Source organism: Chiloscyllium plagiosum, unplaced genomic scaffold (genome assembly GCF_037043375.1).
Source record: "Chiloscyllium plagiosum isolate Xiang-an unplaced genomic scaffold, Cpla_swu_hap1 HiC_scaffold_18, whole genome shotgun sequence".
Lineage (NCBI taxonomy): Eukaryota > Metazoa > Chordata > Chondrichthyes > Orectolobiformes > Hemiscylliidae > Chiloscyllium > Chiloscyllium plagiosum.
In genome coordinates this window covers 64,263,918-64,408,096 of record NW_028270156.1, presented here as the reverse complement: position 1 = coordinate 64,408,096, position 144,179 = coordinate 64,263,918, and the positions used below count along the sequence as shown (strand labels likewise).

General features: G+C 47.5%; 2 protein-coding genes across 4 annotated transcripts; both read left to right on the top strand.

Moving 5' to 3' along the window:
• Positions 1-49,860: 49,860 nt before the first annotated feature.
• On the top strand, positions 49,861-102,167 carry LOC122558119 (CD151 antigen). 3 transcript variants are annotated; one of them, XM_087996741.1, is made up of 8 exons: positions 49,861-50,014; positions 62,262-62,363; positions 63,635-63,826; positions 84,389-84,463; positions 88,162-88,266; positions 93,770-93,928; positions 99,740-99,826; positions 100,675-102,167. In XM_087996741.1, exons 2-8 carry the CDS (start codon positions 62,280-62,282, stop codon positions 100,735-100,737), a joined length of 765 nt encoding a protein of 254 aa, XP_087852867.1. In that variant the 5' UTR covers positions 49,861-50,014; positions 62,262-62,279; the 3' UTR covers positions 100,738-102,167. The 3 variants fall into 3 exon arrangements, with proteins under 3 accessions (XP_087852867.1, XP_087852865.1, XP_087852868.1); XM_087996739.1 differs by lacking the exon at positions 49,861-50,014 and adding an exon at positions 52,298-52,317; XM_087996742.1 differs by lacking the exon at positions 49,861-50,014 and adding an exon at positions 52,403-52,434.
• On the top strand, positions 56,396-62,277 carry LOC148146993 (uncharacterized). Its single transcript, XM_087996197.1, has 4 exons — positions 56,396-56,532; positions 60,700-60,955; positions 61,003-62,078; positions 62,262-62,277. Exons 1-4 carry the CDS (start codon positions 56,396-56,398, stop codon positions 62,275-62,277), a joined length of 1,485 nt encoding a protein of 494 aa, XP_087852323.1.
• Positions 102,168-144,179: the final 42,012 nt, after the last annotated feature.

Below are 144,179 nucleotides of genomic sequence, written 5' to 3'. Positions count from 1 at the left end.
TTATAATCCTCACCCTGATGTAATATAAAACACACACTGCGGTGATTGTAATCCTCAGCCTGGTGTAATGTAAACACACATTGTGGTGATTATAATTCTCACCCTGGTGTATTATAAAACACACACTGTGGTGATTATAATTCTCACCCTGGTGTAATATATAACACACACTGCGGTGAGTATAATTCTTACCCTCTTGTATTATAAAACACACACTGCGGTGATTATAATCCTCACCCTGGTGTAATAAAAAACACACTCTGCGGTGATTATAATCCTCACCCTGGTGTAATATAAAACACCCACTGCGGTGAATATAGACCTCACCCTGGTGTAATATAAAACACACACTGCGGTGATTATAATCCTCATCCTGGTGTAATGTAAAACACACACTGCGGTGATTGTAATCCTCACCCTGGTGTAATATAAAACACACACTGCGGTGATTATAATCCTCACCCTGGTGTAATATAAAACACCCACTGCGGTGAATATAGACCTCACCCTGGTGTAATATAAAACACACACTGCGGTGATTATAATCCTCATCCTGGTGTAATATAAAACACACACTGCGGTGATTGTAATCCTCACCCTGGTGTAATATAAAACACACACTGCAGTGATTATAATCCTCACCCTGGTGTAATGTAAATCACACACTTGGGTGATTATAGTCCTCACCCTAGTGAAATATAAAACACACACTGCGGTGATTATAATCCTCACCCTTGTGTAATTTAAAACACACTGCAGTGATTATAATCCTCACCCTGCTGTAATATAAAACACACTCTGCGGTGAATGTCGTCCTCACCCTGGTGAAATATAAAACACACACTACGGTGATTATAATCCTCACCCTGGTTTAATTTGAAACACACACTGTGGTGATTATAATCCTCACTCTGGTGTAATATAAAACACATTCTGCTGTGCTTATAATCCTCACGCTGTTGTAATATAAAACACACACTGCGGTGATAATAATCTTCATTCTGGTGTAATATAAAACACACTGCGGTGATTATAATCTTCACTCTCGTGTAATATAAAACACACTCTGCGGTGAATGTCATCCTCACCCTGGTGTAATGTAAAACACACACTGCGGTGATTATAATCCTCACTCTGGTGTAATATAAAACACACTCTGCGGTGCTTATAATCCTCACGCTGTTGTAATATAAAACACAGACTGCGGTGATTATAATCCTCACTCTGGTGTAATATAAAACACTCTGCGGTGAATATAATCCTCACCCTGGTGTAATGTAAAGCACACACTGTGGTGATTATAATCCTCACCTTGCTGTAATGTAAAACACACACTGCGTTGATTATAGTCCTCACCCTGGTGTAATAATTCTCACCCTCTTGTATTACAAAACACACACTGCAGTGGTTATAATCCTCCTCCTGGTGTAATATAAAATACACACTGCGGTAATTATAATACTCACCCTGTTACAATATAAAACACACACTGCGGTGATTATAATTCTCACCCTGGTGTAATGTAAAACACACACTGCGGTGATTATAATCCCCACCCTGGTGTAATGTAAAACACACACCGCGGTAATTATAATCCTCACCCTGGTGTAATGTAAAACACACACTGCGGTAATTATAATGCTCACCCTGGTGTAATGTAAACACACACTGCGGTGATTATAATCCTCACCCTGGTGTAATCTAAAACACACACTGCGGTGATTAAAATCCTCACCCTGGTGTAATATTAAACACACACTGTGGTGATTATAATCCTCACCCTGGTGTAATGTAAAACACACACTGCGGTAATTATAATCCTCACCCTGGTGTAATGTAAAACACACTCTGCGGTAATTATAATCCTCACCCTGGTGTAATGTAAACACACACTGCGGTGATTATAATCCCCACCCTGGTGTAATGTAAATCACACACTGTGGTAATTATAATCCTCACCCTGGTGTATTGTAAAACACACACTGCGGTGATTATAATCCTCATCCTGGTGTAATATAAAACACACACTGCAGTGATTATAATCCTCACCCTGGTGAAATGTAAAACACACATTGCGGTGACTATAATCCTCAGCCAGGTGTAATGTAAAACACACACTGCGGTGAATATAATCCTCACCCTGATGTAATATAAAACACACACTGCGGTGATTGTAATCCTCACCCTGGTGTAATGTAAACAAACACTGTGGTGATTATAATTCTCACCCTGGTGTATTATAAAACACACACTGCGGTAATTATAATCCTCACCCTGGTGAAATGTAAAACACGCACTGCGGTAATTATAATCCTCACCCTGGTGTAATGTAAACACACACTGCGGTGATTATAATACTCATCCTGGTGAAATGTAAAACACACATTGCGGTGATTATAATCCTCACACTGGTGTAATGTAAAACACACACTACGGTGATTATAATCCTCACCCTGGTGCAATAAAAACACACACTGCGGTGATTATAATCCTCACCCTGGTGTAATCTAAAACACACACTACGGTGATTATAATCCTCACCCTGGTGTAATCTAAAACACACATTGCAGTGATTATAATCCTCACCCTGGTGTAATGTAAAACACACACTGCGGTGATTATAATACTCACCCTGGTGTCATGTAAAACACACACTGCGGTGACTATAATCCTCACACTGGTGTAATATAAAACACACACTGCGGTGATTATAATCCTCACCCAGGTGTAATGTAAAACACACACTGCGGTGATTATAATCCCCACCCTGGTGTAATGTAAAACACACACTGCGGCAATTATAATCCTCACCCTGGTGTAATGTAAAACACACACTGCGGTAATTATAATCCTCACCCTGTTGCAATGTAAACACACACTGCGGTGATTATAATCCTCACCCTGGTGTAATATAAAACACACACTGCGGTGATTATAATCCTCACCCTGGTGTCATATAAAACACACACTGCGGTGATTATAATCCTCACCCTGGTGTAATATATTACACACGCTGCGGTGATTATAATTCTCCCCTCTTGTAATATAAAACACACACTGCGAAGGTTATAATCCTCCCCCTGCTGTAATATAAAACACACACTACGGTGATTATAATCCTCACCCGCGTGAAATGTAAAACACACACTTCGTTGATTCTCGTCCTCACCCTGGTGTAATATAAAGCACACACTGCGGTGATTATAATCCTCACCCTGGTGTAATCTAAAACACACACTGCAGTGATTATAATCCTCACCCTGGTGTAATCTAAAACACACACTGCAGTGATTATAATCCTCACCCTGGTGTAATCTAAAACACACACTGCGTTGGATTATAATCCTCACCCTGGTGTAACATAAAACACACACTGCGGTGATTATAATCCTCACACTAGTGTAATATTAAACATACACTGTGGTGATTATAATCCTCACCCAGGTGTAATATAAAACACACACTGCTGTGATTATAATACTCACCCTGGTGTAATGTAAAACACACTCTGCGGTAATTATAATCCTCACCCTGGTGTAATGTAAACACACACTGCGGTGATTATAATCCCCACCCTGGTGTAATGTAAAACACACACTGCGGTAATTATAATCCTCACACTAGTGTAATATTAAACACACACTGCGGTGATTATAATCCTCACCCTGGTGTAATATAAAACACACACTGCGGTGATTATAATACTCACCCTGGTGTAATGTAAAACACACACTGCGGTGATTATAATCCTCACCCTGGTGTAATATAAAACACACACTGCGGTGATTATAATACTCACCCTGGTGTAATGTAAAACACACTCTGCGGTAATTATAATCCTCACCCTGGTGTAATGTAAACACACACTGCGGTGATTATAATCCCCACCCTGGTGTATTGTAAAACACACACTGCGGTAATTATAATCCTCACCCTGGTGTAATGTAAAACACACACTGCGGTGATTATAATCCTCATCCTGGTGTAATATAAAACACACACTGCGGTGATTATAATCCTCACCCTGGTGAAATGTAAAACACACATTGCGGTGACTATAATCCTCAGCCAGGTGTAATGTAAAACACACACTGCGGTGATTATAATCCCCACCCTGGTGTAATGTAAAACACACACTGCGGTGATTATAATCCCCACCCTGGTGTAATGAAAAACACACAGTGCGGTAATTATAATCCTCACCCTGGTGTAATGTAAAACACACACTGCGGTAATTATAATCCTCACCCTGTTGTAATGTAAACACACACTGCGGTGATTATAATCCTCACCCTGGTGAAATGTAAAACACACATTGCAGTGATTATAATCCTCACCCAGGTGTAATATAAAACAATCACTGCGGTGAATATAATCCTCACCCTAATGTAATATAAAACACACACTGCGGTGATTGTAATCCTCACCCTGGTGTAATGTAAACAAACACTGTGGTGATTATAATTCTCACCCTGGTGTATTATAAAACACACACTGTGGTGATTATAATTCTCACCCTGGTGTAATATATAACACACACTGCGGTGAGTATAATTCTTACCCTCTTGTATTATAAAACACACACTGCGGTGATTATAATCCTCACCCTGATGTAATATAAAACACACACTGCGGTGATTGTAATCCTCACCCTGGTCTAATGTAAACACACACTGCGGTGATTATAATCCCCACCCTGGTGTAATGTAAAACACACACTGCGGTAATTATAATCCTCACCCTGGTGTAATGTAAAACACACACTGCGGTGATTATAATCCTCATCCTGGTATAATATAAAACACACACTGCGGTGATTATAATCCTCACCCTGGTGAAATGTAAAACACACATTGCGGTGACTTTTATCCTCAGCCAGGTGTAATGTAAAACACACACTGCGGTGATTATAATCCCCACCCGGGTGTAATGTAAAACACACACTGCGGTGATTATAATCCTCACCTTGGTGTAATATACAACACACACTGCGGTGATTATAATTCTCACCCTCTTGTATTATAAAACACACACTGCAGTGGTTATAATCCTCCTCCTGGTGTAATATAAAACACACACTGCGGTAATTATAATACTCACCCTGGTATAATATAAAACACACTCTGCGGTGATTATAATCCTCACCCTGGTGTAATATGTAACACACACTGTGGTGATTATAATTCTCACCCTCTTGAATTATAAAATACACATTGCGGTGATTATAATCCTCACCCTGGTATAATGTAAAACACACACTGCGGTGATTATAATCCTCACCCTGAGGTAATATAAAACACACACTGCGGTGATTATAATCCTCACCCTGGTGTAATATAAAACACACACTGCGGTGATTATAATCCTCACTCTGGTGTAATATAAAACACACACTGCGGTAATTATAATCCTCACCCTGGTGTAATGTAAAACACACATGGGTTGATTATAATCCTCACCCAGGTGTAATATAAAACACACACTGCGGTGATTATAATACCCACCCTGGTGTAATATAAAACACACACTGCGGTAATTATAATCCTCACCCTGGTGAAATGTAAAACACGCACTGCGGTAATTATAATCCTCACCCTGGTGTAATGTAAACACACACTGCGGTGATTATAATACTCATCCTGGTGAAATGTAAAACACACATTGCGGTGATTATAATCCTCACACTGGTGTAATGTAAAACACACACTACGGTGATTATAATCCTCACCCTGGTGCAATAAAAACACACACTGCGGTGATTATAATCCTCACCCTGGTGTAATCTAAAACACACACTACGGTGATTATAATCCTCACCCTGGTGTAATCTAAAACACACACTGCAGTGATTATAATCCTCACCCTGGTGTAATGTAAAACACACACTGCGGTGATTATAATACTCACCCTGGTGTCATGTAAAACACACACTGCGGTGACTATAATCCTCACACTGGTGTAATATAAAACACACACTGCGGTGATTATAATCCTCACCCAGGTGTAATGTAAAACACACACTGCGGTGATTATAATCCCCACCCTGGTGTAATGTAAAACACACACTGCGGCAATTATAATCCTCACCCTGGTGTAATGTAAAACACACACTGCGGTAATTATAATCCTCACCCTGTTGCAATGTAAACACACACTGCGGTGATTATAATCCTCACCCTGGTGTAATATAAAACACACACTGCGGTGATTATAATCCTCACCCTGGTGTCATATAAAACACACACTGCGGTGATTATAATCCTCACCCTGGTGTAATATATTACACACGCTGCGGTGATTATAATTCTCCCCTCTTGTAATATAAAACACACACTGCGAAGGTTATAATCCTCCCCCTGCTGTAATATAAAACACACACTACGGTGATTATAATCCTCACCCGCGTGAAATGTAAAACACACACTTCGTTGATTCTCGTCCTCACCCTGGTGTAATATAAAGCACACACTGCGGTGATTATAATCCTCACCCTGGTGTAATCTAAAACACACACTGCAGTGATTATAATCCTCACCCTGGTGTAATCTAAAACACACACTGCAGTGATTATAATCCTCACCCTGGTGTAATCTAAAACACACACTGCGTTGGATTATAATCCTCACCCTGGTGTAACATAAAACACACACTGCGGTGATTATAATCCTCACACTAGTGTAATATTAAACATACACTGTGGTGATTATAATCCTCACCCAGGTGTAATATAAAACACACACTGCTGTGATTATAATACTCACCCTGGTGTAATGTAAAACACACACTGCGGTGATTATAATACTCACCCTGGTGTCATGTAAAACACACACTGCGGTGATTATAATACTCACCCAGGTGTAATGTAAAACACACACTGCGGTGATTATAATCCTCACACTAGTGTAATATTAAACACACACTGCGGTGATTATAATCCTCACCCTGGTGTAATATAAAACACACACTGCGGTGATTATAATACTCACCCTGGTGTAATGTAAAACACACACTGCGGTGATTATAATCCTCACCCTGGTGTAATATTAAACACACACTGTGGTAATTATAATCCTCACCCTGGTGTAATGTAAAACACACACTGCGGTAATTATAATCCTCACCCTGGTGTAATGTAAAACACACTCTGCGGTAATTATAATCCTCACCCTGGTGTAATGTAAACACACACTGCGGTGATTATAATCCCCACCCTGGTGTAATGTAAAACACACACTGCGGTAATTATAATCCTCACCCTGGTGTAATGTAAAACACACACTGCGGTGATTATAATCCTCATCCTGGTGTAATATAAAACACACACTGCGGTGATTATAATCCTCACCCTGGTGAAATGTAAAACACACATTGCGGTGACTATAATCCTCAGCCAGGTGTAATGTAAAGCACACACTGCGGTAATTATAATCCTCACCCTGTTGTAATGTAAACACACACTGCGGTGATTATAATCCTCACCCTGGTGAAATGTAAAACACACATTGCAGTGATTATAATCCTCACCCAGGTGTAATATAAAACAATCACTGCGGTGAATATAATCCTCACCCTGATGTAATATAAAACACACACTGCGGTGATTGTAATCCTCACCCTGGTGTAATGTAAACAAACACTGTGGTGATTATAATTCTCACCCTGGTGTATTATAAAACACACACTGTGGTGATTATAATTCTCACCCTGGTGTAATATATAACACACACTGCGGTGAGTATAATTCTTACCCTCTTGTATTATAAAACACACACTGCGGTGATTATAATCCTCACCCTGATGTAATATAAAACACACACTGCGGTGATTGTAATCCTCACCCTGGTCTAATGTAAACACACACTGCGGTGATTATAATCCCCACCCTGGTGTAATGTAAAACACACACTGCGGTAATTGTAATCCTCACCCTGGTGTAATGTAAAACACACACTGCGGTGATTATAATCCTCATCCTGGTGTAAAATAAAACACACACTGCGGTGATTATAATCCTCACCCTGGTGAAATGTAAAACACACATTGCGGTGACTTTTATCCTCAGCCAGGTGTAATGTAAAACACACACTGCGGTGATTATAATCCCCACCCTGGTGTAATATAAAACACACACTGCGGTGATTATAATCCCAACCCTGGTGTAATATAAAACACACACTGTGGTGATTATAATTCTCACCCTGGTGTAATATATAACACACACTGCGGTGAGTATAATTCTTACCCTCTTGTATTATAAAACACACACTGCGGTGATTATAATCCTCACCCTGATGTAATATAAAACACACACTGCGGTGATTGTAATCCTCACCCTGGTCTAATGTAAACACACACTGTGGTGATTATAATTCTCACCCTGGTGTATTATAAAACACACACTGTGGTGATTATAATTCTCACCCTGGTGTAATATATAACACACACTGCGGTGAGTATAATTCTTACCCTCTTGTATTATAAAACACACACTGCGGTGATTATAATCCTCACCCTGGTGTAATAAAAAACACACTCTGCGGTGATTATAATCCTCACCCAGGTGGAATATAAAACACACACTGCGGTGATTATAATCCTCACCCTGGTGTAATATAAAACACCCACTGTGGTGATTATAATTCTCACCCTGGTGTAATATATAACACACACTGCGGTGAGTATAATTCTTACCCTCTTGTATTATAAAACACACACTGCGGTGATTATAATCCTCACCCTGATGTAATATAAAACACACACTGCGGTGATTGTAATCCTCACCCTGGTCTAATGTAAACACACACTGTGGTGATTATAATTCTCACCCTGGTGTATTATAAAACACACACTGTGGTGATTATAATTCTCACCCTGGTGTAATATATAACACACACTGCGGTGAGTATAATTCTTACCCTCTTGTATTATAAAACACACACTGCGGTGATTATAATCCTCACCCTGGTGTAATAAAAAACACACTCTGCGGTGATTATAATCCTCACCCAGGTGGAATATAAAACACACACTGCGGTGATTATAATCCTCACCCTGGTGTAATATAAAACACCCACTGCGGTGATTATAATCCTCACCCTGGTGTAATATAAAACACCCACTGCGGTGATTATAGACCTCACCCTGGTGTAATATAAAACACACACTGCGGTGATTATAATCCTCATCCTGGTGTAATGTAAAACACACACTGCAGTGATTATAATCCTCACCCTGGTGTAATATAAAACACACACTGCGGTGATTATAATCCTCACCCTGGTGTAATATAAAACACCCACTGCGGTGATTATAGACCTCACCCTGGTGTAATATAAAACACACACTGCGGTGATTATAATCCTCACCCTGGTGTAATGTAAAACACACACTGCAGTGATTATAATCCTCACCCTGGTGTAATGTAAATCACACACTTGGGTGATTATAGTCCTCACCCTAGTGAAATATAAAACACACACTGCGGTGATTATAATCCTCACCCTTGTGTAATTTAAAACACACTGCAGTGATTATAATCCTCACCCTGCTGTAATATAAAACACACTCTGCGGTGAATGTCGTCCTCACCCTGGTGAAATATAAAACACACACTACGGTGATTATAATCCTCACCCTGGTTTAATTTGAAACACACACTGTGGTGATTATAATCCTCACTCTGGTGTAATATAAAACACACTCTGCTGTGCTTATAATCCTCACGCTGTTGTAATATAAAACACACACTGCGGTGATAATAATCTTCATTCTGGTGTAATATAAAACACACACTGCGGTGATTATAATCTTCACTCTCGTGTAATATAAAACACACTCTGCGGTGAATGTCATCCTCACCCTGGTGTAATGTAAAACACACACTGCGGTGATTATAATCCTCACTCTGGTGTAATATAAAACACACTCTGCGGTGCTTATAATCCTCACGCTGTTGTAATATAAAACACAGACTGCGGTGATTATAATCCTCACTCTGGTGTAATATAAAACACACTCTGCGGTGAATATAATCCTCACCCTGGTGTAATGTAAAACACACACTGCGGTGATTATAATCCTCACCTTGCTGTAATGTAAAACACACACTGCGTTGATAATAGTCCTCACCCTGGTGTAATAATTCTCACCCTCTTGTATTACAAAACACACACTGCAGTGGTTATAATCCTCCTCCTGGTGTAATATAAAACACACACTGCGGTAATTATAATACTCACCCTGGTACAATATAAAACACACACTGCGGTGATTATAATCCTCATCCTGGTGTAATGTAAAACACACACTGCAGTGATTATAATCCTCACCCTGGTGTAATATAAAACACACACTGCGGTGATTATAATCCTCACCCTGGTGTAATATAAAACACCCACTGCGGTGATTATAGACCTCACCCTGGTGTAATATAAAACACACACTGCGGTGATTATAATCCTCACCCTGGTGTAATGTAAAACACACACTGCAGTGATTATAATCCTCACCCTGGTGTAATGTAAATCACACACTTGGGTGATTATAGTCCTCACCCTAGTGAAATATAAAACACACACTGCGGTGATTATAATCCTCACCCTTGTGTAATTTAAAACACACTGCAGTGATTATAATCCTCACCCTGCTGTAATATAAAACACACTCTGCGGTGAATGTCGTCCTCACCCTGGTGAAATATAAAACACACACTACGGTGATTATAATCCTCACCCTGGTTTAATTTGAAACACACACTGTGGTGATTATAATCCTCACTCTGGTGTAATATAAAACACACTCTGCTGTGCTTATAATCCTCACGCTGTTGTAATATAAAACACACACTGCGGTGATAATAATCTTCATTCTGGTGTAATATAAAACACACACTGCGGTGATTATAATCTTCACTCTCGTGTAATATAAAACACACTCTGCGGTGAATGTCATCCTCACCCTGGTGTAATGTAAAACACACACTGCGGTGATTATAATCCTCACTCTGGTGTAATATAAAACACACTCTGCGGTGCTTATAATCCTCACGCTGTTGTAATATAAAACACAGACTGCGGTGATTATAATCCCCACCCTGGTGTAATGTAAAACACACACTGCGGTGATTATAATCCCCACCCTGGTGTAATGTAAAACACACACCGCGGTAATTATAATCCTCACCCTGGTGTAATGTAAAACACACACTGCGGTAATTATAATCCTCACCCTGGTGTAATGTAAACACACACTGCGGTGATGATAATCCCCACCCTGGTGTAATATAAAACACACACTGCGGTGATTATAATCCTCACCCAGGTGTAATATAAAACACCCACTTCGGATATTGTAATCCTCACCCTGGTGTTTTCTAAAACACACACTGCGGTGATTATAATTCTCACCCTCTTGTATTATAAAACACACACTGCGGTGGTTATAATCCTCCCCCTGGTGTAATATAAAACACACACTGCGGTGATTATAATACTTACTCTGGTGTAATATAAAACATCCACTTCGGATATTGTAATCCTCACCCTGGTGTTTTCTAAAACACACACTGCGGTGATTATAATTCTCACCCTCTTGTATTATAAAACACACACTGCGGTGGTTATAATCCTCCCCCTGGTGTAATATAAAACACACACTGCGGTGATTATAATCCTCACTCTGGTGTAATATAAAGCACACACTGCGGTGATTATAATTCTCACCCTCTTGTATTATAAAACACACACTGCAGTGGTTATAATCCTCCTCCTGGTGTAATATAAAACACACACTGCGGTAATTATAATACTCACCCTGGTATAATATAAAACACACTCTGCGGTGATTATAATCCTCACCCTGGTGTAATATGTAACACACACTGTGGTGATTATAATTCTCATCCTCTTGAATTATAAAATACACATTGCGGTGATTATAATCCTCACCCTGGTATAATGTAAAACACACACTGCGGTGATTATAATCCTCACCCTGATGTAATATAAAACACACACTGCGGTGATTATAATCCTCACCCTGGTGTAATATAAAACACACACTGCGGTGATTATAATCCTCACCCTGGTGTCATATAAAACACACACTGCGGTGAGTATAATTCTTACCCTCTTGTATTATAAAACACACACTGCGGTGATTATAATCCTCACCCTGGTGTAATAAAAAACACACTCTGCGGTGATCATAATCCTCACCCAGGTGTAATGTAAAACACACACTGCGTTGATTATAATCCTCACTCTGGTGTAATATAAAACACACACTGCGGTAATTATAATCCTCACCCTGGTGTAATGTAAAACACACACTGCGTTGATTATAATCCTCACCCAGGTGTAATATAAAACACACACTGCGGTGATTATAATCCCCACCCTGGTGTAATATAAAACACACACTGCGGTAATTATAATCCTCACCCTGGTGTAATGTAAAACATACACTGCGGTAATTATAATCCTCACCCTGGTGTAATGTAAACACACACTGCGTTGATTATAATACTCATCCTGGTGAAATGTAAAACACACATTGCGGTGATTATAATCCTCACACTGGTGTAATGTAAAACACACACTAAGGTGATTATAATCCTCACCCTGGTGCAATACAAAACACACACTGCGGTGATTATAATTCTCACCCTGGTGTAATCTAAAACACACACTCCGGTGATTATAATCCTCACCCTGGTATAATCTAAAACACACACTGCAGTGATTATAATCCTCACCCTGGTGTAATGTAAAACACACACTGCGGTGATTATAATACTCACCCTGGTGTCATGTAAAACACACACTGCGTTGATTATAATCCTCACACTGGTGTAATGTAAAACACACATTGCGGTGACTATAATCCTCACACTGGTGTAATATAAAACACACACTGCGGTGATTATAATCCTCACCCAGGTGTAATGTAAAACACACACTGCGGTGATTATAATCCCCACCCTGGGGTAATGTAAAACACACACTGCGGTAATTATAATCCTCACCCTGGTGTAATGTAAAACACACACTGCGGTGATTATAATCCTCACGCTGTTGCAATGTAAACACACACTGCGGTGATTATAATCCTCACCCTGGTGTAATATAAAACACACACTGCGGTGATTATAATCCGCACCCTGGTGTCATATAAAACACACACTGCGGTGATTATAATCCTCACCCTGGTGTAATATATTACACACACTGCGGTGATTATAATTCTCCCCTCTTGTAATATAAAACACACACTGCGAAGGTTATAATCCTCCCCCTGGTGTAATATAAAACACACACTGCGGTAATTATAATCCTCACCCTGGTGTAATATAAAACACACACTACGGTGATTATAATCCTCACCCGCGTGAAAAGTAAAACACTCACTTCGTTGATTATAGTCCTCACCCTGGTGTAATATAAAGCACACACTGCAGTGATTATAATCCTCACCCTGGTGTAATCTAAAACACACACTGCAGTGATTATAATCCTCACCCTGGTGTAATCTAAAACACACACTGCAGTGATTATAATCCTCACCCTGGTGTAATCTAAAACTCACACTACGTTGAATTATAATCCTCACCCTGGTGTAATATAAAACACACACTGCGGTGATTATAATCCTCACACTAGTGTAATATTAAACATACACTGTGGTGATTATAATCCTCACCCAGGTGTAATGTAAAACACACACTGCGGTGATTATAATCCTCACACTAGTGTAATATTAAACATACACTGTGGTGATTATAATCCTCACCCAGGTGTAATATAAAACACACACTGCGGTGATTATAATACTCACCCTGGTGTAATGTAAAACACACACTGCGTTGATTATATTCCTCACACTGGTGTAATATTAAACACACACTGTGGTGATTATAATCCTCACCCTGGTGTAATGTAAAACACACACTGCGGTGATTATAATCCCCACCATGGTGTAATGTAAAACACACACTGCGGTGATTATAATCCCCACCCTGGTGTAATGTAAAACACACACTGCGGTAATTATAATCCTCACCCTGTTGTAATGTAAACACACACTGCGGTGATTATAATCCCCACCCTGGTGTAATGTAAAACACACACTGCGGTGATTATAATCCTCACCCTGGTGTAATGTAAAACACACACTGCGGTGATTATAATCCTCACCCTGGTGTAATGTAAAACACACACTGCGGTAATTATAATCCTCACCCTGTTGTAATGTAAACACACACTGCGGTGATTATAATCCTCACCCTGGTGAAATGTAAAACATACTTTGCAGTGATTATAATCCTCACCCAGGTGTAATATAAAACAAACACTGCGGTGAATATAATCCTCACCCTGATGTAATATAAAACACACACTGCGGTGATTGTAATCCTCACCCTGGTGTAATGTAAACACACACTGTGGTGATTATAATTCTCACCCTGGTGTATTATAAAACACACACTGTGGTGATTATAATTCTCACCCTGGTGTAATATATAACACACACTGCGGTGAGTATAATTCTTACCCTCTTGTATTATAAAACACACACTGCGATGATTATAATCCTCACCCTGATATAATATAAAACACACACTGCGGTGATTGTAATCCTCACCCTGGTGTAATGTAAACACACACTGAGGTGATTATAATTCTCACCCTGGTGTATTATAAAACACACACTGTGGTGATTATAATTCTCACCCTGGTGTAATATATAACACACACTGCGGTGAGTATAATTCTTACCCTCTTGTATTATAAAACACACACTGCGGTGATTATAATCCTCACCCTGATGTAATATAAAACACACACTGCGGTGATTGTAATCCTCACCCTGGTGTAATGTAAACACACATTGTGGTGATTATAATTCTCACCCTGGTGTATTATAAAACACACACTGTGGTGATTATAATTCTCACCCTGGTGTAATATATAACACACACTGCGGTGAGTATAATTCTCACCCTGGTGTATTATAAAACACACACTGTGGTGATTATAATTCTCACCCTGGTGTAATATATAACACACACTGCGGTGAGTATAATTCTTACCCTCTTGTATTATAAAACACACACTGCGGTGATTATAATCCTCACCCTGATATAATATAAAACACACACTGCGGTGATTGTAATCCTCACCCTGGTGTAATGTAAACACACACTGCGGTGATTATAATCCTCACCCTGGTGAAATGTAAAACATACTTTGCAGTGATTATAATCCTCACCCAGGTGTAATATAAAACAAACACTGCGGTGAATATAATCCTCACCCTGATGTAATATAAAACACACACTGCGGTGATTGTAATCCTCACCCTGGTGTAATGTAAACACACACTGTGGTGATTATAATTCTCACCCTGGTGTATTATAAAACACACACTGTGGTGATTATAATTCTCACCCTGGTGTAATATATAACACACACTGCGGTGAGTATAATTCTTACCCTCTTGTATTATAAAACACACACTGCGGTGATTATAATCCTCACCCTGATATAATATAAAACACACACTGCGGTGATTGTAATCCTCACCCTGGTGTAATGTAAACACACACTGAGGTGATTATAATTCTCACCCTGGTGTATTATAAAACACACACTGTGGTGATTATAATTCTCACCCTGGTGTAATATATAACACACACTGCGGTGAGTATAATTCTTACCCTCTTGTATTATAAAACACACACTGCGGTGATTATAATCCTCACCCTGATGTAATATAAAACACACACTGCGGTGATTGTAATCCTCACCCTGGTGTAATGTAAACACACATTGTGGTGATTATAATTCTCACCCTGGTGTATTATAAAACACACACTGTGGTGATTATAATTCTCACCCTGGTGTAATATATAACACACACTGCGGTGAGTATAATTCTTACCCTCTTGTATTATAAAACACACACTGCGGTGATTATAATCCTCACCCTGGTGTAATAAAAAACACACTCTGCGGTGATTATAATCCTCACCCTGGTGTAATATAAAACACCCACTGCGGTGAATATAGACCTCACCCTGGTGTAATATAAAACACACACTGCGGTGATTATAATCCTCATCCTGGTGTAATGTAAAACACACACTGCGGTGATTGTAATCCTCACCCTGGTGTAATATAAAACACACACTGCGGTGATTATAATCCTCACCCTGGTGTAATATAAAACACCCACTGCGGTGAATATAGACCTCACCCTGGTGTAATATAAAACACACACTGCGGTGATTATAATCCTCATCCTGGTGTAATATAAAACACACACTGCGGTGATTGTAATCCTCACCCTGGTGTAATATAAAACACACACTGCAGTGATTATAATCCTCACCCTGGTGTAATGTAAATCACACACTTGGGTGATTATAGTCCTCACCCTAGTGAAATATAAAACACACACTGCGGTGATTATAATCCTCACCCTTGTGTAATTTAAAACACACTGCAGTGATTATAATCCTCACCCTGCTGTAATATAAAACACACTCTGCGGTGAATGTCGTCCTCACCCTGGTGAAATATAAAACACACACTACGGTGATTATAATCCTCACCCTGGTTTAATTTGAAACACACACTGTGGTGATTATAATCCTCACTCTGGTGTAATATAAAACACACTCTGCTGTGCTTATAATCCTCACGCTGTTGTAATATAAAACACACACTGCGGTGATAATAATCTTCATTCTGGTGTAATATAAAACACACTGCGGTGATTATAATCTTCACTCTTGTGTAATATAAAACACACTCTGCGGTGAATGTCATCCTCACCCTGGTGTAATGTAAAACACACACTGCGGTGATTATAATCCTCACTCTGGTGTAATATAAAACACACTCTGCGGTGCTTATAATCCTCACGCTGTTGTAATATAAAACACAGACTGCGGTGATTATAATCCTCACTCTGGTGTAATATAAAACACTCTGCGGTGAATATAATCCTCACCCTGGTGTAATGTAAAGCACACACTGTGGTGATTATAATCCTCACCTTGCTGTAATGTAAAACACACACTGCGTTGATTATAGTCCTCACCCTGGTGTAATAATTCTCACCCTCTTGTATTACAAAACACACACTGCAGTGGTTATAATCCTCCTCCTGGTGTAATATAAAATACACACTGCGGTAATTATAATACTCACCCTGTTACAATATAAAACACACACTGCGGTGATTATAATTCTCACCCTGGTGTAATGTAAAACACACACTGCGGTGATTATAATCCCCACCCTGGTGTAATGTAAAACACACACCGCGGTAATTATAATCCTCACCCTGGTGTAATGTAAAACACACACTGCGGTAATTATAATGCTCACCCTGGTGTAATGTAAACACACACTGCGGTGATTATAATCCTCACCCTGGTGTAATCTAAAACACACACTGCGGTGATTAAAATCCTCACCCTGGTGTAATATTAAACACACACTGTGGTGATTATAATCCTCACCCTGGTGTAATGTAAAACACACACTGCGGTAATTATAATCCTCACCCTGGTGTAATGTAAAACACACTCTGCGGTAATTATAATCCTCACCCTGGTGTAATGTAAACACACACTGCGGTGATTATAATCCCCACCCTGGTGTAATGTAAATCACACACTGTGGTAATTATAATCCTCACCCTGGTGTATTGTAAAACACACACTGCGGTGATTATAATCCTCATCCTGGTGTAATATAAAACACACACTGCAGTGATTATAATCCTCACCCTGGTGAAATGTAAAACACACATTGCGGTGACTATAATCCTCAGCCAGGTGTAATGTAAAACACACACTGCGGTGATTATAATCCCCACCCTGGTGTAATGTAAAACACACACTGCGGTGATTATAATCCCCACCCTGGTGTAATGTAAAACACACACTGCGGTAATTATAATCCTCACCCTGGTGTAATGTAAAACACACACTGCGGTAATTATAATCCTCACCCTGTTGTAATGTAAACACACACTGCGGTGATTATAATCCTCACCCTGGTGAAATGTAAAACACACATTGCAGTGATTATAATCCTCACCCAGGTGTAATATAAAACAAACACTGCGGTGAATATAATCCTCACCCTGATGTAATATAAAACACACACTGCGGTGATTGTAATCCTCACCCTGGTGTAATGTAAACACACACTGTGGTGATTATAATTCTCACCCTGGTGTATTATAAAACACACACTGTGGTGATTATAATTCTCACCCTGGTGTAATATATAACACACACTGCGGTGAGTATAATTCTTACCCTCTTGTATTATAAAACACACACTCCGGTGATTATAATCCTCACCCTGATGTAATATAAAACACACACTGCGGTGATTGTAATCCTCACCCTGGTGTAATGTAAACACACACTGTGGTGATTATAATTCTCACCCTGGTGTATTATAAAACACACACTGTGGTGATTATAATTCTCACCCTGGTGTAATATATAACATACACTGCGGTAAGTATAATTCTTACCATCTAGTATTATAAAACACACACTGCGGTGATTATAATCCTCCCCCTGGTGTAATAAAAAACACACTCTGCGGTGATTATAATCCTCACCCAGGTGTAATGTAAAACACACACTGCGGTGATTATAATCCTCATTCTTGTGTAATATAAAACACTGAGTGCGGTGATTATAATCCTCACCCTGGTGTAATATAAAACACACACTGCGTTGATTATAATCCTCACCCAGGTGTAATATAAAACACACACTGTGGTGATTATAATCCCCACCCTGGTGTAATATAAAACACACACTGCGGTAATTATAATCCTCACCCTGGTGTAATGTAAAACACACACTGCGGTAATTATAATACTCATCCTGGTGAAATGTAAAACACACATTGCGGTGATTATAATCGTCACACTGGTGTAATGTAAAACACACGCTGCGTTGATTATAGTCCTCACCCTGGTGCAATATAAAGCACACACTGCAGTGATTATAATCCTCACCCTGGTGTAATGTAAAACACACACTGCGGTGATTATAATACTCACCCTGGTGTCATGTAAAACACACACTGCGTTGATTATAATCCTCACACTGGTGTAATGTAAAACACACATTGCGGTGACTATAATCCTCACACTGGTGTAATATAAAACACACACTGCGGTGATTATAATCCTCACCCAGGTGTAATGTAAAACACACACTGCGGCGATTATAATCCCCACCCTGGTGTAATGTAAAACACACACTGCGGTAATTATAATCCTCACTCTGGTGTAATGTAAAACACACACTGCGGTAATTATAATCCTCACCCTGTTGTAATGTAAACACACACTGCGGTGATTATAATCCTCACCCAGGTGTAATGTAAAACACACACTGCGGTGATTATAATCCTCACCCTGGTGTAATGTAAAACACATACTGCGGTGATTGTAATCCTCACCCTGGTGTAATATAAAACACACACTGCGGTGATTGGAATCCTCACACTGGTGTAATATAAAACACACACTGTGGTGATTATAATTCCCACCCTGGTGTATTATAAAACACACACTGCGGTGATTATAATCCTCACTCTGGTGTAATATAAAACACACACTGCGGTGAATATAAACCTCACCCTGGTGTAATATAAAACACACACTGCGGTGATTGTAATCCTCACCCTGGTGTAATATAAAACACACACTGTGGTGATTATAATTCTCACCCTAGTGTATTATAAAACACACACTGCGGTGATTATAATCCTCACTCTGGTGTTATATAAAACACACTTTGCGGTGAATATAATCCTGACCCTGGTGTAATATAAAACACACACTACGGTGATTACAATCCTCACCCTGGTGTAATATATAACACACACTGTGGTGATTATAATTCTCACCCTCTTGTATTATAAAACACACACTGCGGTGATTATAATCCTCACCCTGGTGTAATAAAAAACACACTCTGCGGTGATAATAATCCTCACCCTGGTGTAATATAAAACACACACTGTGGTGATTATAATTCTCACCCTGGTGTGTTATAAAACACACACTGCGGTGATTATAATCCTCACTCTGGTGTTATATAAAACACACACTGTGGTGATTATAATTCTCACCCTCTTGTATTATAAAACACACGCTGCGGTGATTATAATCCTCACCCTGGTGTAATATACAACACACACTGCGGTGAATATAATCCTGACCCTGGTGTAATATAAAACACACACTGCGGTAATTATAATCCTCACCCTGGTGTAATATACAACACACACTGCGGTGATTATAATCCTCACCCTGGTGTAATATACAACACACACTGCGGTGATTATAATCCTCACCCTGGTGTAATGTAAAACACACTGCGTTGATTATAATCCTCACTCTGGTGAAATGTAAAACACACTACGGTGATTATAATCCTCACCCTGGTGTAATGTAAAACACACTACGGTGATTATAATCCTCACCCTGGTGTAATCTAAAACACACACTGCAGTGATTATAATCCTCACCTTGGTGTAATCTAAAACACACACTGCAGTGATTATAATCCTCACCCTGGTGTAATGTAAAACACACACTGCGTTGATTATAGTCCTCACCCAGGTGTAATGTAAAACACACACTGCGGTGATTATAATCCTCATCCTGGTGTAATGTAAAACACACACTGCGTTGATTATAGTCCTCACCCTGGTGTAATATAAAACACACACTGTGGTGATTATAATTCTCACCCTGGTGTATTATAAAACACACACTGCGGTGATTATAATCCTCACCCTGGTGTAATATAAAACACACTCTGTGGTGATTATAATCCTCACTCTGGTGTAATAGAAAACACACACTGCGGTGATTTTAATCCTCACCCTGGTGTAATGTAAAACACACACTGCGGTGATTATAATCCTCACTCTGGTGTAATGTAAAACACACACTGCGGTGATTATAATCCTCATCCTGGTGTAATGTAAAACACACACTGCGTTGATTATAGTCCTCACCCTGGTGTAATATAAAACACACACTGTGGTGATTATAATTCTCACCCTGGTGTATTATAAAACACACACTGCGGTGATTATAATCCTCACTCTGGTGTAATATAAAACACACTCTGCGGTGAATATAATCCTGACCCTGGTGTAATATATAACACACACTGCGGTGATTATAATTCTCACCCTCTTGTATTATAAAACACACACTGCGGTGATTATAATCCTCACCCAGGTGTAATGTAAAACACACACTGCGGTGATTATAATCCTCACTCTGGTGTAATAGAAAACACACACTGCGGTGATTTTAATCCTCACCCTGGTGTAAAGGAAGCACAGACTACGGTTACAATCCTCACCCTGTTATAATTTAAAACGTACACTGCACCATGATTACAATACTCGCCCTGTTATAATATAAAACATACACTGTGCCTGATTACAATCCTCACCCACTTGTCATATAAACATATATTGTGCTGTGATTACAATCCTCACCCAGTCGTAATACAAAACATAAACTGCACCGTGATTACAATCCTCACCCTGTTGTAATATAAAACATACACTGCGCCGTGATTACAATAATCACTCTGTCATAATATAAAACATACACTGCGCCTTGATTACAATCCTCACCCACTCGTAATATAAAACGTACACTGCACCGTGATTACAATCCTCACCCTGTCATAATATAAAACATAAACTGCACTGTGATTACAATCCTCACCCACTCGTAATATAAAACATACACTGTCCTGTGATTATAATCCTCACCCTGCCATAATATAAAACGTACACTGCGCCGTGATTACAATCCTCACCCTGTCATAATATAAAACATAAACTGCACCATGATTACAATCCTCACCCTGTCATAATACACAACATAAACTCCACCGTGATTACAATCCTCACCCTGTTGTAATATAAAATGTACACTGCGCCGTGCTTACAATCCTCACGCGGTCATAATATAAAACGTACACTGTGCCGTGATTACAATCCTCACCCTGTTGTAATATAAAATGTACACTGTGCTGTGATTACAATCCTCACCCTGTCATAATATAAAACATAAACTGCACTGTTATTACAATCCTCATCCTATTGTAATATAAAATATATGCTGCTGGGATTAAAAACCTCGTCCTGTTGTAATATAAAACACACACTGCGGTGATTATAATCCTCACCCTGTCGTAATATGAAACACACTCTGTGGTGAGTCTGATTCTCACGAACAGATCCCAGTATCGCTGGAATCACACAGTCCCCTTCCTTTGAAGTACAAAGTGCTACGCGATTGAAGGCAGCTGAATCTTGCCAGAGGATGAGAGGGGGTTACATGGAGGTTTTTGTTGAACAGCCAACATTGAGCAGTGGATTTGCAATGCCTTTCACTTCTTCTGCTATCTCAGTACTCTGTCTGCCAATACTCTCTTCTGACTTATAAATGTCCAGCTGAGGAACACATATATTTCTGTCCCCCTTGCCCTCCATCCACGACCTGACCTTTGTGTATGTCTTCTTCCTAATAACAGAATCTGGCTGGCTGTCACTGGGAGGACACTGAGCTGGTTCCTGATTTTACTCAGAGCTAAGAACCTACGCACTAACCCTGCACATGTCTTGACACATTATGTACCATTTGAGTAAAAACTGAAAGAATAGTGGATGCTGTAAATCAGAAACAAAAACAGAAGTTGCTGGAAAATCTCAGCAGGTCTGGCAGCGTTTTTGGAGAGAAATCACAGTCACCGTTTCAGGTCTGGTGACCCTTCCTCGGAACTGTTCTAACCCCAAACGTTAACTTTGATTTCCCTTCACAGATACACCATGTGAGTCTCCCTCCAATTCCTCATGACACAGTGCTTTTGTAATCTCCCCTAACGAAAGAAACTAACCCCGGGTATTGTTATGTTTCGGGAGGAATAGGAGGCCAAAGAGTCTAATAAAACCAGGAGCTTTGTTAAGAAGGTGTTCAATCTGCAGGCAGCAAGGTTAGAACTGAGCTATCTCCCTCCAAAATGGCTGAGAGCTTCATTATGCTGTCATGTAATCAGACTGTTAAAGTGACAGTCCAATGTGTTTATCCATTCCTGATGAAGGCTTTTGCCCAACACGACGATTTTCCTGCTGCCTGAGCTGCTGTGCTTTTCCAGCACCACTCTTAATCTTGACTCTGATCTCCAGCATCTGCAGTACCCACTTCTGCTCTGTATTTATCACATATTCAACACAATGATTCCAGAAGAAACTAAACATGGATATTATGGTATCGAAGACGCTTCCAGCTGTCTATCACAGCTAACTATATGTACAAACATTACAGTTATGTAAGTATCTGGCTAATATGAAGCTATTTGGTTACAAGAGAGAAGCCCACTCCCAGTACAGTGGCTTGCTTCAACTGGTCAGAGGTTAAGGTGGAGTTGGAGACATTTTTACTCTTAGTTCATATGTTATGATACGGTGTGTGGGTTTTGGTCACCCTGTTAGAGGAAGAATATGATTAAATTGGAGACAGATCGGAAAAGATTTCTTAAGATTTGTCGGGACTGGGTGGTTTGAGTTGTAAGGATTGGCTGGGACATTTTTCACTGCAGTAGGAGGCTGAGGGGATGACCTTAGAGAGGATTATAAAATCATGAGGGAAATAGATAAGGTGAATAGCGAGGGTCCTTTCCCTCAGGTTTGGGAGTTCAAACCTAGGGGGTATATCTTTAAGGTGAGAGGAGAAAGATTTACAAAGGCCACAAGGGGCAACTTCTTTTACCCAGAGAGTGGCTCATGTGGGGAATGAACAGCCAGAGGGAGTACTGGAGGTAGGTATAGTTACAACATTTAGAAGGCATTTGGATATGTACATGAATTGGAAAAATATGGAGGGATATGGGCCAGGAGCAGGCAGGTGGGACGAGTTTGGTTTGGGATTATGTTCAGCGTGGACTATTGGACCAAAAGGTCTGATTCCGTGCTGTATGACTCTATAACAACTCTCTGCGATAGTGCAATGGAAATCAATTCCCCCTGTATTCCCAGAGTCATGACAGATGTGAGGATTGGATGAAACCACTGAGCTGCCCGATTTTATTTAACTGTCTAATTCAGGTTAGAAGAATATGCACATCAGGATTTTCATTAATAAGAAAACTACTGTTTATAATGAAACAATTTTTAACCAATGACAAGAAAGAAATATGCACCACCCATTTATAACACTCAAACTCTCACTTTTTCTACAATTCCTGTACACACACAAACAGACACACAACCATCCTGGGTTTTATTTCAGAGGGACACAGTTCTAGCCCAGTTCTGTGAGCAGACATCAATGAGTTATTTTCTTCCAGCTCCTTTCAATTCCTTTCGACTTTTCGATGAGAATACGAGACTGTGGTTGTACATGATTAAGGATTCCCTCTCTTGGTGTCGCTAAAGCTGTCTTTTCTCCGTGAATCCCTTTCAACAGGAGAGATTTTCAGACAGCAGTGGGCAGGAAAGTGGTGAGTAAGAACAGCCACTGGTGTGGGGGGGTGACAGGCGATTTTTCTGTGACTTCTGTACACAGGAGGAAGGGAGAGAGATTGTCAGGCTTTCCCTTAGCAGCCTGGATCTTTCTGTCACGAGAAAAGACAATTGCCACTTGCCCAGAAACCAATCACAAAGTTGTCACCAGGCCGAACACTCCTGACCTGCACCAACTGATGCCACTTGGAAGAAATCAATTGAAGGACTGTCTCGGGGCAAAACTGCCATGAACACACACTGGACTCTTTCATCCAAGGCTGGAAGTTGCAAATAGCACTAACAAAACAGCCCGTGCTGCTGGCTCACTCTATTGAAAACAGACACAAATTAACAATCAAACAGAAGCCTACACAATAAAACAGAAACTCATTAGATTGAAATAACAGTGCCCGGGACAATGATGCCCTCCAGCGCCCCATTGGTCACTGTGTGCTCCTGCTCCAGGGACACCTAAGCACAGACGAAACCGTGAAAGAGGGACAGACAGTCAGGAACAACAAGCCCCCCCCTGGCCCGCTGCTTCGATCTGTTAATGGCCACCTTGGCCAGGCCCAGGAGCTAAACCCGAGAAGACTCTGAGACATCCACCTCCAGCCCTCCTCCACTCCCCGCGGTGGGGCTGAAGTGTAACCAAAACTAAAGGAGTAGTCCCTTCCACAAAACTGAAAAGGGGCTGCAGATAGACATAGAACACAGAACAGTACAGGCCCTTCGGCCCTCGATGTTGTGCTGACCTTTTATCCTCCTCTAAGATCAAGCTAACCTACATACCTTTCATTTTACTATCGAAGAGTCTCTTAAATGTCCCTAATGTCGCTGACTCTACTACCATTGCCAGCAGTGCATTCCACACACCCACCACTCTCTGTGTAAAAAACCTACCTCGACATCGTCCCCAAACCTTCCTCCAATCATCTTAAAATAATGCCCCTTCATGATAGCCATTTCCAGCCTTGAGAAAAAGTCTCCACTCCAACACTCCAGGGAAAACAGCCTATTCAGCCTCTACGCGATCTTGACCAGATGGGCCAATTGGGTTGAGGAATGGCAGATGGAGTTAAATTTGGAAAACTTGAGGTGCTGCATTTTGGGAAAGCAAATCAAAGCAGGACTTATACACTTAATGGTAAGGTCCGAGGGAGTGTTGCTGAACAAAGAGACCTTGGAGTGCAGGTTCATAGCTCCTTGAAAGTGGAGTCGCAGGTAGATAGGACAGTGAAGAAGGCGTTTGGTATGCTTTCCTTTATTGGTCAGAGTATTGAGTACAGGAGTTGGGAGGTCATGTTGCAGCTGTACAGGACATTGGTTAGGCCACTGTTGGAATATTGTGTGCAATTCTGGCCTTCCTATAGGAAGGATGTTGTGAAACTTGAAAGGGTTCAGAAAATATTTACAAGGAAGTTGCCAGGCATGAAAAGCTTGAGGTACAGGGAGAGGCTGAACAGGCTGGGGCTGTTTTCCCTGGAGCGTCAGAGGCTGCGGGGGCACCTTATAGAGTTTATAAAATCATGAGGGGCATGGATATGGTGAATAGAAAATATATTTTTCCTTGAGTGGGGGAGTCCAGAGGTAGAGGGCATATGTTTAAGGTGAGAGGGGAAAAATATAAAAGGGACATAAGGGGACATTTCACGCGGACGGTGGTACGTGTATGGAATGAGTTGCCAGAGGAGGCTGGTACAATTGCAGCATTTAAAAGGCATCTGGATGGGTATATGAATAGGAAGGGTTTGGAGGGATATGGGCCGGGTGCTGGCAAGTGGGACTGGATTAATTTAAGATATCTGATCTGCATGGACTGGTGGACTGAAGGGTCTGATTCTGTGCTGTACATCTCTATGACTCTATGTGTTCCAGTAACTCATCATTAAAACCACAATATCTTCTTCCAAAGCTTCCTTGTTTTAGTACAGTATCTACTCTCATTTTTAGTGCATGGTCCAAAGACATAAAAGTGGCCTTTACAATGTCTCTTCAAGGCATGACAACCATGGGACATAAGACAACAATAGACGCAGGATTTGTTAATGGGTCCACTGTTTTCAAACCGGGGGAGACAATTGAGAGTGTCAATTCAACGGGGGGTGTGGGTCAAATCACAAACCAATTCTGCTGTAAAAGATCAAGGTATACAGCAGAAGACTGATCCCCTGGTTTAATGGTGATGGTTGAGTTGGGCAATATGTCAGGCTATGAGGTTACAGATTGTGCTGGAATACAATTCTGCTGCTGTTGATCACCCACGGCACCGAATGGATGCCCAGTCTTACGTTATCTGGGGAATTTGACTTGAAAGAAGTTCTGGAGCTAACATATCAATGAATCAAAACCTGCAACCCATTCTAAGTGATTAAAACTTAACAGCAATCGAGAGTTGTTCAATACATCGCATCAGTTGTATGACACTTTGATCTTTTACTTAAAATTCTGTGTATGATGATCCTGCCCCACTAGCTACCTGACAAAGGAGCAGCATTCTGAAGGCTTATACTTCCAAATAAATGGGGCACGATGGCTCAGTGCTGTCTCACAGCGCCAGAGACCCAGGTTTGATTCCACCCTCAGGCGGCTGCTTGTGTGGAGTTTGTACATTCCCCCCGTGTCTGCGTGGGTTTCCTCCCACGTCCAAAGACGTGCAGGTTATGTGAATTAGCCATGCTAAGTTGCCTGTAGTTTTCAAGGATATATAGGTTAGGTGCATTAGTCAGAGGGGAATGGGTCTTGGTGGGTTACTCTTCGGAGGGTCGGTGTGGACCTGTTGGCCAAATGGCCCATTTCCACACTGTAGGGATTCCATGAAACCTGTTGGACTATAACCTGGTGTTGTGTGATTTTTAACTCAGTTTTGAGTTGCTAGATCTGTTTGAATTCTGTCCCATTTAGCAGTGTGATAATGCCACACAACACGATGGAGGCTATTCTCAATGTGAAGGTGGGACTTTATCTCCAACAGGACTGTGCGGTGGTCACTCTGACTGATACTGTCATGGACAGATGTATCTGCAGCTGTCACATTGGTAAAGATGAGGTCAAGTATGTTTTTCCCTCTTGTTGGTTCTTGCCACAGACTCAGTCTATGTCCTTTCGGACCCGACCAGCTCGATCAGTAGTACTGCTGCTGAGTCACTCTTGATGGTGGACATTGAAATCTCCCAGCCAGAATATCTATACCCCTACCACCCTCAGTGTTTCTTGTAAGTGTTGTTCAACATGGAGGATTACTGATGCATCAGCTGAGGGAGTTTGGTACGTGGTAATCAGCAGGAGGTTTCTTTGCCCATGTTTAACCTGAAACCATGAGACTTCAGGGGATCTGGAGTCAATGTTGAGGACTCCCAGAGCAAATCTGTCCTGACTGTATCCCACTGTGCCTCTGCTGGGTCTGTCTGGCTGGTGGGACAGAAGAATTTATAGTTGTGGCTTGGGAAATGGCAGGGGATTGAATAAATAACTTGCCCCTGTCTTCACAGTTGAAGGTATAAAATGTACCCCAGGGTTAGAGCAAAGGGCTAGGGAAGAAGAGAAAGTGATTTCAAATTAATATTAGAAGAGAAAAAAGTATTGGAGAAACGTAGGGGAAGAACCTGAGAAATCCTGAGGGTTTCAGGGTCGAAAAGCGATAGCTGTAGATTGTTGAAGCTCTGGCTCCATCTTTCCAACAAACTTATCATTAACTGATGAAAGCATTTGAATGAACCTGTACCTGGATTTAGCCTTGCATGGTTAAGAAGGGTTAGGAATTGATACACAGAGTTTCAAAACTGGTGAGAGGTCAGAGGTCCATGCTCCTGATGTCACATCTTTAAAATCCAGCTGCCATTAATGCACACGTGTGGTAATGCCATCCCTAAGGAGAGACCCAGCAACAAGTGGCAGTAAAAAATCCACATACGTGCCATCCTTGAGTGACACTTGTAATAAGGAGTGGGCATGTGCCCAATTTTTCAGCTGGATTGTTGTCCTTGGAAAAGGGACGCTCAGGGGAGATTGTTCAATACTTGCTAGAGGTTTAATAAAGGAGTGATTGCTTCTTCCAGGTTATAGGCAGCCAGAGAAGCAGGGAAACGTGGGGGACAGGGAGAATATTCTCATCCAGTAAAAGTTATAACCTGGAATGAAAAAGCAAAAGAACTGTTGGAAATTTGGAACACAAACAGAAATTACTGGAAAAGCTCAGCAGGTCTTGCAGCATTTGTGGAGAGAAATCAGAATTAATGTTTCAGGTTTGATGAGTCTGCTTCAGAATTCTGCAAATCATAAGTACCAGATGGGAATTAGATAAACACTCAAAAGGACAATGTAGTTTCAGAATTAAATGAAAGAGCCAGGGAGTGGGATGACAGGAAATTCCTGCCATTTGTGGGATGTATTGCTGGAGAACTTTATAAAGCATGTTTTATTACATGAGTAAACAGGATAGTTCCCCACCAATCAAAATGGCAATATATTTGAAAACAATGTCTTTATTAACTTTTCCAGCGGACAAAAGAATGATCCTGTTCTTGAGTCAAATCCCTCCTGGGCCTGAATAGCATCCTTCAATACTGAACCATGATGTGAATCAGAATGGGTCTTCATCTCTCACTTGACTTCAGCTCTCTGTCCACTTGGTCAAAGATGTTTCAGCAGCACAGAGCCAAGCAGGCCAAAACCTCTCCTCCACTGCTTGGTGCGGTGGCCTTAGAGACAGCTGGAGGAGGAGAAGGCCGAAGGCTTGTGACTTTGCACCCCAGCAGGGAGGAACTGGGCAGGCTAGGCCGGGGCTATGTGTGAGGACAGCTGAGGCTGAATATCAGAGCCCTGCCTCCAAGTGATCAATAACAGCCACAGAATGAAAACACAAAGGCCTGTCTTTGTGTAAATACTCCACAAAACATGTCATTGTGCCACCCCTGCTCTGGCAGTGGATCAACAGTTTCTTTGACCGTGTGTAGGTTGAATGGCCTGCTCCTGTTCTTTCAATCTTGTTTTTTCAATCTCTGCCTTTTCAGCTTTCAAGTTGGCTATCTGTCTCTATGTTTGGCATTAACACTTAAGGAGTTCTACCAGGTGCCCTAGCTAATATTTCTCCAAGCATATTCATAATCAACCATTTAGCACATTGCTGTTTGTGGGAACCTTCATATAATGCTGACTTGGCTTCAAGGAACATTTCATCGACTGTAAAGCACTATAATTATCCTGGGATTGCAAACATGCTAGATCAATACAAGTTTGATGTTTTCTTAATCTCAGCCCATGTATTCACACCTCTGCCTCGTTGGCCAAGCCTTTAAAACAACTGCTCATATCTCTCTGCGTGGATCGGTATTAAAGTTTGCTTGTGTGTAGCACCTTGGGAAGTCTTTCTGTGTTAAAGGTGCTATTTAAAAGCTATTTGTTGTTGTTGTTTGTGTCTTTCTCAATATGGTTTCCTATTTTGCTTTTGTTTGAATTGTCTCTGTACCTCTCTCACTGCTTCTCTATGTTTCTGTTTCACTCTGCCTCTCTCTCTCTACTTTGTTCCACACACTGTTTTTTAGCCCCTCTCTGTATTTTTTCTATCCTGTGCTCCAATCTCTGATTCTCTATTTCCTGGTGTCTCCCTGCCTCCCCCCTTCTTCCTCTCTTTCCTTGGCTTTCTCTCTCCCTGTCTCTCTTTTACATAAAGATCCACAGCCCAGAAAAAGGCTCTTTGGTTTGACATAACTCCACAAAGGCTGGTATCCCAACACCAAGTCACCCTTTATTTACAGGAGGGGAGAGTCCTTGACACTGATCCAGCTCCCTCAGAGCCAGCTCTTAGAGTGAGCAGATCCTCTGACAGTCCTACTTTTTTTCTTTTCTTTTTTCTTTTTTTCTTTTTCTTTTAATCAAAATAGAGTTGGAGCCCACTCCTGTTTCTTTTTTTTAAAAAACCCCCACACTACCACCTAAGTGCGGTAGTGCTTATTTTTTCCCCAGCACCCATGGTGTGTGTGTGCAGGTGTGAGACACAGTGAAAGACACAAAGTGCACGAATCTTTATTCAATTTCCACCACCAGGAAGATAGGAAAACACCCGGGTGGCCAGTGACAAGCACTGCCCTTCACATCAAAGGGCAATGCTGTGTGATCAAAACAGTGAAGGGGAGGGTAGGGACTAAATCAAAATAGAGTTGGAGGGAGAAATGATGCACTCCACTCCCTGCGGCGCCCACCTCTCCCTGAACAACTCCAGGGTGTTGGTCGACACCAAGGACACCCGGGCCCTAACGTAACCGCGGAAGAGGGGCAGGCAGTCGGCCCTAACGAACCCCTCCACGGCCCGCTGCCTGGACCTGTTGATGGCCAGTTTGGCCAGGCCCAGGAGCAGACCCACGAGGAGGTCTTCAGACCTGCCCTCCATCCTCCGTACCGGGTGCCCAAAGATCAGGAGCGTGGGATTGAAGTGCAGCCAAAAACAGAGGAGGAGGTTTTTCAGGAAATCAAAAAGGGAGTGCAAACGCCCACATCCAATATAGATGTGGTCCACAGACTCCACAGCGCCACAGAACAAGCAGTTGGGCTGGGAGTCTGTGAACCACCGCAACCTGCGGTTGTAGGGGACTGCTGCGTGCAGCACCCTCCACCCCAGATCCCCGAGAGAAAGGGGGAGGACTCTCGCGTAGAGAGCCCTCCACTGGGGATCCCCACCGCCCGGGGGCAAATGGGCACGGACAGTCCTATTTAATTTTTTTTTGTAGTGCTTATTATTTTTTTCCCCAGCACCCATGGTGTGTGTGTGTGCAGGTGTGAGACACAGTGAAAGACACAAAGTGCACGAATCTTTATTAAAATTCCACCACCAGGAAGATAGGAAAACACCCGGGTGGCCAGTGACAAACACTGCCCTTCACATCAAAGGGCAGTGCTGTGTGATCAAAACAGTGAAGGGGAGGGTAGGGACTAAATCAAAATAGAGTTGGAGGGAGAAATGATGCACTCCACTCCCTGCGGCCCCCACCTCTCTCTGAACAACTCCAGGGTGTTGGTGGACACCGCGTGCTCCTTCTCCAAGGACACCCGGGCTCTAACGTAACCGCGGAAGAGGGGCCGGCAGTCGGCCCTACGTCCCCCTCCACGGCCCGGTGCCTCGACCTGTTGATGGCCAGTTTGGCCAGGCCCAGAAGCAGACCCACGAGGAGGTCTTCAGACCTGTCCTCCCTCCTCCGTACCGGGTGCCCAAAGATCAGGAGCGTGGGACTGAAGTGCAGCCAAAAACAGAGGAGAAGGTTTTTAAGAAAATCAAAAAGGGAGTGCAAACGCCCACACCCAATATATACATGGTCCACGGACTCCACAGCGCCACAGAACCAGCAGTTGGGCTGGGAGTCCGTGAGCCACCGCTACCTGCGGTTGTAGGGGACTGCTGCGTGCAACACCCTCCACCCCAGATCCCCGAGAGAAAGGGGGAGGACTCCCGCGTAGAGAGCCCTCCACTGGGGATCCCCACTGCCCGGGGGCAAATGGGCACGGACAGTCCTATTTATTTTTTTATTTTAACCCCCACACTACCACCTAAGTGCGGTAGTGCTTATTTTTTCCCCCAGCACCCATGGTGTGTGTGTGCAGGTGTGAGACACAGTGAAAGACACAAAGTGCACCAATCTTTATTCAATTTCCACCACCAGGAAGATAGGAAAACACCCAGGTGGCCAGTGACAAGCACTGCCCTTCACATCAAAGGGCAGTGCTGTGTGATCAAACAGTGAAGGGGAGGGTAGGGACTAAATCAAAATAGAATTGGAGGGAGAAATGATGCACTCCACTCCCTGCGGCGCCCACCTCTCCCTGAACAACTCCAGGGTGTTGGTCGACACCGCGTGCTCCTTCTCCAAGGACACCCGGGCCCTAACGTAACCGCGGAAGAGGGGCAGGCAGTCGGCCCTAACGACCCCCTCCACGGCCCGCTGCCTGGACCTGTTGATGGCCAGTTTGGCCAGGCCCTGGAGCAGACCCACGAGGAGGTCTTCAGACCTGCCCTCCTTCCTCCGTACCGGGTGCCCAAAGATCAGGAGCGTGGGACTGAAGTGCAGCCAAAAACAGAGGAGAAGGTTTTTAAGAAAATCAAAAAGGGAGTGCAAACGCCCACACCCAATATAGACGTGGTCCACAGACTCCACAGCACCACAGAACAAGCAGTTGGGCTGGGAGTCCGTGAACCACCGTAATCTGCGGTTGCAGGGGACTGCTGCGTGCAACACCCTCCACCCCAGATCCCCGAGAGAAAGGGGGAGGACTCCCGCGTAGAGAGCCCTCCACTGGGGATCCCCACCGCCCGGGGGCAAATGGGCACGGACAGTCCTATTTATATCTGTCAGCCAGGGCTTCCTGATTGGGTAAAAACAATGACTGCAGATGCTGGAAACCAGATTCTGAATTAGTGGTGCTGGAAGACCACAGCAGTTCAGGGACCATCCAAGGAGCTTCGAAATCGACGTTTTGGGCAAAAGTCCTTCATCAGGAATAAAGGCAGTGAGCCTGAAGCATGAAGAGATAAGCTAGGGGAGGGTGGGGGTGGGGAGAGAGTGGCATAGAGTACAATGGGTGAGTGGGGGGAAGGAGATGAAGGTGATAGGTCAGGGAGAAGAGGGTGGAGTGGATAGGTGGACTTCAACAATTTCCCCTTCCCCCACCTCATCCTAGTTTCAAACTTCCAGCTCAGCACTGTCCCCATGACTTGTCCGGACTTGTCCGACCTGCCTAGCTCCTTTTCCACCTATCCACTCCACCCTCTCCTCCTTGACCAATCCTTCCTGATTGGACCAGGTTAACAGCCCCATTCAGGGAACTCATAAACAAAGCTTTTCACATTACAGAACATCAAAACAAAACAATGAGGTCCACCCGGCTGACCTCGTTCCTATCACTACATCCCTCCCCTCTAATTTATGGGAAGTAGGCCCATTCTTTATCCTGCAGCCTCTCCTGGGGTGTTTTTGCACCAGGTTGTGTTCCTCTCACACTGCCTTGGATATTGGTGGCATTTACCAGACCGTAGGCCACATGATGCACCCACAGCATCTCTGCCGAAACTCATCTTCAGGCGGTAACAGTGTCAAGGCTGCGACATATGTTGTGTCCATCTTATCCTCTGAGATGTCTTTGACACTAGGTGGAGGAAGACAGCCCACTAATTCTGACAGCTTTGCCGATGTTTTGAAAGGCCGGTAACATTTTGCCCCTGCCCTGTTTGCAAGGTTGCAGCTTTCATGTGGTCCACATGCTTGTTCAGGGCCACCTCCCCAACCCATACTTTGTACCTCACGGGACCTGACCACCCACCCGCCAACCATGGTTCTTACACATGCAGGGCCATTCCTGTGGTTTCAACACCAAACTTCATTCCCTGAAGTAAACTGCCTCTCTCACTTAGAGGGGTCTTGTGTCCGGCATTGGTGTTTGTGCTGCTGTTTCCCCCTCCCCGCCAGGACTAGGAAGATCAGATTTAACCTGGTGCAGAGTCCTCTCCCCATTAGAAACTCCGCTGGGGGCTGTACCTGTAGTTGCATGAGGGTCCTGTAACCAAACAGGAACCAGGACAGTTTGGGATCGAGTGAAGCTGCAGGCTGCTTCCTTAAGCCTGCTTTCAAAGTTTGGACTGTTCTTTCCACAGGTCATTGGGTAATGGATGGTGTGGAGCTGTCATTATATCCCGATTTCCATTTGACCTTAGGAACGACTCAAACTCCCTGCTGGTAAATGATGACCCATTGACAGTGAGCAACACCTCTGGGAATCACTGTATTGGATACGATGCTCACAAACGTTCAATCACCACCCTTGTGTTTGATGAATAAACTCTATGTATGTCCAGCCACTCTGAGCTGGGTTCATAATGACCAAGAACATAGAACCCATGAAAGGACTGGCAGAGTTGACATATAACTGAGTCCGTAGTTTACCCGGCCATTCCTATAAATGTGGAGGAGCTTCCAGCAGGTAATCTTTGTCCTGTTGGCACTCTGGCACTGTCCCACCAACCCAGCTGTATTGGCATCCAAACCTGGTCACCAGCTGGTGGAGTTCAGCCAGTATCAGGCTGTGACCTTTACTCCGGACTATCACTCTTGCTCCCCATAATAAAATGCTGTCTTCCTCAGTGATCTGGACTCACCAGATTCAGAAAGGTTTCAATTCTGGTTGTGATAGCTCTTTTGTTTTTCCCATCAGTACTAGCTGGTTTAGTTTTGCCAGGACAGAATATTTTAACATCCTCAGTCTGATAGTGTCAGTGGTAACTGGAAAGGTATCTAGAAAGTTTAAATCCAGAATGAACCCTTCCAGAGGAGGATCTTCCGATGGTGTATCTGCCAGTGGGAGGTGGCTCAAGGCATTGCCACTTGGCCTTCTCGATCATGTTCCAACTTGAAATTGTACGCATTTAGAATAAGGGCCCACCACTGAATTTGACTTGAAGCTATGGTAGACATGGCCCTGTCCTCTTAAAGTAGACCTAGCAGGGATTTGTGATCCAGTACTACGACAAATTTACATCCATAAAGGTATTGGTCGTTCTGAGTCTTACAACCTTATGCTCCACAACCACCTGATGAAGGAGCAGCACTCCGAAAGCTACTGCTTCCAAATAAACTATAACCTGGTGTTGTGTGATATTTAACCTTGTCGAAATACTTCTTCAATGTGATGAGAGTTTCTGCCTGACCCACCCTTACAGACAGTGAGTCTCAGATTCCCACCACCCTCTGGGTGAGAAAGTTTTTGCTCACATCTCCTCCAAACCTTCTGCCCCTTACTTTAAATCCCTGTCCCTAGTCATTAATGTCTCAAGAGGAAGGTGTCTTCCTTTCAATACCTCTCCTAATTTTATACATCCCAATCATGTCCCCTCTCAATCTCCTCTGCTGTAAGGTTTTAGCCAACGAGAGCCTAACCATAATGCCACTGGCAACTTGACCACACTCAGCTCAGGAACTAAAAGTGAAATGAGACATCACCTAAGCAGGTTCCATGACTGAAGGAATACACTACCTGGATGATCTGCTAACTGGTTTTCCTATCTCACAAGAGTATCTCTGCTGCTGATACCCCGAGGGCATTCCCTATCTCCCCAGGTTCTCAATCCCCACAAAGCCCACATAGACTAGGTGGCACCAAGATACCTGACAAGAATGAACACTACCCTAGGCATCTATTGAAGCCAAGATGCTGGCCATTAGAATCCATTTCTGCAGATTGGCTAAACCTCCTGTTACAATTGTTAACGATGGATACAGCCGGACAAGCAATTGTTTCCTATTAACAATAATCAAAAATGCATTGTCTTGTAATTAATGTGACGGTGCTGTAACCCTGTGAAACTGACTGTACCTACTGCTCGGGGAGGAGAATTCTTAACTTAACTGTGCAAAGCGTCTGTTTTGTATCAGTCCGGTCAATTTCTCCTCTCCACAATATTGTGTTCATCAATTTCACAAGATCCATATGTAGTCTCGATTTGTAATTGGACAATTCTCTGACAGAGCCCCTGCTAATTGCACCCTTGCCTCAGTCAAAGATGCATTTCATCTGGCCCTGGAGATTGACCCGCTTTTAAGGCTGACAGACCACTCAGAACCTCCCTTCTGACTATGCTAATTTCTTTGATTTTATCACGGACCTTCTCCCCGATTTCTGTACACATATTATCTCTCTCATCTAGTGAACATTGACCCAAAGTTGTCATTTAGAAGCCAATCTATCTCTTCTGGCTCCAAAGACAACTTACCACTATGATCCTTAAATACATCTACTCTTTCCCACGTTATCATTAATTGTTAAATAACTGTTTTTTCACTTGCCAGTATCCTTTCATATCCTCTTTTAGCACCACCTAATTCCCCTTTTAAGTTCTGCAGTATAGAGTCACCTGTATCTGCCACCAGTCTCCCTTTTTCTCTTAACCTTGTCTGGATATCCTTTGATGTCCATGGTTCACAGGATTTGGTGGTTCTGCCCTTTCTCTTGATTGGAAAACGTTGGCCCCATACTCTCCATATTTCCTCCTTGAATGCACCCCATCGTTCCGAGGCAAATTTACCTGAAAGCATCTGCCTCCCTGCCCACTCTGGCGAGATCATTTCTGATTTTATTAAAACCAGCCTTCCCCAAGTTGAGAGCTTTGATTTCAGGCCCATCCTTGCCCCTTTCCACAACAATCTTGAATCTGACACAGTTATGATCGCTGGTTGCAAGATGCTCTCCCACTGACACGTCAACCACTTGCCCAGCTTCATTAAGCCCAGAACAGCCCATCCCTTACAGGCCTTCTACACACCAGCTTGAAAAATTGTCCTCAATTCATTTGAAGAATTCAGCTCCCTCCAAACCCTTCACACTGTGGCTACTTCGGATAGTGTTGGGGAATTCAAAATCCCCTGCAATCTTTACTCTGTAACTTATACACTTCTCTGAAATTTGCCTACAAACACACACCTGTTTTTCTCTTAAACAGAGAGCCTGCAGTCCACTGCCAGCAATGTGATAGTTCCTCTTTCGTTTTTAAGTTCTACCCATAAGGCTTCAGTTGAGGAGCTATCTAAGATGTCATCTCTCTGCACTGCTAAGACTGATTCCCTGATTAATTTTAGAACACCCCTTCTTCTTTTACCTCCTTCCCTGTCACACCTGAAGATGCTGTATCCTGAGCTCCCAGTCCTGCCCCTCTCTCCACCATGTTTCAATGCTGGCGATGCCATTATTCGCCTTTGCCTTAATTTGTGCCCCCAACCCACATTCCTGTTTAATGCAGCTGGCCCACTCTGTGGGACTGGCTGCCATTGCTTTGCCCTGCACAGTCATCTCCTCCAACGGTATCCCAAAGGATTTATCTGTTTGAAATTGGGGTGGCTGCAGGGGTCTCCTGCTCTATCTGTCTTCCTTTACTCTAGCTGGAGCTCACCCATGCACTTACCGCCTGTTCAGTCTTCACCCGCAGTGTGACCACCTCATTGAACGTGCTATCCACATCATAGTCAATGTCACGTATACTTCACAGTGAACTCGCCCACAGCTCCATCTCGGAAATGGAGCTGCATCTAGACACACTTCCTGCCCACATGGTTACCAAGACAACTAAAGCTTCCATGATTTGTCACCTAGTGCAGTAGGAGTGTACTACGGCTGCCATGACTTCCTTCAAGCCCCTGAGTAACTCTCTTCTCTCAGAGAATATAATAATGTTAGTGTAAAAATACCATTACATTACTTCCCTTACACTATTTGCACTTCCCTTACCCTACTTTACTTACAAATGTTCCTTTATTATATTCACCCTGACTTTCACTTATTCCTGTTGCTTCTCAGTTAATTCCTTCTTCTGAAGATAATGTCCTATTTAAAATTATAAATAATTCCCGCACCACTCTTTCCTTGTTTGTCTCTCTATGGTCTCCCTACCTCTCTTTGTGCCTCACGAGGTGTATCATACTTGCCCTCCATATCTCTTTCCTTCTCTCTGTTTCTTTGCCTCTCTGCGTCTTTCATTCTGTCCTTCAGTGTTTTGTTATCTCTGTCTCTCTCTCTCTCTCTCTCTCTGACTCTCTGTTTTTATCTGCACCTTCCTCTGTCTCTGTCTCTGTTTCTCTCTCTCTCTCACTCTATTTCTCTCTCAGTCACTCTAATCTCTCTCTCTCTCCATTACAATGTAATTTGCTCACTGGAAAGATGATGAGAACATCAATAAAACCCACCATTGTGATATCTGAAGAAGTGACTTTGTACTTGACAGACTGACACACACTGGAATGGTGGGTAGCGGAGATATCTCCAGTCAGGGGAGTGTTTGTTTAATCACTGAAACTTAGAGGAACAGACAGAGCAGAGCAAGGTGGTGCTGGAGCTAAGGGGGACGAGACCTGTCATCAGCTCATTTAATCAGCAAACAACTATCTCTTTGTAACATCGCCCCAGCTTTCAGTTTCAGGCATCCAATCAGTGAACAGAGAACACTGGGACAGATTAAATCACCAGCACTTTCCCAGTGTGCAGCGTGCAGGACAATCTCCTGATCAGCAGCAGTATTTTTGTCACAGGAGCTCGAGAACATGGGAACAGAATAACACCCCATCAAGCAAGCACCATGATCATCACCGCAACTTAACAGAGCCACTCACATCAAAATTCCCTCATAGCTTCAGGCCATGAGCAGGAACAGGCCATTCAGCCCATCAAATCTGCTCTGCCATTCAATGAGGTCATGACCAATCTGATAATCCTCAACTCCACTTTTTCCCCATAACTCTCCATTCCCTTTCCCAATTAAAAATCGTTCTCTCTCAGCTTTGATTATAGTTAACGGCCCAGCCTCGACAGCTCTCTAATGGTAAAGATTTCCACAGATTCTTTCTGTTCTGAGAGAAGAAATCCCTCCTTATCTCTGTCCTCAATGTGTGACCCTTTATTCTGGGATTATTCCCTCTGGTCGTAGACTCTCCGACAAAGGGAAACAACCTCTCCACATCTCCCCTGTCAAATCCCCCGAAGAATCTGGTCTGTTTCAATACATCATTTTTCTCAATTCCAATGGGTACTGGCCCAACCTACTCAACCTCTCCTGATAAGACAGTCCCTTATCAGCCAAGTGAACCTTCTCTGTACTGTCTCCATTCCCAGTCTATCTTTCCTTGGATAACGTGAACAAACCTGTTCACAGCATACTTCAGCTGTGGTCTGGCTTGTGCCTCATATCGTTTTAGCATCACCTTCCTGTATTTATTCTCCGTTCTCTTTGAGATACTGGCCAACATTCCAGTTACCTTCCCTATTCTCCTGCTGAACTTGGAGAGATTCCCAAATCCCAATGTGCTGTAGCTTTCTGCAGTCTTTCCCCATTTAAAAAATAGCACTCTCCTCTAAGCTTCCTGCCAAAGGGCATTTCTTCACATTTTCCCACACTCCATCGGCCAAGTCTTTGCCCATTCACTTACCCTCTCTCTATCCCTCTGCAGAGTCTATGTGCCATCCTCACCACTTGCCTTCCCACCTACTTATGCATCATCCACAAACTTGGCTACACTTTCCTCATCCAGGTTATTAAGATATATTGTAAATAATTGTGATCCCAACACTCATCCCTGTAACACTCCACTGGTTCCCATCCTTAAAAATGTCTTCCTTATCCCAACTCCATTATTAGTTAGCCAATCATCTATTCATGCTGATCTACCACCACCAACCCGATGAGATCTTAATGCATCATCTAAATATGGTATTTTAGCCAATGGCTTTATCTTATCCAAATATATTATTTCTACTGCTTCCCCTTTCTCTATCCTGTTTGTTACTTTCTGGGAGAACTGTAATAAATTTGACTGGAATGATGTTCCCTGTGTGAAGTCATGCTGACTCTGCTAAATCATATTATAGATTTCTAAATGCTCTGCTATTACTTCCTTTACAATAGACCCTAACATTTTCTCAACAACAGGTGTTAAGCAAACTAGCCTTTGTGGGACGTTTTCTGTCCCGCTCCCTTTTTGAATAAGGGTACTTGAATTAGCAGTTTTCCAATTCTCTGGGACTTTTCCAGAATTAATGGATTTCTGGAAGATTGCAACCAGTGCATCCACTATCCCCATAGCTACTTATTTTAATATCCTCAGATGTATCCCATCAGGTCCAGGGGACTTATCAGCCTTTAGTCCCAGTAGTTTCCCTAACACATTTTCTTGACTGATAAGTTACTGTAGTTATTTCATCTTATCCAAAGTCTCCACATTCTTCTGTAGTGACCAGAACTGTACACAATATTCTGAATGTGGCCCAACTAAAGCTCTATACAGCTGCAACATGATTTGCCATTTTTATACTCTAAGCCCTGACTGATGCCATCTGCCTCCTTGGCCACTTTATCCATTTGTTTTGCTATTTTCATGGAACTGTGGACCTGTATGCCTGGATGCTACTAAAGGTTCTGTCATTTACTGTAAAACAATATATATTTACGTTCCATTTGCTTTTTTTTCCCTTGCTCACTCCTATCTCTCCCTCTTTTTCCCCTCCTGCTCTCACCTTCTTCCCATCTCCCCTGGTTTTGCTCCCTCTGGCTTCCTCCCAATCTCCCTCCTCCTCCCTCACTTCCCAGACTTTTCCTGCTCTACTTTTTTATCTTGTCTCTCTCTCTCTCTCTATCGCTCTCTCTTCCCCTCTCCCTTCTGTCTCCATTCGCTTTCTCCCTTTTCCTTCCCTCTTCTCCCACTCCTTCTCTCTCTTTCTTACCTCTCCCTTGGCCTTTTCGCTGGGAGATGTATTCTGGCTTCAGCCTGCTCTGGCTGAAGGACAATAGTGGTCCTCTCACAGATTGCATTTCAATCTGTGCTAGGCTCATAATAACACTGCCTGCATCTCTCTCCCACGGCCTGTGCATTCCAGCCAGACCCAATCATACACAGGCATTCTCCAACCCCACACACTGCATGCTGAAACATGGCCCTGTTGTTTGCACAGACAGAGAAAGTCCTTTCTCTTGTTCTGCTCCTCCTCAAAACACAACCACCGATAGAGACAATTCCTCTGTCATTTCTATCACATTACAATCCACAGTCCTTGCCTCCTCCCTCCTGTGTCACCTCCCCTAACCTGTTAACTAATATCCGCACCCAGTTGGTTCTAGACACGGGAAAACAATAGTCAGAAATTCTTGGGTGGTGAGTAATAATCTGGAAAATTTCCCAAAAGTCTAACAGTTTAAATCTGTCAACATGCGGAACTGAGAATGGGACAGAGTCCGCCAAGCTGGGCTTGTTTTACCCTGGAGTGTCAGAGGCCGAGGGGTGACCTTGTAGAGGTCTGTGAAATCGTGAGGGGCTGGGATAGGGTGAAAAGCCACGGTTCTTTCCCCAGGGCAGGGAAGTCCAAATCTAGACGGCATAAGTTTAAGGTGAGACAGGAAAGATTTAAAAGGGCCCTAGAGGACAACGTTTTTGCACAGAGGGTGGGGCACGTATGGAATGAGTTGCCAGAGGAAATGGCGGAGGCTAGTACAATTATAATATTTAAAATGCATCTGGATGGGTATGTGAATAGGAAGGGTTTACAAGGATATGGGCCAAGTGCTGGCAAATGGGACTAGATTAGTTTAGGGTGTGTGGTCAGCATGGATGAGTTGGACCGAAGGGTCTGTTTCCATGCTGTAGGAGTCTATGACTCTGTCACATTTGCTGCAGAGCAAGGCAGTAGACTTGGACTGTGCAGGAATCCCTTGCCTCTGTTTTCTCAGGGTCCTCTTCATGTACTGCTGTGCTTTCTGTTCCTGCTTGCTTCTCCAGTGTCCCTGCAGATAGTCTGGATCAACAGACCATGCCCACTGACAAGTGTCTTCCATTTGTCTGGAGAAGAAAGAATCTCCTTAGACAGGGAATGTCAACGACGCTGGGACTTGCTGCCTTGATGGGGGGAGTGGGAGGGAGAACCGGGAATGATTACAAAAGTAAATGGGATGGGTCAGAGGAAAATCAATGCACTGAACTACAGGGAACTGACTGACTGGATTGCTCTACAAAGAGCTAGCATAGACTTGGTAGACCAAATGGCCTCCTTGCAGCACCCTGGTGGCTCTATGACTATGATAACATGATGGAGGGTATCTGTAAACTAGGAGTTTGTCACAAGGACTGTGTGGTGGTCACTCTTACCGATACTGTCATGGTAGTTTGGTAAGGATGAGGTCAAATATGTTTTTCCCTCTTGTTGGTTCCCGCAGACCCAGTCCAGTAGTTATGTCCTTTAGGACCTGACCAGCCCGGTCAGTAGTCCTGCTGCCGAGTCACTCTTGCTGGTGCACATTGAAATTCAGAATATATTTTGCGTCCTTGTGACCCTCGGTGCTTCATCCACTGGTGTTCAACACGGAGCTGAGGGGGAACGGGATGGGGCAGTGGGTGGTGGTAATCAGTACTGAGGGAGGGCTGCACTGTTGGAGATACTGTCCTTCAGATAAGATGGTAAACTAAGAATTTATTTGTCTGCTTGGGTGGATAGAAATGATCCCATGGCACTGTAGATCCGAGGAGCTCTCTCTAGTGTCCTGAATAACATTTACCTCCCCCTCCCCTCCCTTCCCCCAGTCAAGGTGACCAAGGTAGTGGACAGGGGAATGTCTATAGATGTTGTTTATATGGACTTCCAGAAGTCATTTGATGAAATCCCAATGGGACACTGTTATTTGAGGTAGACGTCCATGGGGTTGAGGGCAAATTATTTACAAGCTGGGAAATTCAGTGAGATGTGACAGAAAGTAGAGCTAATGGATAGGTAACTCCAACGGGAAGGATCTGACAGTGGTGTCCCACAAGGATCTGTGCTCCAGCTTCAATTAATCACATTATTTAACAACACCTTGGATAATGGTATCGAAATGTATATATCCAAATTCGCTGATGAGAGAAAGTTCGGTGACATTGTAGAGAGTGTAGATGGTCACATAACATTACAAAGGAATATTGATAGACCGGGTGAATGGGCAAAACTGCGGCAGATGGAGTTCAGTATAAGCAATTATGCATTGTGGACTGAGAAAGGATAGATGAGGGTACTTTCTAGAAGATATGAAGTTAAATACAACGGTTGTCCAAAGAGACTTGGGGGTTCAGGTGTGTAGGTCTGTACAATGTCATAAACAGGTACAGACAATAATAGAATAGAGAACATGGAACAGTACAGGACAGAACAGGCCCTTCAGCCCACGATGTTGTGCTGACCACTGATCCTCATGTATGCACCCTCAAATTTCTGTGACCATATGCATGTCCAGGAGTCTCTTAAATGTCCCCAATGACCTTGCTTCCACTACTGCTGCTGGCAACGCATTCCATGCTCTCACAACTCTCTGTGTAAAGAACCCGCCTCTGACATCCCCTCCATATTTTCCTCCAACCAGCTTAAAACTATGACCCCTCGTGTTAGTCATTTCTGCCCTGGGAAATAGTCTCTGGCTATCGACTCTATCTATGCCTCTCATTATCTTGTATACCTCAATTAGGTCCCCTCTTCTCCTCCTTTCCTCCAATGAAAAAAATCCGAGCTCAGTCAACCTCTCTTCATAAGATAAGCCCTCTAGTCCAGGCAGCATCCTGGTAAACCTCCTCTGAACCCTCTCCAAAGCATCCACATCTTTCCTATAATAGGGCGACCAGAACTGGACACAGTATTCCAAGTGCGGTCTAACCAAAGTTTTATAGAGCTGCAACAAGATCTCACGACTCTTAAACTCAATACCCCTGTTAATGAAAGCCAAAACATCATATGCTTTCTTAACAACCCTGTCCACTTGGGTGGCCATTTTAAGGGTTCTATGTACCTGCACCCCAAGATCCCTCTGTTCCTCCATACTGCCAAGAATATTATCCTTAATCCTGTACTCAGCTTTCAAATTCGACCTTCCAAAATGCATCACCTCGCAATTATCCAGGTTGAACTCCATCTGCCACCTCTCAGCCCATCTCTGCATCCTGTCAATGTCCTGCTGCAGCCTACAAAAGCCCTCTATACTGTCAACGAAACCTCCAACTTTTGTGTCGTCTGCAAACTTGCTGACCCATCCTTCAATCCCCTCATCCAAGTCATTAATAAAAATTACAAACAGTAGAGGCCCAAGGACAGAGCCCTGTGGAACACCACTCACCACTGACTTCCAGGCAGAATATTTTCCTTCGCTGTCTTCTGTTGGCCAGCCAATTCTGTATCCAGACAGCTATGTTCCCCTGAATCCCATTCATCCTGACCTTCTGAATGAGCCTATCATGGGAACCTTATCAAATGCCTTGCTGAAGTCCATATACACCACATCCACAGCTCGACCCTCATCAACTTTTCTAGTCACATCCTCAAAGAACTTGATAAGGTTTGTGAGGCATGACCTGACCCTCACAAAGCCGTGTTGACTGCATTTAATCAAGCCATGCTCTTCCTGATGATCATAAATCCTATCCCTCAGAATCCTTTCTAACACCTTGCAGATGACTGACGTGAGACTTACTGGTCTGTAATTGCCGGGGATTTCCCTATTTCCTTTCTTGAAGAGAGGAATTACATTTGCCCCCCTCCAGTCCTCAGGTACGACTCCAGTGGAGAGCAAGGATGCAAAGATCTTCACAAGTGGGGGAGCAATTGCATTTCTCGTTTCTCAAAGCAGCTGAGGACAAATCTGGTCGGGCCTGGCGACTTGTCAATCTTAATGTTTGACAAAATTTTCAGCACATCAGCTTCCTCTATCTCTATCCATTCCAGCATGCACACCTGCTCTTCAAAGGTTTCATTCACTACAAAGTTTGTTTCTTTCGTAAAGAGAGAAGCAAAAAACTCATTTAGGGCTTCCCCTCCCTCCTCAGACTCCATACACAAGTTCCCTATGCTATCCCTGATCAGCCCTACTCTTTCTTTGACCATTCTCTTATTCCTCACATACGTGTAAAACGCCTTTGTGTTCTCCCTAATCCGTTCTGCCAAGAAAGCTAAAGGCAATGCTGGCCTTTATGCCTCGAGGACTGGAGTACGAGGATGCTGATGTTATGCTGCAGTTATTAAAACCCTGGTTAGACCCCACTTGTGAGCAGACATGAGCAACATATCTTAGGGGGGGCATATTGGCCTTGGAAGGAGTACAACATAGGTGGATAAGAATGATGCCTGAGGTTATGTTATGAAGACAGATTATACAAATTAGGCCTGTTTTCTCTAAAGTTTAGAAGGATAAGGGGTGATCTGATTGAAATCTTCAAGGTACTAACAGAAAAAAGACAGAGTAAATAAAGATAAATTCTGTCCTTTGATTGGGGATTCTAGGACCAGGGGACATAGTCTGAGAATTAAGGTGAAACAGTGCAGGAGAGATGTTAGCAGTTACTTCTACGTATAAATGGAAATCTCTTCCAGACTGCAGTAGATGCTGGATCGGTTGTTAATTTTATTGTAAGATAAAACCTAACATTTTATTTTAAATCAGGGATTGACAATTTTTTTTAAGGAAAAGGACATGGGCCAAAGGCATATCTATGGTTCCAGGTTAGAGATCAGCCATGATCTCATTGAATGATGGAATGGGCTCAAGGGGCTGAATGGCCTCCTCCTGTTCCTTTGTTCCTATACTGTCACACAGCTTCTGGGAGGATGTTGTTGCATACAAACTGTCTGTTGTTCTTCTTACAACAGTGACAACATTTCCAAAACACATACATGGCTCTAAAGTGTTTCTCTATGTCCGCCACACTTGTAAAATATGCCAATGCCTTCCTGACTGCACACCACTGGGCTACACACTTCTACCAGATTCAGGCAGGGTCGTAAAGTTATATGGCACAGAAGTGCACATTGAGTCTGTGCCTACCTATCTACAAGCTGCCCACTTTCCCACAATAGGCCCGCAGCCTTGAACACTCTGACATTTCAAATGCTCATCCAAGTCCTTTTTAAAAGTGCTGAGGTTTGCTGTTTCAGTCTTGAAGAAGGGTTAAACGCAAAATGTCGATTTCTCCACTTCCTGATGAGGCCTGGACTGCTGTCTTCTTCCAGCCTCCTGCCTGTCTACTTTCAACTCCTCTCCGAGACAGGGAAGTCCAGGCCTACCCCATTCTCTGGGGGAATCAAGCTTTTATCTCAAATCCCATCTAAAACTCCTGCCTTTCACTTTAAAATTACACCCTCTTGTTATTGACCTATTGACTAAGGGCACCCAGCTGCTTTTTAATTCACCCTGTCTTTGCCCGTCATAATCTTATACACTTCAATTAGGTCTCCCTTTAACTTCCTGTGTTCCAAAGAAAACAGCCTAAGTTTATCCAGCCTCTCTTCATAGCTAAACTGATCCATCTAAGGCAACATCCTGGTGAATCACCTTTGCCCACCCTCCAGTGTAATCACATCCTTCCTATAGTGCAGAGACCAGAACTGCACATAGTACTCAAGCTGTGGCCTAACTAACGCTCTGTACAGCTCCAACGTTACCTCCCTGCTCTTAAAATCTAAGCTTCCACTGATAATGGCAAGTGTCCCATACACCTCTTAACTCCTGTATTAACCTGTCCTGCCACTTTTAGGGATTTGTGGACAAGCGGCCCATAATTCCTCTGTTTCTCTGAGCTTCCTAGTGTCCAGTCATTCATTGAGTACTCCCTTGTCTTGTTCTGTCTTTCAAAGTGCATCACCTCACACCTATCGGGATTCAATGCTATCTGCCTCTGATCTTCCCCATTGACCAACCCATTTATAGAAAAGATTTACAAAGATGTTTCCTGGGGTGGGGGAGTCCAGAACTAGAGGGCAGAGGTTTAGGGGGAGAGGGGAAAGATATAAAAGAGACCTAAGGGGCAACTTTTTCACGCAGAGAGTGGTACGTGTATGGAATGAGCTGCCAGAGGAAGTGGTGGAGGCTGGTACAATTGCAACATTTAAGAGACATTTGGATGGGTATATGAATAGGAAGGGGTTGGAGGGATATGGGCTGGGTGCTGGCAGGTGGGACTAGATTGGGTTGGGATATCTGGTCAGCATGGACGGGTTGGACCGAAGGGTGTGTTTCCGTGCTGTACATCTCTATGATTCTATGTTGCCAGGGTTGGAGGGTTTGAGCTATAAATTCATGTAAAACTCTGTTATCTCACTTTTTAGATTGGAATCAATCTAAACGTCATGGCATAGACAGAGAACACAGGGGGCCAACACCTTCAACATATTGTCTAGTTATCACCATTGTTAACAGCTAACCCGAGAATGCAACTTTAAAAAAAAGGGTTTTGTGATTTACACACGAAAGAAGTGAAACTATCACTGTATTCTAACAGATGAAAGGCTTAGCAGACAATCAATTTTTCAATGTATAATTTCAGTTACATCACACTGTAAATTTTTGCTATAAATTCTGTGTTAGGATTGAGCCCTCCACTATCAGCTGATGAAGGAGCGTCGCTCCGAAAGCTAGTGTGCTTCCAATTAAACCTGTTGGACTATAACCTGGTGTTGTGTGATTTTTAACTTTGTACACTCCAGTCCAACACCGGCATCTCCAAGCCACAACATTTAAAAGGCATCTGGATGGGTCTATGAATAGGAAGGGTTTAGAGGGATATGGGCCAAATGCTGGCAGATGGGAATAGATTAGTTTGGGATATCTGGTCAGCATGGATGAGTTGGACAGAAGGGTCTGTTTCTATGCTGTACATCTCTAAGACTCTATATCCTCCTGTAATCTAACACCATCCTCCTCACTGTTAACCATCCAGCCAGTCTTTGTGTTATCTACAAAATTATGTACCATTATATCCCCACCTTCTCATCAGTATCGTTATATATTAATCACAAACAATAAGGGTAACAGTGGGGTATGGAACAATAGAATCCCACGAGTATGGCTATGTCCAGCTGTTACTTGACTAGCCTGTGAGACAGCTTTGCTAATTCTGGCACAGGGTCCATCCCTCACAATGTCAGTTTGGAGGGCTCTGTGGGGTGTCCTCTGTCCAGAGGATTGTGGGTATTTCTGTGGCACCTGGCTGTATTGCTGGGTCCTTTCAGAGGGCAAACACAGGGAGGGGCTGACTTCCTACCATAAAATACACTAATAAACCAGATTATGTGCATGTTTTTCACTGTGATCTCTCTCTGTGTATTCACTAGGTGTCTTGGTGGGGGTGGAGTGGGGGGGGGGGGGGGGGGGGGTTCTGGCCTGCTTGGTTTCACTAGGTGCTAGATTAATACAGTTACATTAATTATGCCCTGTGCTCTCTCTGCGTGTATACAGTCTGTGTCCCTGTGTGAGCCTGACATTGCTATGTTTCTCTGGGTGCTAGATGAATGCAGTCACATTAGTATTGCCCTGTGGTCTCTTTGTGTGTGTCAACCAGGTGCTAGATGAATGCGATTACATTAGTATTGCCTTGTGGTCTTTCTGTGTATATTGATGACGTGTCCTGGTGCTGGCCTGACATTGCTGTGTTTCTCTGGGTGCTAGGTGAATGCAGTTACATCAGTATTGCCCTGTGCTCTCTCTCTCTTTCTCTCTCTCTGTGTACAGTGTGTGCCCCTGGGTCAGTCTGACATTGATGTGTTTCTCTGGGTGCTAGGTGAATGCAGTTCAATCAATATTACCCTGTGCTCTCTCTGTGTGTATACAGTGTGTGTCCCTGGGTCAGTCTGACATTGCTGTGTTTCTCTGGGTGTTAGGTGAATGCAGTTCCATCAGTATTGCCCTGTGCTCTCTCTCTCTGTGTCCAGTGTGTGTCCAGGGGCTTGGCCTGACATTGCTGTGTTTCTCTGGGTGCTAGGTGAATGCACTTCCATCAGTATTGCCCGATGCTCTCTCTCTCTCTGTGAACAGTGTGTGTCCCTGGGTCAGCTTGACATTGCTGGTGTTTCTCTGGGTGCTAGGTGAATGCAGTTACAGCAGTATTGCCCTGTGTCCTCTCTCTCTCTCTCTGTGTCCAGTGTGTGTCCCTGGGTCAGCCTGACATTGCTGGTGTTTCTCTGGGTGCTAGGTGAATGCAGTTCCATCAGTATTGCCCTGTGCCCTCTCTGTCTACAGTGTGTGTCCCTGGGTCAGCCTGACATTGCTGGTGTTTCTCTGGGTGCTAGGTGAATGCAGTTACATCAGTATTGCCCTGTGCCCTCTCTCTCTCTCTCTGTACAGTGTGTGTCCAGGGAGTTGGCCTGACATTGCTGTGTTTCTCTGGGTGCTAGGTGAATGCAATACCATCAGTATTGCCCTGTGCCCTCTCTCTCTCTCTGTCCAGTGTGTGTCCCTGGGTCAGCCTGACATTGCTGGTGTTTCTCTGGGTGCTAGGTGAATGCAGTATTGCCCTGTGCTCTGTGTGTGTGTGTGTCTGGGGGGGTCAGCCTGACATTGCTGGTGTTTCTCTGGGTGCTAGGTGAATGCAGTATTGCCCTGTGCTCTGTGTGTGTGTGTCTAGGGGGGTCAGCCTGACATTGCTGCTGGGTTTCTCTGGGTGCTAGGTGAATGCAGTATTGCCCTGTGCTCTGTGTGTCTAGGGGGGTCAGCCTGACATTGCTGCTGGGTTTCTCTGGGTGCTAGGTGAATGCAGTATTGCCCTGTGTGTGTGTGTCTAGGGGGGTCAGCCTGACATTGCTGCTGGGTTTCTCTGGGTGCTAGGTGAATGCAGTATTGCCCTGTGTGTGTGTGTCTAGGGGGGTCAGCCTGACATTGCTGCTGGGTTTCTCTGGGTGCTAGGTGAATGCAGTATTGCCCTGTGCTCTGTGTGTGTGTGTCCCTGGGTCAGCCTGACATTGCTGCTGTGTTTCTCTGGGTTTGAGGGTGGGGTTAGTTTGAGGAGGGGCGGCCTTGTCGATCCCTTGTCATTTTTCGCGAGTGCAATCCGAGCGAGTCAGTCGGCGAGCGGCCCCGGAGCCAGGGACACACACACAGGGAGAGAGTGAGCCGAGCAGAGCCGAGCCTACAGCACGGGGTAAGAGCCTGGGGCACAGCTGGTGGGGAAGAGGGAGGGCAAACTCCGCAAAGCTCAGAGTAAACTCCCCCAGCCAAGGGGGAGGTGTGATCCTGCTCTGGGAAACCAGAGGAGTGCCTGTGTACCTGGTTATAACTGCATCTGGGATCCTGTTCTCTTAAAGCCTGGGAGTCTCTGGACCCACTCATTACTGGGTGTGGGATCCTGCTGTATAAAAATGGCAGTCCCTGTTATCCATGATTGCCTATTTCTGGGTAAGACAGCTGTCTGCTTGTAGTTATTCTGGGTCACTGAATCAGAGCCACCCGTGAACAAACTGCTGGAGTGCTTTCCCAGTCTCCAAAGAGGCTGTTTCAGTCAGACCTTGTGTATTAAAGTGGGCTTTGTCTCGTTGTTAGTGTAATGTGGACAGGAACACTGAGACAGTACATAGGGCTGTTATGCCTGACTGTGAAGATAAAGTCCAATATTCCAAACAGTATGAGTGTGCACACTTCCTGGGATATTAAAACTGGAAAATACGTTGGTGAAGATAACAAGCCAGTTACTGTGCTGATAATCCGGCATTCAGCCTGTCTAAGATATCGATCAAACCACACTTCCCCAGCATTCAGTCCTGGGAAATTCTGACCTCATCCCCCCACCCCACACCAGCTCCCTCAAATCTAATTGCTGCATTGAATATCAGATTGACAAAAGGGGGAACAGGGTACTTACAAGAGTGGAAATCAGGCAGATTGGGAAGTGTAGAGAGAGCCTTACTCTGTATCTAACCCCTTGCAGTCCATGTCCTGGGAGTTTGTTGGTAACAGCGTCGAGAAAGCTTTCCACTGTATTTAACACCACGCTGTCCCTATCCTGTCAGGGACAGTGTAGAGAGAGCTTTACTCTGTGTCTAACCCCATGCTGTCACTGTGGTGAGAGCTTTTGATGGGGACAGTGTACAGGGAGCTTTACTCTGTGTCTAACCCCGTGTTGTCCCTGTCCTGGGAGGTTTTGATGGGGGGAGGTGCAGAGGGAGTTAGTGTGGCTGGATGAGGTGGTTGAAGTTCCTTGCCTGTACTCCTTTGTTATCTGTCTGACCTCTGCTCCAGGTATTTACTGTTGTCCTAACTGGAGAGTTGTTGATTCAGCAGGTGGGGCTTTCAGACTTGGTTCTGTGCACTGTGCAGACTGATGACAGCTGCTGGTGTTCACAAACAGTCTCTAAAGAAACTGTGCGGGCCTTATTGGATAAGGCCCTGAACTGGAGTAAGGTGCCTGTGTGTTTGTGGCCTTTGGGGTAGAAACATTGCAAGTTCAGCGATCGCAGTGAATGTTGAAGCCTTCCCCTGATAAATGCTTGTTTTTGCAGTGAAGTTCTGTGAGCTGTGCGCAGTGTTTTTGTTGGATTTTCTTTGGTGGATCATGACACATGCTGGACAATCAAAGAATAGAACACAGATCCTTGAAATGAAGACGTTACGTGGATAGATTGGTGAACGGAGATCATATTCAGTTTGTAGGGTTAGGGAGATTCTTGAGAATTGATGTCAGAACTGGACGATAACTTGTGTTGGTCTTTTCACACTCTGGGAACATCCAGTTAGGAGAGTTGATGGGTTAAGCCAATATCTGGGTTACTGAGGAGGGGGAGTTTGTGTGTAACAACACAGTATGCAATCGATCAGAATGTGTTATAATTCCCCTCACGTCCTGCAGTCTGCTCTCAATCCTCCTGTTTGAATGCCTAATTGTATGAGAGCTGCAGTCAGTGGTGTATGCTGTAAATCTCTATCCCCAGCACCAATCATATCTGAACTTGACCTTATATTAACCACACTGACCTGTTGTGACTGGATACAGTATCTCAGGCTGCACAGTCACTCTCTCCACCCTTTGGGAAGGGGAGAGTCAGCTGCTTAAAACAGCCCCTTGCCGAGGGGCTCACTGTGGGAGAGTTTACATTGTCCTCTGCTCTGTCCAATAAATACTGCACCATCTGAAAGCTGGAGAGAGAGAGAGTGAGCGAGGCACAGACACACCACTCCTCACTGATACAATCCCTCCCTCTCGCTCCGGGATGGCTGGAATGCTTGGAATGGCTTTGTGTTTGGGAGAGACAGTTAAAGGGACGCCCGGAGAATTCTGTGAACCAATTACCTTTCTCAAGTAGGCCGAGAAGTTGGGAGCAGGTATTGGAAGTGTGATTTCAGTGAGATGTCCTCTACCCACCCCTGACATTGTTCACCCTCAGCATTGCCTGGCTGTGATCACAAACACGCTGCCATCTTGGATTGTGTATGCTGCCTGTGGTAACGGAGGTGATCTCACCTCGAGACACTGCCTGAGGCCCTGGCTACATCTACTGGGCCTTGTTTAAACAAGGACCTGGGGATTACTGAGGAGGAAGCTGCCAGTCTGCCCCTGCGTGGCTCCAGGTATTAGTATTTTACAAGAAAAGCATCAGGAATTTGAATCCATGGAAACAATCCCAAGAGCTATAATGGTAGCAGGCACAGAGAGAGACTGGGAGAGAGGGAGAACAGTGCACAGCCTAGTAGCACGAGGGGGTATGAGCAACAGTAAGAGGGACTGAATGAAGGGGCAGCACAGTGGGTCAGTGGTTAGCACTGCTGCCTCACAGCGCCAGGGACCCGGGTTCGATCCCAGCCTCGGGCAGACTATCTGCACATTCTCCCCGTGTCTGCGTGGGTGCTCCGGTTTCCTCCCACAGATGTGCAGGTTAGTTAAATTATCCATAGTTGTTAGTCAGAGGGGGGTGGGTTACTCTTCAGAGGGTCAGTGTGGACTTGTTGGGCTGAAGGGCCTGTTTCCACACTGTAGGGAATCTAATCTAATCATCCACTGAGGCAGGTTTACCTGGGAACAGGAGTTACAACTACAGGCTAATTCCATAGCAAACTGTGTGTGAGGAGGTTACTGAGCTCACTGCTAGTGCTGCGATTCCATCTCCCTGTTCCCATCACTCCATCCAATCGCTGTACCCAAGTTCAGAAGGAGAGGAAGAGGATGAGCTGGTTAGCTATAATTGGCCTCACACACCAATTGACGAGGGGGGCTGTTAGTGTTTCTAAAGCTTTCAATGGATTCTCAGCACAGGTTAGCGAAAGGTTTGTCTAACGTCACTAAATCAACAAGGCGAAAGTGATGACTGCTGATGCTGGAGATTAGAGTGGTGCTGGAAATTCCTGATGAAGGACTATTGCTCGAAACGTCGATTTGCCTGCTCCTCAGATGCTGCCTGACCTGCTGTGCTTTTCCAGCACTACTCTAATGTAGTCACTAAGTCAGCGCTCATGCAGACACCATCCTGTATTTTATAAATTAATTGACCACTTCCACTATCATAGGGGTCTTTTACCAGGAAGCTGGTATCTTGTACAGATCAGCGAATGAACGAGCAGAGGGTGTTCTGGCTAAATAGAGATTTCCTCCCAAGTTATTTCAACCTGTTTTACAGAGTGTTCTGGTTTGAGCATTTGTCAGGTCAGCCCAACAAGCAGAAACAGTCAGGGCTGTTGAGCAGACCCACAGAAAACGATTGAGAAAGCGTCACAGGCTGGTGTCGTGGAGCTAAATAGTCTTTGTCAGATTATCAAAATGTAGCTTGTGGTATATGTCAGGAATCTGTGTAAATTTCTCTTTAGACAAGGCCCAAGTCAGGAGTGTGATGGAATACTCCCCACTTCCCTGGATGGGGGCAGCTCCCATTCGAGACATTTAAGAAGTTTGACACCACCCAGGATAAAGCACCACATCCACTCCCTCCACCACCGACACTCAGTCGCTGCAGTGTGTATTATCTACAAGTTACACTGCAGACATTCACCAAACACCCTCTGACAGCACCTTCCAAAAACCTGCCATTATTTCCATCTGGAAGGACAAGGACAGCACATATATGGGAACACCCTCCCCTGCAAGTTCCCCTCCAAATCACTCACCATCCTACCTTGGAAATATACCGCCATTCCTTTACTGTTGCTGGGTCAGAATCCTGACATTCCCTCCCTAAGGGCATTGTGAATGTGCCGACTACACATGACTATAAGATAGAGGGACAGAATTAGGCCATTCGCCCAACAGGTCTTCACTATTCGATCCTGGCTCATATGTTTCTCAACCCTATTCTCCCACAAGCCTTGATCCCCTTACAAATCAAGAACCGATCTGTCTGTCTTGAATACACTCAATGACGTGGCCTCCACATCCTTCTGTGGCAATGAGTTCCACAGATTCCCCACTCTCTGGCTGCAGACTTTTCTCCTCATCTCAGTTCTAAAGGGCCGTCCCATCAAGGCTGTGCCCCTCAGGTCCTCTGCTCTCCTACTCGTGGAAACATCATCTCCATGTCCACTCTATCCAGGCCTCTCAGTATTCTGTAAGTTTCAGTCAGATTCCCCCCTCCCTCATCTTTCTAACTCCATGGAGTACACGCTCAGAGTGCTCAACAGCTCCTCATATGACAAGCCCTTCATCCTCAGGATCAATCTTGTCAAACTTCCTCTGGACCCCCTCCAAGGCCAGCACATCCTTCCTGAGATACAGGGCCCAAAACTGCTCACCATATTCCGAATGCAGTCTGACCAGAGCCTTGTACAGCCTCAGCAATACATCCCTGCTCTTGTATTCTAGTCCCCTTGAAATGAATGCTAACGTTACAGTTGCCTTCCTAACTGTCAGCTGAACTTGCATGTTAGCCGAAAGAGAATCTTGAACTCTGGTTCCCAACTCCCTTTGTACTTCACATCTCCAAAACCTTTCACCGTTTAGAAAATTGTCTGCATCTCTATTCTTCCCATAACCTCCCGGTTTTCCATCCTGTATTCCAGCTGCCACCGCTTGGTCCACTCTGCCAGCCTATTGGATGTTGCTTGGAGACAGGATCAGCCCTCAGTTGAGTTACTCACTCAGGCTCACCGAGCCAGTTAATAATGGTTAGTGGACTGCAGTGATTCAAGAAGGCAGCAATTCGCCCCCTCAGCTAGGGACAGGCTAGCCCAGCTGCTCCTCGGATGCTGCCTGAACTGCTGTGCTCTTCCAGCACCACTCATCCAGAATCTGGTTTCCAGCATCTGCAGTCATTGTATTTACCCAGTCCAACTGCAGCCTGTCAAAGAAGTTTTATAGAAAAAAAAACTCTTCTTGTCTGTGCATAAAATGATTAAAACTTCACAGAGTGACATTAAGTAAGCTTTCCAGATATCATCGAGTTCTTTTGTGGAGGAGGGAACATTAAACAGAATGTGAGAGGGGCTGAAATAGGCCAGGAGTCTGGGAGAAAATTAGGAGAGTGGGGATGGGGCTTGGGGGGATGGTAACTGGGAAGGCGATAGGTGGATGCAGGTGGGGGATGATGGTGATAGTTTGGAGAGGAGGGTGGAGTGGATAGGCGGGAAGGAAGATTGACAGGTGGGACAGGTCAAGAGGGCAGTGCTGAGTTGGAAGGTTGGATCTGGAATAAGGTGTGGGAGAGGGGAGAGAGGGAAACTGGTGAAGTTGATGTTGATGCTGTGTGGTTGGAGGGTCCCCAGGTGGAAGATGGGGCATCTTCCCTCCAGTAGTTAAGTGGCTTGGAAATGGCGATGGAGGAGGCCCAGGACTTGGATGTCCTTGGTGGAGTGGGAGTGGGAGTGGGAGGGGGAGTTGAAGTGATCAGCCACAGGGCGGTGGAGTTGTTTGGTGTGTGTGTCCCAGAGATGTTCCCTGAAACGCTTCGTGAGTTGGTGTTGGGGTCTCCCCAGTCTACAGAAGTCCACATTGAGAGCAATGATGTTAACCCAGAGACCCAGGTAATGTTCTGGGGATGTGGGTTCAAGTCCCATCACTGCGGAAGGTGGAATTTGAATTCAATAAAAGAAATTTCTAATTCAGAACCTAATGTCAATCGTGAAACTGTTTTTGATTATTGGAAAAATCCATTTGGTTCAATAATGTTGGATGAATCATTGCGGATGCTGGAATCTGTACTGAAAACAAAAAATGCTGGAGATCACAGTGGGTCAGGGTGCATCCATGGAGAGGGAGCAAGATAGCGTTTCGAGTCTAGATGACTCTTCGTCATCATCGATCTCCAGCATTTTTTGTTTGGTTCACAAATGTCCTTCAGGGAAGGCAATCTGCCATCCTTACCTGGTCTGGCCTACATGTGACTCCAGACCCACAGCAATGGGGTTGACTGTTAACCCCAAATAGGGCTGAGCAATAAATTCTGGCCTAGCGAGCGACATCCACGTCTTGTGAATGAATTTTAAAAGCCTCGGAAATGAGGAATTGGAGAGGAGAAAGTATGGGATGTCTAATGGAAGTGTTCAACATTAGGAAAGTGTTCAGGAGGTTAATGGATGTTTCTGTAGGTTCCTGATTTGAATATTTTGGATGTCGAAAATCCGGGGAATGTTTGTGTACAGCGGGTTATTAGAGTCCACGTTCTCCCAGTGCTCGTTCATAGCTGAGCCATTAAAGGAGATCTATTGGAGAAGCAGTGTGAAGGATGGAGAGGAACGAGGGAGCTGGTAATGGCAGTATTGTGGTAGGTGCATGGAGCAGTGGAGGGGGTGTTGGGGGGAGGGGGAGCTGAATGGCTTCTTTCTGTGCACTAACATCTCCGATTGTATCTTTGCAGGGTCTGCTCCACTCGGTGTCACAGCCTCTGTGTTGGAGCTGCCCACTGTTTACTCACGCTCTGAAAACCTTCCCTTGTGTTGTTGGCTGGTGGCTGGTGGCTGGTGCTGGGTTCGCGTACCAGCTGTGTCTTGGCCCAGTGCCCACTGCTGAGATCGAGGCAGTGGGAGTTACAGGCGTGTGGGATGGGACCTGACTCCAGCCAATGTGGTGGACACAATCCTAGCACCATTCTCGGAGGCTGGACTTTTGTGCTGTGTTGACCTTTTTAAATGTGTCTGATGTCTGAAAACAGCTCCTTTGTCTTAGAGCTGTGGGCGGGCAACGATAGATCACTGGAGAGGAGTTACTGCTGGTATTTGAGGGTCGATGGAATCAGTATTATTGGGCATTGAATCTGTAAGAGGCAAGATGGCAGTCCTTCCTGTGTGCTGCTCTGATGGGTAAACAACCTGTGTGCAGCTTCTAGATGGCCTGGAGTTGGCACAGAAAAGAATGAGAGGGAGATCTCAATGAAACCTATAAAAGTTCTAACAGGACTAGACAAGTAAGGTGCAGGAAGGATGTTCCCAATGGTGGGGCAGCCAGGGGTCCTTAAAGATAAGGGGTCACCCTTTAGGACTGAGATACTGCAGAGGCTGGAAATCTGAAACAACCTGGAGTCTCCCAGCAGGTCTGACAGCATCTGTGGAGAGGGAGACAGTCAAGTGTGTCAAATCCTGTATGACTCTTCAGCTATCTCTCTCTCTCTCTGCACAGAGGCTGCCAGGCCTGCTGAGTTTCTCCAGCATTCTCGGCCTATCTTGGTTGAGTGATTTTGTTTTTGAAGGATTTCTCGTTGGATAATCTTGTGTTCTTAGATGACGAGACCTTTTTGAACCTCCGCTGTTTCTATCTTTTCACGATTGAGAAAGAAGTCGATAATATTTGCTGTCTGACCCTTCCTGTTTGCCTTCCATTACAATCCAGTTGCCAGAGTTTTACCTGTTCCTGTCATCAGTAATACACATCATAAAATACTCCAGCAGAGGAGAAGGTACTCTGACCCTGAGGCAGCCCTGACAAAGAGTAATGCAAGAGGGGGCTGTGATAATAAGCGACAGGACAGTGTCCAAGGAGAGATTGCTATGTTGAATTGTCTTGAATTGGAATTATTGTCACGTGTACCGAGGCACAGTGAAAAGCTTTGTTTTGCGGGCAACACAGGCAGATCACAGAGTTAAGTAGCGGCAAAAACAAAAACACAGATACAGGTGAATGTTAAGAGTTTGTGAGCCCATTGAGTATTCTAACAACAGCAGGGTAGAAACTGTTTTGAGACCCGCTGGTGCATGTGTTCAGGCTTCGGTACCTTCTCCCCGATGGTAGAGGTTGTAGAAAAACATTGCCAGGGTGGGATGGATCTTTGAGAATGCTGGTGGCCTTTCCTTGACAGCGGGCCTGGTAGATGGAGTCTATAGATGGGAGGTTGGCCTTTGTGATTGTCCAGGCTGAGTTCACCACTCTCTGTAACCATCTCTGATCTTGACTGGTACAGTTGCCATACCAGGTAGTGATACATCAGACAGAATACTCTCGATGGTGCACCGATAAAAGTTGGCAAGGGTATTTGCTGTCGTGCCAAATTTCCTCAGCTGTCTGAGGAAGAAAAGACGTTGTTGGGCCTTTGTAACCAGTGAGTCCACATGAAGAGTCCAAGAAAGCTTGTTGTGGATGACCACTCCCAGGGGCTTGATACTCTCCACTCGTTCCACCTCTGTGCTGTTAATGTGTAGGGGGGCAAGAGTAACATCCCACCGAAAGTCAATAATGAGTTCCTTGGTTTTGCTGGCATTGAGAGCTAGGTTGTTCTCAGTGTACCATTTTTCCAGGTCTTCCACCTCCCGTCTGTAGTCTGTTTTGTTGCCACTGAGATTTGACCAACTATAGTGGTGTGATCAGCGAACTTGTAAATGGCATTAGTCTGGTATTCGGCGACGCAGTCATGGGTATACAGTGAGTACAGTAGGGGGCTGAATACACACTCCTGAGGTGCTCCAGTGTTGAGTGTTAGTGACGATGAAATATTGACCCCAATCTTCACTGATTATGACCTGTGGGTAAGGAAACTGAGGATTCAGTTGCAGAGAATAGGGTTTAGTCCAAGATCACTAAGCTTAGTAATCAGTCTCGAGGGGTTAATAGTGTCAAAGACTGAACTGTAGTCAATGAGCAGGATTCTTATGTAGCTGTTCTTGGTGTCAAGATGGTCTAGGGAGAAGTGAAGGGCAAATGATATGGCATCTGATGTGGACCTGTTGGTCTGATAGGCAAATTGGAGTGGGTCATGTGTAGTGGGGAGGCTGGAGTTGATTAATGCCATGATCAGCCTTTCAAAGCACTTCATGACCACTGAAGTTAGGGCCACCAGGCGGTGGTCATTGAGACATGCTGCGTGAGTCTTCTTAGGCACAGGGATGATGTTGGCCTCTTGAAACAGGCAGGGACAGTGGCCTGCTGCAGGGAGAGGTTGAAGATGTCTGAGAAGACCTCTGCCAGTTGATCAGCGAATGCCCTCAGTGCACGGTCTGGTACTCCGACTGGTCCCATTGCTTTCCTTGGATTCATACGAAGGAAAACTGATCTGACCTCTGATGCAGTGACCATACAACATCAGCCATATGGGCTGGGTGGCACGGTGACTCAGTGGTTAGCACTGCTGCCTGCCTCACAGCGCCAGGTTCGATTCCAGCCTCGGGTGACTGTCTGTGTCTGCGTGGGTATCCTCCCACAGTCCAAAGATGTGCAGGATAGGGCAAATTGGCCATGTTAAATTATAGGTTAAGTGCATTAGTCATGGGAATGTAGAGTAATAGGGTAGTGGTATGGGTGAAATACTCTTCGGAGGTCCAGTGTGGACTTGTTGGGCCAAATAGCCTGTTTCCACACTTTATAGGCTAGAGAACTTAGAATCCCTAGAGACTCAGACGAGAGGAGGCCAGGGTGAGTATTGAAAGCACAGTAATCGATGCAGCTTTATACGAGACTGACAGCGCTATAGGGTTGGCTGAGGTTAAACAGGATTTTAACGTAACAGACTGACAAGCAACCCCGGGCTGGAGAACTCCCTGATGTGAGAGAGCAGGCAATCATTATCCTGAATCATGGGTTCATTCAAGGGTGTATCCCAACACCATGACAACGGGCTGTAATCTAAACCACTCACTGTACACACCAAAACTGAGAGAAATCCACACAGAAATGCAGACAGCTCCCAGTCAGTTGGGGACGGCATGTGAGGAGAGGGAGGGGGCAGGGGACCGATACACTGAACAGACGGAGTCAGAGAGGGACAGTTGACCCTGGGCACAGTTACTGTACACAGGACAAGACAGGGAGTATCTACCCCTGTGACACAGTGGGGTCGTGCGTGTACGATGGAGCCCTTACCCGGGGTTGGGGTGGGTCTGGTGCCCGGGGTCCGGGTGGGGCCTGTACCCGGGGTCGGGATGGGGCCCTTACCCAGTGTCGTGGTGGGGCTGGTGCACGGGGTCAGGGTGGGGCCCTAACCTGGGGTCGGGGTGGGGACGTACCTGGGGTCGGGGTGGGGCTGGTACCTGGGGTCGGGGTGGGGCCGGTGCCCGGGGTCGGGGTGGGGCTGGTGCCCGGGGTCAGGGTGGGGCCCTTACCCGGGGTCGGGGTGAGGCCTGTACCCGTGGTCGGGGTGGGGCCTGTGCCTGGGGTCGGGGTAGGGCCTTTACCGGGGTCGGGGTGGGGCCTGTACCCGGGGTCGGGGTGGGGACGTACCTGGGGTCGGGGTGGGGCCTGTGCCCGGGGTCGGGGTGGGGCCTGTACCCGGGGTCGGGGTGGGGCCTGTACCCGGGGTCGGGGTGGGGACGTACCTGGGGTCGGGGTGGGGCTGGTACCTGGGGTCGGGGTGGGGCCTGTGCCCGGGGTCGGGGTGGGGCCTGTACCCGGGGTCGGGGTGGGGCCTGTACCCGGGGTCGGGGTGGGGACGTACCTGGGGTCGGGGTGGGGCTGGTACCTGGGGTCGGGGTGGGGCCTGTACCCGGGGTCAGGGTCGGGGTGGGGCCTGTACCCGGGGGTCGGGGTGGGGCCTGTACCCGGGGTCAGGGTCGGGGTGGGGCCTGTACCCGGGGGTCGGGGTGGGGCCTGTACCCGGGGTCGGGGTGGGGCCTGTACCCGGGGGTCGGGGTGGGGCTTGTACCCGGGGTCGGGGTGGGGCCTGTGCCCGGGGTCGGGGTGGGGCCTGTGCCCGGGGTCGGGGTGGGGCCTGTGCCCGGGGTCGGGATGGGGCCTGTACCCGGGGTCGGGGTGGGGCCTGTGCCCGGGGTCGGGGTGGGGCCTGTGCCCGGGGTCAGGGTCGGGGTGGGGCCTGTACCCGGGGGTCGGGGTGGGGCCTGTACCCGGGGTCGGGGTGGGGCCTGTACCCGGGGGTCGGGGTGGGGCCTGTGCCCGGGGTCGGGGTGGGGCCTGTGCCCGGGGTCGGGGTGGGGCCTGTGCCCGGGGTCGGGGTGGGGCCTGTACCCGGGGTCGGGGTGGGGCCTGTGCCCGGGGTCGGGATGGGGCCTGTACCCGGGGTCGGGGTCGGGGTGGGGCCTGTGCCCGGGGTCGGGGTGGGGCCTGTACCCGGGGTCGGGGTGGGGCCTGTGCCCGGGGTCGGGGTGGGGCCTGTGCCCGGGGTCGGGGTGGGGCCTGTACCCGGGGTCGGGGTCGGGGTGGGGCCTGTGCCCGGGGTCGGGGTGGGGCCTGTGCCCGGGGTCGGGGTGGGGCCTGTACTCGGGGTCGGGGTCGGGGTGGGGCCTGTACCCGGGGTCGGGGTGGGGCCTGTACCCGGGGTCGGGGTGGGGCCTGTACCCGGGGTCGGGGTCGGGGTGGGGCCTGTACCCGGGGTCGGGGTGGGGCCTGTGCCCAGGGTCGGGGTGGGGCCTGTACCCGGGGTCGGGGTGGGGCCTGTACCCGGGGTCGGGGTGAGGCCTGTACCCGGGGTCGGGGTGAGGCCTGTACCCGGGGTCGGGGTGGGGCCTGTACCCGGGGTCGGGGTGAGGCCTGTACCCGGGGTCGGGGTGGGGCCTGTACCCGGGGTCGGGGTGAGGCCTGTACCCGGGGTCGGGGTGGGGCCTGTACCCGGGATCGGGGTCGGGGTGAGGCCTGTACCCGGGGTCGGGGTCGGGGTGGGGCCTGTACCCGGGGTCGGGGTCGGGCCTGTACCCGGGGTCGGGGTCGGGGTGGGGCCTGTACCCGGGGTCGGGGCGAGGCCTGTACCCGGGGTCGGGGTCGGGGTGGGGCCTGTACCCGGGGTCGGGGTGGGGCCTGTACCCGGGGTCGGGGTCGGGGTGGGGCCTGTACCCGGGGTCGGGGTCGGGCCTGTGCCCGGGGTGGGTGTGGGGCCGGTGCCCGGGGTCAGGGTGGGGGTGGGGCCGGTGCCCGGGGTGGGGTGGGGGTGGGGGTGGGGCCGGTGCCCGGGGTCAGGGTGGGGGTGGGGGTGGGGCCGGTGCCCGGGGTGGGGTGGGGCCGGTGCCCGGGGTCAGGGTGGGGGTGGGGGTGGGGCCGGTACTCTCTGTTTGGAATAAGCCTGAGTGTGTACATGGTGAGCTGATGTCCCTTGCCCTCTCCACAGAGTGAACAGGAACTGACGATGGGTGAATACGTTGAGAAACGTGACACGTGTGGCACCATCTGCCTCAAGTACCTGCTGTTCATCTTCAACTTCTTCTTCTGGGTAAGTCGGACAGTTTACGGCCCTGGTCTGAGCAGGGTGGGGCTGGAATGGGATGGGGGCTGCACTCTGACAGCTCCTGAAGTGTAAAAAGAGACAGTGTGTGGTACAGCAGGGAAGGCTGCCTGATGGGATAGTTGTTGTTTAATATCTGTTCGACACCGGGTACAGGCCCCATCCCGACGCTGGGCACGGGCTGTCCTGGGAGTGTTTGTTGGGGGGAGACAGTGTAGAGGGAGCTTTACTCTGTGTCTAACCCCGTGCTGTCCCTGTCCTGGGAGTGTTTGATGGGGGACAGTGTAGAGAGAGCTTTACTCTGTGTCTAACCCCGTGCTGTCCCTGTCCTGGGAGTGTTTGATGGGGGACAGTGTAGAGGGAGCTTTACTCTGTGTCTAACCCCGTGTTGTCCCTGTCCTGGGAGTGTTTGATGGGGGACAGTGTAGAGAGAGCTTTACTCTGTGTCTAACCCCGTGCTGTCCCTGTCCTGGGAGTGTTTGATGGGGGACAGTGTAGAGAGAGCTTTACTCTGTGTCTAACCCCGTGCTGTCCCTGTCCTGGGAGTGTTTGATGGGGGACAGTGTAGAGGGAGCTTTACTCTGTGTCTAACCCCGTGTTGTCCCTGTCCTGGGAGTGTTTGATGGGGGACAGTGTAGAGGGAGCTTTACTCTGTGTCTAACCCCGTGCTGTCCCTGTCCTGGGAGTGTTTGATGGGGGACAGTGTAGAGGGAGCTTTACTCTGTGTCTAACCCTGTGGAAGAACATCGAACAATAGAGCACACTACATGCCCTTCGGCCCTCGATGTTGTGCTGACCTACAAAACAGATCTGAAGGCCATCTAACCTACACTATTCTACATCATCCATTTATTTATCCAATTACCATTTAACTGCCCTTAAATTTGGCGAGTTTGCGGTTCCATTCCTGGGAATGTTTAATGGGGGACAGTGTAGAGGAGGCGTTACTCTGTATCTAACCCCGTGCTGTCCCTGTCCTGGGAATGTTTGATGGGGGTCAGTGGTGTGGGTGAACTGAAGCTGAGGGGGAGAAGGAAGCAATTAGTGTGAGGTTAGAGTGTAAGTGTTGTACCTGGGCATGGTGGTGTTTCTCTCTGTGTTATGGTTATTAGTGCTGGATTAAAGCTGATATAACTCACTGCCTGTTCCAGACTCCCTGGGGATTTCGGTTGTGCTCGGAGCATCTGAACAGTAGCGACGCCACGTGCCCTATAAGCCGTGCCCTCATGGTCTCCCTCACTGTGTGTTCTCTCCTGTAGCTGGCTGGTGGTGTGGTGATGGCGGTTGGTATCTGGACCCTGGTTGAGAAGAGTGACTATATCAGCCTGCTGTCCTCCAGTACCTACGCTGCAACTGCGTACATCCTGGTGGTGGCTGGGGTCATCGTCATGCTGACTGGGATCCTCGGCTGCTGTGCAACCTTTAAGGAGAGGAGGAGCCTACTGAGAGTGGTAGAGTAACAAGCTGCACTCTGACCTTTAACCTCACCTTGGCAGTGGCTGTGTGTGTGTCTGTGTGTGTGTCTGTGTGTGTGTGTGTGTATCTGTGTGTGTGTATCTGTGTGTCTGTGTGTGTGTCTGTGTGTGTGTGTGTGTGTCTGTGTGTCTGTGTGTGTGTCTGTGTGTGTGTCTGTGTGTGTGTCTGTGTGTCTGTGTGTGTGTGTATCTGTGTGTGTGTGTGTGTGTGTGTGTGTGTATCTGTGTGTATGTGTATCTGTGTGTGTGAGTGTCTGTGTGAGTGTGTCAGTGTGTGTGAGAGTGTGTCAGTGTGTGTCTGTGTGTGTGAGAATGTGTATCTGTGTGTGTGTGTGAGAGTGTGTGAGTGTGTGTCTGTGTGTGTGAGAATGTGTATCTGTGTGTGTGTGTGAGAGTGTGTGAGTGTGTGTCTGTGTGTGTGAGAATGTGTATCTGTGTGTGTGTGTGAGAGTGTGTGAGTGTGTATGGTGCCTGTGTGTGTGTGGTGCCTGTGTGTGTGTGGTGCCTGTGTGTGTGTGGTGCCTGTGTGTGTGAGTGTGTGTGGTGCCTGTGTGTGTGTGTGTGTGGTGCCTGTGTGTGTGTTGTGTGTGTGGTGCCTGTGTGTGTGTTGTGTGTGTGTGAGAGTTCACTGCCTTGTGCTAACAGGTCTGTCCTAATTTGAAATGCTGTTTGTTCACTGACGAACCTTCCTGGTCAGGTGATCCTTCGGGGCCATTTTATCATAAAATCAGACAAACTAGCAGCAGGAAGATGTGATTCAGCCCCTCATTGCGACTCCCCCATTCCATTCTGAAGTGCTTTCATTCCCACTGACCATTAAGGTCCCTGAGCCCTTGACACCCCATTGATCAGAACACCCACCTCGGTCTCCCCCTCCCCCTCGGTCAGCCTCTCCCCCTCCCCCTCCCGCCTCGGTCAGCCTCTCCCCCTCCCCCTCCCGCCTCGGTCAGCCTCTCCCCCTCCCCCCTCGGTCAGCCTCTCCCCCACCCCCTCGGTCAGCCTCTCCCCCTCCCCTTGGTCAGCCTCTACCCCCTCCCCCTCGGTCAGCCTCTCCCCCTCCCCTTGGTCAGCCTCTCCCCCACCCCCTCGGTCAGCCTCTCCCCCTCCCCTTGGTCAGCCTCTCCCCCCTCCCCTTGGTCAGCCTCTCCCCCCTCCCCCTTGGTCAACCTCTCCCCCCTCCCCTTGGTCAGCCTCTCCCCCCTCCCCCTTGGTCAACCTCTCCCCCTCCCGCCTTGGTCAACCTCTCCCACTCCCCCCTCGGTCAGCCTCTCCCCCTCCCCTTGGTCAGCCTCTCCCCCCTCCCCTTGGTCAACCTCTCCCCCTCCCGCCTTGGTCAACCTCTCCCACTCCCCCCTCGGTCAGCCTCTCCCCCTCCCCCCTCGGTCAGCCTCTCCCCCTCCCCCCTCGGTCAGCCTCTCCCCCTCCCCCCTCGGTCAGCCTCTCTCCCCTCCCCCTTGGTCAACCTCTCTCCCCTCCCCCTCGGTCAGCCTCTCCCCCACCCCCTCAGTCAGCCTCTCCCCCTCCCCCTCGGTCAGCCTCTCCCCCTCCCCCTCGGTCAGCCTCTCCCCCACCCCCTCAGTCAGCCTCTCCCCCACCCCCTCAGTCAGCCTCTCCCCCACCCCCTCGGTCAGCCTCTCCCCCACCCCCTCGCTCAGCCTCTCCCCCTCCCCCTCGGTCAGCCTCTCCCCCACCCCCTCAGTCAGCCTCGCCCCCTCCCCCTCGGTCAGCCTCTCCCCCTCCCCCTCGGTCAGCCTCTCTCCCTCCCCCTCTGTGGTCAGCCTCCCCCCCTCCCCCTCGGTCAGCCTCTCCCCCTCCCCCTCGGTCAGCCTCTCCCCCACCCCCTCGGTCAGCCTCTCCCCCACCCCCTCGGTCAGCCTCTCCCCCACCCCCTCGGTCAGCCTCTCCCCCTCCCCCTCGGTCAGCCTCTCCCCCACCCCCTCGGTCAGCCTCTCCCCCTCCCCCTCGGTCAGCCTCTCCCCCACCCCCTCGGTCAGCCTCTCCCCCTCCCCCTCGGTCAGCCTCTCCCCCTCCCCCTCGGTCAGCCTCTCTCCCTCCCCCTCTGTGGTCAGCCTCCCCCTCGGTCAGCCTCTCCCCCTCCCCCTCGGTCAGCCTCTCCCCCACCCCCTCGGTCAGCCTCTCCCCCACCCCCTCGGTCAGCCTCTCCCCCTCCCCCCTCGGTCAGCCTCCCCCTCCCCCTCCCCCACCCACTTGGTCAGCCTCTCCCCCACCCCCTCAGTCAGCCTCTCCCCCACCCCCTCAGTCAGCCTCTCCCCCACCCCCTCAGTCAGCCTCTCCCCCACCCCCTCGGTCAGCCTCTCCCCCACCCCCTCAGTCAGCCTCTCCCCCTCCCCCCTCGGTCAGCCTCTCCCCCTCCCCCCTCGGTCAGCCTCTCCCCCTCCCCCTCGGTCAGCCTCTTCCCCCCTCCCCCTTGGTCAACCTCTCCCCCTCCCCCACCCACTTGGTCAGCCTCTCCCCCTCCCCCTCGGTCAGCCTCTCCCCCTCCCCCTCGGTCAGCCTCTCCCCCACCCCCTCGGTCAGCCTCTCCCCCACCCCCTCGGTCAGCCTCTCCCCCCTCCCCCTCGGTCAGCCTCTCCACCCTCCCCCTTGGTCAACCTCTCCCCCTCCCCCCTCGGTCAGCCTCTCCCCCTCCCCCCTCGGTCAGCCTCTCCCCCTCCCCCTCGGTCAGCCTCTCCCCCTCCCCCTCGGTCAGCCTCTCCCCCACCCCCTCAGTCAGCCTCTCCCCCACCCCCTCAGTCAGCCTCTCCCCCTCCCCCCTCGGTCAGCCTCTCCCCGTCCCCCCTCGGTCAGCCTCTCCCCCTCCCCCTCGGTCAGCCTCTTCCCCCCTCCCCCTTGATCAACCTCTCCCCCTCCCCCACCCACTTGGTCAGCCTCTCCCCCTCCCCCTCGGTCAGCCTCTCCTCCACCCCCTCGGTCAGCCTCTCCTCCACCCCCTCGGTCAGCCTCTCCCCCTCCCCCTCGGTCAGCCTCTCCCCCTCCCCCTCGGTCAGCCTCTCCCCCACCCCCTCGGTCAGCCTCTCCTCCACCCCCTCGGTCAGCCTCTCCCCCCTCCCCCCTTGGTCAGCCTCTCCCCCTCCCCTTGGTCAGCCTCTCCCCCCTCCCCCTCGGTCAGCCTCTCCACCCTCCCCCTTGGTCAACCTCTCCCCCTCCCCCCTCGGTCAGCCTCTCCCCCTCCCCCCTCGGTCAGCCTCTCCCCCTCCCCCCTCGGTCAGCCTCTCCCCCTCCCCCTCGGTCAGCCTCTCCCCCTCCCCCCTCGGTCAGCCTCTCCCCCTCCCCCTCGGTCAGCCTCTCCCCCTCCCCCCTCGGTCAGCCTCTCCCCCTCCCCTTGGTCAGCCTCTCCCCCCTCCCCCTCGGTCAGCCTCTCCACCCTCCCCCTTGGTCAACCTCTCCCCCTCCCCCACCCACTTGGTCAGCCTCTCCCCCTCCCCCTCGGTCAGCCTCTCCTCCACCCCCTCGGTCAGCCTCTCCTCCACCCCCTCGGTCAGCCTCTCCTCCACCCCCTCGGTCAGCCTCTCCCCCTCCCCCTCGGTCAGCCTCTCCCCCTCCCCCTCGGTCAGCCTCTCCCCCACCCCCTCGGTCAGCCTCTCCTCCACCCCCTCGGTCAGCCTCTCCCCCCTCCCCCCTTGGTCAGCCTCTCCCCCTCCCCTTGGTCAGCCTCTCCCCCCTCCCCCTCGGTCAGCCTCTCCACCCTCCCCCTTGGTCAACCTCTCCCCCTCCCCCCTCGGTCAGCCTCTCCCCCTCCCCCCTCGGTCAGCCTCTCCCCCTCCCCCCTCGGTCAGCCTCTCCCCCTCCCCCTCGGTCAGCCTCTCCCCCTCCCCCCTCGGTCAGCCTCTCCACCCTCCCCCTTGGTCAACCTCTCCCCCTCCCCCCTCGGTCAGCCTCTCCCCCTCCCCCCTCGGTCAGCCTCTCCCCCCTCCCCCTCGGTCAGCCTCTCCACCCTCCCCCTTGGTCAACCTCTCCCCCTCCCCCCTCGGCCAGCCTCTCCCCCTCCCCCTCGGTCAGCCTCTCCCCCTCCCCCCTCGGTCAGCCTCTCCACCCTCCCCCTTGGTCAACCTCTCCCCCTCCCCCCTCGGCCAGCCTCTCCCCCTCCCCCTCGGTCAGCCTCTCCACCCTCCCCCTTGGTCAACCTCTCCCCCTCCCCCCTCGGTCAGCCTCTCCCCCTCCCCCCTCGGTCAGCCTCTCCCCCTCCCCCTCGGTCAGCCTCTCCCCCTCCCCCCTCGGTCAGCCTCTCCCCCTCCCCCCTCGGTCAGCCTCACCCCCTCCCCCTCGGTCAGCCTCTCCACCCTCCCCCTTGGTCAACCTCTCCCCCTCCCCCCTCGGTCAGCCTCTCCCCCTCCCCCCTCGGTCAGCCTCTCCCCCCTCCCCCTCGGTCAGCCTCTCCACCCTCCCCCTTGGTCAACCTCTCCCCCTCCCCCCTCGGCCAGCCTCTCCCCCTCCCCCTCGGTCAGCCTCTCCCCCTCTCCCCGGTCAGCCTCTCCCCCTCCCCCTCTGTGGTCAGCCTCCCCCTCCCCCTCCCCCTCCCCCTCCCTTGGTCAGGCTCTCTCTCCCCCTCCCCCTCACCCCCCTCCCCCCCCCCCCCCCGCCCCCCCCCCCCGGTCAGCCCCCCCACAGTGGGACACAGATCCGAAGATTAAGGTTCCTGAGAGAGGTCATTCCTCCTTGTCTGACATTTATGGGAAAGCTGTTGTTGTGAAACTGTCCCCCACCCAGTTTCTCGATTTCCCCTGTAAGAGATACATCCTCTCAGTGTTCACTCTGTCTCAACCCCCACCCCCCTCACAGCAGCCTGCTGTCATATTGCCTATGGGTACCCCCTCCTTCCATAAAGGGGACAGTACAGCACTGTCGGACAGGTAAACCCAACGCTCCGGTAGACTCTGACCTGTTTGTTTTTAATGAAGGGTCACAAACTGTGGAGATGAGGGGCTGGGATTTGAACACAACTCAGCGTATTGGTGGGTACACAGCGTTACTAACGAGAATTACTGCACACTGAGCTGCAGACTGACTGAGTCAGTGAAACAGCCTGCTACTGCTGCCCTGCTACTGGGTGGAGACCGGATATTAATGACTCCTGCTTTACTCACTGTCTGTTGGATTAGCGACAGTTAACCCATTTCCTCCCACTTCCCGTAGTTCCTTATACTCCAGGGAATTATACAGTACCTGTAATATCAATCACTGAAAACATCATTTCTCAATTACTGTAAACTCTCATCTCTCGAGAAATCTTATTTTCTCAGTCACTGCACCCCATCGATTCACAATTACCTGCAGATTTTCAATTGACACACCCTACTGATTGTCAAATACTGCACGCTGGAGGGTCATGGTTACTATGGCTACGGTATATTGTAGCAGAAAGTGAGGGCTGGCATCAGGAATTCCTGAGGAAGGGCTTATGCCTGAAATGTCGATTCTCCTGCTCCTCAGATGCTGCCTGACCTGCCGTGCTTTCCCAGCACCACACTCTCGACTACAGTAGATTGTAGTTTTATGTTTACTGCACGCTGTAATCGGAGTCTCAGTTGCTGTACAATAGCCTTAGTTACAGTAGATGGTACTTTCTTAGTTATATACTGTCATCTCAGAAAACATTTGGTTGCTGCCCACCAGGTTCTCTGTTACAGGACATTGTAGATTCTCATGTAAATATATTAGTTACTGTACACTGTGATTTCTCTGCAGTTACAGTACATTGTAATTTATTGATGACAGTCCATGAGTTTTTTGACTACCACGAGTACTTGGTAGTTTTGCACTGACTCCAATGTATGAACCATTAGCCTGGGGACGAGGTGACAGAAATTGTCAGTGTTTGCTGTCTGCCTGACAGTAACCTGTTTGTACAGCAGCCTGACCCCACGTGGGATGTCACTGACTGACTGACTGTGCGGTTATCTCTCCCTGCTCGGTGGTAGCTCCCCCTTCCCCACCAGCTCCCAGCGTTTCCCAACCAGCTCGGGCTGAGGAAGCAGGCTGAGACATCTCACACTAACAGTGCAGGGAGAAGGTAGGAGACCGCAGGATTCCCAGTGACAGGAAGCACCCCCCCCCCCCCCGCAGTTTGGTGGTATGGTCCCGGCTGAATTTTAGATTAGATTACAGTGTGGAAACAGGCCCTTCGGCCCAACAAGTCCACACCGACCCACCAAAGCGAAACCCACCCATACCCCTACATTTACCCCTTACCTAACACTACGGGCAATTTAGCATGGCCAATTCACCTGACCTGCACATCTTTGGACTGTGGGAGAAAACCGGAGCACCCGGAGGAAACCCACGCAGACACGGGGAGAACGTGCAAACTCCACACAGTCAGTCGCCTGAGGCGGGAATTGAACCCAGGTCTCTGGTGCTGTGAGGCAGCAGTGCTAACCACTGTGCCACCGTGCCGCCCACCAATGAACAGATCCAATCTCCGATAGGAAACTGGCTGGATGGATCAGATTGTGTTGTGTTTTTGTTGAAACGAACCGGTCTCCCGTTGGAAGTTCAGTGCACGATGAGATGAAATCAGAAGTTTATTCACAATGGAAGTGAAGGTAAAATAGGATAAACCATCACTTGGAGGACGGATTCATGGTAAAAATATAATCCCGTCACTCCTAAAACGCTCCTTTATCAATGGAAAGGAAAAGCAGCAGCTTCTGGAAAGTACCCGCAAGCTCACCTTTGGATAATCCCCACAAGCAGCACTCCTACAGGACACTCCCCCTGTCCCCAACATTGCAGTGGGTTACGTCAGTGGGAGGCTGGAATAGTACGGGGGGGGTCAACACTTTGGACTGAAACCCTTTATCTGGACTGGGGAGGAGGAGGGAGCCCAGAAGTGTATAGAGGGAGAGGGGTGGGCTGGTAATGCAGGTAGGAGGGGCTATTGTGATTGGTCAGTGAGAGGGGTGGAGTGTTTAGGTGAGTAGGAATATAGGCAGATAAGGTCAGGTCAGGGAGGCGAGGGGGAGGGTGGTGCTGGACGTGGGATAGGGCTGGGGGTGGAGAAAGTTTGAAGCTGGTGAAATCAATATTGATGCCATTGTGCTGTAAGCTCCCCAGTTGAAATATCAGGTGTTATTCCATCAGTTTATGTATGGATAATGGAGAAGGCCAAAGATGGACATGTCACTGGGAGTGGGAGGGGCAATTAAAATGGATGGCAACTGGAAAGTCGGGTTGGTTGATGCATGCAGAGCACAGATGCTCCGCGAACCAGTCCACGAGCCTGCATTCGGTTTCCCTGATATAGAGGAGACTGCATCAGGAGAAATAAATGCTGTGCTTTTCCAGCTTCACATCTATTGACTCTGACTTCCAGCAGATGCAGTCCTTGCTGTCTCCAAGTCACTGCAGTACATTAAGTTATTCATGACTTCAATTCATAGATTGAGATTGTGGACAGCTTCCTCTGAGCTTTGCGTAACCTCTTCAGGGTTTAATCCCAACACTACTGGCCTGGTACTAACCCTTCACTCGAAGGTAGGCTAGTTTCAATATGCCCTTCCCTTCTCAGAACCATTGGCCAGTGTAGCCACCTTCTTGAGAATTCATCAGACAGCTCAAAACTCAAAGTAAGACAACAAAACCTCTATAAGCGATGGGCATTTCCCTAAGACTTAAAAAAATGCTTCAGATATTCTAAGCTTGGCCCTAAAAACCAAAAATACACATGAGAAATAACTAATTAAACCCTAGGCCGCAATAACTGCTTTAAGAGAAATCACTATGCCTACGGAAAAACTTGCAACTGATTTACTAAAATCAAATAAGCCCAAAATAAAACAGATCTATCACAAAGCTGAAAGCAAGAGCTCAAGAGGCTGGGATTGTGTTCAGGGCCTGTGTCTGTTACAGGAGACTGGGATTGTGTTCAGGGCCTGTGTCTGTTACAGGAGACTGGGATTGTGCTCAGGGCCTGTATCCGTTACAGGAGACTGGGATTGTGTTCAGGGCCTGTGTCTGTTACAGGAGACTGGGATTGTGTTTAGGGCCTGTGTCTGTTACAGGAAACTGGGATTGTGCTCAGGGCCTGTGTCTGTTACAGGAGACTGGGATTGTGCTCAGGGCCTGTATCCGTTACAGGAGACTGGGATTGTGTTCAGGGCCTGTGTCTGTTACAGGAGACTGGAATTGTGTTCAGGGCCTGTGTCTGTTACAGGAGACTGGGATTGTGTTCAGGGCCTGTGTCTGTTACAGGAGACTGGGATTGTGTTCAGGGCTTGTGTCTGTTACAGGAGACTGGGATTGTGTTCAGGGCCTGTAACTGTTACAGGAGACTGGGATTGTGTTCAGGGCCTGTGTCTGTTACAGGAGACTGGGATTGTGTTCAGGGCCTGTGTCCGTTACAGGAGACTGGGATTGTGCTCAGGGCCTGTATCCGTAACAGGAGACTGGGATTGTGCTCAGGGCCTGTATCCGTTACAGGAGACTGGGATTGTGCTCAGGGCCTGTGTCTGTTACAGGAGACTGGGATTGTGTTCAGGGCCTGTGTCTGTTACAGGAGACTGGGATTGTGCTCAGGGCTTGTGTCTGTTACAGGAGACTGGGATTGTGTTCAGGGCCTGTGTCTGTTACAGGAGACTGGGATTGTGTTCAGGGCCTGTGTCTGTTACAGGAGACTGGGATTGTGTTCAGGGCCTGTGTCTGTTACAGGAGACTGGGATTGTGTTCAGGGCCTGTGTCTGTTACAGGAGACTGGGATTGTGTTCAGGGCCTGTGTCTGTTACAGGAGACTGGGATTGTGTTCAGGGCCTGTGTCTGTTACAGGAGACTGGGATTGTGTTCAGGGCCTGTGTCTGTTACAGGAGACTGGGATTGTGTTCAGGGCCTGTGTCTGTTACAGGAGACTGGGATTGTGTTCAGGGCTTGTGTCTGTTACAGGAGACTGGGATTGTGTTCAGGGCCTGTAACTGTTACAGGAGACTGGGATTGTGTTCAGGGCCTGTGTCTGTTACAGGAGACTGGGATTGTGTTCAGGGCCTGTGTCCGTTACAGGAGACTGGGATTGTGCTCAGGGCCTGTATCCGATACAGGAGACTGGGATTGTGCTCAGGGCCTGTATCCGTTACAGGAGACTGGGATTGTGCTCAGGGCCTGTGTCTGTTACAGGAGACTGGGATTGTGTTCAGGGCCTGTGTCTGTTACAGGAGACTGGGATTGTGCTCAGGGCCTGTGTCTGTTACAGGAGACTGGGATTGTGTTCAGGGCCTGTGTCTGTTACAGGAAACTGGGATTGTGTTCAGGGCCTGTGTCTGTTACAGGAGACTGGGATTGTGTTCAGGGCCTGTGTCTGTTACAGGAGACTGGGATTGTGTTTAGGGCCTGTGTCCGTTACAGGAGTCTGGGATTGTGCTCAGGGCCTGTATCTGTTACAGGAGACTGGGATTATGCTCAGGGCCTGTGTCTGTTCCAGGAGACTGGGATTGTGTTCAGGGCCTGTGTCTGTTACAGGAGACTGGGATTGTGCTCAGGGCCTGTGTCTGTTACAGGAGACTGGGATTGTGCTCAGGGCCTGTATCTGTTACAGGAGACTGGGATTGTGCTCAGGGCCTGTATCCGTTACAGGAGACTGGGATTGTGCTCAGGGCCTGTGTCTGTTCCAGGAGACTGGGATTGTGTTCAGGGCCTGTGTCTGTTACAGGAGACTGGGATTGTGCTCAGGGCCTGTGTCTGTTACAGGAGACTGGGATTGTGCTCAGGGCCTGTATCTGTTACAGGAGACTGGGATTGTGCTCAGGGCCTGTATCCGTTACAGGAGACTGGGATTGTGCTCAGGGCCTGTGTCCGTTACAGGAGTCTGGGATTGTGCTCAGGGCCTGTGTCTGTTACAGGAAACTGGGATTGTGTTTAGGGCTTGTGTCTGTTACAGGAGTCTGGGATTATGTTCAGGGCCTGTAACTGTTACAGGAGACTGGGATTGTGTTTAGGGCCTGTAACTGTTACAGGAGACTGGGATTGTGCTCAGGGCCTGTGTCTGTTACAGGAAACTGGGATTGTGCTCAGGGCCTGTGTCTGTTACAGGAAACTGGGATTGTGCTCAGGGCCTGTGTCTGTTACAGGAAACTGGGATTGTGTTTAGGGCCTGTAACTGTTACAGGAGACTGGGATTGTGTTTAGGGCCTGTGTCTGTCACAGGAGACTGGGATTGTGCTCAGGGCCTGTGTCTGTTACAGGAAACTGGGATTGTGTTTAGGGCCTGTAACTGTTACAGGAGACTGGGATTGTGTTTAGGGCCTGTGTCTGTCACAGGAGACTGGGATTGTGCTCAGGGCCTGTGTCTGTTACAGGAAACTGGGATTGTGTTTAGGGCCTGTAACTGTTACAGGAGACTGGGATTGTGCTCAGGGCCTGTGTCTGTTACAGGAAACTGGGATTGTGTTTAGGGCTTGTGTCTGTTACAGGAGACTGGGATTGTGTTTAGGGCCTGTGTCTGTTACAGGAGACTGGGATTGTGCTCAGGGCTTGTGTCTGTTACAGGAAACTGGGATTGTGTTCAGGGCCTGTGTCTGTTACAGGAGACTGGGATTGTGTTTAGGGCCTGTGTCTGTTACAGGAGACTGGGCTTGTGCTCAGGGCTTGTGTCTGTTACAGGAGACTGGGATTGTGTTCAGGGCCTGTGTCTGTTACAGGAGACTGGGATTGTGTTTAGGGCTTGTGTCTGTTACAGGAGACTGGGATTGTGTTTAGGGCCTGTAACTGTTACAGGAGACTGGGATTGTGTTCAGGGCCTGTGTCTGTTACAGGAAACTGGGATTGTGTTTAGGGCTTGTGTCTGTTACAGGAGACTGGGATTGTGTTCAGGGCCTGTGTCCGTTACAGGAGACTGGGATTGTGTTTAGGGCCTGTGTCTGTTACAGGAAACTGGGATTGTGTTTAGGGCCTGTAACTGTTACAGGAGACTGGGATTGTGCTCAGGGCCTGTGTCTGTTACAGGAGACTGGGATTGTGCTCAGGGCCTGTAATTGTTACAGGAGACTGGGATTGTGTTCAGGGCCTGTGTCTGTTACAGGAGACTGGGATTGTGTTTAGGGCCTGTGTCTGTTACAGGAAACTGGGATTGTGCTCAGGGCCTTTAACTGTTACAGGAGACTGGGATTGTGTTTAGGGCCTGTGTCTGTCACAGGAGACTGGGATTGTGCTCAGGGCCTGTGTCTGTTACAGGAAACTGGGATTGTGCTCAGGGCCTGTAACTGTTACAGGAGACTGGGATTGTGTTTAGGGCCTGTGTCTGTCACAGGAGACTGGGATTGTGCTCAGGGCCTGTGTCTGTGACAGGAAACTGGGATTGTGTTTAGGGCCTGTAACTGTTACAGGAGACTGGGATTGTGCTCAGGGCCTGTGTCTGTTACAGGAGACTGGGATTGTGCTCAGGGCTTCTGTCTGTTACAGGAGACTTGGATTGTGTTCAGGGCCTGTGTCTGTTACAGGAGACTGGGATTGTGTTTAGGGCTTGTGTCTGTTACAGGAGACTGGGATTGTGTTTAGGGCCTGTAACTGTTACAGGAAACTGGGGTTGTGTTTAGGGCCTGTAACTGTTACAGGAGACTGGGATTGTGCTCAGGGCCTGTAACTGTTACAGGAAACTGGGATTGTGTTTAGGGCCTGTAACTGTTACAGGAGACTGGGATTATGTTCAGGGCCTGTGTCTGTTACAGGAAACTGGGATTGTGTTTAGGGCTTGTGTCTGTTACAGGAGACTGGGATTGTGTTCAGGGCCTGTGTCCGTTACAGGAGACTGGGATTGTGTTTAGGGCCTGTGTCTGTTACAGGAAACTGGGATTGTGTTTAGGGCCTGTAACTGTTACAGGAGACTGGGATTGTGCTCAGGGCCTGTGTCTGTTACAGGAGACTGGGATTGTGCTCAGGGCCTGTAACTGTTACAGGAGACTGGGATTGTGTTCAGGGCCTGTGTCTGTTACAGGAGACTGGGATTGTGTTTAGGGCCTGTGTCTGTTACAGGAAACTGGGATTGTGCTCAGGGCCTGTAACTGTTACAGGAGACTGGGATTGTGTTTAGGGCCTGTGTCTGTTACGGGAAACTGGGATTGTGTTTAGGGCCTGTAACTGTTACAGGAGACTGGGATTGTGCTCAGGGCCTGTGTCTGTCACAGGAAACTGGGATTGTGCTCAGGGCCTGTGTCTGTCACAGGAAACTGGGATTGTGCTCAGGGCCTGTGTCTGTTGCAGGAAACTGGGATTGTGCTCAGGGCCTGTGTCTGTTACAGGAAACTGGGATTGTGCTCAGGGCCTGTGTCTGTTACAGGAAACTGGGATTGTGCTCAGGGCCTGTGTCTGTTACAGGAAACTGGGATTGTGTTTAGGGCTTGTGTCTGTTACAGGAGACTGGGATTGTGTTTAGGGCCTGTGTCTGTTGCAGGAGACTGGGATTGTGCTCAGGTCTTGTGTCTGTTACAGGAAACTGGGATTGTGTTCAGGGCCTGTGTCTGTTACAGGAGACTGGGATTGTGTTTAGGGCCTGTGTCTGTTACAGGAGACTGGGCTTGTGCTCAGGGCTTGTGTCTGTTACAGGAGACTGGGATTGTGTTCAGGGCCTGTGTCTGTTACAGGAGACTGGGATTGTGTTTAGGGCTTGTGTCTGTTACAGGAGACTGGGATTGTGTTTAGGGCCTGTAACTGTTACAGGAGACTGGGATTGTGTTCAGGGCCTGTGTCTGTTACAGGAGACTGGGATTGTGTTTAGGGCTTGTGTCTGTTACAGGAGACTGGGATTGTGTTCAGGGCCTGTGTCTGTTACAGGAGACTGGGATTGTGTTTAGGGCCTGTGTCTGTTACAGGAAACTGGGATTGTGTTTAGGGCCTGTAACTGTTACAGGAGACTGGGATTGTGCTCAGGGCCTGTGTCTGTTACAGGAGACTGGGATTGTGCTCAGGGCCTGTAATTGTTACAGGAGACTGGGATTGTGTTCAGGGCCTGTGTCTGTTACAGGAGACTGGGATTGTGTTTAGGGCCTGTGTCTGTTACAGGAAACTGGGATTGTGCTCAGGGCCTGTAACTGTTACAGGAGACTGGGATTGTGTTTAGGGCCTGTGTCTGTCACAGGAGACTGGGATTGTGCTCAGGGCCTGTGTCTGTTACAGGAAACTGGGATTGTGCTCAGGGCCTGTAACTGTTACAGGAGACTGGGATTGTGTTTAGGGCCTGTGTCTGTCACAGGAGACTGGGATTGTGCTCAGGGCCTGTGTCTGTTACAGGAAACTGGGATTGTGTTTAGGGCCTGTAACTGTTACAGGAGACTGGGATTGTGCTCAGGGCCTGTGTCTGTTACAGGAGACTGGGATTGTGCTCAGGGCTTCTGTCTGTTACAGGAGACTTGGATTGTGTTCAGGGCCTGTGTCTGTTACAGGAGACTGGGATTGTGTTTAGGGCTTGTGTCTGTTACAGGAGACTGGGATTGTGTTTAGGCCCTGTAACTGTTACAGGAAACTGGGGTTGTGTTTAGGGCCTGTAACTGTTACAGGAGACTGGGATTGTGCTCAGGGCCTGTAACTGTTACAGGAAACTGGGATTGTGTTTAGGGCCTGTAACTGTTACAGGAGACTGGGATTATGTTCAGGGCCTGTGTCTGTTACAGGAAACTGGGATTGTGTTTAGGGCTTGTGTCTGTTACAGGAGACTGGGATTGTGTTCAGGGCCTGTGTCCGTTACAGGAGACTGGGATTGTGTTTAGGGCCTGTGTCTGTTACAGGAAACTGGGATTGTGTTTAGGGCCTGTAACTGTTACAGGAGACTGGGATTGTGCTCAGGGCCTGTGTCTGTTACAGGAGACTGGGATTGTGCTCAGGGCCTGTAACTGTTACAGGAGACTGGGATTGTGTTCAGGGCCTGTGTCTGTTACAGGAGACTGGGATTGTGTTTAGGGCCTGTGTCTGTTACAGGAAACTGGGATTGTGCTCAGGGCCTGTAACTGTTACAGGAGACTGGGATTGTGTTTAGGGCCTGTGTCTGTTACGGGAAACTGGGATTGTGTTTAGGGCCTGTAACTGTTACAGGAGACTGGGATTGTGCTCAGGGCCTGTGTCTGTCACAGGAAACTGGGATTGTGCTCAGGGCCTGTGTCTGTTACAGGAAACTGGGATTGTGCTCAGGGCCTGTGTCTGTTACAGGAAACTGGGATTGTGCTCAGGGCCTGTGTCTGTTACAGGAAACTGGGATTGTGCTCAGGGCCTGTGTCTGTCACAGGAAACTGGGATTGTGCTCAGGGCCTGTGTCTGTTACAGGAAACTGGGATTGTGTTTAGGGCCTGTGTCTGTTACAGGAAACTGGGATTGTGCTCAGGGCCTGTGTCTGTTACAGGAAACTGGGATTGTGCTCAGGGCCTGTGTCTGTTACAGGAAACTGGGATTGTGTTTAGGGCCTGTAACTGTTACAGGAGACTGGGATTGTGTTCAGGGCCTGTGTCTGTTACGGGAAACTGGGATTGTGTTTAGGGCCTGTAACTGTTACAGGAGACTGGGATTGTGCTCAGGGCCTGTGTCTGTTACAGGAAACTGGGATTGTGCCCAGGGCCTGTGTCTGTTACAGGAAACTGGGATTGTGCTCAGGGCCTGTGTCTGTTACAGGAAACTGGGATTGTGCTCAGGGCCTGTGTCTGTTACAGGAAACTGGGATTGTGCTCAGGGCCTGTGTCTGTTACAGGAAACTGGGATTGTGCTCAGGGCCTGTGTCTGTTACAGGAAACTGGGATTGTGCTCAGGGCCTGTAACTGTTACAGGAGACTGGGATTGTGCTCAGGGCCTGTGTCTGTTACAGGAGTCTGGGATTGTGCTCAGGGCCTGTATCTGTTACAGGAGACTGGGATTGTGCTCAGGGCCTGTATCCGTTACAGGAGACTGGGATTATGTTCAGGGCCTGTAACTGTTACAGGAGACTGGGATTGTGTTTAGGGCCTGTAACTGTTACAGGAGACTGGGATTGTGCTCAGGGCCTGTGTCTGTTACAGGAAACTGGGATTGTGCTCAGGGCCTGTGTCTGTTACAGGAAACTGGGATTGTGCTCAGGGCCTGTGTCTGTTACAGGAGACTGGGATTGTGTTCAGGGCCTGTAACTGTTACAGGAGACTGGGATTGTGCTCAGGGCCTGTGTCTGTTACAGGAGACTGGGATTGTGCTCAGGGCCTGTATCCGTTACAGGAGACTGGGATTATGTTCAGGGCCTGTAACTGTTACAGGAGACTGGGATTGTGTTTAGGGCCTGTAACTGTTACAGGAGACTGGGATTGTGCTCAGGGCCTGTGTCTGTTACAGGAAACTGGGATTGTGCTCAGGGCCTGTGTCTGTTACAGGAAACTGGGATTGTGCTCAGGGCCTGTGTCTGTTACAGGAAACTGGGATTGTGTTTAGGGCCTGTAACTGTTACAGGAGACTGGGATTGTGTTTAGGGCCTGTGTCTGTCACAGGAGACTGGGATTGTGCTCAGGGCCTGTGTCTGTTACAGGAAACTGGGATTGTGTTTAGGGCCTGTAACTGTTACAGGAGACTGGGATTGTGCTCAGGGCCTGTGTCTGTTACAGGAAACTTGGATTGTGTTTAGGGCTTGTGTCTGTTACAGGAGACTGGGATTGTGTTTAGGGCCTGTGTCTGTTACAGGAGACTGGGATTGTGCTCAGGGCTTGTGTCTGTTACAGGAAACTGGGATTGTGTTCAGGGCCTGTGTCTGTTACAGGAGACTGGGATTGTGTTTAGGGCCTGTGTCTGTTACAGGAGACTGGGCTTGTGCTCAGGGCTTGTGTCTGTTACAGGAGACTGGGATTGTGTTCAGGGCCTGTGTCTGTTACAGGAGACTGGGATTGTGTTTAGGGCTTGTGTCTGTTACAGGAGACTGGGATTGTGTTTAGGGCCTGTAACTGTTACAGAAAACTGGGATTGTGTTTAGGGCCTGTAACTGTTACAGGAGACTGGGATTGTGCTCAGGGCCTGTAAATGTTACAGGAAACTGGGATTGTGTTTAGGGCCTGTAACTGTTACAGGAGACTGGGATTGTGTTCAGGGCCTGTGTCTGTTACAGGAAACTGGGATTGTGTTTAGGGCTTGTGTCTGTTACAGGAGACTGGGATTGTGTTCAGGGCCTGTGTCCGTTACAGGAGACTGGGATTGTGTTTAGGGCCGGTGTCTGTTACAGGAAACTGGGATTGTGTTTAGGGCCTGTAACTGTTACAGGAGACTGGGATTGTGCTCAGGGCCTGTGTCTGTTACAGGAGACTGGGATTGTGCTCAGGGCCTGTAATTGTTACAGGAGACTGGGATTGTGTTCAGGGCCTGTGTCTGTTACAGGAGACTGGGATTGTGTTTAGGGCCTGTGTCTGTTACAGGAAACTGAGATTGTGCTCAGGGCCTGTAACTGTTACAGGAGACTGGGATTCTGTTTAGGGCCTGTGTCTGTCACAGGAGACTGGGATTGTGCTCAGGGCCTGTGTCTGTTACAGGAAACTGGGATTGTGTTTAGGGCCTGTAACTGTTACAGGAGACTGGGATTGTGTTTAGGGCCTGTGTCTGTCACAGGAGACTGGGATTGTGGTCAGGGCCTGTGTCTGTTACAGGAAACTGGGATTGTGTTTAGGGCCTGTAACTGTTACAGGAGACTGGGATTGTGCTCAGGGCCTGTGTCTGTTACAGGAAACTTGGATTGTGTTTAGGGCTTGTGTCTGTTACAGGAGACTGGGATTGTGTTTAGGGCCTGTGTCTGTTACAGGAGACTGGGATTGTGCTCAGGGCTTGTGTCTGTTACAGGAAACTGGGATTGTGTTCAGGGCCTGTGTCTGTTACAGGAGACTGGGATTGTGTTTAGGGCCTGTGTCTGTTACAGGAGACTGGGCTTGTGCTCAGGGCTTGTGTCTGTTACAGGAGACTGGGATTGTGTTCAGGGCCTGTGTCTGTTACAGGAGACTGGGATTGTGTTTAGGGCTTGTGTCTGTTACAGGAGACTGGGATTGTGTTTAGGGCCTGTAACTGTTACAGAAAACTGGGATTGTGTTTAGGGCCTGTAACTGTTACAGGAGACTGGGATTGTGCTCAGGGCCTGTAAATGTTACAGGAAACTGGGATTGTGTTTAGGGCCTGTAACTGTTACAGGAGACTGGGATTGTGTTCAGGGCCTGTGTCTGTTACAGGAAACTGGGATTGTGTTTAGGGCTTGTGTCTGTTACAGGAGACTGGGATTGTGTTCAGGGCCTGTGTCCGTTACAGGAGACTGGGATTGTGTTTAGGGCCGGTGTCTGTTACAGGAAACTGGGATTGTGTTTAGGGCCTGTAACTGTTACAGGAGACTGGGATTGTGCTCAGGGCCTGTGTCTGTTACAGGAGACTGGGATTGTGCTCAGGGCCTGTAATTGTTACAGGAGACTGGGATTGTGTTCAGGGCCTGTGTCTGTTACAGGAGACTGGGATTGTGTTTAGGGCCTGTGTCTGTTACAGGAAACTGGGATTGTGCTCAGGGCCTGTAACTGTTACAGGAGACTGGGATTCTGTTTAGGGCCTGTGTCTGTCACAGGAGACTGGGATTGTGCTCAGGGCCTGTGTCTGTTACAGGAAACTGGGATTGTGCTCTGGGCCTGTAACTGTTACAGGAGACTGGGATTGTGTTTAGGGCCTGTGTCTGTCACAGGAGACTGGGATTGTGCTCAGGGCCTGTGTCTGTTACAGGAAACTGGGATTGTGTTTAGGGCCTGTAACTGTTACAGGAGACTGGGATTGTGCTCAGGGCCTGTGTCTGTTACAGGAAACTGGGATTGTGTTTAGGGCTTGTGTCTGTTACAGGAGACTGGGATTGTGTTTAGGGCCTGTGTCTGTTACAGGAGACTGGGATTGTGCTCAGGGCTTGTGTCTGTTACAGGAAACTGGGATTGTGTTCAGGGCCTGTGTCTGTTACAGGAGACTGGGATTGTGTTTAGGGCCTGTGTCTGTTACAGGAGACTGGGATTGTGCTCAGGGCTTGTGTCTGTTACAGGAGACTGGGATTGTGTTCAGGGCCTGTGTCTGTTACAGGAGACTGGGATTGTGTTCAGGGCCTGTGTCTGTTACAGAAGACTGGGATTGTGCTCAGGGCCTGTAACTGTTACAGGAAACTGGGGTTGTGTTTAGGGCCTGTAACTGTTACAGGAGACTGGGATTGTGCTCAGGGCCTGTAACTGTTACAGGAAACTGGGATTGTGTTTAGGGCCTGTAACTGTTACAGGAGACTGGGATTATGTTCAGGGCCTGTGTCTGTTACAGGAAACTGGGATTGTGTTTAGGGCTTGTGTCTGTTACAGGAGACTGGGATTGTGTTTAGGGCCTGTGTCTGTTACAGGAAACTGGGATTGTGTTTAGGGCCTGTAACTGTTACAGGAGACTGGGATTGTGCTCAGGGCCTGTGTCTGTTACAGGAGACTGGGATTGTGCTCAGGGCCTGTAACTGTTACAGGAGACTGGGATTGTGTTCAGGGCCTGTGTCTGTTACAGGAGACTGGGATTGTGTTTAAGGCCTGTGTCTGTTACAGGAAACTGGGATTGTGCTCAGGGCCTGTAACTGTTACAGGAGACTGGGATTGTGTTTCGGGCCTGTGTCTGTTACGGGAAACTGGGATTGTGTTTAGGGCCTGTAACTGTTACAGGAGACTGGGATTGTGCTCAGGGCCTGTGTCTGTCACAGGAAACTGGGATTGTGTTTAGGGCCTGTGTCTGTTATAGGAGACTGGGATTGTGTTTAGGGCCTGTGTCTGTTACAGGAGACTGGGATTGTGTTTAGGGCCTGTGTCTGTTACAGGAGACTGGGATTGTGTTCAGGGCCTGTGTCTGTTACAGGAGACTGGGATTGTGTTCAGGGCCTGTGTCTGTTACAGGAAACTGGGATTGTGTTTAGGGCCTGTAACTGTTACAGGAGACTGGGATTGTGCTCAGGGCCTGTGTCTGTTACAGGAAACTGGGATTGTGTTTAGGGCCTGTAACTGTTACAGGAGACTGGGATTGTGTTCAGGGCCTGTGTCCGTTACAGGAGACTGGGATTGTGCTCAGGGCCTGTGTCTGTTACAGGAAACTGGGATTGTGTTCAGGGCCTGTGTCTGTTACAGGAGACTGGGATTGTGTTCAGGGCCTGTGTCTGTTACAGGAAACTGGGATTGTGTTTAGGGCCTGTAACTGTTACAGGAGACTGGGATTGTGCTCAGGGCCTGTGTCTGTTACAGGAAACTGGGATTGTGTTTAGGGCCTGTAACTGTTACAGGAGACTGGGATTGTGTTCAGGGCCTGTGTCCGTTACAGGAGACTGGGATTGTGCTCAGGGCCTGTGTCTGTTACAGGAAACTGGGATTGTGTTTAGGGCCTGTGTCTGTTACAGGACGCTGTAACAGTGACTCAGCTCTGTGGAATGCGAGTTTTGTTTGGGGATTTTTTGGGTGTGTACGCCTGTGTGCCAGTCTGCAGTTTACAAAGCGTTGTCATGGTGAGGTGATGTGAATCTGGGAAAGAATTCATCTTTCTGTCTCTGTCCCTCTCAATCTCTCTTGTAGAGTATTTCTCTGTTATGTGTGAATCTCTCTCTCTCTCTCTGTCTCCATCCCTCTGTTTGTCTCTCTCTATGTCTGTATCTCTCTGTCTCTATCTCTCTCTCTCTATGTCTCTCCCTGACTCACTCACTCTGTCTCTGAAGTTCTCTTAATCCCCTTGTTTTTCTCTATCTCTCTCTGTCGCTGTATTAATCTTGCTGTTTATGTTTCTCTCTGTGTCTCCCCCTGTCTTGACAATATTTATTGGATGGTGTGAGTGTGTTACAGTCCCTTACTCTTTCTACCTCTGTGTTTTGAGGAACCCCTGAGATGGTATGTTACCGTGGTTACAGCTGCCTGTTGTTCTCGCTGTAGTGTCTCTGTCACCTGGTGAAGTTACAATCGAGAATTTTAAACAGTGGGCTGTCCCTGGACATTGAATTTGGTTGAACATGTGCTGGAAGAGGGTCATCTGGACAATCCCTGAGGAGGGTGAATGAGAAACTGGTTCCTTCTCGCCCCTCCCCAAGTAGCCAATATTAACCCTCTTACAGCCAGTCAGTGGTAAACCTGCTCCCACTGTATTCTCCAAGACAGAGTTGTTTAAACAGAACGGAATTACTCCTGCTCAGGTGAGGGATTTAGCTTCGGTGAGTCCCCCACAATACTCACTCCGCGCTGTTAGACAAACGACTCTCACACTGTTCTCTCTTCATTCATATATTCACGGCCCCTTCCCTTGCTCCAGTGAGACATCCCTGCAGCCCATATCCGATCAGAAATCCCAGCTCCTGGCCAATCCCACAGAGGGGCTTTCACTGTCTCTATATCTCAGGGTTCACTCTCTCCCTCTCTCACACACATTCTTTCCCCCCCTCCTCCTCCCTCTGACACATTCTCTCTCTCTCTCCCCTCCCACACCCCTCTCCCCCCAGCCCACCCTCACCCTCTCGGGCTGATGTGCGATGTTGATCTGGGCTGTGGGTGTGACCTCTGTGTTTGAGCTGAGCTAAGATCTGTTGTTGTTTTCCCTCTCTCTCCCCAGTATTTTTGCTTGCTGCTCTTTATCTTTCTTCTGGAGATCCTGGCAGGAATTCTGGCCTACGTTTACTACCAACAGGTAAGCTGCACTCTGGGAGACCCCACCCCACATTGGGAAGCCCCTCAGGGTGGGGCTGACTGGGGTCTGAGGGAGGGAGTTGCTGGTCTCCCGGGCAGAGATTTGAGTCCCTGGATAACTCATGGCCCAGACTTCAGCTGGGCCGGTTTGATGGTGACGAGATGGGGAGTGACTCGGGAAGGGCTGACTGATTGATTTTCCCCCCCTGTATGGTGTGTGGTTTGTTTGTTGTGTCTGTCGGTGAGGGAGCTGTGTGACTGATGACTGACTGAGTAATCTATACAGAGGGTGTCACTGTTTCCAGTATCTGTTCACTGCTCCCTACTCCATCTGAGCTGAGGTGACTTGAGAGGGTCACCTCTCTGAGAGGGTCCAGCTCTCCCAGCTCCCAGGAGAGGAATGTACTACTACCCTCTTCCCCCTTTTCCCAGCCTGGATCCACCTCTCCTGCAGCCTCTCTCCCTCTCAACCTGCTAACTGGAGTTAAAATCTTCCAGCAGCTTCTTATCCTCTCCTTGGAAAAGCCAGTTCTCCCAGGTCTGGGAGCATGTATCTGTTTCCAAGAACTCTTCCGGATCCTGATCCCACTGCCATCTAATGGATGGGAATCTCCAGGTCCCTCTCCTCCCTCAAAGCCACTGTTTAGTTTCTATGCTCACATCCACGTTCCTACCGAAATGTAGCTCTTCACATGAGCTGCTCCAGAGAATGTCAAGACAGAATGATCTGACCTGGCATTGACCTGGGCACCGGACACAGCAACAGCAGAAAAAGCTTTGTAAACCTTGCAAAGTCCTCTTCACTAACGTCTGGAGGCTAGTGCCAAACCTGGGAAAGCTGTCCCACAGACTAGTCAAACAACAGCCTGACATAGTCGTACTCACGGAATCATGCCTTAGAGAAAAAGTCCCAGACACCACTTTCACCATCCCTGGATATGTCCTGTCTCACTGGCAGGACAAACTGACCAGAGGTGTTGTGCGGTGTCATCAACAGTGCTATCACACAGCATCTGCTCAGTGATAACCTGCTCAGTGATGCCTGGTTTGGGTTCCGCCAGGGCCACTCAGCTCCTGACCTCATTACAGCCTTGACTCAAACGTGGACAAAAGAACTGAATCCCAGAGGGTGAGGTGAGAGTGACAGCCCTTGAGATCAAGGCTGCGTTCGCCCGGGTGTGGCATCAAGGAGCCCGAGCAAAACTGGAATCAATGGGTATTAGGGGGTTAGAGTATTACCTGACAAATAGGAAGATGGTCAGAGCTGTTGGAGGTCAGTCATCACTGTCAACATCCTAGGGTCTAACACTGACCAGAAACTCAACTAGATTTGCCACATAAATGCAGTGAATGGGTCAGAGGCTGGGAATGCTGCGGTGAGTAACTCACCTCCTGACTCCCCAAAGCCTGTCCATCATCTACAAGGCACAAGTCAGGAATGTGATGGAATATTCCCACTTCCCTGGATGAGGGCAGCTCCAACAACACACAAGAAGTTTGACACCACCCAGGGACAAAGCAACCTCTTAATAATCACCACATCTGCAAACACCCACTCCAACAAGCACCAATGCTCAGTCGCAGCAGTGTTACTGTCTACAGGATGTGCTGCAGGAATTCACCAAAGATCCTCAGACAGCACCTTCCAGCCCCACGATCACTCCCATGGAGAAGGACAAGGACAGCAGATACATGGGAACACCACCCCTTGCAAGTTCCCCTCCAAGTCACTCACTATCCTGACTAAACTGCTCCTTCACTGTCTCTGGGTCAAAATCCTGGAATTCCTTCCCTGACAACATTGTGGGTCAACACACAGCAGGTGAACTGTTTTGATTCTTCTAATGTGAAGTTTATTAATTGCCAATGTTGTTCCATTTATGTGCTTTACGTTTCCTGCCTCCTCCTTTCCCATAATACTGACTGTTTGCCCAAATGGAGACAGACGCAGAGTTCTTGTTTAGGATCGGAGCCGTACTATCTGTCTTTATGTGATGACTTGCTGTTTGGACACGAATTACCAATACTCTGTGTCTCACACTTTGTGTTTCTGGGCCCTGCAAATGCATTGAGAGGACGTTGTCTTTGCTAACCTATTTCTTGTATTTCTTCTGCCCGCTTTTAGATTTCCGCTGTCCTTTTGATCTCCTTACAGTGCTCCTGAGAACCTGTCGATAGTCATTCAATGAGGGGGAGAATTCTTTGTGGAGAATTCAGCAGCACACCCTCTGAGTAAAACTGAGGTCACATTTCACTGGCAGATCAAAGTTATCTCAATCCATTAATTCCTGTCCCTGACCACGAAGCACTTGGCACCCAATGGGTGAATTCTGCAGACTGCCATCTCTTGCACTTTCTCCTCAATGACAAAAATCTGGAGGCCAAAGCCAAAAAAATGTTTATAAAAATGGAACAGAGTTCACAAACACTGCCCCACCCAGTGTCCGAGTCAGGAACTGCAGCTCGGTGTCCTACACTGACACCCAGTGTCCGTGTCAGGAACTGCAGCTCGTTGTCCCACACTGACACCCAGTGTCCGAGTCAGGAACTGCAGCTCTGTGTCCCACACTGACACCCAGTGTCCGAGTCAGGAACTGCAGCTCGGTGTCCCACACTGACACCCAGTGTCCGTGTCAGGAACTGCAGCTCTCTGTCCCACACTGACACCCAGTGTCCGAGTCAGGAACTGCAGCTCGGTGTCCCACACTGACACCCAGTGTCCGTGTCAGGAACTGCAGCTCGGTGTCCCACACTGACACCCAGTGTCCGAGTCAGGAACTGCAGCTCGGTGTCCCACACTGACACCCAGTGTCCGAGTCAGGAACTGCAGCTCGGTGTCCCACACTGACACCCAGTGTCCGAGTCAGGAACTGCAGCTCGGTGTCCCACACTGACACTCAGTGTCCGAGTCAGGAACTGCAGCTCTGTGTCCCACACTGAGGCCCCACCCAGTGTCCGAGTCAGGAACTGCAGCACTGTGTCCCACTCAGAGGCTCCACCCAGTGTCCGAGTCAGGAACTGCAGCTGTGTCCCACACTGGCACCCAGTGTCCGAGTCAGGAACTGCAGCTCTGTGTCCCACACTGACACCCAGTGTCCGTGTCAGGAACTGCAGCTCTGTGTCCCACACTGACACCCAGTGTCCGAGTCAGGAACTGCAGCTCTTTGTCCCACACTGACACCCAGTGTCCGAATCAGGAATTGCAGCTCGGTGTCCCACACTGACACCCAGTGTCCGAGTCAGGAACTGCAGGTCGGTGTCCCACACTGACACCCAGTGTCCGAGCCTGGAATTGCACTAACCAATAAATTAATTTTCCTGTCACCCTCTCTCTGGCAGTGTCACTTTCTCCCTCACCCTCTTTCTCTTTGCGTCTCTATCTCACTCCCTCTTGTGTGTATGTCTCTCTCTCCCTCGCTCACCCTCTCTGTAACTGACCCTCTCTGTGGCTGACCCTCTCTGTGGCTGACCCTCTCTGTGGCTGACCCTCTCTGTGGCTGACCCTCTCTGTAACTCACCCTCTCTGTAACTCACCCTCTCTGTAACTCACCCTGTCTTTAACTCACCCTCTCTGTGGCTGACCCTCTCTGTAACTCACCCTCTCTGTAACTCACCCTCTCTGTAACTCACCCTCTCTGTAACTCACCCTCTCTGTAACTCACCCTCTCTGTAACTCACCCTCTCTGTACTCTGTTACAGCTGAGTGATGATCTGAAGACCAATCTGCGAGTGACAATGATAGAGAAGTACAGGATGCCAGACCAGCTCCATATCACCAAGGCGGTTGACAAACTGCAGCAAGAAGTGAGTTCACGTCTGGCGGAGAGGGGAACTAACCAGGGAAAAGCAGTGCCCAGGGAGAGAGAGAGAGAGAGAGAGAGAGAAGGCGTATTGTGGAGAGGGATGGGAGATGGTGAACACAGTGGGGAGAGAGAGGCAGAGACCACAACACACAAAGAGGTGACATGTGATGTGCAATAGTTAAACTAGTTATCTTAATAATTGGTGGGTAACAATTAAAAAGGTTATGAGAAAGAAGTGGACATTAACCTAGTTAGAAAGAGATGAGAAATGGTTAAACTGAGAGTGAGTGCATTGTGCATGGGTTAAATAATTATCGGAGAGAGGGAGGGGCAGATGGTTAAACTAGTTATCTGAGAGAGGTGTTGGGGTAAAGCTTAATCTAGTTACCGAGAGAGAGAGGTGATGGAGAACAGTTAAACATGTTATCTGAGAGAGTGGGCAGGTGGGAATGGCTAATCTAATTATCTGAGCGAGGGAATAGTGAATGGTTGTACTGGTTATCTGAGAGAGGTGTGAATTGGTTAAATTAGTTATGAGAGTGGAGTTGGATAAACTAGTTATACAGTGGAGAGAGATACAGTGGGGACATAGTTACTCAAGCTATCTGAGAGGGAGGGAGGGAGTGGGAGAATAGTTAACCTCGTTATCTGTGAGTTAGGGAATAGTTAAACTAATTTTCTGAGCAAGAGAGGGTGGGAAATGATGAAAATGATTAATCTGAGAGAAAATAATTGAGAAAGGATAGTTAAACTAGTTACCAGAGCGAGAGGTATGGGCAGCATTTAAATTGGTTATCTGAGGGAGTTGGGGTAACTGTTAAACATGTCATCTGAGAGAGAAGAGTGAAGAAAGGCTAAATTACTTACTGGAGAGGGAATGTTAAACTAGGTATCTGACAGAGAGAGAGAGTAGGTAGGGGACAGTTAAAACAGTTATCTGCGAAAGAGAGGGTGTAGGACCCTGATAAATTAGTTATCTGCAAGAGAGCAAATAAGGACTGATTTAACTAGTATTCTGAGAGAGAGGGTGTGGGACACAGTTTAAGTAGTTGTCTTAGAGGGGAAGGGGTACAGATAGACTAGTTAGTTATCCGAGAGAATGGTGGGGAATGGCTAGTTATTTGAGAGAGGGGCTAGTGAATGATTAAACTAGTTATCGAGACAGTTGGTGAATGATTAAACAAAGGGAAGAGTAAGGAGAGTAAAATCACTATTTGAGAGAAGGGAAATGGTTAAAGTGGTTGTTCGAGAGAAGGCGGGTGGGTGATACTAGTTAGCAGAGAGAGGCCTTGGGAATGGATAAACTGGTTAGCAGAGAGACAGAGAGAGAAAGGGTGGGAAACAGGTAGACGAGTTAAATAAGAGATGGGGTATGGGGGGGAGTGGTGAACGGGGGGGGGGGCGTTGAGGTTAAATAGTTATTTGAAAGAGTGGGAGGTGGGATCAACTAGTTCTCTGAGTGAGAGGCTGGTGACAGCACTTGGGTGGGGAGCAGACTGTCGCTGGGTACATCTGTCCTGGGAGGGCAGTGCCCTCAGTAACGCATGCCCCATGCCCACTGTGTTACTCCCTCAGTAACTCACGCCCCCATGCATACTGTGTTACCTCCTCAGTAACACCCCCCTGTGCCCACTGTGTTACCTCCTCAGTAACACCCCCCTGTGCCCACTGTGTTACCCCCTCAGTAACTCATGCCCCCATGCCCACTGTGTTACCCTCCTGAGTAACTCACTACACCTGCCCACTCTCTTACCTCCTCAGTAACTCACCACACCTGCCCACTCTGTTACCCCCTCAGTAACTCACTCCCCTGTGCCACCTGTATTACCCCCTCAGTAACACAACCCCATGCCCACTGTATTACCCCTTCAGTAACTTACCCACCTGCCCACTCTGTTACCCCCTCAGTAACTCACCCACCTGCCCACTGTGTTACCCCCTCAGTAACTCACCACACGTGCCCACTATGTTACCTCCTCAGTAACTCACCCCTTGTGCCCACTGTGTTACCCCCCTCAGTAACTCACTCCCCTGTGCCCACTGTGTTACCCCCCTCAGTAACTCACTCCCCTGTGCCCACTCTGTTACCCCCACAGTAACTCACCCACCTGCCCACTCTGTTACCCCCTCAGTAACTCACCCCCCTGTGCCCACTCTATTACCCCCTCAGTAACTCACCCCCCCATGCCCACTGTTACCCCCACAGCAACTCACCCCCCTGTGCCCATTGTGTTACCCACACAGTAACTCACACCCTGTGCCCACTGTGTTATCCCCTCAGTAACTCACTCCCCTGTGCCCACTGTGTTACCCCGACAGTAACTCACCCCCCTGTGCCCACTGTTACCCCCTCAGTAACTCGCCCACTGTGTTACCCCCACAGTAACTCACCCCCTGTGCCCACTGTGTTACCCCCTCAATAACTCACCCCCCGTGCCCACTGTGTTACTCCCACAGTAACTCACCCCCTGTGCCCACTGTGTTACCCCCTCAGTAACTCACCCCCCTGTGCCCACTGTGTTACCCCCACAGTAACTCACCCCCTGTGCCCACTGTGTTACCCACTCAGTAACTCACCCCCTGTGCCCACTGTGTTACCCCCACAGTAACTCACCCCCCGTGTCCACTGTGTTACCCCCTCAGTAACTCACCCCCCTGTGCCCACTGTGTTACTCCCACAGTAACTCACCCCCTGTGCCCACTGTTACCCCCACAGTAACTCACCCCCCATGCCCACTGTGTTACCCCCACAGTAACTCACCCCCTGTGCCCACTGTTACGCCCTCAGTAACTCACCTCCCTGTGCCCACTGTTACCCCCACAGTAACTCACCCCCTGTGCCCACTGTGTTACCCCCTCAGTAACTCACCCCACTGTGCCCACTGCCACCCCCCTGTACCCACTGTTACCCCCTCAGTAACTCACCCCCCTGTGCCCACTGTGTTACCCCCTCAGTAACTCACCCCCCTGTGCCCACTGTTACCCCCTCAGTAACTCACCCCCCTGTGCCCACTGTGTTACCCCCTCAGTAACTCACCCCCACATGCCCACTGTGTTACCCCCTCAGTAACTCACCCCCCCATGCCCACTGTTACCCCCTCAGTAACTCACCCCCCTGTGCCCACAGTGTTACCCCCTCAGTAACTCACCCCCCTGTGCCCACTGTGTTACCCCTCAGTAACTCACCCCCGTGCCCACTGTATTACCCCCTCAGTAACTCACCCCCTGTGCCCACTGTTAGCCCCTCAGTAACTCACCCCCCTGTGCCCACTGTTACCCCCACAGTAACTCACCCCCTGTGCCCACTGTTACCCCCACAGTAACTCACCCCCTGTGCCCACTGTTACCCCCTCAGTAACTCACCCCCCTGTGCCCACTGTTACCCCCACAGTAACTCACCCCCCGTGCCCACTGTTACCCCCTCAGTAACTCACCCCCCGTGCCCACTGTTACCCCCTCAGTAACTCACCCCCCTGTGCCCACTATGTTGCCCCCACAGTAACTCACCCCCCGTGCCCACTGTTACCCCCACAGTAACTCACCCCCCGTGCCCACTGTGTTACCCCCTCAGCAACTCACCCCCTGTGCCCACTGTGGTACCCTCACAGTAACTCGCCCACTGTGTTACCCCCTCAGCAACTCACCCCCTGTGCCCACTGTTACCTCCACAGTAACTCACCCCCTGTGCCCACTGTGTTACCCCCTCAGTAATCACCCCCTGTGCCCACTGTTACCTCCTCAGTAACTCACCCCCTGTGCCCACTGTTACCCCCTCATTAACTCACCCCATGTGCCCACTGTGTTACCCCCACAGTAACTCACCCCCTGTGCCCACTGTTACCCCCTCAGTAACTCACCCCCCTGTGCCCACTGTGTTACCCCCTCAGTAACTCACCCCCCTGTGCCCACAGTGTTACCCCCTCAGTAACTCACCCCCTGTGCCCACTGTTACCCCCTCAGTAACTCACCCCCCTGTGCCCACTGTGTTACCCCCTCAGTAACTCACCCCCCTGTGCCCACAGTGTTACCCCCTCAGTAACTCATCCCCCTGTGCCCACAGTGTTACCCCCTCAGTAATTCACCCCCCTGTGCCCACAGTGTTACCCCCTCAGTAACTCACCCCCCTGTGCCCACTGTGTTACCCCCTCAGTAACTCACCCCCCTGTGCCCACTGTGTTACCCCCTCAGTAACTCACCCCCCTGTGCCCACAGTGTTACCCCCTCAGTAACTCACCGCCTGTGCCCACAGTGTTACCCCCTCAGTAACTCACCCCCCTGTGCCCACTGTGTTACCCCCACAGTAACTCACCCCCTGTGCCCACTGTTACCCCCTCAGTAACTCACCCCCCTGTGCCCACTGTGTTACCCCCTCAGTAACTCACCCCCCTGTGCCCACAGTGTTACCCCCTCAGTAACTCACCCCCCTGTGCCCACTGTGTTACCCCCTCAGTAATCACCCCCTGTGCCCACTGTGTTACCCCCTCAGTAACTCACCCCCCTGTGCCCACAGTGTTACCCCCTCAGTAACTCATCCCCCTGTGCCCACAGTGTTACCCCCTCAGTAATTCACCCACCTGTGCCCGCAGTGTTACCCCCTCAGTAACTCACCCCCCTGTGCCCACTGTGTTACCCCCTCAGTAACTCACCCCCCTGTGCCCACTGTGTTACCCCCTCAGTAACTCACCCCCCTGTGCCCACAGTGTTACCCCCTCAGTAACTCACCGCCTGTGCCCACAGTGTTACCCCCTCAGTAACTCACCCCCCTGTGCCCACAGTGTTACCCCCTCAGTAACTCACCGCCTGTGCCCACTGTGTTACCCCCTCAGTAACTCACCCCCCTGTGCCCACAGTGTTACCCCCTCAGTAACTCACCGCCTGTGCCCACAGTGTTACCCCCTCAGTAACTCACCGCCTGTGCCCACAGTGTTACCCCCTCAGTAACTCACCGCCTGTGCCCACTGTGTTACCCCCTCAGTAACTCACCCCCCTGTGCCCACTGTGTTACCCCCTCAGTAACTCACCCCCCTGTGCCCACAGTGTTACCCCCTCAGTAACTCACCGCCTGTGCCCACAGTGTTACCCCCTCAGTAACTCACCCCCCTGTGCCCACAGTGTTACCCCCTCAGTAACTCACCCCCCTGTGCCCACTGTGTTACCCCCTCAGTAACTCACCCCCCTGTGCCCACAGTGTTACCCCCTCAGTAACTCACCGCCTGTGCCCACAGTGTTACCCCCTCAGTAACTCACCCCCCTGTGCCCACAGTGTTACCCCCTCAGTAACTCACCCCCCTGTGCCCACTGTGTTACCCCCTCAGTAACTCACCCCCCTGTGCCCACAGTGTTACCCCCTCAGTAACTCACCGCCTGTGCCCACAGTGTTACCCCCTCAGTAACTCACCCCCCTGTGCCCACAGTGTTACCCCCTCAGTAACTCACTCCCCTGTGCCCACAGTGTTACCCCCTCAGTAACTCACCCCCCTGTGCCCACTGTGTTACCCCCTCAGTTCCGGTGCTGTGGCAGCAACAACTCGAAGGATTGGCAGGAGAGCCACTGGGTGACCTCGGGGCAGTCTGGGGATCGCATTGTACCCGACAGCTGCTGCAAGACCATGACGGTAGGGTGTGGGAAACGAGACCACCCATCCAACATATACCGGGTGGAGGTGAGTGACGGGGGCGTGGGCAGGGGGTGGGAGAGGGAGTGGGGAGTGGGGGTTCTGAGGGAGGGGAGAGGGGGTTGTGGGAGGAGGAGATGTGGGGGGAGAGGGGATGTAGGGAGAAGGCCCGAGGGAGGGGAGAGGGGGGTGTGGGGAGGGGAGGATGTGGGGAGAGGGGGGTGTGTGGGGAGAAGGCCCGAGGGAGGGGAGAAGAGGGGGATGTGGGGAGAAGGCCCAAGGGAGGGGAGAGGGAGGTGTGGGGAGAAGGCCCGAGGGATGGGAGAGGGACGTGTGGGGAGATGGCGGTGTGGGGAGAGGGGCCGAGGGAGGGGAGAGGGGGGTGTGGGGTGAGGGCCCGAGGGAGGGGAGAGGGGGGTGTGGGGTGTGGGCCCGAGGGAGGGGAGAGGGGGATGTGGGGAGAAGGCCCGAGGGAGGGGAAGGGGGGTGTGGGGTGAGGGCCTGAGGGAGGGGAGAGGGGGATGTGGGGAGAGGGCCCGAGGGAGGGGAGAGGGGGGTGTGGGGAGAGGGCCCGAGGGAGGGGAGAGGGGTTGTGGGGCGAGGGGGTTGTGGGGAGAGGGGGGGTGTGGGGTGAGGACCCGAGGGAGGTGTGGGGAGATGTCCCGAGGGAGGGGAGAGAGGTTGTGGGGAGAGGGGGTTGTGGGGAGAAGGCCCGAGGGAGAGGAGGGGGGGGGTGTGAGGTGAGGGCCTGTGGGAGGGGAGAGGGGGTATGTGGGGTGAGGTCCCGAGGGAGGGGAGGGGAGAGGGGTGTGTGGGGTGAGGTCCCGAGGGAAGGGAGGGGAGAGGGGTGTGTGTGTGGTGAGGTCCCGAGGGAGGGGAGGGGAGAGGGGTGTGTGGGGTGTGGTCCCGAGGGAGGGGAGAGGGGTTGAGGGGAGAGGGGGGTGTGGGATGAGGTCCCGAGGGAGGGGAGGGGAGGGGAGAGGGGGAGTGTAGAGGGAGGATATAGGAAGGGCCCGAGGCAGGGGGGTGAAGAGAGAGGAAAGGAGAGTGGGGGGAAAGGGGAGAGGCTGCAGAGACCATGTTTAAGGGAAATTCGGAAATTAAGGCCAATTTTTCCACCGTTTTTCCTGTGCCTTTGCTCCATGTTCCCAGATAGTTCTCGGCTGGTCCCAGACATTGCCTTAATCGATCTTTAGCCCATTCGAGGATCTGAACATCCTTTTCTTTCACCGTGACCTGGGCAACAGCACCTTCCTCAGTAAAGGTGGTTGGAACCTATCCATTTCAGCCCTTGGCCAACAGCCCTGGCTCTGTGTGTAAAACCCCTGCTTGCTCCATGTGTTGGTCTCACTCCTCCCCTTTTACTACTTTCAAGGTGACACAGACCATTTAGATTACCTTCCTGTTTGCTGCTGGCCTCTTCTCACGCTCTCTCTTTGCTTCTCTGACGTGTTTATTCACGCTCCCCTCCTCAAACCTTCCACACCCAGCCTGGTTTGTGGCTGCATCATCCACCCGTCATCTCTCAAATGTACCTTTTCTCGATCTAACCTTCATCTCTATCTCTTCTCATTCTCCACAGGCAGCTTGAGGTTTGCTCACTGTGTCTTTTCGCCTCATGGGGACGTACCTTGACTGTACTATCTCCTCTGTAAGGACAGAATGGACCAAGCAGCTGACAATCCCAGTTTCTCTGGGTCACATCCATTCTCAACCCATTGACCCCTCTCCTTAGTCATTCTTCCGCTGGATTGCTCCAGGCCTATGGCTATCCTGAACCTTACAACGTTATGGTCACTGTTTCCATACAAGACGGTGTGGGTTTCATTCTCGAGAACTCCATCTTCTTCCTTGTTGAACTAGTGACAAACTCCTAAGGATTCTTTCTCTCTCAGACCTTTCTGTTATTACAATCCCAGGCTGCATTTGAGTAGCCAAAGTTGCACTTTTGTTGTAACTCTCTGCCATATCTTTGTACATCTTTCCTACAGGCCCATTGCCGTGTGGAATGTGCCCAACTGTTTGATGGTAGCCCCATTATTACTGAGCTGTAACAAAATAAACCTTCCCCATTCGCGTCCCCTGGTCTTGCATAGTCTCCTTCATCTATATCCTGACCTTCCCTGAGTTTCCCAGGCAGTATTTCAGCAGGAATACTGCAAGCCCAGCTTCTCTTTAACCCAGCTGTCAGTTCCAGTCCTGATCATGTATTTCCCTGTGTAATCTGTATCTGTAGCTCATTTTACTCCACTTCACATACATTCACAATGCATCACATTTAAAAAAAGACACTGCAGAAAATACTAGGCAGTATCTGTGGGGAGAATGAACCTTTCAGTTCTGTTACCTTCTGTCAGGAGCCTTGTTCAGTCTTTATTGTTTCATTTCCTCTGCCCCCCCCCCCCCCACCTAACACCATCTCCCTCTGCCCCCCCCCCTACCTAACACCATCTCCCTCTGCCCCCCCTCCCACCCCAACCTAACACCATCTTCCTCTGCCCCCCCCCACCCCAACCTAACACCACCTCCCTCTGGCCACCCCCTACATAACACCACCTCCCTCTGGACCCCCCTTTACCTAACACCACCTCCCTCTGGACCCCCCTTTACCTAACACCACCTCCCTCTGGACCCCCCTTTACCTAACACCACCTCCCTCTGGCCCACCCCCCCCCCACACCACCTCTCTCTGCCCCCCCTTACCTAACACCACCTCCCTCTGCCCCCCTTACCTAACACCACCTCCCTCTGGACCCCCCCTTACCTAACACCACCTCCCTCTGCCCCCCCCCCCCCCCAACCTAACACCACCTCCCTTTGCCACCCCTTACCTAACACCACCTCCCTCTGGACACCCCCCCTTACCTAACACCACCTCCCTCTGGACCCCCTTACCTAACAGCACCTCCCTCTGCCCCCCCCCCCCACCCCACCACCACCTCCCTCTGGCCCCCCCTTACCTAACACCACCTCCCTCTGCCCCCCCCCCAACCTAACACCACCTCCCTCTGCCCCCCCCAACCTAACACCACCTCCCTCTGCCCCCCCCCAACCTAACACCACCTCCCTCTGCCCCCCCCTTACCTAACACCACCTCCCTCTGGACCCCCCCTTACCTAACACCACCTCCCTCTGGACCCCCCCTTACCTAACACCACCTCCCTCTGGACCCCCTTACCTAAAAGCACCTCCCTCTTCCCCCCCCCCACATCACCTCCCTTTGCCCCCACCCACCTAACACCACCTCCCTCTGCCCCCCCTTACCTAACACCACCTCCCTCCGCCCCCCTTACCTAACACCACCTCCCTCTGCCCACCCCCCACACCATCTCCCTCTGTCCACCCCCCCCCCCAACACCACCTCCCTCTGGCCCCCCCTTACCTAACACCATCTCCCTCCGCCCCCCTTACCTAACACCACCTCCCTCTGCCACCCCCCAACACCACCTCCCTCTGCCCCCCCTTACCTAACACCACCTCCCTTTGCCCCCCCTTACCTAATACCACCTCCCTCTGCCCCCCCCTTACCTAACACCACCTCCCTCTGCCCACCCCCCACACCATCTCCCTCTGTCCACCCCCCCCCCCCCAACACCACCTCCCTCTGGCCCCCCCTTACCTAACACCACCTCCCTTTGCCCCCACCCACCTAACACCACCTCCCTCTGCGCCCCCCCCCTACCTAACACCATCTCCCTCCGCCCCCCCTTACCTAACACCACCTCCCTCTGCCCCCCCCCCACACCACCTCCCTCTGCCCCCCCCTTACCTAACACCACCTCCCTCTGGCCCCCCCCTTACCTAACACCACCTCCCTTTGCCCCCCCTTACCAAATACTACCTCCCTCTGCACCCCCTTACCTAACACCACCTCCTTCTGCCCATCCCCCACACCACCTTCCTCTGGCGCCCCCCCCCCCCCCCCACACCACCTCCCTCTGTCCCTCCCCCCCAACACCACCTCCCTCTGGCCCCCCCTTACCTAACACCACCTCCCTTTGCCCCCACCCACCTAACACCACCTCCCTCTGCGCCCCCCTTACCTAACACCATCTCCCTCCGCCCCCCCTTACCTAACACCACCTCCCTCTGCCCCCCCCCCCCCCCCACACCACCTCCCTCTGCCCCCCCCCTTACCTAACACCACCTCCCTCTGGACCCCCCTTACCTAACACCACCTCCCTTTGCCCCCCCTTACCAAATACTACCTCCCTCTGCACCCCCTTACCTAACACCACCTCCTTCTGCCCACTCCCCACACCACCTTCCTCTGGCGCCCCCCCCCCCCCCCCCCACACCACCTCCCTCTGTCCCTCCCCCCCAACACCACCTCCCTCTGGCCCCCCCTTACCTAACACCACCTCCCTCTGCCCCCCCCTACCTAACACCACCTCCCTCTGCCCCCCCCTTACCTAACACCACCTCCCTCTGGACCCCCCCTTACCTAACACCACCTCCCTCTGGACCCCCTTACCTAACAACACCTCCCTCTGCCCCCCCCCCCCACACCACCTCCCTCTGCCCCCCCCCCTTACCTAACACCACCTCCCTCTGCCCCCCCCAACCTAACACCACCTCCCTCTGCCCCCCCAACCTAACACCACCTCCCTCTGCCCCCCCTTACCTAACACCACCTCCCTTTTCCCCCCCTTACCTAACACCACCTCCCTCTGCCCCCCCCTTATCTAACACCACCTCCCTCTGCCCCCCTTACCTAACACCACCTCCCTCTGCCCCCCCCACACCACCTCCCTCTGCCCCCGGCGCCCCCCCCCCCTCCCAACACCACCTCCCTCTGCCCCCCCTCCCAACACCACCTCCCTCTGGACCCCCCTACCTAACACCACCTCCCTCTGCCCCCCCCTTACCTAACACCACCTCCCTCTGCCCTCCCCTACCTAACACCACCTCCCTCTGCCCCCCCTTACCTAACACCACCTCCCTCTGGCCCCCCCCTTACCTAACACCACCTCCCTTTGCCCCCACTTACCTAACACCACCTCCCTCTGGCCCCCCCCTTACCTAACACCACCTCCCTTTGCCCCCCCTTACCTAACACCACCTCCCTTTGCCCCCCCTTACCTAACACCACCTCCCTCTGCCCCCCCCTCACACCACCTCCCTCTGCCCCCCCCCACACCACCTCCCTCTGGCCCCCCCCTACCTAACACCACCTCCCTCTGCCCCCCCTTACCTAACACCACCTCCCTTTGCCCCCCCTTACCTAACACCACCTCCCTCTGCCCCCCCCTCACACCACCTCCCTCTGCCCCCCCCCACACCACCTCCCTCTGGCCCCCCCCTACCTAACACCACCTCCCTCTGCCCCCCCCCCCCACACCACCTCCCTCTGGCCCCCCCCCTTACCTAACACCACCTCCTTCTGCCCCCCCCACCACCTCCCTCTGGCCCCCCCCTACCTAACACTACCTCCCTCTGGCCCCCCCCTCACCCCACCACCTCTTGTCAATCTCTGGTGTGATCCGATCTTACCTAGTTCTCTGCACCTTGGAAATAGTCTAACACCCAGACCACTGTCTCAACCCTCCCCAGACAAATCCTAATCTGTTCAGGAGAGACTGGGCTGGTCGGCAAAGATCCCACATTTTCTAGATCCGGTTCCAGTCCCCTCGGAATCCCAAGTTGTCTTTCCCCTTTCCACACACTTAACTCTTGTATCTGTAAGATAACCAGCAAATTGTACTGGATTAGCCCGGACAGTGCTATTGTTGAGGTCTTTTCCCCACCTGCAGGGCACCAATGTGGGATGTGTCCTAGGCCCCACTGTCCTGGGGTCAGGCCTGTAGCCCAGTGTAAAGGCTATGTGTTCACTGTGTCTGAGATGTGCTCTGTTTACAGGGAGGCTGTATCACCAAACTGGAGGGCTTCATCATGGCCCACTTGAAGATTATCGGGGCAGTGGGAATAGGAATCGCCTGTGTCCAGGTAGGAGCACTGTTATGCACAGACAACAGAGATCCATTTATCCCCCCGCGCCTGCTCCTCCAGCCAGTAGGATCACGTGATCCCACCTGGTCCCAGTGTAGAGCTCTCCAGTGATTTCCCGTATGGTCCCAGTGCGGAGCTCTCTGTGTCATCTCCCTCATGGTCCCAGTGCAGAGTACTCTGTGTTATCTCCCCCATGGTCCCAGTGCAGAGCTCTCTGTGTGATTTCCCGTATGGTCCCAGTGCGGAGCTCTCTGTGTCATCTCCCTCATGGTCCCAGTGCAGAGTACTCTGTGTTATCTCCCCCATGGTCCCAGTGCAGAGCTCTCTGTGTGATTTCCCGTATGGTCCCAGTGCGGAGCTCTCTGTGTCATCTCCCCCATGGTCTCAGTGCGGAGCTCTCTGTGTTATCTCCCCCATGGTCCCAGTGCAGAGCTCTCTGTGTGATTTCCCGTATGGTCCCAGTGCGGAGCTCTCTGTGTCATCTCCCCCATGGTCCCAGGTGCAGAGCTCTCTGTGTGATTTCCCGTATGGTCCCAGTGCAGAGCTCTCTGTGTCATCTCCCTCATGGTCCCAGTGCAGAGTACTCTGTGTTATCTCCCCCATGGTCCCAGTGCAGAGCTCTCTGTGTGATTTCCCCTATGGTCCCAAGTGCGGAGCTCTCTGTGTCATCTCCCCCATGGTCCCAGTGCAGAGCTCTCTGTGTGATTTCCCCTATGGTCCCAGATCGGTTATGGTCCCAACGTGGAGCCCCCTTTGCCATTGGAGTGGGGTAGTGGGGGGTTAATGTGAAGATACGGTGAACACGGAGACTGTGTATGACTGACACCACATTCTGATCTTTGCAGATTTTCGGAATGATTTTTACCTGCTGCCTGTACAGGAACCTGAAAGCGGACACTCCCTATTAGAGCTGGGACTTACCGAAAGCTTCCTGTCAGCATTCCCATCTCACCATTCCTGTTCCCCTGCTCCCCAACAGGATGTGACACCAGAGGCCTTAGAAAGACCCTCACCCCGACACCCCACGGCCGCCATCCCTCCCCCAGCCTGGGACATTTCCCCCCCCCCCCATTCCGCAGTCCCACTGCCCCTCTCTGGGACATTCCCCCTATCTACCCCCAGCAGTACTCCATGCCCTGTGTTGAGCTCTGACACTGTGACCCTCAGGAGCGACCATGTACAAACACCATTGGGGCATGTCACCATGGAGACTCTGGGCCTTTTGATGACTGACTGTCCTGGCGGAGCTCCCCGCTGGTTGTACATTATAACGTCACAGGAAAGTGAATCTGCCCCTCCGTTCTCTCCCCTCCCATGCCCTCTGAGGGGAATGATGGAGGCAGAGAGGTGGAGAAAGGGAAGAATGCAGTGGGGGGGGAGAGAGAGAGATTGGCTGCTGGGTATATACCATGTCACACCCTCACACCCCTCTGTCAGGTATGGGTAGCAGCATTCAGTACGAATGGGGATGCCCATTCTCCTTGGGTCACTTTGGCCTGATTTCACAGACCCCTGACACCCACATCCCCCGCTCCCCCCCCCACCCACCCGGGCCTCGACACCAGTCTACCCCTGCCCATTCCCTGGGTCCCAGTGTGCCCCTCACTCCCTGCTTCCTCCCTCCAGACACAGACATCCCCCCCCCCCTTCCCCTCCTCCTGGGTACAGGCACCTCTGTCCCCTTCTAGGGACAGGTACCACCCCAGGTACTGACACCCCACCTCCTCTACCTGGGCACAGACGCTCCTCCTCCCCCCTCTTCTCCTGGGCACTGGGCACTGCCACCCCCTCCCCCTGGGAGACTGAGCTGCGGGGCCTCTTCCCCTTGACCTCACCCCCCCCACCCACCCACCCACCCCAAGCCACCTGATTGGTACACACCCTGTCCAGGACGGTGGGGCCAGATCCACACTCCCCGCACCCCTGATGTGAGAGGGAGGACGATGAACGTGTATTGCTCAGGAGTCCTGGCCTTCTCGAGGTGGACACAGTCCCAAGTCACAGGTCAGCGCTGGGGGCCGCTCAATGTCACCACAGTCTGCAGGGAGGGAGGGGAACATGGTGGGACAGACCGTTAACCAAACATTTAACATTTAAAATGGTGACTGTAAACTCTGCTGGCTCTGTGCCTGTCTCGATTGTGTGCGGACAAGTGATGTGCCAGTCTCTGTGTGTTTAAGGTGCTGTGGAGCAGAGTGTGTGCCCAGGATCTCTGGGGGTCTCTGCTCCTTCTCTCTAACCTTCTGTTATATTGTTTAGCTGTCGCTGATCACAGTCGGGGAGTTCTCCCACGCTGTATTTTTATATTTACTGTACAAATAAAACCAGTCTAACACCAGACTCTGTTCTTGTGAGATATAGCACAAAAGCTCACTAACACGCCACAGTTCTGAGCAATAAAACATACATTCTGCCAAGGACCCCCACACTGAAAACCTTCACTCACATCAAAATACTCCACAGCCTTCCCTTCAGGCATACTCTCCACAATCCCTTGTGCTTGGTCATTGAGAATCACCACACACTCACTGAAACACCCAGTACAAAAAAGCGCCAAACACCAGGCAGGCTCTGTCTGACATTCCCCAATCCCGGGAGTGCTGTGAAATACAGCCAACAAACACCAGACTGGGTTTTTTTTTACCTCATGAAATAACTATTTCTCGATCCCCGTATGTCATTGCTACAGAGCACGCAGGCAATAAGCAAATGATTACAAAATAGGCAACGTGCGCTTAAAATTACTTTCGGAAATGACCAAAAAGCCATAATTGTTCAGTAGTCGTTCAAGATAGAAGCTGGAAACATCCAGATATATTTGTCAGACTGGAATAGGTCATAAACTCCCCGTCAAAAGCCTGGTTTTCCTAGATTCTTGTCAGGCAAAGGAGTTCATTTACTCCCACTGCTACACCCCCAAAGCAAACGTTTAACGAACCCCATTTTTGTCTCCCTCCCCCACCCCTTTTGAGTTCGAAAGTATCTGAACCGTCTGAGAAACATTCTTCTGTTAAAAAAGAGTGACCCCTCGGGTTCTGGGCTTGCCCCCCCATAAGAGGAGACATTTTTTTAATGTTCAACCATCCTCTAAACCTTCATAATTTCCTGTTGTACCTGCACACTGACTTTATTTGTGACTCCTGCACTTTTTTAACAAAAAGCCTAGAACTCTCCAAACCGCAGTGTCCTGCGATTGTTCTCTGTGTAAGTATTGCTTTGCTTATTTTTGTTTATTCTGTCTGCTCGAGTGAACAATATCACATGCACCTCCCCACATTATCATCCATCTGTCCATCCGTACGACTTGTCTGCAATCTCCTCTTCACAACATATTTCCCTATCGATCTTTGTGGCACTATCCCTTCACTCTCCTCAGCTCGACATTTTAAATAGTGACCAGTGCAGCACAGGGACAGGCCATTCGGGCCATCACGTATGTGCTGACCATGATACTGTTCTTGCACATTCTCCACATCCCTCTATTCCCTGCCTGTTCGTTTGTCTGTCTAAATGCCTCTTAAACATTGACGTTGTATCTGCTTGTACCACCCCACTGACAGCACATTCCAGGCACCTACCACCCTCTGTCTCGTACACCCCTTTCACCTTAAACCTACACCCCACCCCTCCATCGAATTGAACATTTCCATCCTGGGACAGAGACCCTGACTATCCATGCCTCTTATTATTTTCTGTGCTTCTGACAGGTAGTCCCTCAGCCTCCGACACTCTAACAATAACAACCTGGGTTTGACCGACCTCTCCTCGTAGCTAACACACTCTAATCCGTGGCAGCATCCTGGTTAATGCCTCTAACACCCTCTCCAAAGCCTGCACGTCCATCCTTTCGTGTGGTAACCAATGTGGCCTAGCTAAAGTTTATACAGATGCAGCAAGTTCCCAACTTTTATAATCAATGCCCTAGCTAATGAAGGCAAGCATGATGTGTGCCATCTTTACCAACTTGTGTCGTCACTTTCAGGGAGCTGTGTCCTTGTACCCCAAGATCCCTGTGATATGAATGCTCCCTCTCATTTACTGTATACTCTCCTCTTGCATTTGACCTGCCAAAATGCATCACCTCACACTTGTCCAGATTAAACTCCATCTGCCATTTCTCCACCAACTAATTTATATCCTACTGCATCCTTTGGCAACCTTTCTCCCTAGTCACAACTCCACCCACTTCCGTGTTGTCTGCAAACCTATTAGTCAGACACCCTGCATTTTCATCCAAATCATTTGTATAAAATACAAGTCACTGTCCCTTGTGGAACACCACTGGTCACAGACTTCCCATCAGAAAAGTACCCCTCCACAACTACCCTCTCTTCTGTGACCAAGCCAATTTTGTATTCAACTTGCTAATTCACCATCTTCTGGAGCAGCCTATCATAAAGGACCTTCTCAAATATAAAGTCCAAGTGTGTAACATCCACTGCCCTACCCTCATCGATCATCTTCATCACTTGCACCGAAAAACTCAAAAGTTTGAGAGACTTCACAAAACCATACTGACTATCCCTAATAAGTTCATTCTTTTTCAAATGCGAGTGAATCCTGTTCCTAAGAATCTTCTCCAGTAAGTTTCGTACCACTGATGTAATGCTCACTGGCCTTAATCTCCTGGATTATCCCTGTTGCCCTTCTTAAACAAAGGGACAACTTTAGCTGTTCTCCAGCCTTACTGCACCTTGCCTGTTGCTAAAGAGGATACAAATTCTCATCAACCTGTTCAGAGATATTATGACACATCTGTGGAGCAGGTGGGACTTGAGCCAAGACCTCCTAGCTCAGAAGTAAGGACAGTACCACTGCACTCCCTAAGTCCCCAATCCCCTATTCTATGTCATTGATACAAACTGTAAAAGCTGCATGTGGTGTGGGACTTGGGTGCTCCCTGCCAATCAGACAAAGGCCTGTATCTGCACACCACTCCCTGGTGTATGCCCGCCAGCTAGTCTACACATCATAATATATGATCCCTTTACATCCTGAACTGTTGTACTGAGTACAATCACTTTAGATGTGAATGTCTTCTCGAAATCAAAGTGCAGTCTGCCTTTGGGCTGACCCTTATCCACAGAGTTTGTGACCTCTCTCAAAGAACTCGCAATACGTTGGCTCGAGGTTACTCCCCTTTCACAAAACTGTGCCGATGTTTCCCGGTTCTCTTGAAGTTTCCAAATCTGTAGCAATAAGGGAGTCTAGCACGCTCCCCATGACCGATGTCCAGCCAACTGCTCTCCAGATTTTGATACCTTCCTCTCCCTCCTTCTGGAATAGAGGGGTTATCGTTGCCACTTTTCAGTCGGATGGAACCCTCTAGAATCTAGCAACATTTGGAAATGTGTCACCAGCTCATCCGCAATTTCATTGTACTAAGCTGAAATCCATCAGAATTGGAAATATTCCCTGGAATGTCTCCACCAGCTTCTCTATTGAGGTAGTTCCTCACTGGAACCAAGAACTAAGAACAGTACAGCACAGGAATAGGTCCATCGGCCCTCCAAGCCTATGCTGCCCACAGGCATACTGTGCCCGTCCGTACTAAACCTGACTTCACTTACAGGATCTGTATCCCTCTGTTCCCTTTCTATTCATTTATTTGCTTCCTGAATCTGCTTCCACCACCTCCTCTGGCTGCGTGTTCCAGGCATTTACCACCCTTTGTCTGAAAAACTTGCCTCACATATCACTTTTAAACTCCCCTCCCCTCTTGCACCTTGAACCTGTGTCCCCTATTAACTGACCCCTCCACCCTGGGAAAAAAAACCTCATACTTTCCACTAACTCTGCCTTTCACAATAGAACATAGACCAATATAGCACAGAACAGGCTCTTCGGCCCTCAATGTTGTGCCAACCTCTTCACAGCTCGTTCCGCTTACACTATCCCATCATCATCCAAGTGCTTATCCAAGGATTATTAAATCTCCCTGTAATCGAATAAACTTCTATCAGGTCACCCTGCATTCCGGTGAAAACAAACCCAGTCTACCCAACTTTTCTTCTTTGCTAAAATCCCTCACACCGGACAACATCCTTACTCCAAAGCATCCATATCCCTCTGGTAGTGTGGTGACCAGAACTGTACACTGTATTGCAAGTGTTCACCTCATAATGTCACAGGCTCAGAGCACTTTCAGATTGATCAAGGGAATTATAGATTGGGAATATCTGCCAATGTAATGGTTCATGGCTGACCCCTCACAAACCTGTGTTTATGGGTTGTTTCCAATTGAGACCCTCCCCTCCTGTACTGAAGATCTGACTTGTAGCTCCAATGGTTTGGGTGATGGTTAGTGCTACTTCTCTGCTGCCAGTGGATTCCAGGCAGGTTCGTCCCGACCCTGGGTGGAAGCTCTGTCCTCTGTGATCTCTTTGGCTTTCACACTGAGAACAGGCCTTACTCCAAAATGTCAGCAAAGTTCCCTCATCGCAAACTGTTTGCATTATCCACAGACATGGTCCTTGGTGAGGGACGAATTGACATGCAGAAGAGTTTGACAGAACCCATTCACCAAGAAAGCCGTCTCATTACGCAGTAATAGTCACACACACAGTTGAGTCCACTCACACCGATATCAGACACTATACCAACCCAGCAGAATCTGTTCACACAACAAACACAGGCCAACAACACAGCAGTCTAAATACACAAAAGACACAGACCAACAACACAGCAGTCTAATAACACAACAAACACAGGCCAACAGCACAGCAGTCTAAATACACAACAAACACAGGCCAGCAACACAGCAGTATAAATACACAACAAACACAGCCCAACAACACAGCCCAACAACACAGCAGTCTAAATACACAACAAACACAGGCCAACAAAACAGCAGTCTAAATACACAGCAAACACAGGCCAACAACAAAGCAGTCTAAATACACAATAGACACAGGCCAACAACACAGCAGTCTGAATACACAGCAAACACTGGCCAACAACACAGCAATCTAAATACACAACAAACACAGGCCAACAGCACAGCAGTCTAAATACACAACAGACACAGGCCAACAACAAAGCAGTCTAAATACACAACAGACACAGGCCAACAGCACAGCAGTCTAAATACACAACAGACACAGACTAACAGCACAGCAGTCTAAATACAGAAGAAACACAGGCCAACAGCACAGTAGTCTAAATACACAACAGACAGAGGCTAACAACACAGCAGTCTAAACACTCAACAAAGACAGGCCAACAACACAGCTGTCTAAATACACAACAGACACAGGCCAACAGCACAGCAGTCTGAATACACAACAGACACAGGCCAACAACACAGCAGTCTAAATACACAACAGACACAGGCCAACAACACAGCAGTCTAAATACACAACAAACACAGGCCAACAGCACAGCAGTCTGAATACACAACAGACACAGGCCAACAACACAGCAGTCTAAATACACAACAAAGACAGGCCAACAAAACAGCAGTCTAAATACACAGCAAACACAGGCCAACAACACAGCAGTCTAAATACACAGCAAACACTGGCCAACAACACAGCAATCTAAATACACAACAAACACAGACTAACAGCACAGCAGTCTAAATACACAATAGACACAGGCCAACAACACAGCAGTCTAAATACACAGCAAACACTGGCCAACAAGACAGCAGTCTAAATACACAGCAAACACTGGCCAACAACACAGCAATCTAAATACACAACAAACACAGACTAACAGCACAGCAGTCTAAATACAGAAGAAACACAGGCCAACAGCACAGTAGTCTAAATACACAACAGACAGAGGCCAACAACACAGCAGTCTAAACACTCAACAAACACAGGCCAACAACACAGCTGTCTAAATACACAACAGACACAGGCCAACAGCACAGCAGTCTAAATACACAACAAACACAGGCCAACAGCACAGCAGTCTAAATACACAACAAACACAGGCCAACAGCACAGCAGTCTAAATACACAACAAACACAGGCCAACAGCACAGCAGTCAAAATACACAACAAACACAGACCAACAGCACAGCAGTCTAAATACACAACAAACACAGGCCAACAACACAGCAGTCGAAATACACAACAGACACAGGCCAACAACACAGCAGTCTAAATACACAACAAACACAGGCCAACAGCACAGCAGTCTAAATACACAACAAACACAGGCCAACAACACAGCAGTCTAAATACACAACAAACACAGGCCAACAGCACAGCAGTCAAAATACACAACAAACACAGACCAACAGCACAGCAGTCTAAATACACAACAAACACAGGCCAACAGCACAGCAGTCTAAATACACAACAAACACTGGCTAAAACACAGCAGTCTAAATACACAACAAACACAGGCCAACAGCACAGCAGTCTAAATACACAACAAACACAGGCCAACAATACAGCAGTCTAAATACACAACAAACACAGGCCAACAATACAGCAGTCTAAATACACAACAGACAGAGGCCAACAACATAGCAGTCTAAATACACAACAGACACAGGCCAACAACACAGCAATCTAAATACAGCAAATACAGGCCAACAGCACAGTAGTCTAAATACACAACAGACAGAGGCCAACAACACAGCAGTCTAAATACACAAACACAGGCCAACAACACAGCTGTCTAAATACACAACAGACACAGGCCAACAACACAGCAGTCTAAATACACAACAGACACAGGCCAACAGCACAGGAGTCTAAATACACAACAGACACAGACTAACAGCACAGCAGTGTAAATACAGAAGAAACACAGGCCAGCAACACAGCTGTCTAAATACACAACAAACAAAGGCCAACAGCACAGCAGTCTAAATACACAACAAACACAGACCAACAGCACAGCAGTCAAAATACACAACAAACACAGACCAACAGAAAAGCAGTCTAAATACACAACAAACACAGCCCAACAACACAGCAGTCTAAATACACAACAAACACAGGCCAACAACATAGCAGTCTGAATACACAACAGACACAGGCCAACAGCACAGCTGTCTAAATACACAACAAACACAGACCAACAGCACAGCAGTCTAAATACACAATAGACACAGACCAATAAAACAGCAGTCAAAATACACAACAAACACAGGCCAACAGCACAGCAGTCGAAGTACACAACAAACACTGGACAACAACACAGCAGCCTAAATACACAACAAACACAGGCCAACAGCACAGCAGTCGAAATACACAACAAACACAGGCCAACAGTACAGCAGTCTAAATACACAACAGACATGGGCCAACAACAAAGCTGTCTAAATACACAACAGACACAGGCCAACAGCACAGCAGTCTAAATACACAACAAACACAGGCCAACAGCACAGCAGTCTGAATACACAACAGACACAGGCCAACAGCACAGCAGTCTAAATACACAACAAACACAGACCAACAGCACAGCAGTCAAAATACACAACAAACACAGACCAAAAGCACAGCAGTCTAAATACACAACAAACACAGACCAACAGCACAGCAGTCTAAATACACAACAAACACAGGCCAACAGCACAGCAGTCTAAATACACAACAAACACTGGCTAAAACACAGCAGTCTAAATACACAACAAACACAGGCCAACAGCACAGCAGTCTAAATACACAACAAACACAGGCCAACAATACAGCAGTCTAAATACACAACAAACACAGGCCAACAATACAGCAGTCTAAATACACAACAGACAGAGGCCAACAACATAGCAGTCTAAATACACAACAGACACAGGCCAACAACACAGCAATCTAAATACAGCAAATACAGGCCAACAGCACAGTAGTCTAAATACACAACAGACAGAGGCCAACAACACAGCAGTCTAAATACACAAACACAGGCCAACAACACAGCTGTCTAAATACACAACAGACACAGGCCAACAACACAGCAGTCTAAATACACAACAGACACAGGCCAACAGCACAGGAGTCTAAATACACAACAGACACAGACTAACAGCACAGCAGTGTAAATACAGAAGAAACACAGGCCAGCAACACAGCTGTCTAAATACACAAGAAACAAAGGCCAACAGCACAGCAGTCTAAATACACAACAAACACAGACCAACAGCACAGCAGTCAAAATACACAACAAACACAGACCAACAGAAAAGCAGTCTAAATACACAACAAACACAGCCCAACAACACAGCAGTCTAAATACACAACAAACACAGGCCAACAACATAGCAGTCTGAATACACAACAGACACAGGCCAACAGCACAGCTGTCTAAATACACAACAAACACAGACCAACAGCACAGCAGTCTAAATACACAATAGACACAGACCAATAAAACAGCAGTCAAAATACACAACAAACACAGGCCAACAGCACAGCAGTCGAAGTACACAACAAACACTGGACAACAACACAGCAGCCTAAATACACAACAAACACAGGCCAACAGCACAGCAGTCGAAATACACAACAAACACAGGCCAACAGTACAGCAGTCTAAATACACAACAGACATGGGCCAACAACAAAGCTGTCTAAATACACAACAGACACAGGCCAACAGCACAGCAGTCTAAATACACAACAAACACAGGCCAACAGCACAGCAGTCTGAATACACAACAGACACAGGCCAACAGCACAGCAGTCTAAATACACAACAAACACAGACCAACAGCACAGCAGTCAAAATACACAACAAACACAGACCAAAAGCACAGCAGTCTAAATACACAACAAACACAGACCAACAGCACAGCAGTCAAAATACACAACAAACACAGACCAACAGCACAGCAGTCTAAATACACAACAAAGACAGGCCAACAGCACAGCAGTCTAAATACACAACAAACACAGGCCAACAGCACAGCAGTCTAAATACACAACAAAGACAGGCCAACAACACAGCAGTCTAAGTACACAACAAACACTGGCCAACAACACAGCAGTCTAAATACACAACAAAGACAGGCCAACAACGCAGCAGACGAAATACACAACAGACACAGGCCAAGAACACAGCAGTCTAAATACACAACAAACACAGGCCAACAGCACAGCCGTCTGAATACACAACAGACACAGGCCAACAGCACAGCAGTCTAAAAACACAACAAACACAGGTCAACAGCCCAGCAGTCAAAATACACATGAAACACAGGCCAACAGCACAGTAGTGTAAATACACAACAGACAGAGGCCAACAACACAGCAGTCTAAATACACAACAAACACAGGCCAACAACACAGCTGTCTAAATACACAACAGACACAGGCCAACAACACAGCAGTCTAAATACACAACAGACACAGGCCAACAGCACAACAGTCTGAATACACAAACGACACAGGCCAACAGCATAGCTGTCTAAATACACAATAGAAACAGGCCAACAACACAGCAGCCTAAATACACAGCAAACACAGGCCAACAACACAGCAGTCAAATACACAACAGACACAGGCCAACAACACAGCAGTCTAAATACACATCAAGCAAAGGCCAAGAGCACAGCAGTCTAAATACACAATAAACACAGACCAACAGCACAGCAGTCTAAATACACAACAAACAAAGGTCAACAACACAGCAGTCTAAATACACAACAAACATTGGCCAACAGCACAGCAGTCTAAATACACAACAAACACAGCCAACAGCACAGCAGTCTAAATACACAACAAACACAGGCCAACAATACAGCAGTCTAAATACACAACAGACATGGGCCAACAAAATAGCAGTCTAAATACACAACAGACATGGGCCAACAAAATAGCAGTCTAAATACACAACAAACACAGCCCAACAACACAGCAGTCTGAATACACAACAGACACAGGCCAACAACACAGCACACTAAATACACAACAGACACAGGCCAACAACACAGCAGTCTAAATACAGCAAATACAAGCCAACAGCACAGCAGTCTAAATACATAACAAACACAGGCCAACACCACAGCAGTCTAAATACATAACAAACACAGACCAACAACACAGCAGTCTAAATACACAACAAACACAGGCCAACAGCACAGCAGTCTAAATACACAACAAACACAGGCCAACAGCACAGCAGTCTAAAAATACAACAAACACAGGCCAACAGCACAGCAGTCTAAATACACAACAAACACAGGCCAACAACACAGCAGTCTAAATACACAACAAACACAGGTCGACAACACAGCCCAACAACACAACAGTCTAAATACACAACAAACACAGGGCAACAACACTGCAGTCTAAATACACAACAAACACAGGCCCATCGCACAGCAGTCTAAATACACAACAAAAACAGGGCAACAGCACTGCAGTCTAAACACATAAACAACACAGGCAAACAACACAGCAGTCTAAATACACAGCAAACACATGCCAACAACACAGCAGTCTAAATACACAATAAACACAGGCCAACAACACAGCAGTCTAAATGCTCAGCAAACACTGGGGAACAACACAGCAGTTTAAATACACAACAAACAAAGGCCAACAACACAGCAGTCTAAATACACAGCAAACACATGCCAACAACACAGCAGTCTAAATACACAATAAACACAGGCCAACAACACAGCAGTCTAAATGCTCAGCAAACAATGGGGAACAACACAGCAGTTTAAATACACAACAGACACAGGCCAACAACACAGCAGTCTAAACACACAGCAAACACAGGCCAACAAAAAAGCAGTCTAAATAGACAAGAGACACAGGCCAACAGCACAGCAGTCCAAATACACAACAAATGCAGGCCAACAATACAGCAGTCTAAATACACAACAGATACACGCCAACAAGACAGCAGTCGAAATACAGAACTGACACAGGCCAACAGCACAACAGTCTGAATACACAAACGGCACAGACAAACAACACAGCAGTCTAAATACATAACAAACAGAGGCCAACAACACAGCAGTCTAAATACACAACAAACACAGGCCAACAGCACAGCAGTCTAAATACACAACAGATACAGGCAAACAACACAGCAGTCTAAATACACAAGAAACACAGACACACAACACAGCAGTCTAAATACACAACAAACACAGGCCAACAGCACAGCAGTCTAAATACACAACAGATACAGGCAAACAACACAGCAGTCTAAATACACAACAAACACAGACCAACAGCACAGCAGTCTAAATACACAACAAACACAGTCCAACAATACAGCAGTCTAAATACACAACAAACACAGGCCAACAGCACAGCAGTCTAAATACAGAACAAACACTGGCCAACAGCACAGCAGTCTAAATACACAACAAACACAGGCCAACAGCACAGCAGTCTAAATACACAACAAAAACAGGCCAACAAAACAGCAGTCTAAATACAGAACAGACATGTGCCAACAAAACAGCAGTCTAAATACACAATAGACACAGACCAACAAAACAGCAGTCTAAATACACAACAGACACAGACCAACAACACAGCACTCTGAATACACAACAGACACAGGCCAACAACACAGCAGTCTAAATACAGCAAATACAGGCCAACAGCCCAGCAGTCTAAATACATAACAAATACAGGCCTACAGCACAGCAGTCTAAATACATAACAAACACAGGCCAACACCACAGCAGTCTAAATACACAACAAACACTGGCCAACAGCCCAGCAGTCTAAATACACAACAAACACAGGCCAACAGCACAGCAGTCTAAAAACACAACAAACACAAGCCAACAAAACAGCAGTCTAAATACATAGCAAACACAGGCCAACAACACAGCAGTCTAAAGAAACGATAGACACAGGCCAACAACACAGCAGTCTGAATATACAGCAAACACTGGCCAACAACACAGCAATCTAAATACACAACAAACACAGGCCAACAGCACAGCTGTCTAAAAACACAACAAACACAGGCCAACAGCACAGCAGTCTAAATACACAACAAACACAGGTCGACAACACAGCCCAACAACACAACAGTCTAAATACACAACAAACACAGGGCAACAACACAGCAGTCTAAATACACAACAAACATAGGCCCATAGCACAGCAGTCTAAATACACAACAAAAACCGGCCAACAGCACTGCAGTCTAAATACATAAACAACACAGGCAAACAACACAGCAGTCTAATAACACAACAAACACAGGCCAACAGCACAGCAGTCTAAATACACAACAAACACAGGCCAGCAACACAGCAGTATAAATACACAACAAATGCAGCCCAACAACACAGCCCAACAACACAGCAGTCTAAATACACAACAAAAACAGGCCAACAACACAGCAGTCTAAATACACAACAGACACAGGCCAAAGGCACAGCAGTCTAAATACACAACAAAGACAGGCGAACAGCGCAGCAGTCGAAATACACAACAAACACAGGCCAACAACACAGCAGACTAAATACACAACAAACACAGGCCAACAGCACAGCAGTTAAAATACACAACAGCCACAGGCGAACAACACAGCAGTTTAAATACACAACAAACACAGGCCAAAAACACAGCAGTTCAAATTCACAAAAAAGACAGGCCAACAGCACAGCAGTCGAGGTACACAAACAACTCAAGCCAACAACACTGCAGTCTAAATGCACAACAAACACAGACCAACAGCACAACAGTCTAAATACACAACAGACACAGGCGAACAGCACAGCAGTCTAAATACACAACAAACACAGGCCAACAGCACAGATGTCTAAATACACAACAGACAGAGGCCAACTACACCCCAATATAAATACACAACAAACACAGGGCAACAACACAGCAGTCGAAGTACACAACAAACACAGGCCAACAGCACAGCAGTCTAAATATACAACAACCACAGGCCAACAGCACAACAGACGATATACACAACAAACACAGGCCAACAACACAGCAGTCTGAATACACAAAAGAAACCGGCCAACAACACAGCAGTCTAAATACACAACAAACACAGGCCAACAGCACAGCAGTCTAAATACACAACAAACACAGGCCTACAACACAGCAGTCTAAATACACAACAAACACAGGCCAACAGCACAGCAGTTGAACTACACAACAAACACAGGCCAACAGCACAGCAGTCTAAATATACAACAGACACAGGGCAACAGCACAGCAGTCTAAATGCACAAAATAAACAGGCCAACAACACAGCAGTCTAAATACACAAGAGACACAGGTCAACAGCACAGCAGTCTAAATACACAACAAACACAGGCCAACCACACAGCAGTCTAAATACACAACAGACACAGGCCAACAACACAGCAGTCTAAATACACAAGAGACACAGGTCAACAGCACAGCAGTCTAAATACACAACAGACACAGACCAACAGCACAGTAGTCTAAATACACAAAATAAACAGGCCAACAACACAGCAGTCTAAATACACAACAGACACAGGCCAACAACACAGCAGTCTAAATACACATCAAGCACAGGCCAACAGCACAGCAGTCTAAATACACAATAGATACAGGCCAACAAAACAGCAGTCTAAATACACAACAGACACAGGGCCAACAGCGCAGCAGCCAAAATACACAACAGACATGGGCCAACAGCACAGCAGTTAAAACAGACAACAGACACAGGCGATCAACACAGCAGTCTAAATACACAACAAAAACAGGCCAACAACACACCAGTCTAAATACACAAAAAAACACAGGCCAACAGCACAGCAGTTGAGGTACACAACCAACTCAGGCCAACAACACAGCAGTCTAAATACACAACAAACACAGGTCAACAGCACAGCAGTCTATATACACAACAACCACAGGCCAACAGGACAGCAGACTATATACACAACAAACACAGGCCAACAACACAGCAGTCTAAATACACAACAAACACAGGCCAACAGCACAAGAGTCTAAATACACAACAAACACATGACAACAGCACAGCAGTCTAAATACACAACAAACACAGGCCAACAGCAGAGCAGACTATATACACAACAAACACAGGCCAACAACACAGCAGTCTAAATACACAAAAGAAACAGGCCAACAGCACAGCAGTCTAAGTACACAACAACCACAGGCCAACAGCACAGCAGACTATATACACAAGAAACACAAGCCAAAAACACAGCAGTCTAAATACACAAAAGACACAGAACAACAACACAGCAGTCGAAGTACACAACAAACAGAGGCCAACAGCGCAATAGTCTAAATACACAACAAACCAAGGCCAACAACACAGCAGTCTAAATACACATCAAGCACAGGCCAACAGCACAGCAGTCTAAATACACAACAGACACAGGCCAAAGGCACAGAAGTCTAAATACACAACAAACACAGGCCAACAGCGCAGCAGTCTAAATACACAACAAACACAGGCCAACAGCACAGCAGTCTAAATACACAACAAACACAGGCCAACAAGTCAGCAGTCTAAATACACAACAGACACAGGTGAACAACACAGCAGTCTAAATACAAAACAAACACAGGCCAAAAACACAGCAGTCTAAATACACAAAAAAGACAGGCCAACAACACTGCAGTCTAAATACACAACAAACACAGACCAACAGTACAACAGTCTAAATACACAACAGACACAGGCCAACAGCACAGCACTCTAAATACACAACAAACACAGGCCAACAGCACAGATGTCTAAATACACAGCAGACACAGGCCAACTACACCTCAACATAAATACACAAAAAACACAGGGCAACAACACAGAAGTTGAAATACACAACAAACACAGGCCAACAGCACATCAGTCTAAATACACAACAGACACAGGCCAACAGCACAGAAGTCTAAAGACACAACAAAAACAGGCCAACAACACAGCAGTCTAAATACACAACAGACACAGGCCAAAGGCACAGCAGTCTAAATACACAACAAAGACAGGCGAACAGCGCAGCAGTCGAAATACACAACAAACACAGGCCAACAACACAGCAGACTAAATACACAACAAACACAGGCCAACAGCACAGCAGTTAAAATACACAACAGCCACAGGCGAACAACACAGCAGTTTAAATACACAACAAACACAGGCCAAAAACACAGCAGTTCAAATTCACAAAAAAGACAGGCCAACAGCACAGCAGTCGAGGTACACAAACAACTCAAGCCAACAACACTGCAGTCTAAATGCACAACAAACACAGACCAACAGCACAACAGTCTAAATACACAACAGACACAGGCGAACAGCACAGCAGTCTAAATACACAACAAACACAGGCCAACAGCACAGATGTCTAAATACACAACAGACAGAGGCCAACTACACCCCAATATAAATACACAACAAACACAGGGCAACAACACAGCAGTCGAAGTACACAACAAACACAGGCCAACAGCACAGCAGTCTAAATATACAACAACCACAGGCCAACAGCACAACAGACGATATACACAACAAACACAGGCCAACAACACAGCAGTCTGAATACACAAAAGAAACCGGCCAACAACACAGCAGTCTAAATACACAACAAACACAGGCCAACAGCACAGCAGTCTAAATACACAACAAACACAGGCCTACAACACAGCAGTCTAAATACACAACAAACACAGGCCAACAGCACAGCAGTTGAACTACACAACAAACACAGGCCAACAGCACAGCAGTCTAAATATACAACAGACACAGGGCAACAGCACAGCAGTCTAAATGCACAAAATAAACAGGCCAACAACACAGCAGTCTAAATACACAAGAGACACAGGTCAACAGCACAGCAGTCTAAATACACAACAGACACAGACCAACAGCACAGTAGTCTAAATACACAAAATAAACAGGCCAACAACACAGCAGTCTAAATACACAACAGACACAGGCCAACAACACAGCAGTCTAAATACACATCAAGCACAGGCCAACAGCACAGCAGTCTAAATACACAATAGATACAGGCCAACAAAACAGCAGTCTAAATACACAACAGACACAGGGCCAACAGCGCAGCAGCCAAAATACACAACAGACATGGGCCAACAGCACAGCAGTTAAAACAGACAACAGACACAGGCGATCAACACAGCAATCTAAATACACAACAAAAACAGGCCAACAACACACCAGTCTAAATACACAAAAAAACACAGGCCAACAGCACAGCAGTTGAGGTACACAACCAACTCAGGCCAACAACACAGCAGTCTAAATACACAACAAACACAGGCCAACAGCACAGCAGTCTATATACACAACAACCACAGGCCAACAGGACAGCAGACTATATACACAACAAACACAGGCCAACAACACAGCAGTCTAAATACACAACAAACACAGGCCAACAGCACAAGAGTCTAAATACACAACAAACACATGACAACAGCACAGCAGTCTAAATACACAACAAACACAGGCCAACAGCAGAGCAGACTATATACACAACAAACACAGGCCAACAACACAGCAGTCTAAATACACAAAAGAAACAGGCCAACAGCACAGCAGTCTAAGTACACAACAACCACAGGCCAACAGCACAGCAGACTATATACACAAGAAACACAAGCCAAAAACACAGCAGTCTAAATACACAAAAGACACAGAACAACAACACAGCAGTCGAAGTACACAACAAACAGAGGCCAACAGCACAAGAGTCTAAATACACAACAAACACATGACAACAGCACAGCAGTCTAAATACACAACAAACACAGGCCAACAGCAGAGCAGACTATATACACAACAACCACAGGCCAACAACACAGCAGTCTAAATACACAAAAGAAACAGGCCAACAGCACAGCAGTCTAAGTACACAACAACCACAGGCCAACAGCACAGCAGACTATATACACAAGAAACACAAGCCAAAAACACAGCAGTCTAAATACACAAAAGACACAGAACAACAACACAGCAGTCGAAGTACACAACAAACAGAGGCCAACAGCGCAATAGTCTAAATACACAACAAACCAAGGCCAACAACACAGCAGTCTAAATACACATCAAGCACAGGCCAACAGCACAGCAGTCTAAATACACAACAGACACAGGCCAAAGGCACAGAAGTCTAAATACACAACAAACACAGGCCAACAGCGCAGCAGTCTAAATACACAACAAACACAGGCCAACAGCACAGCAGTCTAAATACACAACAAACACAGGCCAACAAGTCAGCAGTCTAAATACACAACAGACACAGGTGAACAACACAGCAGTCTAAATACAAAACAAACACAGGCCAAAAACACAGCAGTCTAAATACACAAAAAAGACAGGCCAACAACACTGCAGTCTAAATACACAACAAACACAGACCAACAGTACAACAGTCTAAATACACAACAGACACAGGCCAACAGCACAGCACTCTAAATACACAACAAACACAGGCCAACAGCACAGATGTCTAAATACACAGCAGACACAGGCCAACTACACCTCAACATAAATACACAAAAAACACAGGGCAACAACACAGAAGTTGAAATACACAACAAACACAGGCCAACAGCACATCAGTCTAAATACACAACAGACACAGGCCAACAGCACAGAAGTCTAAAGACACAACAAACACAGGCCAACAAGTCAGCAGTCTAAATACACAACAGACACAGGCCAACAGCACAGCAGTCTAAATACACAACAAACACAGGCCAACAAAACAGCAGTCCAAATACACAACAAACACAGGCCAACAAGTCAGCAGTCTAAATACACAACAGTCACAGGTGAACAACACAGCAGTCTAAATACACAACAAACACAGGCCAAAAACACAGCAGTCTAAATACACAAAAAAGACAGGTCAACAGCACAGCAGTCGAGGTACACAAACAACTCAAGCCAACAACACTGCAGTCTAAATACACAACAAACACAGACCAACATCACAGCAGTCTAAATACACAACAAACACAGGCCAACAGCACAGATGTCTAAATACACAACAGACACAGGCCAACTACACCTCAATATAAATACACAATAAACACAGGGCAACAACACAGCAGTCTAAGTACACAACAACCACAGGCCAACAGCACAGCAGACTAAATACGCAACAAACACAGGCCAACAACACAGCAGTCTAAATGCACAAAAGAAACAGGCCAACAGCACAGCAGTCTAAATACACAAAAGACACAGACCAACAACACAGCAGTCTAAATACACAACAAACACATGCCAACAGCACAGCAGTCTAAATACACAACAAACACAGGCCAACAACACAACAGTCTAAATACACAACAAACACAGGCCAACAGCAGTCTAAGTACACAACAGACACAGGCCAACAGAACAGCAGTCTAAATACACAAAATAAACAGACCAACAATACAGCAGTCTAAATACACAACAGACACAGGTCAACAGTTCAGCAGTCTAAATACACAATAAACACATGCCAACCACACAGCAGTCTAAATACACAACAGACACAGGCCAACAACACAGCAGTCTAAATACACAACAAACACAGGCCAACAGCAGTCTAAGTACACAACAGACACAGGCCAACAGAACAGCAGTCTAAATACACAAAATAAACAGGCCAACAATACAGCAGTCTAAATACACAACAGACACAGGTGAACAGCGCAGCAGTCTAAATACACAACAAACACAGGCCAACAGCACAGGAATCTAAACACAACAAACACAGGCCAACAGCACAGCAGTTAAAATACACAACAGACACAGGCGAACAACATAGCAGTTTAAATACACAACAAACACAGGCCAACAACAGAGCAGTCTCAATACACAAAAAAGACAGGCCAACAGCACAGCAGTCGAGGTACACAAACAACTCAAACCAACAACACTGCAGTCTAAGTACACAACAGACACAGGCCAACAGAACAGCAGTCTAAATACACAAAATAAACAGGCCAACAATACAGCAGTCTAAATACACAACAGACACAGGTGAACAGCGCAGCAGTCTAAATACACAACAAACACAGGCCAACAGCACAGGAATCTAAACACAACAAACACAGGCCAACAGCACAGCAGTTAAAATACACAACAGACACAGGCGAACAACATAGCAGTTTAAATACACAACAAACACAGGCCAACAACAGAGCAGTCTCAATACACAAAAAAGACAGGCCAACAGCACAGCAGTCGAGGTACACAAACAACTCAAACCAACAACACTGCAGTCTAAATACACAACAAACACAGGCCAAAAGCACAGCAGTGTAAATACACAACAAACACAGGCCAACAGCACAGCAGTGTAAATACACAACAAACACAGGCCAACTACACCTCAATATAAATACACATCAAACACAGGACAACAACACAGCAGTCTAAGTACACAACAAACACAGGCCAATAGCACAGCAGTCGTAATACACAACAAAAACAGGCCAACAGCACAGCAGTCTAAATACATAAACAACACAGGCAAACAACACAGCAGTCTAAATACACAACAGACACAGGCCAACAACACAGCACTCTAAATACACAACAGACACAGACCAACAACACAGCAGTCTAAATACACAAAAGAAACAGGTCAACAGCACTGCAGCCAAAATACACAACAGACCTAGGCCAACAACACAGCAGTCTAAATACACGACAAACACAGGCTAAAAACACAGCAGTCCAAATACACAACAGACACAGGACAACTGCGCAGCAGTCTAAATACACAACAGACACAGGCCAACAACACAGCAGTCTAAATACACAACAGACATAGGCCAACAGCACAGCAGTCTAAATACACAACAAACACAGGCCAACAACACAACAGTCTAAATACACAACAAACACAGGCCAACAGCAGTCTAAGTACACAACAGACACAGGCCAACAGAACAGCAGTCTAAATACACAAAATAAACAGGCCAACAATATAGCAGTCTAAATACACAACAGACACAGGTCAACAGTTCAGCAGTCTAAATACACAACAAACACATGCCAACCACACAGCAGTCTAAATACACAACAGACACAGGCCAACAACACAGCAGTCTAAATACACAACAAACACAGGCCAACAGCAGTCTAAGTACACAACAGACACAGGCCAACAGAACAGCAGTCTAAATACACAAAATAAACAGGCCAACAATACAGCAGTCTAAATACACAACAGACACAGGTGAACAGCGCAGCAGTCTAAATACACAACAAACACAGGCCAACAGCACAGGAGTCTAAACACAACAAACACAGGCCAACAGCACAGCAGTTAAAATACACAACAGACACAGGCGAACAACATAGCAGTTTAAATACACAACAAACACAGGCCAACAACAGCAGTCTCAATACACAAAAAAGACAGGCCAACAGCACAGCAGTCGAGGTACACAAACAACTCAAACCAACAACACTGCAGTCTAAATACACAACAAACACAGGCCAACAGCACAGCAGTGTAAATACACAACAAACACAGGCCAACAGCACAGCAGTGTAAATACACAACAAACACAGGCCAACTACACCTCAATATAAATACACAACAAACACAGGACAACAACACAGCAGTCTAAGTACACAACAAACACAGGCCAATAGCACAGCAGTCGTAATACACAACAAAAACAGGCCAACAGCACAGCAGTCTAAATACATAAACAACACAGGCAAACAACACAGCAGTCTAAATACACAACAGACACAGGCCAACAACACAGCACTCTAAATACACAACAGACACAGACCAACAACACAGCAGTCTAAATACACAAAAGAAACAGGTCAACAGCACTGCAGCCAAAATACACAACAGACCTAGGCCAACAACACAGCAGTCTAAATACACGACAAACACAGGCTAAAAACACAGCAGTCTAAATACACAACAGACACAGGACAACTGCGCAGCAGTCTAAATACACAACAGACACAGGCCAACAACACAGCAGTCTAAATACACAACAGACATAGGCCAACAGCACAGCAGTCTAAATACACAACAAACACAGGCCAACAGCACAGCAGTCTAAATACACACCAGATACAGGCAAACAACACAGCAGTCTAAATACACAACAAACACAGACCAACAGCACAGCAGTCTAAATACACAACAAACACAGGCCAACAATACAGCAGTCTAAATACACAACAAACACAGGCCAACAGCACAGCAGTCTAAATACACAACAAACACAGGCCAACAACACAGCAGTCTAAATACAGAACAAACACTGGCCAACAGCACAGCAGTCTAAATACACAACAAACACAGGCCAACAGCACAGCAGTCTAAATACACAACAAAAACAGGCCAACAAAACAGCAGTCTAAATACAGAACAGACATGTGCCAACAAAACAGCAGTCTAAATACACAATAGACACAGACCAACAAAACAGCAGTCTAAATACACAACAGACACAGACCAACAACACAGCACTCTGAATACACAACAGACACAGGCCAACAACACAGCAGTCTAAATACAGCAAATACAGGCCAACAGCCCAGCAGTCTAAATACATAACAAATACAGGCCTACAGCACAGCAGTCTAAATACATAACAAACACAGGCCAACACCACAGCAGTCTAAATACACAACAAACACTGGCCAACAGCCCAGCAGTCTAAATACACAACAAACACAGGCCAACAGCACAGCAGTCTAAAAACACAACAAACACAAGCCAACAAAACAGCAGTCTAAATACATAGCAAACACAGGCCAACAACACAGCAGTCTAAAGAAACGATAGACACAGGCCAACAACACAGCAGTCTGAATACACAGCAAACACTGGCCAACAACACAGCAATCTAAATACACAACAAACACAGGCCAACAGCACAGCAGTCTAAAAACACAACAAACACAGGCCAACAGCACAGCAGTCTAAATACACAACAAACACAGGTCGACAACACAGCCCAACAACACAACAGTCTAAATATACAACAAACACAGGGCAACAACACAGCAGTCTAAATACACAACAAACATAGGCCCATAGCACAGCAGTCTAAATACACAACAAAATCCGGCCAACAGCACTGCAGTCTAAATACATAAACAACACAGGCAAACAACACAGCAGTCTAATAACACAACAAACACAGGCCAACAGCACAGCAGTCTAAATACACAACAAACACAGGCCAGCAACACAGCAGTATAAATACACAACAAACGCAGCCCAACAACACAGCCCAACAACACAGCAGTCTAAATACACAACAAACACAGGCCAACAAAACAGCAGTCTAAATACATAGCAAACACAGGCCAACAACACAGCAGTCTAAAGAAACAATAGACACGTGGCAAAAACACAGCAGCCTAAATACACAGCAAACACATGCCAACAACAGAGCAGTCTAAATACACAACAGACACAGGCCAACAGCACAGCAGTCTAAATACACAACAGACACAGGCCAACTACACCTCAATCTAAATACACAACAAACATAGGGCAACACCACAGCAGTCTAAATACACAACAAACACAGGCCAACAACACAGCTGTCTAAATACACAACAGACCCAGGCCAACAACACAGCAGTCTAAATACACAACAAACACAGGCCAACAACACAGCAATCTAAATACACAAAATAAACAGGCCAACAATACAGCAGTCTAAATACACAACAGACACAGGTCAACAGTTCAGCAGTCTAAATACACAACAAAAACAGGCCAACAACACAGCAGTCTAAATACACAACAGACACAGGCCAAAGGCACAGCAGTCTAAATACACAACAAAGACAGGCGAACAGCGCAGCAGTCGAAATACACAACAAACACAGGCCAACAACACAGCAGACTAAATACACAACAAACACAGGCCAACAGCACAGCAGTTAAAATACACAACAGCCACAGGCGAACAACACAGCAGTTTAAATACACAACAAACACAGGCCAAAAACACAGCAGTTCAAATTCACAAAAAAGACAGGCCAACAGCACAGCAGTCGAGGTACACAAACAACTCAAGCCAACAACACTGCAGTCTAAATACACAACAAACACAGACCAACAGCACAACAGTCTAAATACACAACAGACACAGGCTAACAGCACAGCAGTCTAAATACACAACAAACACAGGCCAACAGCACAGATGTCTAAATACACAACAGACAGAGGCCAACTACACCCCAATATAAATACACAACAAACACAGGGCAACAACACAGCAGTCTAAGTACACAACAAACACAGGCCAACAGCACAGCAGTCTAAATATACAACAACCACAGGCCAACAGCACAACAGACGATATACACAACAAACACAGGCCAACAACACAGCAGTCTGAATACACAAAAGAAACCAGCCAACAACACAGCAGTCTAAATACACAACAAACACAGGCCAACAGCACAGCAGTCTAAATATACAACAAACACAGGCCTACAACACAGCAGTCTAAATACACAACAAACACAGGCCAACAGCACAGCAGTTGAACTACACAACAAACACAGGCCAACAGCACAGCAGTCTAAATATACAACAGACACAGGGCAACAGCACAGCAGTCTAAATGCACAAAATAAACAGGCCAACAACACAGCAGTCTAAATACACAAGAGACACAGGTCAACAGCACAGCAGTCTAAATACACAACAAACACAGGCCAACCACACAGCAGTCTAAATACACAACAGACACAGGCCAACAACACAGCAGTCTAAATACACAAGAGACACAGGTCAACAGCACAGCAGTCTAAGTACACAACAAACACAGGCCAACAGAACAGCAGTCTAAATATACAACAACCACAGGCCAACAGCACAACAGACGATATACACAACAAACACAGGCCAACAACACAGCAGTCTGAATACACAAAAGAAACCAGCCAACAACACAGCAGTCTAAATACACAACAAACACAGGCCAACAGCACAGCAGTCTAAATATACAACAAACACAGGCCTACAACACAGCAGTCTAAATACACAACAAACACAGGCCAACAGCACAGCAGTTGAACTACACAACAAACACAGGCCAACAGCACAGCAGTCTAAATATACAACAGACACAGGGCAACAGCACAGCAGTCTAAATGCACAAAATAAACAGGCCAACAACACAGCAGTCTAAATACACAAGAGACACAGGTCAACAGCACAGCAGTCTAAATACACAACAAACACAGGCCAACCACACAGCAGTCTAAATACACAACAGACACAGGCCAACAACACAGCAGTCTAAATACACAAGAGACACAGGTCAACAGCACAGCAGTCTAAATACACAACAGACACAGACCAACAGCACAGTAGTCTAAATACACAAAATAAACAGGCCAACAACACAGCAGTCTAAATACACAACAGACACAGGCCAACAACACAGCAGTCTAAATACACATCAAGCACAGGCCAACAGCACAGCAGTCTAAATACACAATAGATACAGGCCAACAAAACAGCAGTCTAAATACACAACAGACACAGGGCCAACAGCGCAGCAGCCAAAATACACAACAGACATGGGCCAACAGCACAGCAGTTAAAACAGACAACAGACACAGGCGATCAACACAGCAGTCTAAATACACAACAAAAACAGGCCAACAACACACCAGTCTAAATACACAAAAAAACACAGGCCAACAGCACAGCAGTTGAGGTACACAACCAACTCAGGCCAACAACACAGCAGTCTAAATACACAACAAACACAGGCCAACAGCACAGCAGTCTATATACACAACAACCACAGGCCAACAGGACAGCAGACTATATACACAACAAACACAGGCCAACAACACAGCAGTCTAAATACACAACAAACACAGGCCAACAGCACAAGAGTCTAAATACACAACAAACACATGACAACAGCACAGCAGTCTAAATACACAACAAACACAGGCCAACAACACAGCAGTCTAAATACACAAAAGAAACAGGCCAACAGCACAGCAGTCTAAGTACACAACAACCACAGGCCAACAGCACAGCAGACTATATACACAAGAAACACAAGCCAAAAACACAGCAGTCTAAATACACAAAAGACACAGAACAACAACACAGCAGTCGAAGTACACAACAAACAGAGGCCAACAGCGCAATAGTCTAAATACACAACAAACCCAGGCCAACAACACAGCAGTCTAAATACACATCAAGCACAGGCCAACAGCACAGCAGTCGAAATACACAACAGACACAGGCCAAAGGCACAGAAGTCTAAATACACAACAAACACAGGCCAACAGCGCAGCAGTCTAAATACACAACAAACACAGGCCAACAGCACAGCAGTCTAAATACACAACAAACACAGGCCAACAAGTCAGCAGTCTAAATACACAACAGACACAGGTGAACAACACAGCAGTCTAAATACAAAACAAACACAGGCCAACAACACTGCAGTCTAAATACACAACAAACACAGACCAACAGTACAACAGTCTAAATACACAACAGACACAGGCCAACAGCACAGCACTCTAAATACACAACAAACACAGGCCAACAGCACAGATGTCTAAATACACAGCAGACACAGGCCAACTACACCTCAACATAAATACACAAAAAACACAGGGCAACAACACAGAAGTTGAAATACACAACAAACACAGGCCAACAGCACATCAGTCTAAATACACAACAGACACAGGCCAACAGCACAGAAGTCTAAAGACACAACAAACACAGGCCAACAAGTCAGCAGTCTAAATACACAACAGACACAGGTGAACAACACAGCAGTCGAAATACACAACAAACACAGGCCAACAGCACAGCAGTCTAAATACACAACAAACACAGGCCAACAAAACAGCAGTCCAAATACACAACAAACACAGGCCAACAAGTCAGCAGTCTAAATACACAACAGTCACAGGTGAACAACACAGCAGTCTAAATACACAACAAACACAGGCCAAAAACACAGCAGTCTAAATACACAAAAAAGACAGGTCAACAGCACAGCAGTCGAGGTACACAAACAACTCAAGCCAACAACACTGCAGTCTAAATACACAACAAACACAGACCAACATCACAACAGTCTAAATACACAACAAACACAGGCCAACAGCACAGCAGTCTAAATACACAACAAACACAGGCCAACAGCACAGATGTCTAAATACACAACAGACACAGGCCAACTACACCTCAATATAAATACACAATAAACACAGGGCAACAACACAGCAGTCTAAGTACACAACAACCACAGGCCAACAGCACAGCAGACTAAATACGCAACAAACACAGGCCAACAACACAGCAGTCTAAATGCACAAAAGAAACAGGCCAACAGCACAGCAGTCTAAATACACAAAAGACACAGACCAACAACACAGCAGTCTAAATACACAACAAACACATGCCAACAGCACAGCAGTCTAAATACACAACAAACACAGGCCAACAACACAACAGTCTAAATACACAACAAACACAGGCCAACAGCAGTCTAAGTACACAACAGACACAGGCCAACAGAACAGCAGTCTAAATACACAAAATAAACAGGCCAACAATACAGCAGTCTAAATACACAACAGACACAGGTCAACAGTTCAGCAGTCTAAATACACAACAAACACATGCCAACCACACAGCAGTCTAAATACACAACAGACACAGGCCAACAACACAGCAGTCTAAATACACAACAAACACAGGCCAACAGCAGTCTAAGTACACAACAGACACAGGCCAACAGAACAGCAGTCTAAATACACAAAATAAACAGGCCAACAATACAGCAGTCTAAATACACAACAGACACAGGTCAACAGTTCAGCAGTCTAAATACACAACAAACACATGCCAACCACACAGCAGTCTAAATACACAACAGACACAGGCCAACAACACAGCAGTCTAAATACACAACAAACACAGGCCAACAGCAGTCTAAGTACACAACAGACACAGGCCAACAGAACAGCAGTCTAAATACACAAAATAAACAGGCCAACAATACAGCAGTCTAAATACACAACAGACACAGTTGAACAGCGCAGCAGTCTAAATACACAACAAACACAGGCCTACAGCACAGGAGTCTAAACACAACAAACACAGGCCAACAGCACAGCAGTTAAAATACACAACAGACACAGGCGAACAACATAGCAGTTTAAATACACAACAAACACAGGCCAACAACACAGCAGTCTCAATACACAAAAAAGACAGGCCAACAGCACAGCAGTCGAGGTACACAAACAACTCAAACCAACAACACTGCAGTCTAAATACACAACAAACACAGGCCAACAGCACAGCAGTGTAAATACACAACAAACACAGGCCAACAGCACAGCAGTGTAAATACACAACAAACACAGGCCAACTACACCTCAATATAAATACACAACAAACACAGGACAACAACACAGCAGTCTAAGTACACAACAAACACAGGCCAATAGCACAGCAGTCGTAATACACAACAAAAACAGGCCAACAGCACAGCAGTCTAAATACATAAACAACACAGGCAAACAACACAGCAGTCTAAATACACAACAGACACAGGCCAACAACACAGCACTCTAAATACACAACAGACACAGACCAACAACACAGCAGTCTAAATACACAAAAGAAACAGGTCAACAGCACTGCAGCCAAAATACACAACAGACACAGGCCAACAACACAGCAGTCTAAATACACGACAAACACAGGCTAAAAACACAGCAGTCTAAATACACAACAGACACAGGACAACTGCGCAGCAGTCTAAATACACAACAGACACAGGCCAACAACACAGCAGTCTAAATACACAACAGACATAGGCCAACAGCACAGCAGTCTAAATATACAACAAACACAGGCCAACAACACAGCAGTCTAAATACACAAAAGAAAAAGGTCAACAGCATAGCAGTATAAATACACAACAAACACAGGTCAACTGCACAGCAGTCAAAATACACAACAAACACAGGCCAACAACACAGCAGTCTAAATACACAACAAACACAGGCCAACAGCACAGCAGTTGAAGTACACAACAAACACAGGCCAACAGCACAGCAGTCTAAATACACAACAGACACAGGCCAACAGCACAGCAGTCTAAATACACAAAATAAACAGGCCAACAAGTCAGCAGTCTAAATACACAACAGTCACAGGTGAACAACACAGCAGTCTAAATACACAACAAACACAGGCCAAAAACACAGCAGTCTAAATACACAAAAAAGACAGGTCAACTGCACAGCAGTCAAAATACACAACAAACACAGGCCAACAACACAGCAGTCTAAATACACAACAAACACAGGCCAACAGCACAGCAGTCTAAATACACAACAGACACAGGCCAACAAAACAGCAGTCCAAATACACAACAAACACAGGCCAACAACACAGCAGTCTCAATACACAAAAAAGACAGGCCAACAGCACAGCAGTCGAGGTACACAATCAACTCAAACCAACAACACTGCAGTCTAAATACACAAGAAACACAGGCCAACAGCACAGCAGTGTAAATACACAACAAACACAGGCCAACAGCACAGCAGTGTAAATACACAACAAACACAGGCCAACTACACCTCAATATAAATACACAACAAACACAGGACAACAACACAGCAGTCTAAGTACACAACAAACACAGGCCAATAGCACAGCAGTCGTAATACACAACAAAAACAGGCCAACAGCACAGCAGTCTAAATACATAAACAACACAGGCAAACAACACAGCAGTCTAAATACACAACAGACACAGGCCAACAACACAGCACTCTAAATACACAACAGACACAGACCAACAACACAGCAGTCTAAATACACAAAAGAAACAGGTCAACAGCACTGCAGCCAAAATACACAACAGACCTAGGCCAACAACACAGCAGTCTAAATACACGACAAACACAGGCTAAAAACACAGCAGTCTAAATACACAACAGACACAGGACAACTGCGCAGCAGTCTAAATACACAACAGACACAGGCCAACAACACAGCAGTCTAAATACACAACAGACATAGGCCAACAGCACAGCAGTCTAAATACACAACAAACACAGGCCAACAACACAGCAGTCTAAATACACAAAAGAAAAAGGTCAACAGCACAGCAGTTGAAGTACACAACAAGCACAGGCCAACAGCACAGCAGTCTAAATACACAACAGACACAGGCCAACAGCACAGCAGTCTAAATACACAAAATAAACAGGCCAACAAGTCAGCAGTCTAAATACACAACAGTCACAGGTGAACAACACAGCAGTCTAAATACACAACAAACACAGGCCAAAAACACAGCAGTCTAAATACACAAAAAAGACAGGTCAACTGCACAGCAGTCAAAATACACAACAAACACAGGCCAACAACACAACAGTCTAAATACATAACAAACACAGGCCAACAGCACAGCAGTTGAAGTACACAACAAACACAGGCCAACAGCACAGCAGTCTAAATACACAACAGACACAGGCCAACAGCACAGCAGTCTAAATACACAAAATAAACAGGCCAACAAGTCAGCAGTCTAAATACACAACAGACACAGGCCAACAAAACAGCAGTCCAAATACACAACAAACACAGGCCAACAAGTCAGCAGTCTAAATACACAACAGTCACAGGTGAACAACACAGCAGTCTAAATACACAACAAACACAGGCCAAAAACACAGCAGTCTAAATACACAAAAAAGACAGGTCAACAGCACAGCAGTCGAGGTACACAAACAACTCAAGCCAACAACACTGCAGTCTAAATACACAACAAACACAGACCAACATCACAACAGTCTAAATACACAACAAACACAGGCCAACAGCACAGCAGTCTAAATACACAACAAACACAGGCCAACAGCACAGATGTCTAAATACACAACAGACACAGGCCAACTACACCTCAATATAAATACACAATAAACACAGGGCAACAACACAGCAGTCGAAGTACACAACAACCACAGGCCAACAGCACAGCAGACTAAATACGCAACAAACACAGGCCAACAACACAGCAGTCTAAATGCACAAAAGAAACAGGCCAACAGCACAGCAGTCTAAATACACAAAAGACACAGGCCAACAACACAGCAGTCTAAATACACAACAGACATAGGCCAACAGCACAGCAGTCTAAATACACAACAAACACAGGCCAACAACACAACAGTCTAAATACACAACAAACACAGGCCAACAGCAGTCTAAGTACACAACAGACACAGACCAACAGAACAGCAGTCTAAATACACAAAATAAACAGGCCAACAATACAGCAGTCTAAATACACAACAGACACAGGTCAACAGTTCAGCAGTCTAAATACACAACAAACACATGCCAACCACACAGCAGTCTAAATACACAACAGACACAGGCCAACAACACAGCAGTCTAAATACACAACAAACACAGGCCAACAGCAGTCTATGTACACAACAGACACAGGCTAACAGAACAGCAGTCTAAATACACAAAATAAACAGGCCAACAATACAGCAGTCTAAATACACAACAGACACAGGTGAACAGCGCAGCAGTCTAAATACACAACAAACACAGGCCAACAGCACAGGAGTCTAAACACAACAAACACAGGCCAACAGCACAGCAGTTAAAATACACAACAGACACAGGCGAACAACATAGCAGTCTAAATACGCAACAAACACAGGCCAACAACACAGCAGTCTAAATACACAAAAGACACAGACCAACAACACAGCAGTCTAAATACACAACAAACACATGCCAACAGCACAGCAGTCTAAATACACAACAAACACAGGCCAACAGCACAGCAGTGTAAATACACAACAAACACAGGCCAACAGCACAGCAGTGTAAATACACAACAAACACAGGCCAACTACACCTCAATATAAATACACAACAAACACAGGACAACAACACAGCAGTCTAAGTACACAACAAACACAGGCCAATAGCACAGCAGTCGAAATACACAACAAAAACAGGCCAACAGCACAGCAGTCTAAATACATAAACAACACAGGCAAACAACACAGCAGTCTAAATACACAACAGACACAGGCCAACAACACAGCACTCTAAATACACAACAGACACAGACCAACAACACAGCAGTCTAAATACACAAAAGAAACAGGTCAACAGCACTGCAGCCAAAATACACAACAGACCTAGGCCAACAACACAGCAGTCTAAATACACGACAAACACAGGCTAAAAACACAGCAGTCTAAATACACAACAGACACAGGACAACTGCGCAGCAGTCTAAATACACAACAGACACAGGCCAACAACACAGCAGTCTAAATACACAACAGACATAGGCCAACAGCACAGCAGTCTAAATACACAACAAACACAGGCCAACAACACAACAGTCTAAATACATAACAAACACAGGCCAACAGCACAGCAGTTGAAGTACACAACAAACACAGGCCAACAGCACAGCAGTCTAAATACACAACAGACACAGGCCAACAGCACAGCAGTCTAAATACACAAAATAAACAGGCCAACAAGTCAGCAGTCTAAATACACAACAGACACAGGCCAACAAAACAGCATTCCAAATACACAACAAACACAGGCCAACAAGTCAGCAGTCTAAATACACAACAGTCACAGGTGAACAACACAGCAGTCTAAATACACAACAAACACAGGCCAAAAACACAGCAGTCTAAATACACAAAAAAGACAGGTCAACAGCACAGCAGTCGAGGTACACAAACAACTCAAGCCAACAACACTGCAGTCTAAATACACAACAAACACAGACCAACATCACAACAGTCTAAATACACAACAAACACAGGCCAACAGCACAGCAGTCTAAATACACAACAAACACAGGCCAACAGCACAGATGTCTAAATACACAACAGACACAGGCCAACTACACCTCAATATAAATACACAATAAACACAGGGCAACAACACAGCAGTCGAAGTACACAACAACCACAGGCCAACAGCACAGCAGACTAAATACGCAACAAACACAGGCCAACAACACAGCAGTCTAAATGCACAAAAGAAACAGGCCAACAGCACAGCAGTCTAAATACACAAAAGACACAGGCCAACAACACAGCAGTCTAAATACACAACAGACATAGGCCAACAGCACAGCAGTCTAAATACACAACAAACACAGGCCAACAACACAACAGTCTAAATACACAACAAACACAGGCCAACAGCAGTCTAAGTTCACAACAGACACAGACCAACAGAACAGCAGTCTAAATACACAAAATAAACAGGCCAACAATACAGCAGTCTAAATACACAACAGACACAGGTCAACAGTTCAGCAGTCTAAATACACAACAAACACATGCCAACCACACAGCAGTCTAAATACACAACAGACACAGGCCAACAACACAGCAGTCTAAATACACAACAAACACAGGCCAACAGCAGTCTATGTACACAACAGACACAGGCTAACAGAACAGCAGTCTAAATACACAAAATAAACAGGCCAACAATACAGCAGTCTAAATACACAACAGACACAGGTGAACAGCGCAGCAGTCTAAATACACAACAAACACAGGCCAACAGCACAGGAGTCTAAACACAACAAACACAGGCCAACAGCACAGCAGTTAAAATACACAACAGACACAGGCGAACAACATAGCAGTCTAAATACGCAACAAACACAGGCCAACAACACAGCAGTCTAAATACACAAAAGACACAGACCAACAACACAGCAGTCTAAATACACAACAAACACATGCCAACAGCACAGCAGTCTAAATACACAACAAACACAGGCCAACAGCACAGCAGTGTAAATACACAACAAACACAGGCCAACAGCACAGCAGTGTAAATACACAACAAACACAGGCCAACTACACCTCAATATAAATACACAACAAACACAGGACAACAACACAGCAGTCTAAGTACACAACAAACACAGGCCAATAGCACAGCAGTCGAAATACACAACAAAAACAGGCCAACAGCACAGCAGTCTAAATACATAAACAACACAGGCAAACAACACAGCAGTCTAAATACACAACAGACACAGGCCAACAACACAGCACTCTAAATACACAACAGACACAGACCAACAACACAGCAGTCTAAATACACAAAAGAAACAGGTCAACAGCACTGCAGCCAAAATACACAACAGACCTAGGCCAACAACACAGCAGTCTAAATACACGACAAACACAGGCTAAAAACACAGCAGTCTAAATACACAACAGACACAGGACAACTGCGCAGCAGTCTAAATACACAACAGACACAGGCCAACAACACAGCAGTCTAAATACACAACAGACATAGGCCAACAGCACAGCAGTCTAAATACACAACAAACACAGGCCAACAACACAGCAGTCTAAATACACAAAAGAAAAAGGTCAACAGCACAGCAGTATAAATACACAACAAACACAGGTCAACTGCACAGCAGTCAAAATACACAACAAACACAGGCCAACAATACAGCAGTCTAAATACACAACAGACACAGGTGAACAGCGCAGCAGTCTAAATACACAACAAACACAGGCCAACAGCACAGGAGTCTAAACACAACAAACACAGGCCAACAGCACAGCAGTTAAAATACACAACAGACACAGGCGAACAACATAGCAGTCTAAATACGCAACAAACACAGGCCAACAACACAGCAGTCTAAATGCACAAAAGAAACAGGCCAACAGCACAGCAGTCTAAATACACAAAAGACACAGACCAACAACACAGCAGTCTAAATACACAACAAACACATGCCAACAGCACAGCAGTCTAAATACACAACAAACACAGGCCAACAGCACAGCAGTGTAAATACACAACAAACACAGGCCAACAGCACAGCAGTGTAAATACACAACAAACACAGGCCAACTACACCTCAATATAAATACACAACAAACACAGGACAACAACACAGCAGTCTAAGTACACAACAAACACAGGCCAATAGCACAGCAGTCGTAATACACAACAAAAACAGGCCAACAGCACAGCAGTCTAAATACATAAACAACACAGGCAAACAACACAGCAGTCTAAATACACAACAGACACAGGCCAACAACACAGCACTCTAAATACACAACAGACACAGACCAACAACACAGCAGTCTAAATACACAAAAGAAACAGGTCAACAGCACTGCAGCCAAAATACACAACAGACCTAGGCCAACAACACAGCAGTCTAAATACACGACAAACACAGGCTAAAAACACAGCAGTCTAAATACACAACAGACACAGGACAACTGCGCAGCAGTCTAAATACACAACAGACACAGGCCAACAACACAGCAGTCTAAATACACAACAGACATAGGCCAACAGCACAGCAGTCTAAATACACAACAAACACAGGCCAACAACACAGCAGTCTAAATACACAACAAACACAGGCCAACAGCACAGCAGTTGAAGTACACAACAAACACAGGCCAACAGCACAGCAGTCTAAATACACAACAGACACAGGCCAACAGCACAGCAGTCTAAATACACAAAATAAACAGGCCAACAACACAGCAGTCTAAATACACAACAGACATAGGCCAACAGCACAGCAGTCTAAATACACAGCAAACACAGGCCAACAAAAAAGCAGTCTAAATACACAACAAACACAGGCCAAAAGCATAGCAGTCTAAATACACAACAAACATGGGCCAAAAAAACAGCAGTCTAAACACACAACAGACACAGACCAACAAAATAGCAGTCTAAATCCACAACAGACACAGGCCAACAGCACAACAGTCTGAATACACAAATGACACAGGCCAAAAAGCACAGCAGTCTTAATACACAACAAACACAGGCCAACAACACAGTAGTGCAAATACACTTCAGATACAGGCAAACAACACAGCAGTCTAAATACACAACAAACACATGCCAACAACACAGCAGTCCAAATACACAAGAAACACAGGCCAACAACACAGCAGTCTAAATACACAACAAACACATACCAACATCACAGCAGCCTAAATACACAGCAAACACAGGCCAACAACACAGCAGTCTAAATTCACAACAAACACAGGCCAATAGCACAGCAGTCTAAATACACAACAAAAACAGGCCAACAGCACAGCAGTCTAAATACATAAACAACACAGGCAAACAACACAGCAGTCTAAATACACAACAGACACAGGCCAACAACACAGCGCTCTAAATAAACAACAGACAAAGACCAACAACACAGCAGTCTAAATACACAAAAGAAACAGGTCAACAGCACTGCAGCCATAATACACAACAGACACAGGACAACCGCGCAGCAGTCTAAAAACACAACAGACACAGGCCAACAGCACAGCAGTCTAAATACACAACAAACACAGGCCAACAACACAGCAGTCTAAATACACAAAAGAAAAAGGTCAACAGCACAGCAGTATAAATACACAACAAACACAGGTCAACTGCACAGCAGTCAAAATACACAACAGACACTGGCCAACAACACAGCAGTCTAAATACACCACAGACAGTAGACCAACAGCACAGCAGTCTAAATACACAACAAACACAGGCCAACAGCACAGCAGTCTAAATACACAACAGACACTGGACAACAACACAGCAGTCTAAATACACAAAAGAAACAGGCCAACAGCACAGCAGCCTAAATATACAACAAACACGGGCCAACAACATAGCAGTCTAAATGCACAACAGACACAGGCCAACAACACAGCAATCTAAATACACATCAAGCACAGGCCAACAGCACAGCAGTCTAAATACACAACAGACACAGGCCAAAGGCACAGCAGTCTAAATACACAACAAACAGAGGCCAAGAGCACAGCAGTCTAAATACACAACAAACACAGGCCAACAGCACAGCAGTTAAAATACACAACAGACACAGGCGAACAACACAGCAGTCTAAATACACAAAAAACACAGGCCAACAGCACAGCAGTCGAGGAACACAAACAACTCAAGCTAACAACACATCAGTCTAAATACACAACATACAAAAACCAACAGCACAACAGTCTAAATACAAAATAGACACAGGCCAACAGCACAGCAGTCTAAATACACAACAGACACAGGCCAACTACACCTCAATCTAAATACACAACAAACACAGGGCAACACCACAGCAGTCTAAATACACAACAAACACAGGCCAACAACACAGGTGTCTAAATACACAACAGACCCAGGCCAACAACACAGCAGTCTAAATACACAACAAACACAGGCCAACAACACAGCAATCTAAATACACAACAGACACAGGCCGACAGCACAGCAGTTTAAATACACAACAAACACAGGCCAACAACACAGCAGTCTAAATACACAACAGACACACGCCAACAACACAGCAGTCTAAATACACAACAAACACAGGCCAACAACACTGCAATATAAATACACAACAGACACAGGCCAACAACACAGCAGTCTAAATACACAACAAACACATGACAACAGCACAGCAGTCTAAATACACAACAAACACAGGCCAACAACACAGCAGTCTAAATACACAAAAGAAACAGGCCAACAGCACAGCAGTCTAAGTACACAACAACCACAGGCCAACAGCACAGCAGACTATATACACAAGAAACACAAGCCAAAAACACAGCAGTCTAAATACACAAAAGACACAGAACAACAACACAGCAGTCGAAGTACACAACAAACAGAGGCCAACAGCGCAATAGTCTAAATACACAACAAACCCAGGCCAACAACACAGCAGTCTAAATACACATCAAGCACAGGCCAACAGCACAGCAGTCGAAATACACAACAGACACAGGCCAAAGGCACAGAAGTCTAAATACACAACAAACACAGGCCAACAGCGCAGCAGTCTAAATACACAACAAACACAGGCCAACAGCACAGCAGTCTAAATACACAACAAACACAGGCCAACAAGTCAGCAGTCTAAATACACAACAGACACAGGTGAACAACACAGCAGTCTAAATACAAAACAAACACAGGCCAACAACACTGCAGTCTAAATACACAACAAACACAGACCAACAGTACAACAGTCTAAATACACAACAGACACAGGCCAACAGCACAGCACTCTAAATACACAACAAACACAGGCCAACAGCACAGATGTCTAAATACACAGCAGACACAGGCCAACTACACCTCAACATAAATACACAAAAAACACAGGGCAACAACACAGAAGTTGAAATACACAACAAACACAGGCCAACAGCACATCAGTCTAAATACACAACAGACACAGGCCAACAGCACAGAAGTCTAAAGACACAACAAACACAGGCCAACAAGTCAGCAGTCTAAATACACAACAGACACAGGTGAACAACACAGCAGTCGAAATACACAACAAACACAGGCCAACAGCACAGCAGTCTAAATACACAACAAACACAGGCCAACAAAACAGCAGTCCAAATACACAACAAACACAGGCCAACAAGTCAGCAGTCTAAATACACAACAGTCACAGGTGAACAACACAGCAGTCTAAATACACAACAAACACAGGCCAAAAACACAGCAGTCTAAATACACAAAAAAGACAGGTCAACAGCACAGCAGTCGAGGTACACAAACAACTCAAGCCAACAACACTGCAGTCTAAATACACAACAAACACAGACCAACATCACAACAGTCTAAATACACAACAAACACAGGCCAACAGCACAGCAGTCTAAATACACAACAAACACAGGCCAACAGCACAGATGTCTAAATACACAACAGACACAGGCCAACTACACCTCAATATAAATACACAATAAACACAGGGCAACAACACAGCAGTCTAAGTACACAACAACCACAGGCCAACAGCACAGCAGACTAAATACGCAACAAACACAGGCCAACAACACAGCAGTCTAAATGCACAAAAGAAACAGGCCAACAGCACAGCAGTCTAAATACACAAAAGACACAGACCAACAACACAGCAGTTTAAATACACAACAAACACATGCCAACAGCACAGCAGTCTAAATACACAACAAACACAGGCCAACAACACAACAGTCTAAATACACAACAAACACAGGCCAACAGCAGTCTAAGTACACAACAGACACAGGCCAACAGAACAGCAGTCTAAATACACAAAATAAACAGGCCAACAATACAGCAGTCTAAATACACAACAGACACAGGTCAACAGTTCAGCAGTCTAAATACACAACAAACACATGCCAACCACACAGCAGTCTAAATACACAACAGACACAGGCCAACAACACAGCAGTCTAAATACACAACAAACACAGGCCAACAGCAGTCTAAGTACACAACAGACACAGGCCAACAGAACAGCAGTCTAAATACACAAAATAAACAGGCCAACAATACAGCAGTCTAAATACACAACAGACACAGTTGAACAGCGCAGCAGTCTAAATACACAACAAACACAGGCCAACAGCACAGGAGTCTAAACACAACAAACACAGGCCAACAGCACAGCAGTTAAAATACACAACAGACACAGGCGAACAACATAGCAGTTTAAATACACAACAAACACAGGCCAACAACACAGCAGTCTCAATACACAAAAAAGACAGGCCAACAGCACAGCAGTCGAGGTACACAAACAACTCAAACCAACAACACTGCAGTCTAAATACACAACAAACACAGGCCAACAGCACAGCAGTGTAAATACACAACAAACACAGGCCAACAGCACAGCAGTGTAAATACACAACAAACACAGGCCAACTACACCTCAATATAAATACACAACAAACACAGGACAACAACACAGCAGTCTAAGTACACAACAAACACAGGCCAATAGCACAGCAGTCGTAATACACAACAAAAACAGGCCAACAGCACAGCAGTCTAAATACATAAACAACACAGGCAAACAACACAGCAGTCTAAATACACAACAGACACAGGCCAACAACACAGCACTCTAAATACACAACAGACACAGACCAACAACACAGCAGTCTAAATACACAAAAGAAACAGGTCAACAGCACTGCAGCCAAAATACACAACAGACACAGGCCAACAACACAGCAGTCTAAATACACGACAAACACAGGCTAAAAACACAGCAGTCTAAATACACAACAGACACAGGACAACTGCGCAGCAGTCTAAATACACAACAGACACAGGCCAACAACACAGCAGTCTAAATACACAACAGACATAGGCCAACAGCACAGCAGTCTAAATATACAACAAACACAGGCCAACAACACAGCAGTCTAAATACACAAAAGAAAAAGGTCAACAGCACAGCAGTATAAATACACAACAAACACAGGTCAACTGCACAGCAGTCAAAATACACAACAAACACAGGCCAACAACACAGCAGTCTAAATACACAACAAACACAGGCCAACAGCACAGCAGTTGAAGTACACAACAAACACAGGCCAACAGCACAGCAGTCTAAATACACAACAGACACAGGCCAACAGCACAGCAGTCTAAATACACAAAATAAACAGGCCAACAAGTCAGCAGTCTAAATACACAACAGTCACAGGTGAACAACACAGCAGTCTAAATACACAACAAACACAGGCCAAAAACACAGCAGTCTAAATACACAAAAAAGACAGGTCAACTGCACAGCAGTCAAAATACACAACAAACACAGGCCAACAACACAGCAGTCTAAATACACAACAAACACAGGCCAACAGCACAGCAGTCTAAATACACAACAGACACAGGCCAACAAAACAGCAGTCCAAATACACAACAAACACAGGCCAACAACACAGCAGTCTCAATACACAAAAAAGACAGGCCAACAGCACAGCAGTCGAGGTACACAATCAACTCAAACCAACAACACTGCAGTCTAAATACACAACAAACACAGGCCAACAGCACAGCAGTGTAAATACACAACAAACACAGGCCAACAGCACAGCAGTGTAAATACACAACAAACACAGGCCAACTACACCTCAATATAAATACACAACAAACACAGGACAACAACACAGCAGTCTAAGTACACAACAAACACAGGCCAATAGCACAGCAGTCGTAATACACAACAAAAACAGGCCAACAGCACAGCAGTCTAAATACATAAACAACACAGGCAAACAACACAGCAGTCTAAATACACAACAGACACAGGCCAACAACACAGCACTCTAAATACACAACAGACACAGACCAACAACACAGCAGTCTAAATACACAAAAGAAACAGGTCAACAGCACTGCAGCCAAAATACACAACAGACCTAGGCCAACAACATAGCAGTCTAAATACACGACAAACACAGGCTAAAAACACAGCAGTCTAAATACACAACAGACACAGGACAACTGCGCAGCAGTCTAAATACACAACAGACACAGGCCAACAACACAGCAGTCTAAATACACAACAGACATAGGCCAACAGCACAGCAGTCTAAATACACAACAAACACAGGCCAACAACACAGCAGTCTAAATACACAAAAGAAAAAGGTCAACAGCACAGCAGTTGAAGTACACAACAAGCACAGGCCAACAGCACAGCAGTCTAAATACACAACAGACACAGGCCAACAGCACAGCAGTCTAAATACACAAAATAAACAGGCCAACAAGTCAGCAGTCTAAATACACAACAGTCACAGGTGAACAACACAGCAGTCTAAATACACAACAAACACAGGCCAAAAACACAGCAGTCTAAATACACAAAAAAGACAGGTCAACTGCACAGCAGTCAAAATACACTACAAACACAGGCCAACAACACAACAGTCTAAATACATAACAAACACAGGCCAACAGCACAGCAGTTGAAGTACACAACAAACACAGGCCAACAGCACAGCAGTCTAAATACACAACAGACACAGGCCAACAGCACAGCAGTCTAAATACACAAAATAAACAGGCCAACAAGTCAGCAGTCTAAATACACAACAGACACAGGCCAACAAAACAGCAGTCCAAATACACAACAAACACAGGCCAACAAGTCAGCAGTCTAAATACACAACAGTCACAGGTGAACAACACAGCAGTCTAAATACACAACAAACACAGGCCAAAAACACAGCAGTCTAAATACACAAAAAAGACAGGTCAACAGCACAGCAGTCGAGGTACACAAACAACTCAAGCCAACAACACTGCAGTCTAAATACACAACAAACACAGACCAACATCACAACAGTCTAAATACACAACAAACACAGGCCAACAGCACAGCAGTCTAAATACACAACAAACACAGGCCAACAGCACAGATGTCTAAATACACAACAGACACAGGCCAACTACACCTCAATATAAATACACAATAAACACAGGGCAACAACACAGCAGTCGAAGTACACAACAACCACAGGCCAACAGCACAGCAGACTAAATACGCAACAAACACAGGCCAACAACACAGCAGTCTAAATGCACAAAAGAAACAGGCCAACAGCACAGCAGTCTAAATACACAAAAGACACAGGCCAACAACACAGCAGTCTAAATACACAACAGACATAGGCCAACAGCACAGCAGTCTAAATACACAACAAACACAGGCCAACAACACAACAGTCTAAATACACAACAAACACAGGCCAACAGCAGTCTAAGTACACAACAGACACAGACCAACAGAACAGCAGTCTAAATACACAAAATAAACAGGCCAACAATACAGCAGTCTAAATACACAACAGACACAGGTCAACAGTTCAGCAGTCTAAATACACAACAAACACATGCCAACCACACAGCAGTCTAAATACACAACAGACACAGGCCAACAACACAGCAGTCTAAATACACAACAAACACAGGCCAACAGCAGTCTATGTACACAACAGACACAGGCTAACAGAACAGCAGTCTAAATACACAAAATAAACAGGCCAACAATACAGCAGTCTAAATACACAACAGACACAGGTGAACAGCGCAGCAGTCTAAATACACAACAAACACAGGCCAACAGCACAGGAGTCTAAACACAACAAACACAGGCCAACAGCACAGCAGTTAAAATACACAACAGACACAGGCGAACAACATAGCAGTCTAAATACGCAACAAACACAGGCCAACAACACAGCAGTCTAAATACACAAAAGACACAGACCAACAACACAGCAGTCTAAATACACAACAAACACATGCCAACAGCACAGCAGTCTAAATACACAACAAACACAGGCCAACAGCACAGCAGTGTAAATACACAACAAACACAGGCCAACAGCACAGCAGTGTAAATACACAACAAACACAGGCCAACTACACCTCAATATAAATACACAACAAACACAGGACAACAACACAGCAGTCTAAGTACACAACAAACACAGGCCAATAGCACAGCAGTCGAAATACACAACAAAAACAGGCCAACAGCAC

Excerpts from the sequence above, each read along its gene's own strand:
- LOC148146993 (XM_087996197.1), top strand. The coding sequence starts at position 56,396 with ATGTCGAAAATCCGGGGAATGTTTGTGTACAGCGGGTTATTAGAGTCC. Across the intron at positions 56,533-60,699 it reads GGAGAGGAACGAGGGAGCTG|GGTCGGGGTGGGGCCTGTAC; the intron begins GTAATGGCAGTA and ends ACCCGGGGTCAG. Across the intron at positions 60,956-61,002 it reads GGCCTGTACCCGGGGTCGGG|GGTCGGGGTGGGGCCTGTAC; the intron begins GTGGGGCCTGTG and ends GCCCGGGGTCAG.
- LOC122558119 (XM_087996741.1), top strand. The coding sequence starts at position 62,280 with ATGGGTGAATACGTTGAGAAACGTGACACGTGTGGCACCATCTGCCTC. Across the intron at positions 63,827-84,388 it reads GGAGGAGCCTACTGAGAGTG|TATTTTTGCTTGCTGCTCTT; the intron begins GTAGAGTAACAA and ends CTCTCTCCCCAG. Across the intron at positions 88,267-93,769 it reads TTGACAAACTGCAGCAAGAA|TTCCGGTGCTGTGGCAGCAA; the intron begins GTGAGTTCACGT and ends TTACCCCCTCAG.